The 142,691-nt window shown below is 42.5% G+C and overlaps 6 protein-coding genes across 13 annotated transcripts in view; 4 read left to right on the top strand and 2 right to left on the bottom strand.

The window, feature by feature from the left end:
* The first annotated feature begins 331 nt into the window (after positions 1-331).
* LOC115915803 lies at positions 332-13,520 on the top strand. The gene is made up of 6 exons (XM_030969481.1): positions 332-426; positions 7,791-8,258; positions 10,826-10,966; positions 11,361-11,426; positions 11,950-12,040; positions 12,395-13,520. The coding sequence occupies exons 1-6, from the start codon at positions 372-374 to the stop codon at positions 12,606-12,608; spliced, it is 1,035 nt and encodes a 344-aa protein (XP_030825341.1). The 5' UTR covers positions 332-371; the 3' UTR covers positions 12,609-13,520.
* A 687-nt stretch (positions 13,521-14,207) lies between these two features.
* NUDT2 (nudix hydrolase 2) lies at positions 14,208-20,813 on the bottom strand. Of its 3 annotated transcripts, XM_030969482.1 has the most exons (4): positions 20,767-20,799; positions 20,185-20,238; positions 19,483-19,640; positions 14,208-16,145 (listed from the first exon to the last, which is right to left on the bottom strand). In XM_030969482.1, exons 3-4 carry the CDS (start codon positions 19,613-19,615, stop codon positions 15,832-15,834), a joined length of 447 nt encoding a protein of 148 aa, XP_030825342.1. In that variant the 5' UTR covers positions 19,616-19,640; positions 20,185-20,238; positions 20,767-20,799; the 3' UTR covers positions 14,208-15,831. The 3 variants fall into 3 exon arrangements, with proteins under 3 accessions (XP_030825342.1, XP_030825344.1, XP_030825343.1); XM_030969484.1 differs by lacking the exon at positions 20,185-20,238 and having other exon boundaries at positions 20,767-20,813; XM_030969483.1 differs by lacking the exon at positions 20,767-20,799 and having other exon boundaries at positions 20,185-20,427.
* A 5,557-nt stretch (positions 20,814-26,370) lies between these two features.
* KIF24 (kinesin family member 24) lies at positions 26,371-50,534 on the top strand. The gene is made up of 13 exons (XM_030968384.1): positions 26,371-26,442; positions 26,724-27,351; positions 30,572-30,761; positions 32,001-32,098; positions 33,340-33,555; positions 34,685-34,772; positions 36,745-36,866; positions 38,406-38,511; positions 40,300-40,371; positions 41,028-41,137; positions 42,057-44,237; positions 45,167-45,260; positions 47,441-50,534. The coding sequence occupies exons 2-13, from the start codon at positions 26,738-26,740 to the stop codon at positions 47,579-47,581; spliced, it is 4,032 nt and encodes a 1,343-aa protein (XP_030824244.1). The 5' UTR covers positions 26,371-26,442; positions 26,724-26,737; the 3' UTR covers positions 47,582-50,534.
* Positions 50,535-52,965: 2,431 nt separating this feature from the next.
* Positions 52,966-85,192, bottom strand: UBAP1 (ubiquitin associated protein 1). Of its 2 annotated transcripts, none has more exons than XM_030968386.1 (8): positions 85,069-85,192; positions 67,792-67,832; positions 63,340-63,464; positions 60,549-61,472; positions 57,142-57,177; positions 56,491-56,688; positions 55,075-55,176; positions 52,966-53,662 (listed from the first exon to the last, which is right to left on the bottom strand). In XM_030968386.1, exons 2-8 carry the CDS (start codon positions 67,823-67,825, stop codon positions 53,522-53,524), a joined length of 1,560 nt encoding a protein of 519 aa, XP_030824246.1. In that variant the 5' UTR covers positions 67,826-67,832; positions 85,069-85,192; the 3' UTR covers positions 52,966-53,521. The 2 variants fall into 2 exon arrangements, with proteins under 2 accessions (XP_030824246.1, XP_030824245.1); XM_030968385.1 differs by having other exon boundaries at positions 57,142-57,180.
* A 3,067-nt stretch (positions 85,193-88,259) lies between these two features.
* DCAF12 (DDB1 and CUL4 associated factor 12) lies at positions 88,260-116,414 on the top strand. The gene is made up of 9 exons (XM_030968477.1): positions 88,260-88,471; positions 89,285-89,539; positions 99,668-99,874; positions 101,108-101,168; positions 103,761-103,954; positions 105,042-105,107; positions 105,738-105,900; positions 109,629-109,813; positions 110,567-116,414. Exons 1-9 carry the CDS (start codon positions 88,391-88,393, stop codon positions 110,723-110,725), a joined length of 1,371 nt encoding a protein of 456 aa, XP_030824337.1. The 5' UTR covers positions 88,260-88,390; the 3' UTR covers positions 110,726-116,414.
* A 12,927-nt stretch (positions 116,415-129,341) lies between these two features.
* Positions 129,342-142,691, top strand: part of UBAP2 (ubiquitin associated protein 2) — a 91,356-nt gene continuing 78,006 nt past the window's right edge. For all 5 annotated transcript variants that reach the window (XM_030969353.1, XM_030969354.1, XM_030969355.1 and 2 more), the window contains exon 1: positions 129,342-129,439. The gene's annotated coding sequence lies outside the window, so the exon portion shown is untranslated. The remainder of the gene's footprint in view (positions 129,440-142,691) is intronic.

A 142,691-nucleotide genomic window follows, 5' to 3' on the forward strand; every position in this document is an offset into this window, starting at 1 on the left:
TGCTCCCAGCCCTGGCAAAGGCAGAGCCAGCCTGCTTGGCATGCATCTGTCACTGCTGGGAGCAATCACTGCTGCTAGGCAGCCGAGCCAGGCGGCCGCGAGCATCCCGGTCCAGCGTCCGTCCCCCCCAGCCTGGCTCGTCATATGATTTCTCCTAAGGGACAACTGCTGAGCAGGACTGTGTCTCCGAGCTGATCCTTTGCTGATAAGCCAGCTGCCAAGCCTCCACTGCTGAGACAAAAGAGTTTTTCTCTTCCCAGCAGGGTTTTTCTGCTGTGAATGACAGAGAAAGGGGTAAAAGTGAGCTGCCTGGCACTCCTCGTGGGCAAGAGGCTTTGGGGGCTCTTTGTCTGCTGCTGTGCTGGCAGATCATGGAGCTTTTCAGGCTGAGCCTGGGCTGCATTTGCCTCCTTCCCTGGCTTGAGGGTAAGTTTCTCCTCTTTTGGGGTAGATGTAAAGTGGGAAGAGAGCTGCCTCCTGGGTTTTAACCTGCTTTCCTGCTGAACTGTTGCTTGGGCTGCAAAGCTCAAGAACCCACCAGCTGTAGAACAGGTGCCAACAGGCAGATTTCAGGGCAGCATTTAAATGGGATTAAACACAGGGGTACAGAAGAGTGAGGGACAGGCTGGCAAGGTGCTGGGGTGGCTGGGCCAGGGACACTGTGGCATCATGCCGGCAGCTTTTATAAAGTGCTTTTAAGCTGCTGAGAGTAGAGGATGAATAAACCTGCTCAGGGAGGGAGGCAGGCACTAAGTGACCTCCTAAGCACTAATGTTCTTCCCGGTCCCAGCTGCTCCTTCCCAGCAGAAGTGAGTGAGCTCAGACCATGGTAGCAGCATGGGAGAGGGTAGTGGGAAGTGCAGAAGTATTAGTCCTGCTCCTGTGGTGGTCAGCTGGGAGTGGGATGTGCTGGGGAGCTGCAGAGTCTGCACTGCTCACCTCCATGGAGCAAACTTGGTAGCAGCTCGTGTTGATATTCAGCTGCTTTCTGGGGTTGCTCCAATCCTGTATCCTGCCCATGCATAGGAGTATTTCAAACCCAAGCAGCCCTGGTTTGATGTGCATGGGTAGATGCAAAAAGCAGAAGTCCCTGCTGAGCATCATCCCAGAGATCTGGGGCAGTGCTACCCAGGAACAGTTTCCCAGGAGTGGTGCTACCATGGTCTCACCAATCCCATCAAGGACATCAGGAGGAATAAATTTTCTTTAAAAACGGGAAAAGTCCCTGAGCTAATAAGCCTTTTTATTTTGCTGCTATGACTGAGATGTCAGGTTGAAAGTGACTCATTGATAAAAATCACTGAAATTCTTCAAGGCTCCTTCAGTCCCTGAAGCAGCAAGGAGAACAGCCCTGCAGTTTTACAGGTTACACGCTCAGAGCTGTTCAAAATCCCTCAACCGGAGGACCACAACTATTTGGGCTGCCCAGCTGGGACGTTTGTTCCTGAAAGACAAACTTCAGACTGGCATCTCTGACCAGCTTCTTTCCATTTCTTGCTGCACAACCGAGTGCTCCCTGGAATGATTTGAGAAGTTACCTTCTCAATTTGCTCTGCACCTGCATAATATGAGAGGTTTGTGCTCCTACAGGTTTGACTTCTCCTCCATCTACTGCTGTTTTCTGCACATCAGAAGTTGCCAATTAAAGTGAACAGAATCTCTCACTTTGTTAAGCCCCAGGCTGAGGCTATGTCCCTGTAGTGGTAAGGGGTGATGATGCACACGCATCTTTTAAAAGTTGGAGGAGATTTGGTTAGGATCTGGAGATTATACCATGATGGCATGCAAAGAGAGCAGAACAGCCTTCAGGGTGTTGCTCTTCCTTTGCCTCTAAGGTAGGATCTTGTCTGATGTTAGAATAAAGTGATTTTTACTGCTGCCATACAACGCAATCCACATGGTTTTGTTTTATTAGTAAAGTATGGAGGATCACAGGGTATTTGATTTCCTTTCTAGTGTAATGCTTTTGGTGCAAACATGATCAGCCATTGCATTTCAGCCAGACCAGTAATAAAACAATAAAACCACCACTGTTTTGCAGAAAGGAATTCATCTTCCCAATGCCTGGCAATGCTCAATGAAGCTCAAAGCACAGAGCACAAACATGTTCATGCTTGGGGCTGAAATCCCCCTGTGGCAGCTTTTCCCCATCCCCTCCTGCCTGGAGCTGCTGAGTTTTAGGGCTGCTGGCAGGATAGAGATTCTTGCTCTCAACAGACCTCTGAGGGGTTGGTTTCCTGCTGAAAACTGGAAATCCTGGAATTTCCTAAGCTGGTTCTGACAGTTGTTCCCTTAGAAAGTACCTGCAAGCAGAGGAGGCAAAAATTAGTTAGACATCAGAAAAAAGTTCTTCACTGAAAGAGTGATTGGGCAATGGAATGGGCTGCCCAGGAAGGTGGTGGAGTCACCATCCCTGGAGGTGTTTAGAAAAAGACTGGATGTGGCACTCAGTGCCATGGTTTAGTTGATGAGGAGGCATTAGGTTAGGTCACAGGTTGGACTTGATGATCTCGAAGGTCTTTTCCAACCTAGTTCACTCTGTGATTCTGTAAAAAGTTTTGTTAAAAAGCCAGACCTAATGGTGACCCCATGAGGTGCACTGGGCGGTGGGAAGTCAGGCACCAGCAGGATCTGTGCCTACATGCACAGAAAGAAAACTGCTGAAATAAAACTGCATTTAACACTGACTCTGGACCCCCAGGCACTGGGCGTGAGGCTGTGGTGTCTGTGCTTGGCATCTTGGCCTGATCCCATATCTTGGGAGCCACTCTCCTCTCCCTCAAATCCATGGTAATGCTGGCCCTGACCCCTGATGCCCTGACCTCAAAAGGCAGCCCTAAGCATTTTGCACTGAGGAGGCAGAAAGGCCAAGCTTGTATTCTGCTCCCACATTAACTTTTCCAGCCTCCAACTAATTTTCACTTGGGGGATTTCCTGTCTGTGATGCATTTAAGTCTTCAGTAGCCACCAGACCTTCTCCCTTGGCTTGTGCAGGTTCTCCCCAGCAGCAGCACACAATGCCTGGGTGCACAAGCACTTCCTGCACACTGCAAGCCTTCCCTTGGCACCCCTTGTCCCATCCAGGATCAGTCCTTGACCAGTCAGCTCCTCTCCATCTCCTCCAGACCTCTCTGGATTTTGTAGACACCCATCATATCCCCACCCCAGGGACTGGTTTTCCCCATTTGCATCAGCTTTGTGGTGACTTCACCAACCTCCCCTGCTTCCTATCATTTATAGATTTTCTTTTTCCATGTCAAAACCTTCCTTCTTTTCCTATGGCTGCTCTGCTCCCTTAGAGGCCTTCGCTGACCAAGGTCCACTTGGTCAAAAGTGGACCTTGCAGTGATGTGGAAAGATATGAAACCCTGTTGGTAAACCAAAATCAAGATATTCTTAAGAAAGCAGCAGTGGTTGGGAAAAAAAATGGGCCAAGCCACCCCAAACTATTTGCAAATGTCTTTGATCAAGACATCACAGGCAATCCTTAGAAACAGCAGAAACTTTCCCAGTCACACTGGGATTACTGGTAACCAAGGCTTTCTCAGTGGCATTACCTTAATTAGGAATGTTGCATGGATTTTGCCCCTAATCCTACATGGAACAGCATGTCCCAAGGGTGGCCATGCTGCAGAAAAGCAGGGGCCTGTATTTGCTTGCTTTTCTATCTTGTAACCAGACAGAGTGTCAGTATCATAGGACAAATGAGCTGGCATCAAGAAGCCTCGCTAAAATTGTTTATTTTGTTCCTAAAAATATGAAGAGGCCAAAGTGCTCAAGTATGAGCAGCCCAAAGCAGGCATCTACTTGGACTCTGTGGGTAAGGCTGGCATTTTCCAGAGGCGCTGAGTCCCATCCTCAGGGAGTACGTCGGATGCTCTGGTTCCTCCAGGTTAACATTCTTTAAAATGTTGGAGCTCATGGCCTTATTTGTAGGACCACTGGACAGCGGGAATTGGGATGTCATTTTGTCTCCTGAGTAAAGATTTTTGGTGCCTGATGTGTGCCTCAAAGCAAACATCCTCCAGGTTTAGATGTGGGGCAGGACCAATGGCTGCTGGCAGTCACATGTAACTGCAATGTTTGCAGGTAACAAACATGGTGATTGTTTACAGGGGAACAGAAAACATCAGGCACTCCACAGCGGGCAAAACACATAGCTCCTGCTGGGTCAAACAGCAGCACTCTTCTAAGTGTAATGAAAATACCCAAAATTTTCAAATGGAGAGTCATTGCCAAGAAAGGAAAAGAAAATACAGCAAAGATTGTGGCATGATTAATAATAAAACCTGTAATAAAACATATGAGGAAAAGACCTGGATGAGCAGCCTAGAGAGAGAATACAAAAACTGCCAGCAAAAATTTTCAAACATTATCTGAAGCAGGAAGTTGGTGGGGGTCAGGAGGTCAGTAAATAACTGGCACAAAAGCAAGCAGGTTGACCAAAGTAAGGCAGTGTAGGAAGGCTGAATGGATTACTGGCTGTAGTGCTCCCTTCAGACATGGTCAGGGAGGTTGTGGCAGTCACTCTGAAGTTTGAAGTGTTATCAGACAGAATTGGCAACAGAGGAAGTTTATGGGGAAAAAAAAAAAAAAAGGATAAATAATCTGCAGCAAAGGACCAGCCCAAATGTCTTTTGAGTTACAGAAAACTAAAGATGACATTAAAAAATGTTTAAGGAGCGTATGATATCCCTCTTAAGAGGGATCCTTGCACAGCCTAGGGAGACACAGGTCCTTAGGCTCCATTTCAGCATCAGGCAAGTCAGTGGAAGCAAAGAAGAATATTTACAGACAGATAAACATGAGAAAAGTCAATGCAGCTTTTGTAATGGGAATGCCTGACATCCATGATGGTATCAGTAAGAACATAAATGTGCTGAGCAGATCAAGGTCTTGTGCCAGTGTTTGCAAAAGGCTTATGATAAGAATCTTCCACCAAGGCCCTTAAGAAACTCCATTCTCATGGAGTAGGAGACAAACCTAGCCCACAGGCTGGAACAAAGGTGTGGAATAAGTTGACATGATCACAGCAGTGATAGTATCAGAAGGTGCTCAGAAAGATCAGAAGGGATGAATAATGAAGTAATTAAGCTTGCTGATGCCACAAAGTAATTAAGAATAATCAAAACTTAAGTTGACATTGTGAAACTGCAGAAGGAGCTCTGATACCAATGGAGCAACAAAATGATATTTTTCTTAGAACTTCAGAGCTGAAAAATGTAGTGGGCAAAACCATTTTACCCATAAATACCCAGTGATACTGTCTGAGTTAGTTGATACAGAGCACTGGAATGGCTGCCCAGAGAGGTTGTGGAATCTCCCTATCTGGAGATGTTCAAACCCCATGTGGATGTGTTCCTGCGTCGCCTGCTCCAGGTGATCCTGTGTTGGCTGGATTGGACTGTTTGATCTCCAGTCGTCCCTTCCAACCCCAACAAATCTGTGGTTCTGTGATTTTTGGAAGGAGGCACTGGCATCTTGTTGTCTTGAGTGAGCTATTTACTTGTCTGATTCTTACCCTCTTCCTCTATGGGCAGATGTTAATGGCCCAGTGCTGCAGACAGGATCCTGGGCTCAGCAGATGTTTTATCTGACCCAGCACAGTTGTCATATTCCCCTGTTACATTGTAACGCACGTCTCAAATTATTACTTTGGAAATGGATTTCTCACAGTTAAGCTGAAGCGAAGATGTGAGAATCCTGAATTCCACATCCTAGGGAAAAATGACGAGGGTGGGGTGGGGCTGGGGGGACTGTATTAATCCATTTCAATTTCCTAAAGTTTAAGAGAAATTACTTATGAGACATTTCTCCTGCCTTTAGAGGCTGGCAGAAACTCAAGTCCAAAATGCGTTGAATATCTTACCTCCACCCAGCCCTCAGCAAGGGTTAAAAAGAACAGGACTCACAAGTTGCCCACAGATAGCCCAGAAATTTAATTTCCATTTAGATACATTGGCCTGGCAGGAATTGTCTGGATTGGTGGCTATCACAGGTCCATGCAAGTCAACATCCCAGCGCAGACACATTGATCAGACAATCTCAGAGCTGGTGGAGAAGCACTGTGGTTTCTGGCTCCTCTCCTCAGGCATTCAGGCTGAGCAGAAAGCCCTGAGCTGTTTCTGCTTTACACAGCCCCAAGGCATTATTAATCTAGCAGAACCCTAGAATTTCCTGAGAGAAAAACATGAGAGCTCCTTTAAACTACTGTTTATACCATTGTTATTGTGTAGCAGCTTCTGTTTATACTGTCACAAATCTTCTCAGGTATTGAGCCAAATACTTGTATTGGCTCAGTATTGTTTTGGTTTGTTGTGGCGGTTTTTTTTTTCATCTGGGAGGGGAAACTCTGCAGAAATAGTTTAGATAAAAATCAGAGTTCTTGCCTAACATCACTTTTCTATGTCCTCTTTATGCTTCCTCAGTACTGTATGCCCATGAGGCTTTTATAATTCTGTCTCCTGGGGAAAAGAGAGGAAAAAAAGTCACTGTAAAAGCTGGGAGTTGTAATGTGTTGTTATTAAAAGATTTCTCAGAATGTCCATAAATTTGAAACTTCTATTTCTATCCATCTATCTCAGGCATAAAATACACAGCAGAAAGTTCTCCTGCAGCACTGGTGGATGGTTTAGCACTTAACATTTTGCTCAGGATATTCACAGGCCACACCTGATGAAGTTATACTGAAAACAGTGGCAATCCTTCAGCTAATGTGATATCCATCCTAAATCATCTGAGATGTTGGGACCTGTTGCTCTTAAAAGCAACAAGCAATTACAGAAATTGCTTCAAATTGTGCGTTTGTTGTGGGACAACTGCAATGTCTCCCTCTTACTAAAGGATTTTTAAAAGTGGTACTTTTGTTCCTAAGGCGCACAGACCAATGTCAGGTGTGTTAAATCCAAGATAATGTCAATACTCACATGAGCTGCCTCAGCCAGATACTTACACACTTCTGGTGGGGTATGGTTTTACCCCTGCACTGCTTTAATACCTCCAGAAGCCACTTCATAGAAAGTGTAGCCCAAGGTGGCCTAGTTCGCCTCAGATGAACAGCACAAGGGGGATTTCAACTGCTCTTTTATAAGAAAGATTTGACTCGGATAGGGGCAAAAGATCCCTCAAACTAATTCGTTTGGAGGGAGGGGAGGATGGCTACCTAGTTAAAACAATTGAAGTACTGAATTCAATACATATAGATATATATATATACAGGCAGATATTTGATATAATCATTCAAGTTGCAAGGATGTTTTTCCTCATTAGTTACATAACAGCTACTTTCCTCTAGCATTGCTCATGGCTGTCACTATTGGACATGAAAGAACACAAGTACACCACTGTTCTCAAGGTGAATGAAAAAAGAGGCAGTTTATTTTCTGACTCCAAGATTTATAGTTTTCCAAAAGTGACAGCAGACTGGAGGGTGACAGTGACGCCTCTCCAATCACACTGGACAAACTAACAGTCCATCAATTTTCTCCTCCTCCATAAAGGAAGACAAAACAATGGGTTATTTACAGAAAGCGTGTGATAAAGTTCACGACAAGAATGTCAACATCAGAAGGCTTAAGAAAATCTTAAAAAACCAGGGTGACACATGGCTATTCGCACGCTCCTGTTTTTCAAAGAAATGTCATTCCAGGAAATGAGGAAGCTGTGGGAACTGTTTATCCAGGCATGCCCATCCATGAAAGGACTGGTGGGTTACATCTTGCCTCCCCCAGGGTATTTACAAAGGGATGTGTTAGTGCACAGTACTGAACCCTGCTCTGATTGTACCGCAGTAGCAGAGGGACAAGGCTTCCTCATAAGGAACACCCGGCTGGAAAAGTGCATCCGTGCCTCCCAGGAGACCAACAGCATCAGCCTGGCCAGCTGCAAGGAGCACTCCCAGCAGCAGAGGTGGGGCTGGGACCCTGACACAGGCACCATCATCAGCCTGCACACGGGGCGCTGCCTGTCTGCACACAGGATGCGCCAGAACGCCCTGGTCAAGCTGGAGCCCTGTGGAGACTGGGAACGCCAGGCATGGTCCTGCAGCAGGAAGGGACACTTGACTCTGCAGAGCTTGGGCTTCCACCTTGGCACCAAGGAGGGAGGCCACAAGGTCTTTGTCTCGAGGGAGAAGGACAAGTTCAGCAGGTGGAAGACGCTGGCAGATGAAACCGTCTGTGCTGCTGCCCGGACAGCAGCTGGGAGGCCCAGCAAACCAACACAACGAGCTCTAGACACACGAGTGTGGATCTATGAAAGTAAGAGGAGGTAGATTTAGTGTCAGATAACATCTAACTTTCATGTCATCCAAGCCATCTAACACAAGGCTTGCACATGTCATTCTAACTCATGTTCACTTCGGCCCCACCAGGGGAAACACCAAACGGCTCCAGCTCAACCCCATTACCTGGCACCACTGGTTTCCAGTAGTGGCTGTTCAGTCTTTTCCAGAAGCATGCGAAACCTTACACGATCAGGTCTCCAAAACCCAGCTGCATTTCTGAGGACACGCAAATATTTGGGCAAAATATTTCTGAATTGGTGCCCACAGCTAAGAATAGTGGAAATTGCTTTCCCAAGCACAAAACACCCAAGGAAGTCTCCCAAAGTCAGGCACTTTGGACTTCAAAAGAGCTTTTGCTATTTTGAAATGTCCTTTTTGGTAAAACAACTGGAGGCAGCTGAAAACTTCTTTTAAACTTACACATATTATTGAGAAGCAGTTGTATCACAAATTATTGCTTCAGTTTCTGAAATTAAAGTTCTCTTCTGTGACACCCCAACAGTACACCTGTCACTAATGAAATCTAGTTGTAACCTTCATTCCATGTTCTCATTACCCTCAGTGAACCTTGCTGCTGGTGCCCAGTGTAGCCATAAAGACACTGGTGAACACAGCAGGTAGTGGGAGGGAGCTTAAGTGTTGCCCTCCCTTTGCATTAGGAAATCCCAGAAGATGACATCAAAAATCATTAAAAATGGGGTTTATAGGGACCAATTATGGCCTTGGCCTTTGCTGAAGAGAATCCAAACTGCTTTCACCAGTGTTCACTGGCGTTTGTCTTAGATGGGACACAGAAAGGGCAAAATCCCTGGTCTTGTCACAATTTTAGGGGTTTGACATAAGGCTACCAAACACCAGGTGTGGTCATTTTACCAAGATGTGGCTGTGATCATTTGTTATGTGCCCAGTGAAGCCCACTGCTGATCACTGATAGTTCATGGTCCAGTCTGTTTCCCACTTTCATTTAAGTCCTTCCTGCAAATAAATGTGGGTTTTGGTACTTTTCTTGTAAAGTTGTGTGCAGAACTGAGACCTGAAAATCACATTCCATTCCTCCTCTTCTCCTCCTCTCCCCTCCTTTCTCGCACTCAGAGACCCAAAATCACCTGGTGTTTGTAATGGTTTTTATGTGTTAGTCCACTCTGTAGATGATAAAGTTCCCAACATTCCTCAGGGAAAATTATTTCCCTAACAGGAGGCTACTCCTTACCTTAAGGTTGACGGACCCAATGAGATTTTGAGCTCTGTAGAAATGAGTAAAGAGAAAATGTGATGTGTCTAGTTGGCATAAACAGATGGATTATAAGTAGAACCTTTGACACTGAGACACTGTATCTAATTTGAAATAAAAAGAGATACATCAGCTGCTTTGGCTGTCGTGTGTAGAGAAGATGGACTTTTTCCCCTCAAGGTTTTTAATTAGCCAACTAGAAGGTCAACATGTAATTATCACAATAGTTACAAGTGTTAGTGTTTGTTTAACATTAAGTTAAATATGGACCATACAAATTGGATACCATAATAGTCTAGTTAAATATAGGCTAGGAAATGCGTGGAACATTTAAGATATGGGAAAAAAGCATGTGAAAAGAGCCTTTTCATTCCCCAAGGCAATGCTCCTGGCAGCCCAGGGCTGCCTTGGAGCCAGGATCCCTAAATAAGGCTGTGAGGGTAAACACAGAGCAGCTTTTGAATTAGGCTGTGCCTACTCGGTGTGTCTCACACAAAGTCAAAATTTTCCTATCAATCCCATGGTTCAGTCTGCTGGAGGGAACCTCTGACTACTCACTAACAGCACCAAAGTCCTATATATTTGTTCAGGCATTTCTTATCCAACTTCTACCTGATCATCAACAGATAACTTATACTTTGGTGGGTTATCTGCTCAATAAATTACACCTGTGTAGCTGTGCTGTGGGTGCTCATGCCACAGGATGCGATGGGGTCTGGGTAGGCAGCAGGGAGCCCTGAAGTCACAGAGTTTTTGGTCTTGGCATATGCACCATTGCAGCAGAGGGGTGAATTGCTGACACCAAACTTCACACAGCCTCCCCTCCAGCAGCAGCTGTTTGCCCACACACCCTACTCTGCAGCAGGACTGGAGGGCAAAGGAAGGTATTGAGCCTTGCAGGAGGTATGGCCTACTTATAACCCTTTGGATCCCAATTTTATATCTGCAGTGTTGTCAACAGCTGTGATTTTTCCACTTGCCTCTTCCTCACACATCATCCTTTAACAGCTGGTGTTGCACTCATACTTCTAAAACCCATGACCACACCTACCACCAGAAAACAAGCTCTGCTTTGGTTGTTGATTCCATCCTGAGAGGTTCATTTCACCTTTAAAATCTGAGACAGCTGAAAGCCCCTGATGCACAGGAGGAGGTGATTGCTACTGCACCACATCCTTCTCACCCTCCAGGGCAGAGAACCAAACCAGCAGGGCTGGGTTCCTTTTCCTTGCTGGGCAATGAGCACATCCAGGCTCCTGTACAAAAAGTAAACGATAATCACACAGATCTTTGCTTTATTTCCTTCCAAGCTAAAACCATTGATTCGTCAAAGATCGATGCTGTGGACAGAGAGTCTTCTGTGAGCTTGACTGACCCCCCTTTGGCTAACAAGTTCAACAGCACAGTGTCTCCAGAAAAGACCAAACAGGCACAGCTCCCAGCAAACGAGGGTGAGCACTTTTCTGAATGCATAAGTGAGAACAGCAGGAAGGAAAGTGTGGGCAGCACTTTGAGGTTACTCAGCTATTTTCAGTGGTGGAAGAGTACCTGAGGATTTCTGAAGAATTTCCATGTGTACCACTGAGTGCTTTCACCCAACATGCTGAGGAGTTTCCCTTGGCAAGCAGTGCAGTGATACAGGCTTAACCTGGAGGCACAGCCACCCACTGTTTTAGGAGCAAAAATTATTTGTGGTTGGGGAACACCAAGTGACAGTAAAGTTTCCTTTTCCTTTCTGGGTCCCATACAAAAGGGATTTGTGGTTACAGTGAAGCCTCATGAGAAATCTGGACCCCTGGTCCAACTGGAAGCTGCTAATCAGAGTCTTTCTGCTTCTTTCACTAGATCCATCCCACAACCACTCCAAGAAACATGGAAATCGGGGGAAAAACACTGGGGCCAGGCTTGCAGGTAGGTCTAAGGATCAGCCAGAGGAGGAAGGGACCAGGCAGATGAAGGTTCATCAGTGCCTCTGTCCTTCCCATTGTGACAGAGATACATTTCCCTGGGGTACTGCTGAGGATGCTCAATAGGGAATGAGGGCACAAAATTACCTGTCAAAAAGACTCTTTTTAAATCTCCACAGGCCTGTGATAAAAAAAAAAGTAAAAAACATGAAAATCAGACAGCTGCTAACACTACTGCTTCCTCCTAGCCCTTCTTCCTTTGTATCAGGAAGATGCAGAGTGGAGAAGCATGAGATACTATTGTCTTCATAGCAAGAAAGAAAAACTTTTGCGGCCACTTTCAATAGGAGGATGTTGTGCAGTGTAAAAGCAGCTGTAAGATGTTGATCTTGTAGATAAAACACTCTTCCTGTTATCTGGCGTTTTTCAGGGACATTACAGGTGATTTTTTGTGGCAGTTGTGGCTATTGCATAAGAACAGGGATATGTACAGCAAACATGTGATGCTTTCTCTGATACCCTTTCAGGCACAAACTGGAAGACAGCCATGCTGGTCCTCAGCCCCTTGGCTTTCATACTGGGATTAATAATACTGACACTCAATGTTCACTACAACAAGTAAGTGAGAGTCAGGTTCATTGGCTTTGCCATGAACAGCATCTTAAAGAAAAACTCCAACATCTCAAAACAAGAGTCTTGGTCTTGGCACCCTTCTCCATTCCACACCTGATGTGGCTGGCTCTCAACAGATGGGTCTGGTCACCAATGTGTCACCCTTGGGGATTTCTCCTCCCTGCCACCCTGTTTATCCATCCCAATCACTGACCCACCCAAACGCAGCCACTGATGTTGGCTCCTCCTCCCCTGCACATCTTGTGCCATTCCTGAAGGAAGTGCCATTACAGTTGCTGACGGGGAGAAGCAACCAAGTGACAGACAGCTGCAGTTACACTCTCTTCTCTCTTCTCTTAGGAAGAAGAAAATCCTCTCTGCTCTGAAGAGTTCTCCAGCCCACAGCAGCAGAGTTGATTTGCGGGAGCCCACCCCGCTGCGGAGAGGGGTCCACCCCCAGCCCTACCTGCCGCCATCCCGCTCCCCTTCCCTGAGGCACGGAGAGATCCTCATCGAGTGGAAAGATGGGACTGTCACTCCTCTTTTTGACAACATCAATTACCAAGTGGACTAGCTCCAGAATGACAGAGCTTTTGTTCCCTCCCGTGTCACTGTTCCCACCAGGAAAGCTGCCACCACAGCTATCTCCTCCCTGCCCTCGCTGTTTTGACAGGAAGCACAGTTTGGGGTTTTTTTCTAAACACTTGAGTACAATCTTCTTGCACAGGACGAGGGCTGAAGCAAGCAGAGTAGATTGGTTGGTTTGTATAGGCATATGCTGCTTAGCAATTTCAGAACTGCTTTAACCCACAAGAAACCCCAGGTTTTCCTAAATGAAGCTGGGATTTCTTCCAGCTGCAACTGCCCATGGAATCAAAATTAGAGTTACTGAGCATATGAAAAAGTGAATCTTTGAAGACAAGGCAAAAGGTAAAAAAGCAAAAGCCCTGATGATCCTTAAATTCTTTTTAAGATAAAACTAGCTGCCAATAGTCACAGAAGGCCATCAGTTACATTGTCAGTGTGAGAATGTAATTAATAAGCACTGCCTTCTATAAAATCTCTTCCAGATACCTGCCAAAATATTCATCCCCACTAAGTTGTCAATTAAGTAACAGCAAGTCATTTTCTAACTTAAAAGGTAGCACTCCACGGTCCTGTCTGCATCACTGCAAGAGCCCTGCTGAGACATCCTGTGTCTCTCAAAACTTTTCCATATTTAGGATGTACTAAACCTTATTATAACACACATCCTCTTTTATTATATAGACTGGCAAGAAATGTCGGTCATGCTTGTTGGGGATATTGCATATAGAGCCACTTTATTCCAGCTTCAGTCTCTGATTTCCTATAATCATATGGAATAGTCAATGAATAGATACACTGCTCCACCAGAGCAGTAATACAGTTCTTTTTCTTTTAGATAGGAGTAAGACATTGTTTTCAGCCTTTACACTTCTTGTTTGAGCAAAATTACCTGCGACTATCACACTCAATCCTGATCTTTTCTCAGTGAAATCTGCAATGCCTTAGTGCTTTCCTAATATTCATGAATGTATGCTTTCTTTCTCTCTGATTCTGAGATGATGTAATCATGGCTATAAGTCAAGAGTTATGTGGAGAAAGAAACAATAACACCAGGAAATCACAAGTATGAGCTGTGTCAGTGCATTTGTTCAGTAGAGCAAGGGAAACAGTATCCTCACGTCTCTTACTTGAGCAGTGCCTTTCACTTGACCTAAATTAAGCTGTTCTGCTCTTTCAGTGTAGCTTGGATTTCTCTTGAGTTTGGTTTTATTTAACCTACAGTAGAAGTAAGGTCTCTCCAGGGAATTTAAAATCTCTGGGGTTTTTTAATCATCTTAAAATTTCTGGCTGTTTGTTTGGTTTTGGGTTTTTTTTTAATTATTTTTCTTTTTAAATTATAAAAAGTTTACTGTCATAAGATATTATTATAACCAAAAACTTTACTGGTCTTAAAAAAACAACCCACCAAGCCCTATTGGTTTAGGGCATAAATATCATAGAGGTTGGAAACAATTATCTTTGCCAGGCAGATTATTCCACAATTATTTACTGGAGGGTTTCCCAGATGCTCCTTGGGAAAATATTTTACTATTAGACATGGGCAGAGGAAGAACTCTTTCTTCACCAGGGAGCAGCAAGAATCAGAGTTAAATTCTGACTTTCCAACATTTCTACTTTAAATGAAACTCAAAGACTCTGGGATCAAAAAATGTTTAAGAATCAATTTACTCACAAAATTTGTGGGCATACATTTTGTACATAAATCACTTAAAATTCACACACAGTGCCTGACCCATGATCACAGTTACACCCCTTGCAATTTTGTCCAAGGAGCACATCACCTCACAGTGCACAGCACTGGTCACCCTCCAAAACCTTGACAGGCTTTGGGAGCACTACGTGAGCAGTGCCATGAAAAAGGAGATACTGGCTTGGAGCTGAGCTAATGTGTTTTCCAAAGCATCAAGTGCCTGCGCTCATTACTGCTGAATGGGCAGAACCGATGACTTGTTAATGACTCTCAAACTCCAGCTTAATATGCTAATCTTGCTCATAAACAGGAAGGCAGCAACACCATTGTTTACACAGCACTGATTAAATGGTACCTCGAACAATAATGAAAAACCAAGACTGAGGCTGCACAGGCTTTTAACTCTCCTCTCCCACTCTCACTGGTTATTACACTCTCTGCCACCACCTGAGCGGAACACTTCTAAGGAAATGTTCATAATCAAAATAAAGCCTGACTGTAATGTGGACGAGCACTGAAGTTTTTTATGTGTATATATACATACATATTTATATATAAAAGCCTCCTTATAGTGCATCCCCTTTTTTGAAAATATAAATATATGTAATTTTAAATAACTCCACTGGAAGATAATGGAGTGACACACAAAAGACTCCTGTCACACTGGTACCAACATTAGTAATGTCTGCTACCACAAAAGGGGGTACTGAAGTAGAAGTACTGATAGTATGAAAAAGACATAGATTGCACATAAGCTTGGATATCCTGTGCAGAAAGTGGATTAAATACCCTTTTCCAACCCCATGGAAAATCTGTGGCTAAGGTGTCTGTTAAAGATCAAAAAAAATAAAATAAAGAGGCAAAAGAACTTCAATTTACGACTTAAATACTGTACCCAACCATTTACTAAGACTGTCTGGGTGGAAAATGTTCTCACAACAGTACAATATGGATGTACATAAATTCATGATACAAAAAAAAAGACCTGAAATGATCTGACAAGTTATCACTGCATATCACTGGAAGAGTTAGGAATAGAACTATTGCTTCCTCATTTGAAATTCAAGGTATGACTTCTGCAGTAAGCGTTTTGTTATTAAAAATCCCCATATGCTCATTTTCTCAACTTTTCTAGCTTTACATCAGCAAGTCAAGATGTATCAAGTGTTTGATTTTTCAAAAAGACCTGTGGTTGTTCAGCACTTCAAGGAAAAAAAAAGGAGGAAAAAAGAGAAAAAGAAAAGGAGACAGAGACAGAGGAAGTCTTTTGTTAGCTTTGGGTTCAATTCAGACATCTCTGGCTTAGGGTTCAATCAGACTATGCTTTTTTTGTGCTAGCTAGGAGAGACAAAAGCACAATCTCTTTAAAAGCTCCTTGTATCCTCACTGAATTTCTACAGATTAAAAAAAAAAAAAAAAGAAATCTACATTTCTGCAGCCATATAATTCTTCCTTCAGTTTAAAACATAAAAAGCACACCTGTCTCGTCAAGAAATCCCCTTATACTTCACAAAACCACTTATTCTCTGGAGCACAGAAACTGATGCACTTCTTTCAGCATTGCTTGCATGTCCTCATATTCTGCAAATTTGCAGGCATCCTCCAGCTTCAGCCACTGGAAAGCTTGGTGCTCCTCTGACAGCTTGATTTCTGTGTTGCAGTCCTTCATTTCTGCCAGCCAGTACACGACGGTCTTGGGCTTGCCATGGACAGGGTAGTGCAGCTCCTTCTTGTAGCCCTCGATGAGGGTGAGCTGGCTGGCCTGCAGACCAGCCTCCTCCTGTGTTTCCCGGAAGGCTGTCTGCAGGTCATCCTCCCCAGGGTCCACGTGGCCTGCCAAGAGGGTGGAAAAGTAAATCTCCAGGAAGGAAACTCACGTTCTGCTTTAATCGGGAAACACTGGGAGGCAGAGATGAGAGTACATGGTAGCTGACACAGGATGAAATGGAAATTGGAGAAGAGAGATTGTGTTTCCAGATCTTATGTCTTGATTTATCTTTGTCTTGTGACTTTTAGGATCACTGTTTATCCCTCGCTTCCTGAAATTTCCATCAGCCATCTTTTCTTCGCACTCCTCCCCTCCACTTCTGGAGCACCCTACACTCATAACGTTCCACCTTGGATTATACTGAGGACTGAGTCCCTCATTTTTCCTTCATCCAGTTAGAGCAGAGACAAGTCATCTGAGACCCTCAATCCTCTCTCAACCATGTCCTCTCACATAAGCTTAAGGCTCAATTCTGCAAAACTCTTACTTGTGCCAACAGTCCAGAAACAACGGGACCAGGCACAGACATGTACCATTTAAAAGGTGCATTTCATTTAGGCAGCCCAGGATTTTCTCCTCTTCCATAGTCCCCTCTGAAACAAGCAACAAGTCTAAAAGCCAGTCCTTTCAACAGCTGGGTAGTTCTCCTAGGACACACCATTTATTTTACATTGCTCAGAACGAGAGGTGCCACTACAAACAGAGGATAAATATAACACATCCCCAGCCATTTGTAATTTTGTTGAGAAATGTCAGATTTGGTTTTCTCATGAAAGCTCCAGAACAGAAATAGAACAAGCCAAGCAATACCTCAAAAAAGCAACATAGCAGGAGCTGGAACATTTTGGGAGGTAAAAAAGTTTAAGCTCTGTTTTGTCCCTGGTGTCAGTCTATTTTCTATGTAGCTGGCTCCAAATAGCTATAATTTCATCACAGAGATGAATTGTTCCTCAGGTCTCAGATACTCAAAGTGCCCTTTTAGTACCACATCTGGGGTATGTGGGAAGTTTGTTTTGCCTTTGCAACAGGTCCCACTCACTTCCCTGCCTGTGTATCAAAAATGTGAACATCTCTTACAACCAGACATCACCTCCGATATAAAATGCACTTTTCTTTCAAGCAGCCAGTGTGCAGAAAACAGCATTTGATACCTGTTGATAACCTCAGGTCAAGGCTCAGTAAGTTGCCACGTTTGTGCAGTACAGTCTACCTGCAGAGCAGAAAAAGGACTGCAGGCAGCACCTCACACACCACAGCTTTCAGATCCTTTCAGATCCTCCCACCTGTTCCCACTGGTGCAGTTCTAATAGACTGAGAAGGAAAATGAACCCTACATCCCCTTCCCATCAGCCTCAGCTAGGGCAAAGTCACAGTCCTAGGGGCAGAGATAAGGCTGATGAGGTTCTTGTGAGGGGATCCAAGCAAGTCCAGTTTAATCCCATAAGAGTTGCAACAGCTTAGAGAACTTTTAAAATAACAAGGTACAGCTGTAGCTGTAAACTGCCTTTTGTGTGCGTTTTGAGAGACAATTAAAACTTCTCCTTCTGGCTCCTGCCCCACGGAATCTGTGTCAACATTACATACATGTTACCACACTGCACATCCCAGGGTTACCTTGGAAGTCCACTCCTATCACAGATATTATAAAATAGAATAGCTTCTCCTCAATAAATTCCCCCAAATCAATACCAAGCTTCTATTACAGACCACCATCAGATTGTGGGTTTTGATCTCTAAAATCTGAAGTGGTGTGTTGAGGGAGGTGATTCTCCCCCTCTGCTCTGGTGTGACCCCACCTGCAATGCTGCATCAACCTGGAGCCCTCAGCAAGGGAAGGACATTCACCTGCTGGACTGAGTTCAGAGGAAGCCATGGATACAATCAGGGAGTGGAGACCTCTGGATGAGAGAGTTGGGGCTGCTCAGTCTGGAGAAGAGAGCCCCTTCCAGTGCCTAAAGGGTGGTGGTTTATGAGAAAATCAGGGACAGACTTTTGAAAAGGGCCCAGAGTGACAGGAGAAGGGCCCCTGTTTTTCATCTAGGAGAGGGCAGACTCAGACTACAGACAAGGAAGACTTGCTTTTAGTATGAGGGTGGCGAAATACTGGCACAAGTTTCCCAGAGGAGCAGTGAGTGCCCCATCCCTGGAAACATCCAGGTGGGATGGGACTCCAGCAACCTGCTCTAGTTGAGGATGTTCCTGCCCACTGGTGGGGGCTTGGACTAGACAACCTTTAACAGTCCCTCCCACCCTACACTATTTCATGATCCTAGGTGTGTGAGATGTATGCTTATGAGACAATTAGCTCCCTACCAAGACTCCTACAAGTAATTTAAATCACTTGTCCAGAATTACTGTGTTCCCAGGGAGCCTTCCAGAAGGATTTCTTCTCACAACAATCAATCATGTCCCAGCAGATGTTTTTTTAGCTTTCCACTAGGCTGCAAACTCAATTCCCTTAGGCTCTTGGTGGAGTAGACAAAGGGGGAGGTTTGGAAAGTTTTGTTCTTTCCCTCAGTAGGAGAGCCTAACTGACACTGTAAAAAGATTTTTTTTCCTCCAGTTTTCAAGTTCTTTTTTATAAACTGCTGCACCATGCTTTGAAAGTGACACATTTTACAAAATAAGAAGGAAAAACTATCGGGGAAAAAATCTCAGGTGGGAAAAAGCAGCAAGAAGATCTCTAGGGAACCTGAAGTACTTTTGTGCTGCACTTTTCCTGGTACCAGGGCTGTGACTGTGTACTACCAAACACTGGCTCTGCAATGTGCCTTTATGGAGGAGGCGCTGCTCTGTCCTGGGACACAGGGTTTGTTTTCTACTCTGAGGCCTCACTGATGACCAAGAACAGCTGGCAAGGTGAATTCTCCTATCTGTCCCTCTCATCTCTATTGCATTAGGCAAGTGATCTTCATTAACGATCTCCTGCATCTCCTTAGAACAGTGTATTAAAGTGCTCTGTTACAGATTTCAGCCTGCCTTCCTGCAGACTGTGACCACAGCCCTGCAGACTCTGATGGGTCAAACAATCCTGCACTGGCCACACCACAGGTGCCTGGCAAAGAGTGAGACCCGAGAAAGAAGGCAGAACATCCCCTCATCAGCTCACTTCAGTCGTGTGCACACCCTTCCAGAAACATCAGACACCTGAGGAGCTGGGCTGGGCGGCACCCCCTGCCCCAACCCAAATCATTTGTGCCCAACACTCGGTACAGCCACAACCTGCAGAGGATTTCAGCCTCAGAACTGCCCCCTCAGCTGTGTCAGGAGCACCATCACACAAACAGCACAGCCAGCAGCTACTCCCAGGGGGTGACTGCCCCTCTAAACTGACCTCAGCCAAAATCCTCTCTGCAGCCTGACACCAATGACCTCCAGCAGTGTCACCACAACAGAAATCACCTTTGGGCGGGGTCCAGTGGTGGCTCCCGTAGGATGTCTGCAGCAGGAGGTACTCGATGCTGTCAGTGACCTTAGAGGATGGTGCTGGCTGCAGCCTCCTGAAGATGATCAAGCCACAAGCTCTCACAGCCATTCCCCTCTGCCAGCTGCACCAGGAGCTGTGGAACAGCACAAAACACGGGGCTCGAACAGACCAGCTCTATTCAGCCAGCAAACAGATCTCAGCACAGCAAAAAAAGTTGTCCACCCCTTGGAAGTTACTATAGAATTAAATTGTATATTATTAGCCACCTTTGAATTGTAAAAAAATTTCCCTTGTGATCAAGAAGCATGAAAAATGACCTGCATGTCACGTCTTTGTTGCTGATAAATTACACACCACATTGCAGGGAGGGGAACAAAATTACAAAGCAAAAAGAAAGCCACAGATTAACACTCTGAAACTTTTCCACTGCAAAACTGCAAAGGCCCTGCACAGAGGTAATACCTCACCATTACTGGAACTGGCATATGGAAATAACTGCTCTGGACAGTTTCCCTGGAGCACAGAACTCCTCAGGATATCGGGGCAAAGCTGAGAAAATGAATGACAAAGGACAGGCTTTCTGCTGTCCCACCTAGACATAAGGCTGTCATACAAAACTAAAAGTTTCTCAGCACGTCTGTTAAGCACTGGTTTGATGTAAACAATAAGGAACACACCTCTTAAGTGATAAATATTGTCAGCAACAAGCTACGCAGCCAGCATGAGTAGTCCTATAGAGAAAAAGAAGCAATGGACATAAGTAAGCCACGCTACAAATTTGGCAGATTCCCAGTTACAGGAAAAGCTTTGCATTCCGAAAGAGACGCATAGATCAGTAAATAATTTTTCAGAGCACTGTATTTTGCGGGGACGCCAAGAGCGGCATTGTGAGACCTGAAGCTCCCAACACGGGAAACCAGAGCACGGAGCCCTTCGCCACCAACCCCGCCCCGGGGGGACGCTCATCTCCTTTGGTCAACCACTTCAACCGCTTCCTTTAGCTCCTGCCTACTTCCTTCGGTTCAGCCACCACAAGGACAACACCCCTCTGCGGCCCCCGCGGCACCAGCACCACCTCCCGTGCGCGCCGGGAAGGACAAGGACAAATCCCCGCGGGGCCCCTCCGCCGGCGCCTGGCCCCGCTGCCCTGCCCCCTCCTTGCCGCCCTCAGAGGGTCCCCCCCGTGCCCGGGGATGGGGACACCGAGACTGGGCACACGTGTCACCCCCACAGCGGCCACCATGGACCCCCGCCCTCACCTCTGCTTCCGGGTCCGGCAGTGGGTGGGAACCAGCGCACGATTGGCGTCAGCATTAACCAATCGTAGCGGCAGCGCCTCGGCCGGTAGCCACCCCCTTCTCGTCCCGCCCTCCAGCCTCCCCTTAGGCCCCGCCCCCACACCCGAGAATGCCTTGGATTGGCCTCTCGCGGCCGGGAGGTGCCCTACCCTCCTCTCTCCCCTCTCGCTATTGGCTGGCTGTGCGCGCGAGGCTGCGCGCGGGCGTTTGAAGCGGGAAAGGCGTTGTTGCCATGGAGACGCGGCTTAATGGCCGCCGCCGAGCGGCGCCGCGGCCGGTGAGTGAAGGGGGGACCCCAGCCCTGGTGGGACGGGGACAGCTGGGTCAGGGAGGGCTCTAGGGACATCGCCCTGACCGGCCCTACCGGGCTCTAGACGGGGGAAAAGCCGTGGTGGGACAGCTCCGGGAAGGATGAGACATGTCCCCCCTTCAGACACGCGCTGCAAGTCCGGACGCGTGGCGGTTTGTTTAGCTACATTTTTATAATTACAAAATATTTTTCAATTATGCATTTTATATATTTTACAGATAGCACCTAGTTTATATACCACGTAAAATATGTAATTGCAATTAAAAATACATATTTATATACAATATGTAAAAAATATAAAATACTTAATTACTACTTAAAATATATTTTAATATATTTTACATAAGATGTATGAAATATATATTTTTATGTTGGTATATTTTAAAACTTAAGTAAAACTTTGAAATTATAAAAGAAACCGTGAGGGGCATTTGGTGGACCCTGCTGGGAGGATGAGCTCAGGCACGGTTTTCAAATAATTGGCGCCCTGCCATAACTCGTGGGTTATTTTCTCGGCACGTGGTTGAATATTGGACACTTCCAATACTCAGTATCCCAAAATTGGACGCTTCCCCTTCCCCATGCAGCTGTTCCTGGCAGCTGTCGGGATCAGCTGCAGGATGGGGCCTCTTCTGCTGAGGTCACCAGGCTATAATTAGTATGGAGAGAGGAATAAAATACTCTGACATGCTTTGTGGGGAAACAAAAAAAATCTCCAATACTTGTTTGTTTGTCAGCCAATTTTATTGACAGTGATTAGTATGGATAGAGCAACACAATACTCTGAAATACTTTCTGGGGAAACAAAATAATCCCCAATATTTAGTTGTTTGCAAGGCAGTTTTAATGACATTAATTGTTTTATTAACTTCCTCAAGGTATGTCAGCGGCAAAGGAAACCACTGTTTCTTACTTGTAGCTGCAAGCAGCAGACCTGTGTCAAGCTCCAGCTGTAAAATAGCTTTTAAAACAATTTAGTAATAAAACCCTTTCCTCCTCTCCAGTTACTTTTGCTGTGTTGAAGCTGTAAGTGGTTATCTATTGTCAGTGTCCAGCTTCAAAACAGCTGAACACTTGTTCCAAGGAGCAGTGGAATGTTTAAAGCCCTGCTGTTTACGTGCAGGGTGGAGTAATCCTATGATCTTCCAAAGGGATCTGCTGCAACGTCAACCACGGCTTCATAGATCCCCACCTTTTGCATTAAAATAAAATTTTGGGCTCATTTTACAAAACAGATTATCTCTTAATGTGGAGCTTAAAGAAGTGCAGCTCCCTGTTCTTCACAGGAATGCCCTAATTCCCATGGAATGGGTCAGAATGATTAAAGGTAAAGCATTTTGTGTGGTGCTCTGGGAAAGCAAATTAGCCATTCACTTCTGGAGAGTTAAATCAGATTTGGCTTTGGATCACCTTAAAAAAAGAGCTTAATGTTCAAATGAATAAGGAATGAAGATGGATGGGTAGTGACAAGAATTAACACCTTTCCCTTTTCCCTATTCATTCTTTGCTTCTGTATTTCAAGAAAACTGCAAATTCTTTGGCATGAGCAGAAGCTGTGATGAAGTGCTGAAGTCTTTTTTGGGGTAAAATAGTTGCAAATAGTGAGTACAGTGTGCTGCTGTAGCTGCTATCAGGAGAAAACACCCACCTGCTACACACATTTACAAACTTTTAAAGCTCCTAAGTTCTGTTTTTATAAGGTACTTGTAGAGGACAATGGTTTACACAGAAAACAAGGTGGTGGTTATGGTTTGTATGCTGATTAACAATATATGTGTTTATCAAATACACTTGAAAATCTTGACTTATAAAATTATGTCATAATCAGGCCAGGTTTCATGATTCAGAGTGATTACCTTAGCCTATTTGCAGGACAAAATGTATCGTTTGCATTTGTAGGAGTGTCATGTAAGATTTCTTCACTTTATTTCCCTAGTTTAAAGAGCAGATATAATAACACTTGTGTTCTCTCTCAGTGGTGACACTCAGGAAATCATCTAAATCTAAAACTGTCACTCTAAATCATCTAAAATTGTCAGATTAATATGAGTGGGATAACAGGAGATGTGAGAGTTACTCAAATGAATCGGGTCCTGAGATCTTTAATAAATCAGAAGTTAATAATGATCAAGGTATAGTGGTTCTAGGCTGCTTTATTCTTAAAATAATCTCTATGGGGCTCTAACATCATTTATTTTATACGCAGTGATTGACACTCACCAAGCTCCTTCGAAGACCTTTCCTCCACCTTGAAAAGTGCATTGAGAAGGACAAGATCTTCTGAAAGAGGTAATTAATAATTAAAAGTATTTTAAAATGGAGAGTCAGCTCCTAGAGCATAATTTTGTTGTGAGTTAATTCCCTTCAGGACAGAAAAATATAACCACTCCTTTTTATTATTTACATCTGACTTTTCTGTTTTTCATCAGCTTTATGATCATTGACAACCCTTTAATACTGAAGCTGAGGAAGAGTTCTCTTATGACAAACTGCAATCTAATTCTGTGGCTAAGCTGGTCCCTTTTATATATAATTCTAATGCTTTTTTGCAATAAGCACTCACACATTACCAGCATCTGGAAGCCTTTTAAGATCTTTTTAAAACATCTTGGCATAAGAAACAAGTTGTAGAGAACTCATGTTTGCCCCATAGAGGTGTCAGGCTGGGTGCACATGGAGAATTTTACCTCCACACTCACCTCTTTCTCAAAATACATTATATTCAACTATTTCAAGAAGTCCTAGTCTTTCATCTCAACCCTGTTTTCAGTGAAGCTATCCATATCTTTATGGGGAACAAGGCCTAGGTTTTGATATGAAGATACCACACTGAAGAATGTATGTTTTTCTGCCCCATGACATGTTATTCTCATGAGTGAACAAACGAATAACTGAGGAGATGCTGGCTGTTGCAAGACTGAAAGTCTTCTGCCTTTTTTTTGCCAGAAGATGGCATTAGCAATTTAGGATTCTTGAAAACCTCCTCTTAGTTTTCACAAAGCCAGTTTATTTTGATGAATTGTTATCTGTTACAAAAAGGATCTTCAGACACAAAGATCTCTCATTTAGGGTTGGATGAATTAAAGTATTCTTTCAATAAGGAGAAAGAAATTCCTTTTTTTTAGAGCATCTGTGATCGAAAGGTGAGAGGAGTTCCACTGGCAATTGCAGTTTTCCCTGAGTTCTTTCATGTTTGAACCACACAAAATCTTTTAGCAATTGTCTACTCTTGAGTTTCAAAGTGATCAAAAATGCTGATCCTCTTGTTTTGCCAACCCCTAATATTTTTTCCTGTGGTTAATTAATTTATTCCTCCTTTATTAGTAAACGGGTTTGTTTTTTTTCCCTAGCTTGTGAAATTCCTGTCCTGTCAAAAAGGAGTTGGTGGAGTTATGCCTGAAACCACTCAGATCCAGTAAGATTTATTCTCTCTGGAAAGGCAGATCTCAAGTCTCATTAAGAGGCCAGGTCTCATTAAGAAACCATTTAGTTGCTTTCACATGGCACAGAGCCTTAGCTAATTAGCCACAGAAGCTGCTTACATTGCTCTTGTAGGTTCTGGAGTACCTACATTGCTTGGATTTTCCTAATGCCAAGAATTCTTCTGACTTGTCATTCCATATAATCACAACCTGTTATTTTTAGCTGTTTAAATATATTTTGTTTCATTTTTAATTAGAACCTTGGCCTTGAAATTTGTAATTCTCTTCCCTTGTCTGCTGTTCTATTTTTAGAAAGTGTCTCCATTGTTTCCCTTTTTATTTTTTTTCTCTCTCCTGTGTTCACCATTATAATTTGAACAGAGGTTGTCACTGAATTAGGGTCCTTGGACACTCTGTATTTAAGATAAGGATATATAAAGATGTAGATGTAATCTGGGATACAGATAGAGAGTAGACAAAGTAAATTTATTTGATTATTTTTGCCTTTAACAGATTCTCAACATTTTTGAGATTGGTATCTTGGCCTTAAGTTCTAGTTGCTCCTTTCATCAAACAGAAGCTTCCCATGGCAGTGCATACAGAGAGTTGCATAGTACCTGTACTGGTTTTACATCTAAAGCTACCTTATGTAAGAAAGGGAATTTTTCCAAAATGTGTTCAATTTAAGTCTCAGGTTCCTGTGTGTTTTTATATGTTGGCAAGTTAGAGAAGTTGGCAAGTAGAGAATGCTTGTGAAACCCTTGCACACATGTGGTGATTAGTCTCCCTGCTCTCTGGGTTTGCTGTCCTCTCTGTCAGTTTTGATTTCCACCCTCCAGGATCTATCAGCCTCAGCAGTGACTCTAACTTTACCTCAGGATTTAGAATCATGTTATCTACAGGTTAAATAAATTTACTTACTTGTGAACTTTTGGGTCTTCTAGTTCATTGTTGTTGAATCTCATAATTTTACCTAAAGCATGGACTGTAAGTAATTTTAAATGTTCTCTACTGTACATTTTGGCCTCTGTAGTATCTTACACAGTCAGCACTTTATATATTAATCCGTATGATTTTATTGTTGGTATCACTTCTACATAATGTATTAGTTAATGACATGGACTCAAATTTGGGGATGACCTTATTTTCTTCTATAGAGTCGTTGTAAAGAGCCTTGAAAATCCTCACAAAGACTCTATCCTGAACTACAGGGAGGAAAAGTTAAATAACTTGTTTTTGTTGAGTCTTACTGTGACCTCCAAACATGAGTAAGAGCAGTATTTGTTAAGGTCCTAGACTGAACAAACATATGAGAAGGCAGTGGGCAGCAAGTACTTGAAGTGCTATCATTTTTGTGTTTTATGGAAGAAGTAAAAATATCTGCACATACTAATCCGTCGGGATACAGACAGCTGCACCATGCATTGCCACTAAGACATAAGTGAAGAAGTTGGGGGATTTGGGGCATACTTTTTGGTGATTCATGTTTCTTTTTTGGGTTTCCCAAGAATGCAAGTATGGCATTCCAGTGGCATATATAGATTTAGAGAAATGCTGTCTTTCAGATTTTGGAGAATTGTTTTTTTGGTTTTTCTGTCAAGGAGATTCAGAAATGCTCAGAGGATTCATGACATAAAAGAGAAAGGTACACAACAAAACTGCAACTTTGCTATAGTTCATCTGTAAGATGAATGGTCTTAATTAGGCAGCTTGAGGTGAGGACAAGTGCAATTTTTTCTCCTCTGGTTAGTTAACCAGGGGTAGCTGAACCATGTTTGACCATGTGCCTTGATATTAAATTGACTGTCTAAAATTAGGCATTTTACATTCTATAGCTTGAAGACAGGGTTTCAGTGGCTGCGGCATTCATCAAGTAGACACCAGGCGTGTAGGAACTCTGTGGCAGTGAGTAATATTGCCTTGTGCATTTCTTACATGTTGTATATTGTATATAATTTTAAAATACAGTTTCATGGTGAAAAGATGTGTTTCATGTTTTACTTTATTGTTGTTATGGCTATTTTCTTTAGTGTTTGTCAGTCTGGTGTGTGGTAAACTAGGAGCTAAACAAGCTTCTAGCCTAACTGCAAGTATTGGCATCAGGAAATGTGTAGTTTCTTCATTTAACTTTGTCAGATGTGGTGTTTCATATTATTCTAATGTTTATTTTGTTTGATTTCTTGTAGGCTCTAGGTTAAAGATGGCATCATGCCTTTACGAATGCCTTTGTGAAGCAGAACTTGAAAAATACTATCCCCACTTTGCTGCCTTTGGTGTTGAGACAATTGATGAGCTTGCCGAGGTTTCCATGGAAGATTTCTCCAAACTGGGGGTCCATGACATAAATGACCGCAAACGTCTTTTCCACCTCATTAGAATAATCAAATATACTCAACAAGAAGGCTCTGCAAACTTAAGCAAGCAGGATTTTCAACCACATGGCCTTTTCATGCAGCCTCAGGTGACCAAGTCAAGACCCCGTAGACAGCTGCATTTCGAGTCCTTTTGTGGAGAAAATGATGGAACAGTTAAAGACTCTGAACCAGAGTTGTATCAGTCATCTGATTTCAGTGCCAATGAAGAGAAGGACAATGTAGGGGAAATGCTGGGACACATCCCACCACACAATCCAGAGCCAATCAGATTAACTAGAAGAGACCTAAATATTGCTGGAATAGGTACAAAAAATGACCTGAGCTGTCCAACAGTTTCTGATGATATTGCTCCTCTCCTGGGCGATTCTGAAGTTCCTATTGTACAAAGAGTAACTCATATTTCAGGGTATGATTACGGACTACCTCATTCCTGTATCAGGTAATAATCACTCACCTTTATTTTGCTAATATTTCAGGTTAGTCATAATTGATTCTTTCTTAATTGTGGAGCAGAATCTGTCTTCCTTACCTCCAAATAAGCAATCCAAGCACTACAGAGCAATGCAAAGTCTTACAGACAAGAGAGATATTAATAGGCATTTCCAACTCTCCGAGTCTTATAGAAGGAATCATCTGAATTTGACCAGCTGCTACTCACCAAGGTTGTCTAAGAATAGTCTTTATTGTCTTTCAGGATTTAAGGCTTTCTTTTCTTGGTATTTGAGCCAATCTTTGTCTTTCCATGGGACTATTTTGTAAAACATTATTTTTCCAAAATACAGCATTGCCTGTGGTTAAATTTGTCAAGCTTTTCTTGGTAAAAAGGATGCAAGCTGTGATGGCTATATTTGTTTATAAGGAAATTTATGAACTGAAGCTTTAAAAGGAAGCAAAATGAATGCAGCTGGGAAGGGTTACAGACCTGATGGTGAGAAGGATGCCTTGCAGCTGCTCCCTAGGCATGTGATCTGTAACTTCCATACTTTTCCCAGTGTTTGGTACTGGAGAGGCTGGGGTTATCATGAACCACTGGTAAATCTACCCTGGCAACATTTTTAAAGCACTAAATATTTTTTTCCTGATTCACCAGAGGCATATACACACCCCTGCCTGCATAATACCAGTATCTAGCTTTGGCAATGCAGTCATGGTAGTTAACAGGAATGAAAAGAGGTAGTTTTATGAAGTTAGGTTTGGTCTGGGAAGGTTGTGGAGAAAGATTTGGTCCAGGGAAAGATCCATGGGGTTGAGGTGTCAGTTACAGCTCCCACCTGGAGTGTATGTAGCCTGGAGGGATAGATGGTGCTGCCACGGTGGAAAAGTACTAAGGTGACATAGTAAGTAGAGCACTTAAACTGTGAAAGGTAAGACAGGTTTATAACTCTCCTTGGCTGGACAAAAAATCATTCCTACCTTCTGGAGAAGTGCACTCGCCTCCAATATATATTAATACCTGGGTGCATTCTCTGTCTCTTCTGGAAGATGAGCCTATGTGCAGCTAAAAGGACAGGATTTATAATGTTGGCAAATTACAAAATGAAACATTATTAAACCTAATGCCTCAAGTAAAGGAGTTAAAGATTTTTAATCCTGCAATAGAGACATGTTCTTCATTGTTCTCTCTTTCCTTGTTCTCTTCTTTTGCAAGCACATTCTTTTGTACCAAGCATTATGGCTCATCTCGTGGGCTTTCTGCATCCTCCTCCTGAAATGCCTCAACTTAATTTTCTTGTGTTTGGAGAGTTGTGCATTTCAGGCAGGCTTGGAGCAGCATGCTTACACTCAGGTTTGATTCCTGTTTTGCAAGTGCTTAACTGCTTTACTGAATCCATCCATTTGCATGGCACCTTGTGATTTGACCACTGTGAAGGCTCACCTAGTCTCATTTATGAGAAATATTGGAAAACACAGACACGATTTCAGATAGCAGAAGGACAAAGAGTTCTGTTAATATGTTCAAATTTATTTTGAACTTGCCCACAGCAAATAACTTGATTATGCAAAGACATAATTGTCCTTCTGACCTATTATTAGATTTATGATGATCTGTGTCATGACTGTTGTTTGACTTTTTTTCCTAGTAATGAAAAATTATTTTATCATAAAATACAATTTATATTTTAAAAGAGTTAGTAAGAAATATGAACTTTGGGTTCAGCATATAGAATTAATGTGCATTCTATTCCCATACAAAATATACTCAACAAAAATGTTCCTCTGTACTAGAAAAAAATTATTCCTTTTTTCTCATTAACAGAGTCTCTAAATTTTCAGGGTTTTTTTTCTCCAAATACTGCAATCCTTTCTGCTTCAAGCTCTTAGAGCACAACAGACTCTTGCTGCAGGTCACCAATTACGCCATCTGGCATCAGAATTAAACTTCAGAGCTTCTGATCATTTGTTGGACAACATTTGGTGCCTAGTGATATGCATAAGCTCACACCAGCTTATGAAGTGGACATTGCCTTTCTTTTCGGACAAAAGAATTTTCCATCTAAATGCACAGCCTGATCCTGAACTGCACAGGAAAGCTGTACTAAAATTACAAGGACTCTGGTGACCAATGAAGATTGCTCATGTGTGGTCTTCAAAGACATATCTTGAGATTTAAATGTGCATCTCACATGCTTCTGGGGAATCATGGAGCACAACAGCAATGATACCACAAGCATGTGGATGTTAATGAGATGTTGAGTAGCTTGGGGGTTACAGTTTGTTAGACAACTGTATATATGAGTTTTCAGTTGCTATGCTAAGAGATTTTGGCACCTGGACAGTGTGGCAGAAACACTGCTTTTGGGCAAGTTGGGGCTTGATTATTTGAAATGCAAATCCAGGCTGAAAATTTTTACTGATTTGGCTAAAGACAGCTTGAAGAAGGGAGAGAAAAATTGAATACACTTTGGTTAATTCAAGCCCATTCTATTCACAAAATGCGGTACGCAGCAGGTTAATCAATGAAACATGAAATTACTTCCTGTGTCTGAGGTGTCTGAAAGGGGACTAAATTAAAATTGCTGAAACATAAGAGCACAACTTTGTGTATGGTCTAAAACCACATAACCCTTTTATGAAAAAAGACCAAAGGGGAGACAAGGATGAGATCAGTTTGGTTTGGGTTTTTTTTTGAGCTGAACAGGAACATGGTGATACTATCTGATTTGCCAGTTTGAGTCATGTACTTGTAACCAGCTGGACAGTCTATAATGGGAAGAAAAAAGTCCAGCATGAGAGGAAAAGCAACTAAGTATTGTATCTTTTCCTTTTCAAAATCTATTCATATTTTCATTGTACATGATTAAGTGACTAATCATGAGTGCAAATAATTGCACAAGATTAAATTTCATTACATTAACTTGGATATTATGTCAGCTTCCATCTCATGTTTGTGTACAACTGAAAATATGTCAGTCCAGCAGCAAGTTCAGGAGTGTAACTGTGCAAACATAACTATTCCTTTAACAGAAGTGTACAGGAAGCATCAGTCTGTTTAGGAAAAAATCATCAGAAACTGCATCATGTAAAAATGAGGTGTGTTATGGAGTTTTTTGATAGGCATTAACAGCAGAAACATTCTGTGATGAATGTAACAAATTCAGATGTATTCTATATTCTGTTGTAACTTGATTTTAAAATGTGGACCTCCATTATTGTTGTAGATCCAATACTTTCGACAAAGAGACTCCATGGACAGAGAGTGACAAAATCAGAGTGTGTGTCCGAAAACGTCCTCTCTGCATGAGGGAGGAGAGACGTGGGGAGGCAAATATAATCACAGTGAAAGATCAGGAAACCCTACTTCTCCATGAGAAGAAGGAGGCAGTCGATCTTACACAATACATTTTACAGGTAACATCATCCATTGAAGGTTGTGTTTATGGGCCAGTTATTTGCATGGAAGGGTCAAGCTGGAGTTTCCATGAGGGAAAACAGAAAAGGACTATTAGTATTTCTTATACTGAAATAGGTGGTGGGCTTTTGATTTAGCTCAGAGTTGTCTATATTTGAGTTGCTTCTGATTTATGCCAGACTGTGCCAGCAAACCCAAGCCCAGAATTTTAAGGTGTAGAGGTTTGTCTTTTGGAACTTTGTATGTGGCAAAATAAGCCCTCTGCTACATGCCATTGCTGCAGGAGTAGTGCCTGCTGAGGGCTTTCCAGGGTACTTCAGTGAGGAGTTCCCTTTCTACTCTTTAAGCATTGTAGGTCTGTTTCAATGAATCATACATACCCTCATCCCCTCCCTTCCATTTTTCTCAAATGCTTTTGGAAATTAAGTTCCCGTTTGTCTTTGTCTCCTAATCCCAAATATTTTGTGCTGTCATAGTTCAAATTCTCACTTGTGACTGACAGCACCAGGAACAGAACTGATTGGTAGAGGCAGCAAGCTATTCTCGCTCTCCTGACTGTTATTTTTACAACCTGGGCCCTAGTAACAACAGTTTGAAGTATCTGGTAAAATTTCAGATCTCTCTCAGGCCCAGTTCTTGTGCCACCTTTTACAGTGGGAAACATACTGAATCATTTCCACAGACTCTGTTTCTTTGAGTCTGATCTGAAGTGTGGGAAGTTTTGATTTTCTTGCCCCCTTTTGAGTTCAGACAATGTAGCTTTGCTTAGGAGCAGCTTCTTTCTTTTCTGGCACAAAACTTTTTATAAGAATGGAGGCAATTAATCACAACTAAGTCACAAGTGAGAACTAATTTTGAGAGAGTCAAGAGTTGACTCTCAGTTCTTTTTACTGTTACAGTCTGACAGTACATCTGTAGACTGATTAATTTCATGAATAAGTTTTCTTTAATTAGCTTTTTTTTGTTTCTTGTTAAAAGGCTCTGGCGTGTTATGCTTCAGAGTAATGGGAAATTGAGGCATTTTTGTTTTCTTTTTTTTTCCCTACCCTGAATCTCTTGACTGGTGTGTTCCTACATGAGTTGTGCTGCATATTAAGTGTGCTAGATCACTCTCTACTTAATCCAAAGCCATATGAAGTCACTGGAAAAGCTTTCATTGTTTCATTTTACCTTTGAATGGAGTTGGAGGGGAAGTGAAACATATTCATGCTCATGTAAAGATTGTCTTTGTTTTTTAGCATGTTTTTTGTTTTGATGAAGTCTTCGAGGAGTCATGTACCAATCAGGATGTGTACATGAAGACAGCTTATCCTCTCATTCAGCATATTTTTAACGGGTAGGGCATCAGTGCTTACATTGGTTATTTGTTGTTTTGCTGTTTTCCAGTTTTATGTGTATGCCTGAATTTTGCTTTATGCTTTTCATCTTTTGACACGTACCTTGATTTCACATTTGCCACATGCTTTCCTCCTTTCAGAATATCTTTGATTGCAATTTTGACAAAAGTAAATCATGGCAAACTTTTTTCATGCTAAGTGACAAATCTCAATTACAGAAGAAGGTTAAATTGAACTCAGTTGCAACCAAGTGACAGCATGGTCAGCCTAGAATAAAAACGTGTCCCAGGATTTCAGAGCTCTCATCTTCACTCTAACAAAGGCTCCTGTGTGGCAGAGCACACTCATCTGTAGAAAAATAATGTTACCTCTTTCCTGACACTACTGAGAGATATTTTTACATGTATTTGTACAGTTCACAAGGTAATAGAAATTAAGAATAACCTTGTGATTTATTTTTATTGATTTATATTTGCTTAGAGGTTTAATTGTAATTACATACCTCCTGATTAATGGGAAATTTATGGTGGCTTTACATGAGGCATCTTATTGCTATGCAAGGTTATATACATATATATATTGAATATATACTTGAATATAATTACTTTGAGTCTTTGAAGGAAAATATGACATATCCATAATGAAAATAACCAAAATGGAGCATTCTGTTACTGAAAATCTCCAAGTGTCATCGACAGAGATAGAGTATCATGCTCTTGAGAAAAGGAAAGTGAGAGCGGAGAATGAGGCTTCTACCTTGCTGTGTAATAATCACTAAAGCCACAATTCTGCTAGTCCAGTAATGCCACCAGAAGAAATTATGCTATTTTTTTCCCAGCTTCCCCCTTACTTTTCCATCCCTCCTGCCGGCATTCATTTAATGTGACACCATGGCGAGGCCAGTCTGCAATCTAAACTGGCAAGAAATTGTTTGCTGTGATTATTGCAGCCCTACATTTTTACCCATTCCTCTGCCAGGAGTACTGAGCCAGGTGCAAAATCTTTTTTTTAAAAGGGGCAGGGAAAGGAAAGGAAGAGAGCCAGCACCTTGTGCCACATCAGATCTCCATAGGGTATGCTTGGAAATCATTGTTAAGCATCCTTCAGTTTCCCAGAGAGGGTAGCAGATCAAACCTCATTGCTAAGGGGCCGCTATAGATAGATACCAGCATTGCAGAATATTATTTAATAGATATGAAGGAATCAGATGTGTCACTAAACACATATGCTGTCTTCACAGAGGCAATGCAACTTGCTTTGCATACGGGCAGACTGGTGCTGGCAAGACTTACACCATGATAGGGAATCACCGGACTCCAGGACTCTATGCCCTGGCTGCCCAGGACATCTTTAGGTACCTGGAAGCATCACCATCCAGGAAAGAGCAAGTGGTTTTGATCAGTTTTTATGAGATCTACTGTGGACACCTTTATGACCTGCTAAATGGAAGGCAAAGGTATGATTTTCTACAAGCCTGTGGTTGTGAATCAGTTGGTTACTGTTTGGAAATCAGTTACTGTTTTCATGTGATTACATTTAACATACTAGCATTTATAGTAAATGTTACATATTTAATTAGGGTTGTTCACAGGAGATACTTAGGGACAATAGCAAGATCTGACAGTAGATACTGTGACATTGATAGGGACTCCTGGTTTGTTGTTTGGGGGAAAAATAAGGACTTAGGTTTGAGATACAAGCTCAGGCTCTTGCTACACTGTAATAAGATAATAGCTGGACATCCATAGGTAGAGAAACAAGTTTGTTGTAGCCAGAAGTTCCTGTCTTGAAATCATAGAACATTTTGAGAAGGTACCTTAAAGATCATCTTATTCCACCCCTGCTGCCGTGGGCAGGGACAACTTCCACTAGACCAGGTTGCTCCAAGCCCCATCCAACCTGGCCTTGAACGTTTTTGGGCATGGGACATCCACAACTTGTTTGGACAGCCTGTTGCGTGTCAACCATTGGGGAGTCCTTATCTTTCCCTGTTCAAGCATAAACTGTGGCTGTCCCTCCTGCTGTGCCAGTGGGGATTTGGCTCTTGCCAGTCCAGTCTCTGAAGATCCTGTTGATTCCTACGTTCCAGACTCTGCAGAGCCTGCGCACCTTCTCCCTGGGCACCTTTGCCTGGCAGCCCAGTGACTCAGCCCAGCAAGCCTCTGGAGGTGATGCTGAAATACGACTCTAAGGCTATAGGAACTGCTTTTAAATCCTGTGGAAAAAACATTAGAATATGAACAGAACAAAATTTACAGATTGATGAGGACTTAGGGGAGCCTGAGATGTAGTTTAAAGCGAGACAGGAACTCTAACATGTAAACATGGTAATTTACTCCCCTGCTTTATTATATTCTTGAACTAGCAGAAATGCATTGGTAATGTCTCTTTAGCAGTGAAATGTCAGTGGTACTTGTTATAAATTAAGTACTTCTTCAGCTCTGAAAATAAATGAATGACAGCAGGGCCTCTCCCCTGTCAGTAGCCTTGATTGCTTTTTCTCAGTGTCACGGTGCAGACATGTGTTTTCATTGCTGCTTTTTAAGATCTCAGATATCTTCTTTTTTACACTGTTCTCTTGTCAGGCTTTTTGCAAGAGAAGATGGCAAGCATGTCGTTCAGATAGTTGGACTGCGGGAGGTTCAGGTGGATTCTGTAGATGAGCTGTTGGAGGTAATGTTTGGGATTTGTTCTTTGTCTTCTGCAACCCAATTTGCTCATTTGTGAAGTGTGTCACTTACAGAGATTATTTACTGTGTAGCACCAGTGTATATTCCTGTTTAAGGCCCTGAAATTGGCAACCCCAGCAAGACACCAAGGGGCTCTATTAAAAGTGCCTTTTTTCCTTAAGCTGTTTCTTGTGTTAGTCGCATGCTAACAGCTGTCATTTCTGCTGCCATTCCATAGGGAAAGATTCCAGAAGTTAAACAGTGTCCCAGTAAGGGACCTTGAAAGCTGGATATGTATTTTCTGGCAGGGTGGTATCTTGCGGCTTTACGGATTTAGATTTTGTATATAAAAGATATGTTTTTTGCACAGAATATATAAATTTGAAAATTATTAGAAACAGACATTAGAAAATACTTAAGATTGACATATTTTGTCTGGATTAGGATTAAAATACTGCTTATGTGTGTGCATGATAACAGCCAAGTAAAATGAAGATCTTTAAACAGTAGCTAACATTCACCAAGAACAAGGCTTCAGTTTTCTTCCCTACTTGGCTGAGCCCTAAAAGGACACTGGCAAATTTTGTGTATTGTCCTGCAGCAAGCAAGCTGATTAAATCCACTTGCTATTTAGCCTGACTTTGCGTAGTTTAATTCTTTTTTTTTTGGTGAGGAAGTGTCAGTTACAAGTACCTGATACTGTAACTGGCTCATTAAAATTGTCATAGTGTTGTCCACTGATATTGCACTTAATTTAGTTGTTCATCTTCCCATTAACTCCAAGCTTCAGGACAAGCTGGTGATGCTTCTGCAAGTTGGAGTGCAAATTTACTATATGATTGATTTGCAATTCCTTGGTATTATCACATTCCACACACAGAAGAGCTATTAAATTACTTAATTTTTACAGATATCCTGGGGGGAAAATTACATTGTTCACAGGCCCTTTTGAAGACAGAAATGTCACTGGCTTGACTCAGAACTTCTGAGTATTCTGCAACAGATATATGGAAATATATCATATGGAGCTTTGAAAGCATCCCTAATTAATCACTGCTCATTGATGTTGGCTTTGATTCAGAAATTATCTTCACTTAGCACTGATATAAAGCTCAGAAGCCGCAATGGGTGGTTATGTTGCTCATTGAGAACTGGCCACTGAAAAGCATGAATAATTCACATCTATTAGCTGAGAATGTATTGATTTTTCTAGGCAATATTTTGATTTGTTCTTGCAGCCAGAAGCAAAATTAATGGCTTTTCGATGAATGTCCTGCTGCAGTCAACGTTAGACTTTCTGCAATAGTCCTTTAAATTTTTCAAAAAAGAATTATCCAGATTTGTATCTTGAAATAGCCTTTATCCTTCTGCCTTGCCTTCCTTCCTTGTTTTCTTATTTTACTGTTTTATTGAGTATAATTAATCTTTTAAATTTGTTCCTTACTCTGGCATAATTTTTCTTTTTAGTTTTGGAAATTTAGAAAGGTTTTGGCAGTTCATAAATTTGTGTGTGACTTTCTGGATAACTGTACTCATCTAGTGAGTAAGTAAGAAAGTACTTGAGAAAGTAAAATTTTAAAAGAACACAAAAAATGGTCAATCTCATAAGTCTCTTAGATTGTATCTGTAGTACTAGAAAAGTATGCCAGCAATATAAGAAATAATTTAATTTTATTATTTGAATATTTTTCAAATATGAGTGAGTGTCTGATGCAACATATTGTTAGTAGCAGTGTAACTCTTTAAGCAGTGTAGCTCTTTAAGCTCTGTAGTGTCACTACAAACAAGTCCATGCATAAAGCTCTGAAAGAACTATTGGAAGGGATCCAGTCTACCTCTACTGCCTTGCACCAAATCTTAAGGCTGTAATGCACCTTTCCTCACAATGTATCCTCACCTTAGGAGGACAGATCTCTTTCTGAGAGATTGTGGTTTTATTTACAATTCATTTGGATTTTGTCCCCCTTATTTTGCAGGTGATTTTGAAGGGAGGGAAAGAACGTAGCACAGGAGTTACTGCTGTCAACTCAGATTCCTCTCGGTCTCATGCTATCATCCAAATTCAAATTAAAGACACAAGCAACAGGACATTTGGGAGGTAAGACCGGAAGCAGAAGTGCTCAGTGCTGATGTCAAGCCCAGGGACATCCAAGAGACAAAGAGGAGGTGTTAGTGCACAAGTGTGAGTTAAATTAGAAGACAGAGTTAAAAGGGACTAAAAAAGTTCCACAGTCCTTTCTCCATTTCCAAGGAGAATGTTGTAGGCACGTCTGCAAGACCTTTGTCAAAATTGTTCATACAAATTTCCAGTGAAGGAGTTTGACAATCAAATCCATCCCCTCATCTTCAGTATTTAATTTGGCTAAAGGTAGACACCTGCGGTGTACTTATCCACATGTGAACTCACCACCACCTTTGAAGTCAGTAGAATGAAATTGCCACTTCTGGGATCCCTGCAGTAAATTATGTCAGGTGCATTTGCCCCTCAAAGCAGTTCTGTCCTGCAATTGACTACAAAGAGAGTGTGGGATGACCAGCCCAGGTGGAGATGATTCCACAACAAATGTTTGCCTTTGGCCAGAAGAATCAGAGTACCTCACATAAACCTCCATGATAATTTGAATGTGTGACTCTGATGCTATCTGCAGCAGACAGAAAGAGCAATTTACTTACACTTGTGGCATCCACTTTGTGTATTCAAAAATAAAATGTACCTCTTCTCAGTCATCTTTTCTCCAGAGTAAACAACCTCAAGAAATAGGTCTGAGGAAGAATGTCTGTGCATCTGCATTACTGCCAAGTATCACAAAATCCTGCTAACACCTCCTTCCATTAGCTACCACACTGTCTTCTTTCCCAGGATTTAATTTTCAACACAAGGCAAAATGGGAGGGCCACAAACACTGGAGAGAGCAAAAGACAGAACAGGCAGGCTTAGAAATAAAAGCGTAGAGGTTTATGTAGGTGTGGCATTTGAACTGGGCGGGTTTTGTGTGTCTGAAAGGGAGGTGGAGCTGAACTGAGGGAAGGGTGCCAAGATGTGCCGATAAAAAAAGTCAGGGCTGTTGCAGGAAAAGAGGTAGAACAAAGACAAAGATACAGTGCCACAGTCAGTACAGCAGCTGGCACCCGGAGCTAGGGAGTGTGAAAGGGAGTAATGGAGTTCTGTGGAAAGAAACAGTAGGGATCACTGAAAGCTCAGTGACTTGCTACACTGGAAATTTCTGTCCCTGTTGTCCTGAATTCCCATTTGACATGGCAGTTGTCTGTTTTACCTGGAAGGAGAAATCAAAACACTTACAATTTCTTTTAGCCCTTTTCTTAGGAAACTACAAACACAGTGATTATCTGGAAAGATGAATGTGTTGTACTTTACACAGCTTATCCATTAAACTGTGGAGCACTATCATTGCGTGTAACTACATTTTATATTATTTAATGTTAAGATGCTCTGACACGGTTCTTGCTCCTATGCCTATTTTGGTATCTCAGATATTTCCAATGGATGTTTCTTGTTCAAAAGGAGTTCTTTCTAATCACTCTTCTAAGACCATGTGTTGCAGCCTGCTGGTTTAATAAAGAAAAAAAGAAGAGGGGAAAAAAGCCCCTAAGATAAATGCAACTTTGTTTTTTCTAGGATATCATTCATTGACTTGGCTGGCAGTGAAAGAGCAGCTGATGCCAAAGAAAAGGATCGACAAACAAAAATGGAAGGAGCAGAAATAAACCAAAGTCTTTTGGCAGTAAGCTACTATTATGTCTGGGGAAAGTTTTGTATTTAATTACTAGGATGTATTTTAGGATTGAAATGAACCACAGAATAATGTATGCATGTATTCCATAGAGAGGAAAAAATAACCAAGATACTATGTGTGTTCAGTTTAATTTGTCTCATGACTGAAAAACAATTTAAGAAGGAAGAGATATCCTTATAAAAATTAAGTATTTTTAATCCATTCTTACTGCCAGACAGGTAAACATAGCATGGACAATGTTAGGTGTAGTATAAGTCCCATATTTAATATAGAAGGTTTTGTCCCTTCTAAATAATACTGGCTTGGAATTGCCATGTTTGTTTCATGAAAGCACATCTGTTCCTGCCAGTTATTTTTACCACTTAGACTTCTCTTTCAAATCTGGAATAAAGGACTTAAGAGCATAAAAACGATCAGTCTATGTGTGGGGAGAAAGGAACAGGAAGATATGCACTCCTGAGGCAAACGGTCTTTTTAAGTGTCCTTAGTCAGGCAAAGAGGGACAAAGGAGCAGAAAAATGCCATCTAAGATAAAGCAGAAGTGCCTGTAAGTGTAAATGCTGCAGAAAGGTTTGCTCCTCCTCTAATGCAAACAAGCAGGGCTCAGTGGTGACTGGGGGCTTCTCTAAGCCAGGCTGAAGGTGATTCAGGTTCCAGGGTAGGAGCCAGCAGTGCAGAAGTCTGCACACAGCTGTACCTCTTAGTGTGTTGTAAATAGGAGGTAGCTTGGTCTGCTTTAGGAATGTGGATGCTCTTTTGCATAGAGGCTCTCTCTGCACTGGAATATTAGTGTTTGTGCTGGGGTGGTAGCCTGTGAAGTGAATGTGTTTCTGTGCTTCATGCTTTCTTGAGTATTTGCTGATGAATAACTGAGTGTCATGGGGAGTTGGTACCTCTACAGAAAGAAGTCTGATCTTGAAGGTCTGCTCCAGCCTAAACAATTCTGTGATTCCCGAGAATCCTAAGCCCATGAAATTCTTTTAAAAGAAGCTGTAAAATCAGAGTCTGTACATTTTTGGTATTGTGTGAAACTAAGAAGATATCTAGACAATCTACAAGTAGTGACTGAATTAAATATAAAAAGCAGCTTTGGGTAAATCTTCATAACGTGCAGCCTGTAAAACCTAGCTCTGGCTGCAACGATCTTAACACTCTCTTCAGACCTTTTAACCCATGAAATCTCAAGTCTGCTGCTGGTTTGAATATTCGTGTTGTTTTCAAGTGGAAGACTTTCAGACACTGCAACTATGAGAGCCAGACTAAAGAATTACAATAGTTTAATCTCTTGTTACAGGTGCAGTTTTTGATAAAATGCTGTGAAAGTGAGAATAAGTGTCATTTTCAGTGGGAGTTTGTGGAATGTAGAAAGGCTGTAAATGCCTGATGGCAGTATCACTATGACAATGCTGTAATCTGCTATCTCGAGAAGAAAGAAAATAAGAGAGGTAGCTCAAAAAGCTCTGTCCTTTGGGTACACCTGCCCTGCAAGCTGCAGCATAGTGTAGGCTACACCCAGTCTGGCTTCAGACTAGCTAGGTGTAGTGCAGGCAGCAGCTCTGTGGAGCTCCATGTGTGCTCAATGTGTGTGCTTGCTCCTTGCATCTGGTGCTGCCCACAGAGCCATCAGGCAGGGCACAAATTCACCTTGCAAAGGACAACACATAGTAAGAGTCAAAGTGACACAGGACCTGGGTAGCCTTGGTTTGTTGCTGTTCAGATCCTTGCCAGTGCATGACTGATCTGTTTTTCTCTTCTGTTTTTTCTTTCTTTTGGTAGCTAAAGGAATGCATTCGGGCCTTGGATCAGGAACAAGTGCATACTCCTTTCCGGCAAAGCAAGTTAACTCTGGTAAGATGAGCAGAAAGGCAGGAGGAGAGATTTCCCTGCTGAGAACAAAAATAAACAAAAAAATCAAATAAATAAATAAATAGATTGCACAGTTCAGTAACTGCTTCCTCTCTTGAGGAAGAGAGGAAATGCATAGCTTTTGTAAATTTTAATTTTAAAGGTAATCACAGAATTAAAGCCAGCTGCCAATTTCCTCCAGCCAACAATGGGGACTGGCATGGGAAAAAAAACAAACAAGCCAAGAGCTGAAATCAAACAAAACCCTAAACACTACCGTCCAGACTCATACAGACTTACCATCCATCTCCCCACAGTCTGAAAACACTCTTGCATCTTCTATTCAGTTACTGTCCTGGGAGCTTTCATCAATAGTTCTTTACTTCAGCTGTAACTTCTGCTTTATTCCTCAAACCATATTGGCAACCTTGCAGCATCTGGAACAAGGGCTTGTTTAGAGCTCTAATTAATACCTGCATTCATTTTAAACTATAAACAAATACAGGCAAGAAAAACTGAGACAAGAGGACTACATTTATCAAAAAAATTTAAAAGCCACTATCTCATGTTGAATTTCTTCTGTAGATATTGTTAATTTACAGGATATGCAAGAGACATGAACTGCTAAGAACTCAGTTTCTTTTTCCTTCAAACCCTAGGTGCTGAAAGACTCTTTCATTGGCAATTCCAAGACATGTATGATAGCCAATGTTTCACCAAGCAACCTAGCTGCAGAGCACACCCTGAACACTCTGCGATATGCTGACAGGTAGGAGGCGAAACTCAGTTCTTGCCAGGGTGAAAATCACAAAGTAAAAAGCAATGTGTGATGTTTGCAATTACATTTTGTTATAGTTGAATTGAAAATGTCGGTTTAGGCGAGAAACAGAATCTTTAAAAAGCTAATAAAATTGTTACTTATTTAGATTCTTATATTTTGTCTTAAATTTTTTGGGTCTTGTAATACTTTCTGATGGCCACTTTCAGTGATGAAAATATCACTGTGTGCCCTGTAACTGCAGGATTACTGACCTGAGCAATCAGAAGTTTTGATTTAGTTTTGTATTTTGATTCTACTTAGAATGTGTGCAAGGCCTTCACCCTCCCTCCTACAGAGCAGGAAGTAAATTACAAGCTGTGCAATGCTGGTCTTAAAAGGACAACAGACAGCTTGAGGGGCAAGAGGAGCAGAGGGAGCAGCTGAGGGTCAGGGTGGTAAGGGAAAGGGTGATACCAGTTAATCATCTCTTCCAGCTGTACTGCTGAGTCTGATCCAGGAGCAGTGCAGCCCTGTGCACATCACCTGAGCTATGAAGCCCTGCTGCAACTACTTCAAAAGTCCTGCTTTGAGCCTTGTGGGACTCTGTGATGTGCTGTGGAGAATACCAGCTGGTTCTGCTGCATTATAATGTGTGGAAATGCACTTGCACTGGAACTGAGGCCATTTCCTCGCTTCACCCTTTATGCACTGCTCAAGGAACAGCTTAAAAAGACTGCTATAGATTTTTCCAAAAGTCCAGGAATTTTAGCAGGAGGGTTTTGATACCTGTGAAGATCACAGACAGAAAACAAACCATGATGTTCAATTCAATATTTAGTCTTAGTATGTGAAAGCATTAATTTGTTCTGAAGATGCTGTTATTTATCTGAAAGCATGACATCTTCTAAATCCAGCCTCTTTTTTACAGGGTCAAAGAGCTGAAGAAAGGGATTAGATACCCTGCCCCTGTCACAAAAAGGCGTCGCAAAGCTGGAACTGTATCTCCAAGGCATATCCCAGGCTCTCCCTTTTTGCCGCCTGGGGAAAAGAGCTCTCCAAAGAAAGTGAAGCTAGGCCTACAGCATCCCTCAAGTGCTGCAAAACCAAAGGCATATCCTGCAACCCTCCAGCCACCTGGTGTCCCTCTTACCTCTACCCCCAAGGGAGCTGGCAAAGGACATGCCTACATAGAAGATACCAGCACTCCCTGCTTCCACCACACCACCCCAGTTAAGGGAGTCCTAGAAATAACACATCCCCTGAAGAGAAGTTATCTATCCCCCCTCCCTGAAAAGAGCTCCTCAGTGGAGGATTTCATTGCCACAGAAGAGAATGGCCAGCAAGACAAGTATATGCAAAACAGAACACCTGTCCAGTGCCTGAAAGTTCAGACAGTGCAACCTCTTCAGAAACAATTTGTTCCTAATGACGATAATTCCTCTGGAGATGGCAATCTCCAAAGTGAACAGGAATGGGGAAATACTTTTGCTAAACAGTCTGTTGAACCACGGACATATTTGCCTCCATATCAGAAGGAAAGGGAAGAGCATTTACGTCTTTATCACCAGCAGTTTCAGCAACCCCCTATTCTAAAGCAAAAATTGAACTATCAACCCCTTGAGAGGTTTTTAATGCAGTACAAGCCCGAGGAGATTCAATTGAAGCAGGAGCTGAGCCTGCCTCCAACTGAAGGGCAGAGCAAAGAGTGGATACAGCAGGAAGATCTGGATGACAGTGATTTCAGTGAAGATTCTTTCTCACCTGTCTGTAGTCAAAAGAGTGTGAAAAGAGGAAATAGCAGCAAATCCAGTCAACATTCATTTTTCCTTCATGAAAGAGAGCAAGGAACCGAAGAAGAGCAAAAAGGCCAAAAGCGGCAGGATTTATTTTTTAAATATTCAGTACCCATGGAAGACCATGGATTAGATGACAGCTGGAATTGTAGTGAGGGTCGCTCAGAGGTAGAGGAACCCATTAAAAATGCAGGCTGCAGCAAAACTCCTGCAGACTGGAGCTATGACTTAGCTGAATTCCCTCCAAGCAATACTGCAGAAAAACCTTACTGCCTGCAGGAAGATCCTGCTTGCAGCTGGAGAAATGGCAAGGACTCCCTACCTGATCACAAAGAGTACAAGTCCAAACACAGACATCCTGTTTACTCCAGTGAAGCCACCTTAACTCCAGAAACAGATGCTTCAACCCCATGTGTATCTCCTGTGTTGAAATCAGGAACTCCAGAGTGCAAAGAATGTGATCTCCAGCATGAGGAGAAGGAAGAATCCACTTTGGCTAAAAAGGCTACCCTTGTAGGAGGAGGTGTAAATTGGAAAGCTCGAAAAAATGGAGTCAGCCACTCCGTTTCTTCCAGTTGTTCCTCAGAATTCACCTCTGAGCTCATGACCCCACCCCGGGTATCACCTCTTGATGGTGAGGACACAACTGAAACAGAGAAAGCAACTTCCAACCAAGAGCAGCCCCACGGCGAGAAGCAGGTGCCAGACAGTGATGCCCAGAGCAGCTTTGAGGACGAGGACTGGCCGTGCACCAGGAGCAGAGCCATGACTGACAGCATGCTGGAGCTGGCAGAGCAGCCCAGCCACGGGGAAAGGCTCTGTGCCCTGCTGGGCTCCTCTCAAGCCACAGACAAGAAGCTCCCACCCACCTGTGGCCGTGTGAAGCCGTGCTGCTGCCACCTGCGATCAGTTTTATCCAAGCAGGGAGTCCGGCGCAGTTTGTTTGTTGAACGTGACCCGGCAGAAACATCCACAGCTGGATCCACAGCTGGATCCACTGTCCCCGGGCCAGAGACCCCCTCTCAGGAGAGCAGCCGGCTGCAGCAGCCCAAGCCAGGACTGAGGAATGAGGACCTCACCCATTTTGAAGACCCTGCCAAGTCATCGTTTGGCAATGAGGAGACAGGATTGCCAAAAAACAAGTCAAAGCAGAGTATTTTTACACAAGAAACTTTTGCTGCAGATGCAGGATTTGCAACCAAAGATAATAAGGCAATAGCAAATGCAAAATGCCCCTCACAAGTATCCAGCAGCTGTTCTCCAAGTGCTGCATCAGAGATGGGGAAATGGCAGAGGGAAGCCCTAGAAAAGGCACAGTAAGTCTTGCTCATCATGAAGTTTGTAGTGAAGCTTAGAAAATATGGACATGTGATACATTTGCCTGTTTTTGTATGTCATACTCCTATGTACTTAAAAAACCAATGGTTAATCATTTTATTAAATAATTATGAGGTTCATCATAATTTATAGTAATTATCTTAAAAATATATGGTTGCTTTTATTTAGTGATATTTTAAAATCTCACAGGAAACCAATTATTATATTAGAGCTTCTAGGATAATGCTAGAGGAATAAATATTATAATACAAACTGCAGTTCTCAGTAATTAATTGGCTTACTCTAAGCTGTAAAGTACCTAAAATATATCAAAACCTTCCATCAAGAATCAGGTTATAGCTGTTCCATCAATGAAAAGAAAAGCTGCTAGGGCAGCTGAACAGTCACTAAAGATGTAGATATAAAGCTTCTGAGTACTCTGAGCTGCCATTGTCAGCTCCCAGGACTAGACTGCATTCTCTTGACTGAAAATACATTGTTGGTCAGTGAAACTTGCTCAGAGGAATCAACAGCAGCACTGCTTTCCTGCTCAGCCTGTTTCGTACTGGAATTATTTACAGACTCATGGCCATAAACCATTTCACCTATTAATTAGACACAACAATTAGTTGTACTCCTTGATTCTCCTACAGTGAAAAGCAGTTGTGTGCTGCCTGTGCTAAGGGCGGGCTGTGGTCACTCCTCTGTGAGCAGCCCTCAGTCACCCAGCTCATCCTGAAGCCCACACCAGTGCAGTCCAGTGCACTTCATGGAGCACTGGTGTGCCCTTCCTGAGTGCCAGGGACACAGGAGACCAAGGCTTCCTCTGGGGTGTTCCTCTTTCTTGAAGGTTTATTGAGGCCAGCTGTGATTACAAACAGTGATTACACTACAGGCTGTGTAACCAGTGTGTGTTTTTGTTAATCAGAAAGACTCTAATTCGTGCTCATCAGCAGCAGCTGGATGAACTGGCACACCTGTGCTTCAAAGAGGAATGCTTGATAAATCAGATGTCAGCAATGGTAAGTGTTTCAAATGATGGTTTTGGTGCCCGTTGAGCCTGCATAAATTAATCTTAGAGATTGTTAACTTGAATTGGTGGTATGCTGTTCCTTGTCAGTTCAAGCCCTTCTCCAAGGCCTGTCTTAGTCCTGGGAGAGGCCTCTCATTTTCAGTGCCTACTGTGTTTGCCAGTCTCCAGTCTGACAGGCCCTTGGGGAGCAGGAGATGTATGGGCCAAGCCTGAAGCCCTTGTCTCTGATAAGAGAGCCTTCCCTTATCTTGCATCACGGGGCAGACTGTACCAGACAGGCCATCTGTCCCTGTGATGTTTTAGTTATTGCAGACTGGGACAAGTAAGCCAATACCACAAACAGAGCACACCCCTAGGGCAGGACACTGGTGGGATTTGGCTCTTCCCTCTGGGAGCCTCTTTGCCTCTCACACTGCAGGTGTGCCAACAGCCCGGGCCTCACTTACTCCAGTGTTCTGACCACTGTGGCTTGTGCCTCACATGCTCTTGGCTTTGGTTACTCAAGTGTTTCTTGGCTTGTCTTTGCCTCAGATGACAGTGGTGTACCCTAGACCTAAAAACTGGCACCTGCATGGCCCCACTGCTAGCTAGGCAATCCCAGTTCTCTGTTTCTCCTGTATCCCAACAGATGCCTGTCACACCTATGTGAAAATCCAGACTATGAACATTTTCTGATGAGAACACCTGCCTTCCCAGTTCCCTCTGCTTCTCAGTAAAGCCAAGCTCCATTGCTGCATTACATTATCAAACCGTTTCAATTCCTGTCACAGTTCAGATCTGAAGTACAGGGACTCTTCCCTCAGGGACTTTGGAGTGAGGCCACCATGTGGCTTATTCACTGTGATTTCAAATTGTATATGCTGTTTTACAGATAACATGCAGTTCACAAAGCAGCACAGGAGACATAAACTGTATGTTTTCTGGCAGACAACGCAGTGAAACAAAGATATCTTTCATCTTCTTAATTTTTTTTAATCTTCTGAGATTGTTCTTCTTGAGTTTGTTAGTCACTGGACACCAGCTCTCCCCCTGCATTTATTTGCCCCTTGCAGCAAGCAGTTATTTTCAGGCTAGCAGAATTTTTACAAGCTTGCCAGGCCTTCCCAGCAGTGTGTGAATAACATACCCTGTAGTTTTATTTCACAGCATGACCTTTTTTGGGTAATGAAATGTGCTTGGTCTTCATGCATCAGCTTCTCTCCTTCCATTTGCAGATGGTTTCAGCTTCTTCAGCCATGAAACTTTGGCTGCAGGAGAAACTCCTGCCAAGATCAGACACACACTGAACAAAGCAATATTTAAAGTGCTTAAGAAAATATGCCACAGCAGCTGGGCTAGTCGTCATCGCTGTCCTGATTTCCCTGCAGGACAGAGATGCAGTGCAGGACATACAGCTGGAGTACTGCCAAATAAGCTTTTGCATGATTGATTTTCATACACAGCAGCTGAATTTCCCAGACCTGGGGAAGCTGACACCTCCCAGCTTCTCAGGCACAGACCTGTGAACAAAAGCACCAAACTACTCTCAGCTGGAGAGCAGAGCACATCCAAGTGCTCCCTTACTAATACAAGCCCTACTTAAAAAAGGATGAAAACTCCAGTTTTAATCACAGTTCTATACTGGTTTTTATCCATGTGGCAATGAAAGGTAGAGTTCCCTGGGCTGAGGCTGGATACGGTGCTCATGGCAGGCCTGCAGCCATGGCCCCATGACCTGATGGGACATAAATCCCTTGCATCTCTCAAGATTGGACTGTAATGTCTGATCCATAGTGACCTAACTCACCATTTATTTTCATAATTGATAAATCCAACATGAGAGGTGTCGGGAACAGAGTTCAGTACATGGTAAAACTGGATGACCAGTCCTGGTACCAAACTTTTGAAAAGCTAACCAGAGTAGAAGAGTGACAGCAGCTGCTGTATTTTTATTTTTAAGCCACTACATGAGCTGTAATTTCACTAACAGATAAAACTACCAGAGTCAGTGAACCTTGGTATTTAGAGGCACTGACCTTTGCCTGTGAGGGCTGTGACTTAAAAAGGAAATGCTGATTTAATCTTCTACTCTGCAAATGCTTTTACATTCTGCTGCAGTGTAAAAAATATGCTGATTTTTTCAACCTACTGATACTGTTCGCTACTGTTTCCTTGTGCCTTCCTTGCCAGGATTTTCAGAATTTCATGGCCATGCTGGATGAAATCTTGGTGCTGAAGTCAAAGTGTGTCCAAACAATGCGAGCCCAGCTTCAGCTCTGTTCAGCCTCCCCTGGCACTGACAAATCCCTGCAAACACGTCCACCCGTTTAGACCTTCTTTGCTTGCACATGCACTGGAGCAGCTACAGGAAACGCCAGCCAGCACTTTGCTACACCTGGTTCTGCAGAGTGTGGGTGGTAGGGGATAGTTTTTGGTTTGATGTTTGTGACTAGCGTGTGTTTTATATAAGGATGGAGAGAATTCTGAGTAAATGAGAGATGACTAATTGGCACCATAAGCTTTGTATTTCATTAATACCAATAAGCCACATTCTGAACAGTAACAATTCAGCAGCCTTTAAATATCTCACCAAGTAGCAGTCAAGTCATGTTAATGTATCATAGCAGCGGCTCACATGTTAAAGGCAATCGTGTGTTGCCAAGTAAGGGAAACAACTTTGAAGCCAGATACAGGTCAGAACAGAAATGCTCAAAAGCTACCCAGAAAAGTCTTTGCAAACAAAAGCGAGGAAAGAGAGGAGCCAGGGATTGTTACACTAAGGTGTCTGGACCTTAAGTGTTTGGAAGTCAAGGCAGGGTGTGAAGTGCCGTCAGTTTCAGAAGAAGGAAACCTATTGTTGAATTAATGCTTGGGATGAACCCTCCAGAGCTCCTGAAAGAGGTGGCTTTAAGTTATGGGTAAGGAGCGGTTTAGCAAGGACTTCCTACCAAAGATTCCATCTGGCATCTTAATAAGCACATGGGTTTCATGCTGCTGCCCAGAGAAGACGCCAGCAGCTGTACCTGCAGCACACCCCATCTAATGCCTGCTCTGAGCAGAGCTGAACAGATTTCTCACATGAAATCGGGGTCTGCTTGGAGGCACTGGGCTTCCAGAAGCTGTTGACAGCACTGTGATGTGAAACTGGTATTTGAATCAAGGGCTACACAGCCATCAGCTGGAGCCCTGCAGAAGCCCTAGTGCTGCAAGCATTGCATCTGAACCACAAAGCCAGTCCACTTGCTTTGAAGGCACAAGTGACCTTGAGCATGCTTGCTGTGTGTGCACTCCCACTCCCAAAATTAGGGCTGTCGCAGCACATTCATCCATCTCTGTGTCTCCTCAGTAATGCCTGTGGTAGCTCGTTCAAAGCCTGCTCAGTAGCCAGAAATGCCAAGGGGAACAGGACACTGCTGTTTGACCCGCTGTGGGTTTTGCTGCCTGCCTGCACAGTCTCCCTGAGGAGCCCAGGTTGGGCTGAGCAGCGGGACAGTAATCACAGTGACACTCTGGGATGCAAATTTGGTGCAAACACTCCCAGGAATGTCACCCAGCGTAGGCCTGGGGAACAGAAGCAAATCCCACATCACTGTCCTGGCTGTTGAGTTGTTTTTAGCACTGGTTAGTCTCCATCTTGCAGCTGAGACTGGATTCCTCTGTGGAGAAAAGAGCAGAATTTCTCTGGGGTCTGAGGTTATGGCTCTCAAAATGGCTACTGTGTTCTGGTCACAGACCAGCAGCAAGGCACCTGAACCTGGGTCAGAAGCCTCCCTCACTCACCCAGGGCTGTGAGGCATTCAGGAGCAAAACTCTTGGTATTTCTGCATGGCACAGAGCAGTGGTGCCCAACAGCCACCAGAGAGCTGTAAAGCAGTGGGAGATCAACACTCTGCTAAAACCACTCAGGGAGGAACAAGTGTTTAAAACCACCGATTCCCTCCACTTCCTGGGGTCAGGGAGAGCTTTCCTGTGAGTTAGGTGAGGGGAATACAGGGCAGCTGGGTAGTCCTCCTGATAGCATAAAATAGATATGGGCACTTAGTTTCCCCAGCACGTTCTCAGCGAGCATGCAGCAAACACTGCTGTCAGGGAGGAGTTAGGCAAGTCTATTTGAAACCAAAGAAAAGGTCAGACTGTAGGATGTGTGCACAGGTCGCAGACAAATGTGATGCCCAGTCAGAAACAGTGCAAGGGAGGAAAATTTTCCCTCCACGTACTCTGACATTTGGGAAATGAGTGTTCATTGATCACTCAGGTTTTTAAAAAGCCGCTGAGCAAAGTATGTTCACAGGCATTTAGAGTGTCTTACAGAAGCTGGCTATTCCTAAGCAACACACAAGAATCATTTGCACAACCCATAGTGCCATGTACTAACCTCATAATCTGCAGGCACAGTTGTGACAAGACAGATGAGTGACCAAAAATTTCTGTGAGCAGAGGAGATGTGAGTTAAGTCAGCTGCCAGAGTGGAGCCACCTGTGAATCCCATCTGATCTATTGTGAAAAAGCAAGTCTGGCAGATCTGAGCCTCAGCAGCAAATCCCAGAGCAGGAACTATCTGCTCCCTTGAGGAACGGCCAGGGACACTGAGAAACAACAAATAATCAAAACAACAACCACACACAATTTTCCAATGTCTGATACAATCTTTTTTTTAAACGGGTTATCCAGCCAATCCACATGACTACCTTCTTAAATATTTTGTCTGTTCTCCAAATTTTATTTTCTCTACTGAAGGTGAGATTTGACCAAAATAAAATAAAGTACCTGGCTGTGAAAAGCAGCCCATCCTTGGCAATAACATGAACACTGCTGCACGCCCCAAAGATACCAACAATGGGTTCCTCATGTGCCACAGAAACTATCCAGCTGTTGTCAGAAATGGTAACATTTTTCTCTCCCCTTTGAGGTTTATTACCTAGTTGCTGCTTTAATTCTTGTGTGAAAATGTGCTAAATGAACATTTTAAGTGTCATCCCCTTCCTACTGTTTGATATTTCACTGACAACTGCTACAAAAGGTTTTCACTTCAACTTGAACATGCATTAAAGTGTCATAAAAGCAATCTAAGAGATTTAGAGAGTTTGGCCATGTACCATCAAATAAACACAGAACTAAAATTGATTCACTTTTGTATTCAGATGCAACAATGACTATTAATGCTTATTAGCAAAGGCTTGATACTTTATTTCAATAGTTGACAGGATTTAAAATAAAATTCAGTTTGCTACAGAACTCTGGTGAAAATCATTTTAGGTGAACACGATCAAAATATCCATTTGATTGACTGCAAAAGATTAAGAGGGCTGGAAATCTGTACGGGGATTTTAACAGGGCTCGTTGGTGTGGAGAGTTTCAGGAGCCCTGACCCACAGCTGGACTGAGCCTTCCTGGCCTGGAGAGCTGTTGACACAGGCTCTGTGCTTCAGCAGATCCGCAGCAGGAGCCAGGAGACCGGGCAAGAAAAGCCCTGGGGCACTGGGGCAGCCAGACGCAGGATCAGGAGCCCTCGGCCGCCATGGGGGTGAAGGGTGGCTCTGCAGTACCAAAGCCATCTCCAGGCTGCTGCTGTCCAGAACCAGCAGGAGGCAACTCAAAGATGCTCTCCTTGAAAGCACAACCACCAGTTCAGGCACTGTCTCTACACTTCTCACCAGCCTTCCCGCCCAGGCACACAGACCCCAGACAGAACCTCTGACAAAGGCACAGCAGGGACATAAATCAGTGTGACCTGACAGCCTAAGGAAAAGCTCCAAAGTCGCGAGTGTGATCAGGGATGCAGCCAATCTTCTCACCAGCCAGCAGCAGGGCAGAGCCTCGCCTCACTCCAGCCAGCAGGACCACCCCCCAGCCCTGATGAACTGTGCCTGGACAGTACCAGATTAACAAGTGCTGCACAGCACCCTGAACATTGAACTCTGGTCACACAGGGTCTCTTGTTACACATTCATTCAGCAGTTCTTCTTGTCTAAGCCACCCCCTTAACCCCTCACTCTGTGGTATTTTTTGAAGCAATACCCTTCATGCCTTCAACCACCCAAGGATTTAAATCCAGAAACATCACTGCCAAAGCAAGAGTGGCGTCACCAGGGTAGACTTGGGTGGGCATGGCTCTCTCAAATAAGACCTTGCATCTTCACAGCTGCCACTTCCCACCTTCATCTCCAGAAGGGCTCCAAAAGCAGAGTGATTATTCTGTGGGATTAAGAGCCAGGCCTTGGAGGGGAACTGTGAAAAAAAAAACCCCGTACACTAATACAATCAGATTATTTTATTCAGAGGTTTGGTCTAAATAGCTGTTTCTTTGATGGCAAAGACTTCTTGCCCCTTCTGGCTTGTCTGGTACCAGACGGGGACTCGCTGGAGTAGCAATTCTGAGAAAACCAGAACAAGCAACACAACCGAATGCTCTCAGCAGTGATGGCAAAGCAGTTTGAATTTTGTTTTCAAGGTTTTCCAAATAATCAAGAACGCCATTTCCTCACTTCACTGTTGCATTTCTCACCTGGGAATGAAAAAAAGCTGGACATTACCTGCACTCACAGAGGCAGCAGCTGCTGTCCCACCAGCTGCTCAGTGTCCTTCTTAGACAATCTTTATTTCAGTTCCACCACTAGAAAATGGTGAAGGGTCAACACTATGGGGTATATGCAAGGCAACCTGCCCTGCTCCTCATCATCCCTGTCCACATCTCCTAGATACTTGCCAGCAGATCTCTCTCTTGCATCATTTTAAGTCAACATTTAATTCACACAGTTGGGCACCCCACAGAGAATTCCATGAGTGCACACTGGGCCCAAATTGGGTGTTTTTGTCACAGAGAGTTAACAACATAATGGAGACAAATGCCATCTCCTTTGGAGTCCTGATGAGCTGAAACCTCCTACTGAAAAACCTACACTGGTGTAATGGGCTGAGACATTTTGCCCTCCAGCAGGCTGATGCTCCAGTCCCAGGCTCTAACGTGAGTTTGGATCCCTAGGCTGGGGTTTTGCCACAAAACAGAAATAAGCCACAGAGAAGCAAAGCACCTTCTACCACTGCAGCTGCAGCCCAGAGACCTCTGGTTGTTCACCCAACAGTGTTCACACATGCCCACAGGAGCTGGCAGCACCTGGGTGGGCAGGATCCAGCAAGGTCCCTGTCTGCTGAAGCCAAAGAGCATGAGAGATGGGAACCATGACACTGGGAGTTATATTTCAGGGTTTTATTAGTTGTTCTTCTGCAGAATCAAAATATTTAGCAAATTAGAGATTCCTCAAGACTGCTGATATTTAATGTATTTAGAACTTGATCAATGTACAACGTAATACTTTGAACTATCAAAAACAACCCCAAACCTGATTTGTAGTACTAGATATTATTAAGTAATTCTATAGCAGTGTGAAAAATGGAACTAATGCAGTGAGTATATTTGTTTTAAAGAAAGTGCTTGAAAGAAATCTCCTGCATCACACTGTGTATTATTTAAAACAAAAAGATTAACTGACTTTCTAGCACGGCATTGTCTTAAATATCCTACAAGCCTGGGGGATTTAAAATACTGAGCCCCAGCTCTCTGCCTTCAGGTTCAAGAACCAACACAACTTGCAGGTCTGGGTCGAGTTCACAGCTTTACCTGCTTCAAGGGAACCTACCACTCAGCACTGGACACTCGTGTCTGGCAAAAGTGTTGGATGCATGGGTAAAAAACAAAAACCAAGAGGACAAAAAAACCAATGTTCTCTCTTTATGCATAGTGACAGTTTCTGAACCAGTGTTTTACTAAGTTACAGACTAACTTTCAACCAAAAAATAAAATTCCATTGCACTAAAGGTCAAATTTAACCAGGTAATCTGGACTGTGACACAGTCAAGTAATTCAGTACAAGCAGACAAGACACCAGGAAAGCAGCTTCAAAGAACCAAAGCATCCTAGTTTCAGAACCAACTTAATATTCTTCTGTCCAACTCCAGTGCAACAATGAGGGGGGAACCACTCCATCTCTACCTATGTACAATTCCAGTCGAGGCTGGGCAGTCTCAACTTTCCGTGGCCAAGCTGGAAAAAGGAAACTTAGGAAAGGACACTTCAAAATTTAATTTAAGAATGAAAGGTGGCCCTCAGTGGAAAGAGAAATGCTGGAGTGATGCACGCAGGCAGGCTTGCTCAGACAGTCTCCCTTGTATGCAAAAAGCCGGACTCCTTCCGCTGAGAGCAAGTCACACTGGATGCGAAGGTGGCGGGGCTGGTCCTGCTCCATTGCACGCCAAGAATCCAGGAATGTGTCTTCAGCTGGCTCCTGCACGGGCCATTAGATCTTCCAAAGCATTGTGTTGGTCATTGTTGTGTAATAATAAGACCTCCTTAATGTCTTTGAGTTCAAAGCCCATTTCTTTAAATTGACTCATTAATTGGAGAAGTTCTGTGATCTGAAAGACAGACAGCCTGTTATTTGCAAGAGAAAAGCAGATGGCTCTGTGCTTGGTGGAGGTTTAGCACAGAGCCTGTCTTCAGCAGCTGAGCATGCCATGATTGTGGATTCCTCCTCCCCAAGCAGAGCCCATTCCAGCTCTGTTGGGAGAAAGTCTGCTCACACCAGAGTTCACAGGGACCTTCAGTCCCCTGTTTGCCATCCTTCACTTCCAAAACCCTCTTCAACCAGGGTGCCAAAGCTCAGTCTGCCATGGTGTGTCTCTGTCTCTCTTAGAAGTCAACTTATCAACCTGGCCCAATATGGCATCCCAAAAATGCTGATTAAAATGGCACCCAGCTGCCCCATCCAGCAGCTCCTGCTGCACCTGATTTTTTTTTAAGTTACTTGGATTTCAGGAACAGTGCAGTAGCCCTTGCTATCAATTGGCTTCTCAGATCTAGGGCAAACTTGGGGGATTAGCACAAACCCCACTGTGTACATACAATATTTCCAACATCAACTCTGAATTCTCCCTGAGCTTTGAAAAATGAAACAGCAAGAAGTGAGTCAGCTGATCACTTTTATGAACCCTCTGCCATTTACAGTGCATCTCAACCACTCCATGAGAAGATAAAATCCCAAACAAGCAAGCAGGTTGAAATGGGCAATCAGATTAGCAATTTCCAATTCTGGGGCTGAGCCAATAGCAAATGGGTTTCTCAAACTCAGTTACTTTCCATCCTTGCACTGCTATTGCTCTGTTTATAAGATTATCACTTGTCCAAAGGCGGCAGGAAGGCATATATCTATGTTTGAGGGGGTTGGGTTGCACCTCTAAAGACTTCATGTAATAACTTGTCGCACAATAGGATGGCAGACTTTAAAAGATCCTCCTGTCCTGTGCCCTTGCTACTTGCTCCTGCTGTACCTCTGGTGCTGGTAAAGCAGCCAAACAATGAACCAGACCCCAACACATCCATTTTCTAGCTTCTTCCAGAGCAAGCCCTAACCCAATTTGCTGAGCAGCTGGGCAGATGCACTTGAATAAGGGAGAAAATTCATGGCCAGGGCAGGCTGGCAAGGTTTAAAAGACAATTTGCTGCTGCTGAAGTTAACTGTATCTGTACCAAGCACCTGGCCCACAAGATAACTCTGGGTATTCAAAACAATACGACCACAATAAGCAGGGTCTTAAAAAAATCCTGTCCCCATAAAAACTGATGCAAATGAGACTAATAGAATGGCACAGACAAATTCTAATGCTTTAACAATTTTTAGCTTTATCAACACAAAGATGTCCTTTGGCAGTCAGTTTTGGAAACAAGGCAGCATTACCATGAAAGCCAGAATTACATCAGCCAGAGGAATTGCTGCTGGAATTCCCTGCCACAGCATATTTTTCTATTCCTGCACACATTGCACCCTCACCTTCTCCTCTGAACACTGGTGCATTTCCAAAGCTGCTTCAACAAGAAGTGGATCAAAGCCCTTCTCACAAAGCTGTCCATGTGCAAACAGGTAATCCAAAACCTGTGGGGAATGAAGGAAACAAACTGTGTTTGCAGAGAGGCACTTGCAGCAGGCAGCTGAATGTCACCTTGGTACATGCAGAGGGGTTGAGCATGACTCCACCCAGCACTTCACCAGGGACAGAGATACAGTCCTTCCTAGCAGAGTTGAGACACTCCTTATAGAAGAGCTTGTGCAGAGAAAGCAGACAAACTCTTCTGTCCTGCTGTGCTCTCTGACCATCCCCTCAGTTCTAGTCAAAGCAGCCTCAGAAGTGTATCTTTAGCCCTCTGATGGCAGAGCAGAAGTTTTATTATGCTTTTTATACTACAAGTTTTAAAAATGAAACTGTAGGTCCAGCAGCCAGGACATGTCTACTTTTAGCTTCCTCTCAGACAGCCACAAGAGCTGATGCAATCTGAGAGCAGTCAGCCTTTGAAGATCAGCTCAGCATATTGGCAAGTGAGCTACAAATCCCAGCTCACGCACACAGAAACTGCTGCCAAATTTCTTATCCATCATCAGCTTCAAGGGGAAGGGTCAGGTAGGCAGTGCTAGGTATGTGAAAGAACAGCACTTGCAAGTAGAGCAGGATTTAAAACCACCCTCCTAAGGGACCTTTTTCTCCACTTGATAGCACAGTTCACTCCAGCGCACAGCTTAAGCCATTCTCCATGTGTAGGGAGAGGGCCAGCAGATCAGTCCCACAAGCAGGAGTCCCTGCAGCATGCTCTGTGCAGCACACAGTCTGGTGACGGCAGCACAGGAGGCTGGGCCATGTTCTCCCACTTTGAAGTGTTTGTTTGAAGCAGATCCAAGAGCCACGCTTTGCCCAGCAGCACTTTGTGCCCAGTGACCTGGTTTGAGCAGGTGCTGGAGGCAGCGCTCGAGCAGGAAGGAACAGCACCAGGGCACACAAGTCGGTCAGTGGGGCCTTGCAGGAGCCTGTCAGAGCTGTCTTAGGCCTGCAGGGGCCAGTCTCTCCACTAGGAGAGATGTCAGCGTTATAAACCCTCATGCTCAGAACAAGCCAAGGTGGCTGGATTTCTGTCACATGGCTCTTAACATAGCACAGAGCCATGCTAAGCTTCCTTTGGATGTGTTTGTGGCTCTTGGGGAGACCCAGAATCTCCCCCCCCAGGTTCACACAGAGCAAAGGGCCCATCCCAAACTCAGCATGGCTCCAACCCAGCACCCACAGGTGTGGCTGACTCTAACAATCTCTCACCAGAAATAAGCACGAGCTTTAGGTTGCAACCCCCTATTGGAGTAACAGCAGCCCCCAGGAGAACGAGCATCCAATCAAGCATTTCTTTGCACTGCACGAGCTCTTACCTGATCTATGTTCTGTCCCTTCTTCTTCATGGCTTTCAGGACGTTCTCAGGTGAGTAGCCCATGTTGACCACAGTCTCCACACAGTGCCTCTCGCTGGGGGAGAGGCCCTGCTGCAGCTCAGCCGTGAGACCACCTGGCCACTTTGTGCAGCTGCTGTTATTGGGCACTTTAGACACTGCAAAGTTTTGGTGTGTTACCTAAGGGGGAAAACCCAGAGGCTGAGGTGATGGTCATCTCCTGCATCCCCTTCATTCTGTTTCTGCCTAGTGCTGGAACCAGGATACCCCATGTAATTAATTCAAAAGGTTTTCTAGAGTGCCGTTGGGAAGTTACACACTGTGAGGATGAAACCAAGTAGCCTGATTCCCACCATACTCTTTCAACCCTCAAAGCAACAATCAACAACCCAGATTCTCCACAATGAACCTTCTTCGACTGGTGTGGCCAAAGCCTTTGAACACCCAAACCCTGCAACAGCGAGGGCTGGGATTCAGCCAAACCCTGCACCTCAAAGGAAGCACAGATTGCTTCCTTCACCTCTGGTTTACTCATGACCTATGGTTTTCTGTACTCAAAGGAACACCACTTACCAAGATTACCATAAACATGATCCAATGCAAGCAAGCACACAGGTGTATTTGGAAACTTACCATAGGGTTTTCTGTTTCCTGGTAGTCTGGATGTACCTGCTGGACAACACACGAATAAAACAAGTATAAACATCATGTACCGGTCAGCAGAATTTGCCACAGCTGGGCAAGGAAGGTTTTATAGAAGATTCTACCACAGGATGGGATATTTTAGGGTCTTATCAGGGTTCCACATACAAGATGCTGACATTACCCATTGCCTGCAACTGTAGAATCATCCTCATCATAATGATCATTCCTCCTCTCAGCACTCTACAAATGGATTATACTCAAGAAGGATGTGTGTATCCCACAGTAATTTTAAGACTGTTTATTCTGTCACTGTAACAGCTGCTTGTTCACACAGCTCCAGTCCAGCTCCTCACCAAGTCTGCACTGCCTGAATAACAGTGATAATTTTGAAGTCATTGCCTAAAAATTTCTCTGGACTTTTTGACTATGTGAAGGGGTCAGAGAAAAATACACCTCTTTTCTATTCCCAAAGCACTGAACTCCATACACCATACATGAAAAATGTGCCACACTGGCTCAAAAGAACCTGTGAGTTTTCTACCCAGCACTTGTCCCACTCCCAGCACACCAGCAGGGCTGGGTCATGTGCCCTGCTGTGCACCTGCTCTGCTTCTGCAGAACCACCCCACCACATTGTACAACCTTGCCCCAGTTAACAGCAGTGCAAAGCCAGGCCTTGGCCCCACCAAAGCTGCATATTTCAGTCCAATACATTCAGAACTCCTGCATGTAAACGGAGTTAGAACAGACTGCAAGAAATCACTGTGGGCCAAGAACTGCAGTTTTTAGCATTTCTTAATACTTATTATGCCAGCACAGATTGCTCAAAAGGTTTTCCATATCCTTCAGAAAGGCCTTCTTAGTGCCCAAACTGAACAACAAAAAACCCTCTGCAGAAAACCAATTCTGAAAAGGTCTACTAGGATTTTGACAATTTCCATTTATTTATTCCAAAAGATCCCAAACCACCACCAAGGAGGTTTTGTTCTGCATTCCCGAACATCTTCCAGGGTAAGGATTTCTCTTTTAGAAAACCAACCCCGAGACATCATATTCATTCTGATGCACTAAGGTATCCAAGAACCTATTCTCATGGTGTGCTCTTCAGACACATCCTCTCTCCAGACACTTTTTCAATGGCAAAAAGCACTGGAATATAGGATACATTGAAATAGGGAAAATACCCTGAAGTCAGCTAGTGGGTTATCAACAGAAGGATGATGCTTCGTTATTGACACGGCAGCCAGGAAAACCAAAACTGTTTCTGATACCAGACATTCAACAGTCTGGGAAAGCCAACTCCTCCTACACAATCTACTTGAGTTTAATTTCAATCTCCTGTCTTCATTAGTCATTTCTACCTCTTCTAAAGCTGCAAAAATCAACATGCTGAGATTCAAGAAAAAGTGAAAGTGAGGAGAGGGGACCACCACAGCCTCAGAGAAACTACAGATTTATTTCCATCCAAAGATTCCTAGATCCAATTCAGCGGTAAAGCAAAAACTCCCATGGTAACTGCAAATTCAAAGTTACAATTTCTAATCTTGAGAGGGAAAAAAAAAATCACTATGGAATACATTTGGATATGAGCCTTCTGCTCCCAGCCACAGAGATGACTGTGATTGTGTTCTAGTTTTCATACTCTGAGGATTTTTGTTACATTTATTTAAATTCTTTTGTTGCATTTACTTAAATTTTGTGCATATCAGCCATCATTTTTCAGTGAAATTATACTATGGAAACATAAAACAAGTATAATCTGAAGTCTTGGAACTTAAACACAAAGAACTAAATTTCATCACCATAATTATTTCTTGGTTCACTACTTGCAAAGCATAAATAGTTTCAAATTAATGAATTAATCTTATTACTTCTCCTAATAAGTCTATTTTCTTTTCCCATTTTGCATCTTCCCTTACAACATTGTCAAGAATACACTTTCCCTCTTGGTCTTTAAAAAAATTTAATTCAGCAGAGAGATTTTAATTGTTTCAATGCAAATTCAGGCATCTTAATGCCAATCTATCCAGTTGTAAGTGATCTTTCATCCCCAGAGATGCTATGTGTTCCATAACTGAGGCATACAGGCCCCTCTCACACCTGTGACCTCCAGCAGTGAGCAGGTGCTCAGCACACTGCTGCTCCTGCCAAAGTTAACAGCATTGAATTTGTTCCAGTCATCAACAATCAGCTGTTCTGCTCCGCTCTGTCAGATACACTACTTCCCAGAATACTGTACTTCACAATTATGAGTGCATTTATCTAACTCCAAAAAGAGCTGGGAGGACAAAAGGGAGAAGCAGCATCACTTGTTTCACAGCACATGGTGTCACACAAAAACCTACAGCATGACACTAAAACCACAGAATCACTGAAACACTGCCTATATTGGACAGAGAAAAAAATCCCAGATTATTTTAGAACAAGCGAGAGGATTTGACTATACAGCTTTCACTAGGCTTCATGAGTACTGGTGTCTGGATCTCCTGTTCTTCATAAAAAAAACCCACAAGCTTAATCTAATCTCTGTTCTTAGTCACAAAGAGACAAAACAACACCTGATGTGAAGTTACTGTCCTCAAAGTAATTTTAGAACTTGCAACAAGATTGACTCTTCATTTCCTCAACCTCGCATCTCAGAGCTGTATGGTGAACAACTGTAACACTAAAAATACAAGATGATCTTCAAGGCTAGTTTTGGTCTCCACCGAGCAATGACTCTACCCTCCTGCACAAGAAAGGGCAAATACAAAGTTTCACATCACTATAATTTTTTTTCCTCTTAAAGATTAAGTTTTTAAAGGCTATCAGGAAGAAAATTGAAGCTAAAAAAAAAAAAAATAGGCTTACTTCACTGCAGGTCAACTGCAAGCACTTTTTTCTTCGCTGAATGATGCAGCACATCTGGGTGTTTTAACCTATTACTACTTCTATTTCTTGAGAAGCCTGCATTTCCCATTGTTTCCAGCAAATAAACAAGCAAACTAAGGAAGAAAACCAGAAGAGATTTGATTCAAAGCCTAACAGCACTTCAGAATCTGATATATCTCATCTGGATAGGATAGAATGCAGGACTGTACACAGAAGATGCCTTATATGCTTAGCTCAAAGGTGTGCAATTATCAACAACAAATGAGAGCTGAATAGCTATAAAAAAATCACTGGATTTGGTCTAAAAACGTCACATTTGGGGGAAAATGCAGGGTAATAATCTAAGGTTTAGAACTACCGCCACAGAGACCTGTTGAACTGATCGATTTGCCACGTACATTAAGAGGATCTACAATTCACTCCTAGTAAATGAAATTATAACCAAAGCAACAGGGCAATTTAGAGGCAAGAGCTGCCTCTGCATCTCCACCTCTCACCCCAGTTCCACTCCACTCCATGTTTACCGTAATCGATGTGCTTTGAGATGATTCTTCTTCCGCACAAACAGTCGAAACAGCCAGGGAAGACAGCCTGGATGAAGAGGATAATGTCTCCCTGCCACTGTCCTCATTTAGAGCGGAAAGACCAAGCATATGGTGTCCATTCAGTTCACTGGCTTTGCTCTGAGCACAGGTTTGCAAAGAGCTAAGCAAAGTGCCATTGCGGAGACAGGTAGTACTGTGGAAAGTGCTCGTGAGCTTTGATGATTTCTGATCACCCTCATCGGAGTCAAGCTTAGGGAATGACAGGGATTTGATATTGCTCACTGAAGTGATGGGGGAAAGGGACACTTTGGAAGACAAGGACATCTTTTCACAGTTTCCCAGCTGTGGTAAAGTGATAAAGCCATTGGGTTTGTGAAGGGGTTTGAAGTCCAACGTGGCCTTTTCTATGGATGCCAGAACTTCCTCATCTTGCAACACAGACTCAGACCCTCCTTTAGGCAAAGTATTATCTAACAGCTGGGCAACAATCGGCCCGGTAGTACCAACATGAATTTCAAGGATATTTTTTAATTCCTCCTTATCATCTATAGTTTTTAATTCCAGTTTGTCAAATGGGTCTTCTTCACATTCAAAATCAGCTGGGTTGAAATCTGCCTTTGGACGAGGTGGACTGAGGACCTTTTGCTTCACAGAGCTGCTGTTGGCTGGGGTGGGAGTCAGAATATTATTGTGCTGCAGGCTAGCGAGGATGGGGTTAATAGGAGGAGGCATGGCTTCAGGGCAAGGTCCCTCTGAGAACCCCATCTTGGTGCTGTCCTCTGGAGCTGCTTTTGAGTTTGCTAGAGCTTCTTCTGCCTTGCGTTCAGCTTCTCTCTGGGCAGCCTGAATTTTTTTGATGTCTTCAGCCCACTCGATTGTTTTCTTTTCCAGTGAGAAGTCATACTGAATGGACGTGGAGGGGAAAAGAGAGAAGGGGAAGTTAAAAAAAGAAAAAAAGATTAGTTATAAGGATCATACCTGCTACTTCTAACAGCAATATAAATTAATGCAAAGAGAACAAGAGCTACATGAATTACAAGGAACAGCAACATTTTTTCACAGTCTACAGATTGACAAAGCTGGCAGACACCAGAAGTACTTAATTTTGCCACTAACAGTAAAATTTGGCTGCAACCTGGATTAGAGAACTGTATTTTGCCTCCTTCCTACATTCAGCTTTGCTTTAGAACTAGTCATTATCCCAAGATCAGTTTCACAGCCCTCCAAACTTCTTCCCCCAGGACAAGGGAGGTAGCAAGGGGAAGTCTAATGAGTTATTAGATGAACAATGACACTCTGATCTGGCACCACTGAACCATCCCCAGTCCACAAGTTCTACAAGTCATTCAGCAGAGTATTTGTGCATCCAAAGGCCAATACTGTATTAGTCAATTACAGTTTCCCCTAAAAGATTCCTAAGGGACTTGATGTTAGCATGTTACACCCATTGGTTTAAGGCAGTATTTTCATTCCCACTCCAGTGCAGTGCCTCACCAGCCAAAGGGGATACAGTGGTTACACCAATGACAACACACACAGGCAGCAGCAGATTTTGCTGTAGTTACTGATGTGACAGGATCTCAAAAGCTTTTCCCATTTAACATTGGGTGCTTTAAGGCCAGATCAGCACAGGGAGGCATCTACTCACTACCAGTGTACTGGCCACAGAGTGGCTTAGCTGTAAAGGGCATAATTCTGAGGAGCCTAACTCCATCTTAAAATATCCACATATTTTTTAATGCTAAAAATATGGGTGGGAAGCTAAGTTTCCTGCACTTTTTTAAACAGTGCTCATTACAGCTATATCAAGAGTCAAATTCCACTGTGAGATGCACAGTCCACACTGTGCAGGGTGAACAGGCACACTATGCTGGATGAGCCCCAGCTTGGCAGAAAAATGGAGACACAGCACAATCAAGCCAGCAACAGGACATCAGTATCTGCTTTGGCTCTCCCACACCAGCTTAACTGAGTGGAAATATGGGTACTAGGAAAATCAGGTAATTGTTTAATGGTTATGAGGGAAAAGCCATGAAGTAGGATAACAGGGTAATATGTAGGGCAGGGAGAGAACAAAAACAGCAAGAAAAAAGCAGAACCACCTATGGCAACATGTCACAGACAAGGTAAAAACAATCATCAATTGGGACTAGTCAAGGAAAATCATGGATCCAAATTAGAAAGCATAATTCAATTAGACCTCTTGAATCACAATCTGCATTTGGAGATTAGATTTCCAACAGCTGCACTAAAGGAATTGATTTTATGCTACTAGCAATTTATTTTAGCAGAATACTAGCAGAAACATGCTCCTCAAGACAGGGAAGCCATCCATGTACCCAGCTGTAACCTGTTTGTCCCACAGCTTGAAAAGAACTGTCACTCAGAACTACCCAGAAAATAAGAACTGAAAATTATGTCATTGCCTGGGTGTATCAGTTCTTAGGATTTATCCTATTAAAAACTATATTCATATTTTGTCAAGGTAACATTCAGAACTAACTACAAGCACAAAACCACTGTGCTCCTTTGAAACAGAGAGACTAAAACAAATGCTTAAAAATAAAAGCCTAATGGTTTTTAAGGCAATAAAAATTAGAAGCTTTCTGCATGACCCATCATATTTTACTTTTCTATATAGCCTAACAGATCTTCTAGAAATACAAGACTGTCTGTGTGCAAACTGTGACAACTTGGAATGTACAGCACCACAAGTTGGGGCCAGGGGTGAGGGGAGAGAGGAGAGAGCAGGAAGTCAAATATCACTTACCTGGGCTTCTCTGACAAGCTGAGAAGAATCAGACAGACAGAAACCAATGGGTAATCCAACCTTTGCTGGGGTTTTGAACTTGTCTCCTATCTTAAATGGGACATCATCAAGGTAACTGAAAGGCCCTGAAATCAGAAGCAGGAATTGTATTAAGAAAAAAAACCCCACAACTCACGAATTTCACACTTTCAATTCAGGCTCACATTGCTGTGTTTGGGAACTTTCATCTCCACTGCAGCATCTACACCACATATGATATATGTAGATATGATATACAACACTAATGGAGTTTGAAGCTGTTTGGACCTCAGTGTCTCTTAGTTTAGGGAGCTTGGTCAGAGTTTGTTTAATTCGTAAATTCTAGCCCATAACTGTTAAGAAAAAAAAATTTAAAAAATAAAGGCAAACCCCTTCACAACCATAATCCACCAGATTTTGACATCAATGCAACCAGTATCTTAGTTTCCTTTGTGACAATACTACTCCTACACAACTGGATACTGAAGCTCCCCTGAACACTGTAGTCTATCTCTATAAAAAGGTCTATCATTTTTTTGTCATATTCAAAGCAGATTTTAAAATTACTCAGCTTTAGAACAACTAAAACAAACTACAATCCAGGTTTTAGCATACAAGTAGCAAGTAGCATTTGGACAGAAAGTGGTCACAAATACAAAGCAATGAAGCAAAGCCATTCCACGGTAAATAAAACACAGTGAAATACTAAGGATATTAGCACAGCAACTCTAATTTTTGAAACAAGGCAATCTAGCTTTTATCAGGCCCTACATCTGTTGTTTTTTTCTAAGATGACATTTCTCTGGCAAATTTACAAGGAAAAGGCACTTAGAGCTCAACCACCTCCAAACAGCCAGAATATTAGTGTGCTTTCCTTGAGCGACTGTGAAGAGAAAGCTCAAAATATAAACAAAACAGCTTTTCCATTAACTGAAAGTTATCTCTTGGATCACTCATCTAAGCTTTTGGAATCACAGGCAAGGTTTCTGGCATGTGCAACAACCCGAGGAGTGACTCTAGGCCTCACTTGTAGCTTCTCCCTGAGTGACACAGATACAGAAAGACATTAGTGGCAACATCTAAGATGGTGTTCAGTGACCAGGCCCTCCTCACTCAGTGAACTGTGACTTGCTGCTTTTATCTGACCCATTTTCATACTCAGATGGCAGTATAAGTACTGTTTGTGTTCCCTTGTGTTGATTCATCTACAAGGCAGCCACAGACTCCCAGAGGCTGAGCAGCTTTCATGACCAAGAACATCCTGTCAATTTGCAGTTAAAGGCTTATATGCTGTCATTACTTGAGCTCTCATACTATGCACACGCTGGGTGGTCACAGAGTCCTGGTAGGACGCTTTGAAATTATCAGGATGAACGACCTACATCCCTCCTGCACCTCCAGGATGAAAAGAAATGCTCCAGCTAGAACACGACAGTGTTTTCAGTGATCCTTACTGAGAATCCCCTATCCAAGCGTTGCACAGCATGGCATCCAGACAGCACCTCACTTGGCCAACACTACCACTCTTTGCAACACAGCATCCAAGTTGTGCTCGAGCTGCCAACTTGAGAGCCTGATATGCCAAAGCATTTACTTATACAGAAATAACTGAGGCAGCCTCTGCAGCCAGGTCAGAGACAATCAGATCTGCCAACTGCTGCTACCACAGCCTGTTAGTCCCACTGGCACAAGTCCTGCTCTATACCAGATGATCCAAGTGCAGCAAGATTACTTCTCCACATGGATCTCCCAGGTCAAATTGTTCAGCATGCAAATCCTTGTCTTATTAGACCCACTGACAATATGTAGTGGGCACTTCCCCTTGCACAATTACACCTGAAGCAGATACCAGCCACAGAGGGTACAAGCACAAACTTTGCTGTTTACATACCAGTAACACTGTTTTGCACAGCAAATAAAAAATACTAAGCACACTTAACTAGCATTATTAAGCTGCCAGCTTAACGCCATAAGCTTGACTAAGGAATAAAAACTTCCTACTTTCTTCCCCAGTATACTGATTTTTTTAATAACAACCCTTGCTAACAACCTCATCCTGAATATGAGAAAAAGCCAATAAGCACATATTAAAAACACTTCAAATGGTTTAGGACATTTGATGGCAAAAAGTCTGAGGCAAAATACCTATGCACATAAAATTCAGCCCAATCAGAACAGTGCTAGGTTGGTGAAGCTAAACTCTTATCCAGAGAGCCAAGAATCCTTTTCTTTCTGTAAGCAGATCAAGTGCACACACTGAGGATAAGGCTGCAAATTGTTTTAAATTCCACATTCTAGGGCAGTAAGAAAAACCTATATAAAAAAGGTATTATGAAAGACATTGTTACAACAGTCACAGGTTTAAGTGAAACAAGTCTTTACCAAACTGTTATTTAGTAAGTCTGTTAGCCACTTCATCCTTGTACCAGTTAAAGGCATATTGAGTAATTTCTGAGAATAGGCCTGGCAGAAGTGTACTTGTCAGCCTGACCTCTGTACTACATTCCTGGCACAACAAACTACTGTAAGAATAGGATTTCTCTCCACTTCAGTATAACTCATAGAAGTGTCCAGTTTGGCACCAAAGTGGAAACACTTCAGAAAAAACAACAACAACAACAGAACAACCAAAACAGGCATGAATGAGGAACAGCTTTGAAACCATGTGGAAGGAACTTACTTGCTGTGGTCACACGAACCACTTACTTAATTGTGGGAAATCAGAGTTTAAAAGCTTTGAAATTGTATAGCGACAGCAAAAATACAACTGAAATATTGAAGCATCACACTTGGCATAATCCACGTAGGAAAAGGGATTCCTTTCCCTCCACTCATACCTTGTGTTCCCATCTTCACCTCTGTTTGAACACGGTCCTGAACAACCTGCTTTAGGTGACCCTGACAAAGGTTAGGACATGACAATCTGCGGATGTCCCTGCCAGCCTCAAGCATTCTGTGATTCAGTGACAGCCCTCTAACCTCTAATAAGCAGTTCAACAATAATCACAAGAGATACATCAACAATATCGACTGATTTCATCAGCCTGCCAGAGACACCGAGCTGAAGGCAGCCATGGGGATGGATGCTCTACAGTAAACCAGAACTCATTTAGTGAGATAACTCTGGAGTAGACTGAAACAACTACCCTGCTGATCTCTTAAGACATAATTAAGACAAGGAAGTTGGTCCACTGTTCCTCAGAAACAGTACTGCAACAGTGTGATTAGGAACAGAGGGTACACAAAGGAGCACACAAGTTAACCAGCCAGCTCATAGCACCATTTGTTTGGACCTTGTTATTTTGAAGCCAGCAGTGTGTTCCACCACACCATACTTTTCTCGGAAATATTTAAGACATGTTGAATTCTGGCCCTGAGCAGCCTTTATTAGTCTGGTTAGGTGAGAAGAAAAATAAAAACAGACATAAAAGACAAGCAGATCAGAGTGTTCATAGAAACTGTTTTCAGACACAGGAGCAACTGCTGAATAGCTGTCAAGTACCAAATGAAAAAAATCAGTTGTCTCGCAGCAAAGTCACTGGGCCACAGCAAAAAAGGAGACCATCAAAAAATGAAGTTTTGATACACTCTTTCTATTTATCCTTAACCCGGTATTTAAATGAGACATTTCTTATTTTGTACTATTCTTACTTCAACTTTACACTTGCAAGACTAAATAAAAAGCTCCAGGAAAACATGAATTCCCCAGGACCCCTTTATTGCAAAATTATCCAGAAAGACCAAGGTTGAATTTCTACATTAGTTTTGATAGCCTGAAAAGTCATGATTACTGATTTGAGGAATCCACATTACATACAACAAGCTGAACTTTAATGTTCCACAGCAACATTAATTACAATGAAATTACACCCCGTTTTCTTAAAAATAAGGACATTACAGGCAAATAACTTTCATGATACCAATCACCTGCATGACTTTATGCATCTCATATGCAGAAGACAGAAAAATAGAGTCTTTTCTTCATCTGCCTTCTGAATCAAGTTTGTCCAATTTAGGAAATAAATTCATGGCTGAGCAAAAATGAAGCATAATTCAATGTTGTATTAAAAGCTTCACTTTCAATTCAACTTTTCATGTGACTTCCATAGGAAGATGCTCCAGATCTAGGGCCCACTTAAGCAAACACCAGAGCAGTTCAGCTTTAATTTTGAAGGGGAATTTGTTGGGGAAGGAAAACATGTTATTCTACCATGAAGGAACAGGGAACAGCCAGAGACTGATTTTCAGTTTAATCAGAGAACAGCATCAGCAAGCAACTATGCATGAAGGAACCCAAGGCACTTCACTCCTAACAAAAAACTACTCAGAGGCTGAACAGATTAGTCTCTATGGACTGTCTAGGCTAGGACATTAGTCAGCAGCAATAGCAGGATTCATCCTATTGAAAAGACAAGGATGCTAAATCTCACTTACCATGAGAGTCGGATCCCAACTTCTTAGAAGCCATCTAGAACCTGAAAAACATTTTAAAACAGCTTGAACAATTTTGTATATGTAGCACAGAGTGCGTCTGTGCAGTTCCAGAGTCTTATCTATAAGTTATGGAATACATTGCAGACACCTGATGTGCCTGCTCCCAAGACAGATAACCAAACATATTTTTTAGCCTTGAAACTAATTGAGCAGAGAAATAACAGACCAGGGTCTGCCAATTGGAACAGTAAAATAAAGACAAAAAAAAAAAAAAGCCCCAGCCAAAAAACCAAAACAGCCAACAGCCAAGACACAACCAGGGTGAACAGGAAGACAGAGTTACAGATCACAGCACACAGAGGCCACTCTGTCCCAGCCTCATGAAGTACACCCTGCCTCCCTTGGCATTAAGAATAGCTCTTCCTACTGGAAATACCATGCTGATCCTCTTCAGTTTAATCCCTGCTGCTCTAAAAAAGGGATACTACTGCACTGGGTATGCAGCCAGTTAGCCAGCATGGCACTCATCTAGACACACTGGGAAATGCATAAAACAGATGTAAAATAAATCGTACCATGAGAAAGACAACTTGGATACACACAAGAAACCAATGAGAACAGGCCCCATCCACTGCCTACAACAGTAAACAACAACTTCAAAAATGTGGATGTGAATCATTCATGGCTAAGATGTTAAACACAGAAGTGGCTAGCCAGCTTTTAATAGAGACTAGGCCTGGCTGACCAAAAGAGTTGATCCAGATAGAATTAGCTGTCAGCTAAAACTCTGCTCCAGGATGCTTATGGTATACTCAGTAACATGGGGTTTTTTGCTAGATTAGAAGTACATCACAAAGTACTACAGTATCATTTCTAGAGTAACTCAATTTATTTTTAAGTGCTCCTTGTAACGTGACAAAGACTCAGAGTTGCCCTTTGTCTCTGAAGTTCTCCGTCTCAGACTGAAATGCCCAATAGCTGTTCTTCAAAACCATGGAGACCTCTGGTACATCCCCACAGACAGCCGAGCACAACAACATGGGACAGATCTAACATTCATGCCCACCATTCCTCTTGTCAAGGACTCTTGTGAGCGCTGTTTCCATTGCAGATTCCAACTGCCAACATTACATATTAAAGGAAGGTGAGGATTACACAGCTTAGCTATTGCTGCTGCTGACAGGACTGGGGACAAGAAGAGCCAGTTTCAAGTACTCTAGGAAAATCCCTTTTGCAGTGCAAAGATCCCTTTCAACATTATATTGAAATCAACAAGTGAACCAGCCCTGGCTAATGGGAAACCTACACCAAGCTAAAGCCAAAGCTGTATGAAGATCACCCACGTGCAACCAGACTTTGTGAAACACAGTGGGCAGATGCTGGGCCATGGGGAAGTGAGTCATGCTGGGCAAGTCCAGGTGCATGCTGCACATAAAAACTGTGTGTCATCCTGCTTAATGTTTGTCAGGTTCTTTTAGGAACTCAACAACCTCTCTCAGCCATGCTATTACGTCTGAAACTATTCCACTAAGCCAGAAACTGGTTCTGGCACCTTGTTCTCAGAAACAAACAAAACATTAAGGCTTCCAAGATAGAAAGAAAAGAAGATGAAACAGTGCCAAGCCTGCCATCCAAGGAAGGATGTCAAGGGCAAAGCCACCAGACTACCCAGAAAAGCTGCATGTCAACCACTGGAGCTGAACAAGCCTTACCGGTCCCAGTGCCCAGACTGCAGACAACAGCACAAAAAATAGGTGCACTTTCAGACCCAGGTTTCACTACCAGACAAGCTGTTGTGTTAGTAGTTCCTCTGTGTGAGAGTAGCAACTAGGCATTGTTTTTAGTGAAAAAGCCAGGTGACATGTAGAATCATACAGCCTTCACATCCTCACCAGTCCCCTGTTTGTCACTGGAGACTGTGTGCAAGCACTGCCCGCTTTCCACTTACCTTGGGACAAAACCTTCACACACTTCTTTTGATTTTTCAAAGTTTTTTTTTTCTAGATACTGCCTCAGACTAAAAAGGAACTCCTTTTTTAGAGGATTCCAAAAACTTCTGATTAGAGAAAGTAACTTTCTCACTTTGCCAGCTTTAGTTAATAAGGGTGTTTGCTCAAAGCAGCACCAGTTACCACAGGTTACTGCTCCAGGGACACAACTTGCAATGCGTATAAATCCCAACAAGCCAAAACTGCACATCCAGATTCCAAGGAGTTTTGCAGTAGCCTATCACTCTGGAGCTGCACAAAGTCTCAGTGACATCCCACATAAGATCTATGTATCTTGCTTTTGCTGATCCTGTAGTAAAATCCTAATGCTGACCTAATGTCTGCATTACCTTCAAGATGCAGTGGAAAAATAATTCCTCTGCCATATGCAACACCTTAATTAACCACAGAACTAGCTAAGGCACATCAGCAGCAAGCTAGTCATGAAATTGATAATTTCAAGAGCCAGTCACTTTAGATTCACATAGCACTTGAGTTTATATCACACAGGTCTTGCTGATGCACTGTGAGTGTGCACTTATTAAGACAACATTACTTCAGAAGGCACTTGTCAGCAAACAAAACTGTTAAGCACTATACACTATAACACAAGAACAGGCTGCCAGCCACATTTCATCAGCACCTTCTCAAAGGAGGTTTAATTAAAATAGTGTCTTATGACTGATCAGATTTGACAGGCTAGTCAGGGACCACTGTTACAAGCATCTTGCTGTTGCTCTGTTGTCCAAGCTGGGAAAACAGTATCTGGATCCACTTAGGCAGTTAGTCATTTGTTACTATGATTCTGGGCATTATCTTAACATTAATTACACAGTGCAGTAAAAGTTTGCTTATTTTTGTTACCGCTCATTTTGAAATTTAATTTGAATTTGGACTGCTTCCAAAGCTTTATTCCACATCAGATGATGGATAAGTGCAGCTGTACCACGGTTTCCTTTGGTCTCCAGACTCCAGAACAAGATGCTGAAAGGCACTGCCACAACAGCACATGGTGGCACAGATTTGGCCTGATACGTTACTACACATTGTAAACTGATAGAGGACAAAAAAAACTTTTTCACCACCTTTCCTGCTCTAGAGGAACCGGTTAGTTGCATAGTACTACAGGGTGCTCTTACAGCCACCTACAAGCTCTCTTTTATAAATGTAGACCTCCACAGTTTCACTCCCTCATTCTTGGTTCTGGACAACTCACCATGGAGAGGATCAGGGCTGCAAGAACCTAAAAGTTATAAGGAGCTGAAGTAACCTGATGTGAACGCTTCCCTACCCATCTGTATCATTTGTTATTTAGTAACACTGAGGCGGCAGGTCAGGATTCATAAAATCAGCCAGTCAGAGTAACACAGCAGAGCAAGAGCCAAAGATGAGGGCAGAGGACCTCAGAGTGATCATGACAGAAGGGGAGGGGGGACAGGGAAACAACCACAACAACAAACAACAACACAAAGATGCCGAAACAGAAGTGGCAAGGCAAAACCAATGACAGCAACAACTGGCACACAGAGGTGATGAACTGGAATGGCTTGAAGAGACAGAGGTGACCAAAGCAATTCACTGGGTATGTCATCACTTAAACCTGAATGGCATTTAGTTGTGCTGCCAGACAAGGAGAACACAGAAAAGTATGACTTGGTGCAAGAGGCAATGCCAAAGGGAGAGTCTCATCAACAGAAGAGATACAAAGAGCAACTCACTAAAAGCTTCTGGGAAGTTGGGGTGGTTTATTGCTATTATTTCAATGTTTCTTCATTCCTTTTCTTCTGAAGGAGTTCTGACTAGACAAGTTGGAAGTATCCTACCACTAATAATACCTGCAATTACTTTATTCATGATAACAAACCAATTTAATTATTTGGCAATAAGAAGTGGACTCCTGCTGCTATATTTCTGAGTATAGGGTGCAAACATGCCTACATTCCAGGCCATGTGTATTCTCTGAAGTCATTTCCACTAAAATTTGATAAATGAAAAATGAATAACTTATGGGTGATAGAAAACTTGAAAATGCTTCAAGTTATCAACCATAATCAAATCAGCACATCTATGATTTTCAGAGAAAGAGACCTGATCTTGCAATTTCCATTTCACCTGCCAATACACATTGGTAGCCTATACAGTACAAAGAATACAGGATTCAGTCTGAAAACTACAAACACATAAGGCTGAAAATGTAAAAAGAAATTTCCTGCCTACGTTAGTTTAATGAACTACTGGTTTTACAGTAAAGAAAAAAGCAAAAATCACTTTGTTTCAAGAGACTGATTTCTAATGATCACAGGTGTTCAAAATTTAGACCTTGTGTTCAGTTTTCACTGTACCTACTTGTTTCACTGCAAGTGAAGGCCTATAACCAACATCAGGCTTCTGTATATATAGCAAAAACAGAAGTCAACACTGCGTGTTGCTAAGACAAAACAAAAGTTCTCATCAAAGCTTCCTGTCTATGTAAGTGTTCAACCACTGCTACACAGCTCAGATCTCTTATGACCTCTCTCAGCAAAAAGCTGGTAAGTTCACTTCAGTACAAAACAGATTCCATGCTTTTACTGCAGTATCCAAAGAGATGGCATCACCTGCAGCAATCACCTCTGCTTTGTTCCTCTAAGAGTTCTGCATACAAGAGCACATGGAGGTACTCCCCTTGCAAAAAAGGACAATGATGTTAAACCACTGGTAACAGCTCTCTGGATAAAGATGTAAAACTACATATGATGTAGCGCAACATGGCCAAAACACTCCCCCCCAGCTCCCCCACCAAAAAAATAACCCGAATCAAGCAAAACAACAATAAAAAACAAACGAAAAACTAAAGCCAAAAAAAAACCCCAAGACCCCCAAACCAAAAACCCACAAAAAGAGAGAAGAAAAACCATCTCTTTCACTAGTCTTAACAGAAAGGTTCCTTCTAACTTGATCTACAGTAATTTCTCTTAAGTGCTACCACAGGAGATGTGGTAGCACTTAATCCAGAAGATAAAGAAAATTAAATTTCTTGGTCAATTTTAAGATGGACATAAACAAACCAAACCCTCCTTGAAGACAACACTCAAAGTTGCTATCCAACTTTCAAGGGACACCAGTTAAAACGAATGGGATACAAATACAAGTGACCATCATCCTACATTTAACCATTCAGAGTAGGGTTCACACAGACAAAAAGGGGTTTGAGGGAGGAAAGTGTGAGGTGTCCCTGCTGCATACATATGCCATGGATCAACAGTCCAAGCAGCTGTGATGAGAGACCTAAATCTGAAGAGCAGCCTACAACAAACTAATGCAGTTTGTTATTAACTAGTGCAATGATTGAGGGGCAGAGGGACAGGAACAAATAAAATGGCACTTTCTAAAGAATTTTTCGTTTTTCAAATACATGAGTAGGAAGGAAAGGGAGAAAAGACCCTGACAAACAGGACTGTGCAGATCACAGTACTGGATTATAAGACAACACTAGTGATGGTCACAACATCCATTATGGAGTCTTCCATGGGGATGTTCGATTGCATCTTCCTAGCAGTGATAAACATCAGGAGACATTGATTCTTCAAATTGTGCCACTGCTTAACGTGACACAGTGGGTAATCAGCCTTTTGCTCCAGGACCTCTCTGCTGGGAGCTCCCACACGCTCTCAGAGAGGCATGGCATCTCTCTGTCATTCCATATGGATTCATGACACTGACATCAGACACCTGCAGTTCCAGCTACCTCATATCATGTCCCGCTTTGTTCATTAAAGACACTAGACTTGTTACAAGCACATACTGGTTGGCTGGTTAAGGATTTAAGGTTCATAACTGGTAACAGACAGCTCTATTCTTGTAAGATCCTGACTATGTGTTTGAAACATAAGGTAATTTGCCATACACTTCACCCAGAAATCAGGGACAACCCTACAATGGCTGTGCAAATGAAGCACACTAATATACCAGTTTTTTAGTCACTTTGTGACTTATCAGCCATACAGGTTCCCAAAACAGTTGAAGTTTATACACCACACAAACCTCTAGAAATACAAGTTTCACCAGCAACAGTACAAAGAAACAGAAAAGTAATTAAGGCAAGCCCCAAGGTCAAAGCAGATCAAGGTAAGCTTTTCCTTTGGCCAGACACTGACATGCCAAACAACAGCAGGGAAAACGCACCTATTATAAATGCACCTATCATATTTAACTGTGGCAGCAAATGGGTAACCTTTTTAAAAAGGACTTTCCAGAAAACTCAATCCTGTCACAAGAGAAAACCATCTGTAATAAACGTCTAAGGCTGGACTGATTTCCAGACTCCAGAGAATTGGGCAGTAGCACAGGTTCTGCTCATCCAAGAGTAGATGTGGACTTCAGAAGGCAGTTTAGTGATTTTTACCCAAATTATTTAAAGATCATGTAAACAAAAAAAGCTGAGAGAAAATATATGTGTTGTTTTCTTTTTTTTTTACTTCAAAGTCAGCTTCACTAATCTACAAATTACAATATCACCAAGAAAAAGAATGGTAAACTAGAAATAGAGGACTAACTTCCCCTCCTTGAGGCACAAAAGAAGCAAGACAGAAATTCAAGAGATAAAAATATAAATGTGCTATGCAATTCCTACATTCTAGGAAAAAAATGAAAAAGATGACCCAGGACTCATACCAGCAATGAGGGCTGCAATAATCTCAATGCAGTAATGGAACAAGTCCGAGATTTGATAAGCAGAGCAACTGTTTTTAAGTGCTATTTTCCTATATCTAAAGTTTGGGTAGCAAATACCTACCAGTTTTGAGAGTTTGAAACTGTCAGATGGTAAGCATCTGGTAACTATCAACAAATGTAGCTACTTCAGCTTAATTACCATAAGATTTCATACTACTACAAAAGAGTCAATTTTTTCTAAGCCATCTTAGCACTAGCCAGAGCCAGGAATGTGCATTAACTTTCCTCATTAATCACAGCACTTTAGAAGAAAGCTAGTATTTCAATACAACCCTTCTTGAGGGAAACTGCTGATTGCTAGTTTCAACAACAAAATAGCCCACTTACTGTTCTTTTGGTAACGATGAATGGAAAAGCATGGAATATCCTGTACATTTAGAATGTACGCCTGCAACCCAGAATATCATAAACTAATTAAAATGCTGCTCTATTTGTTGCAGCGGTACTTCAATATGTAACAAGCTGATTCTGAAGTACTTGAGTATTATTAATATTTCAGACTTGTCCCACTTATGAATGAGAGCTAGACAGACACTCTCAAAATGCACAACAGAGTAAAACAGCTTTTAATCCATTAATCACAACATATACTATTTTTAATTCAAAAATAACAATCTCTGCAGTTTCAAGCTTTTTGTTCTTATACTCTTTAACCAACGGAGGTAACAGGTAGCTGATCTGGTATTACTTAGAAATAAATTCAACTCTGTTGACCATACCAGGACCTACTCAAAAACTCAAATATCAATACCAACACAAAACCTCAAACTATTTTGGTACATAAGGCAATTCATATTCATTAATGTTCAATATTTATTTATTAACCATAACTTAATTCATTTAAACAATTCATTGCAACAATTAAATTGCTATGTAAAAAGTCCATTCCAAAGAAAGCCGTAAGGTTGTCATTTTCTCCCTGTAAAAGCTCAGAAGAGAAATTTTAACATTTGTTGATAATTATGGTTTTGGTTATAAATTTGGTGAAATATTAACACTTATGGAATTGATCTAACGAAGTAGACAAAAATCTATCAAGAAATGCAGTTGGACAAAGTTTTTAAATGGAAAAATAAAATCTGCCAGCAGGTCAAACATCACTTGCAATTCCATGTATTGGATCTCAGCCAAAATATGTGCCTCTTGTACTGTACAAGAATAATGAGAACAGTGTTATACTACTATAGATGCATCAATTTTTCCTTTTATACTTGGGTCACATGCACTACCCACTCTTACCACACATTTAACATTTTCCCAGCAAAATTCAGCATGGTACTGAGGGAAAAAATAACCTGTAACATTAACTATTCCACCTCCAAACAACCCTGCCTGTCCTGCAGCAAGCAGGCTGAAACATTGATATTCAGCATGGGAACCACTGTTTCAGATCCTGACTGCACACTCAGCCCAAGCAGTTTCAACACACATCAAGCCAACAACAGCCTTCTCCCATTCTTGAAAGGACCTCTCCCATCACGCGGTTAAAACTGTTGAACTATTTCTGCCGTCTGATGTCCCTGTTTCACACTGGCACATCTTATTTCTCTCAACTAAAAGAGGCACATTCTAAGAATATAAATTCCCTGCAAACTCACTTGATTCAATCATGGAACATTTCCATTTGGAACAGACATTCAAAGATCATCTTGTCCACACACTCTGTACAGGCAAGGGTATCTCTTCAATCAGACTGCTCAAAGCCCCATCCAACCTGTCCTGGAACAGCTCCAGGGATGAGTTATCCACAGCTTCCCAGGGCAACCTGTTAAGTTCCTCAGCACCTTTGTTTCTCCCTTATGTTCAATCTCAATCTTGCCTCTTCTCAGTTTCATCTTTCAGTGTTGCCATTTTCCAGGAAACATCTCAATTCACCATAAATTAATCTTTCTCCAAATATACACTTCGAGATATGTGGAAGCAAAAGTCCTAAACACTTCACACTTCTGAAGCAACTAAGAGCTGGTCATAGGACACCTGGAAAAGTGTGGTCTCCCAAATACTCATTTGTGAAGTGACAATATAAGCTCATAGCATCTTAAATCTCACTGATTTTCAAAATATGCCTCATGAGACTTGGTTTGCCTTTGCCTTGACAGTGCTGTTGTGAGAAACCTGAATTGCATCCTAGGTGCCACAGGTGTGACATTCCTCACAAGCTTATTTGACTTTTTCTGGGGTTTACGCATTTCTCCAACACATCATCACTAGTACCATCTTAGCTTTCAATGCCAACTCATTTTGTCCTTAATTCATGTGTCACTCCCGTTTAGCCAACAGGCATCTGTCTTCATCTAACCCATCTTATTAAGACTGAGGCAAGAAAACAAGCATAGACAGAAGCACGTATCACATGCCAGGTTTTGCAGCACTGAAGGATGAAACTAAAAGACCAGGAAGAAAACAAACCCTTATCACTGTTCATGAATACTCACTTCAGCTACTGTCATGTGTTTGCTGAGCTGAGGCCTCATCAGGGACATACTCCTTACCTAACCAACTCAACAAAATGAAGAAGTCAAACTGAAATTCAAAAAAAATGTATCAAGCAAGTGAAAAGATGGTCCCATTGCAGCAATGCCTAAAAACCAATCTTGTTTCATCTCCAGGCATAGTATCAGTCAATCCTGCTTTCAAGACTTCCCACTCAGTCCAAACAGGACTGAATGACTGCATCAAAAAGATGAGCTGGATGGGAAATACTATGGGTAGACAGCACCAAATTAAATTTCACTACTAGAAGTCATGTTTTCAAATGAAAAAAAATTCACTTGTTTTAATTAACAAGGAACTGGTGCATAACAGCAATAAGAGCAGGAAACTGATTTAAAATTAAGAGTAATTTCTTCATTATTTCATGCAATGGCTTGTAAACTTTGGAGTGGCTGGAACTGGTATAAGGTAATGTTCTGCCCTTTAAAAACACATAGCAACAGAAGCATCATTACCAGCTATCAAAAAAATAAATGCTCTGTATATGAAAACAGCAGCAGACACTTGAACAGCTCAGCTAACTGGCAGTACCCACACTGAGTATACTTCTGAAACAATTAATTTGGAACACAGGAAGGTAAGTTGCCTTGAGCAAGCTTGTCTAGCGTAGAAAAATAAAAATTTGCCTCTGAATAGTGAAGTGAAACTTAGATTGCCCTCAGCTATAGCAGATCTATTACAAAACAAGAGCATCATAAGTAAAGGAACTGCTCATTGTGCTTTATATCAGAAAACTTCATGGGCCCACACTACCTGAGGGCAGCATACTCAGTCCTGAGCACAAACATCTTCCTTGCAATCTCTTCATTTTTTACTTCTCAAATAGCAAATGCCCCTCTATTAGGGGCTGCTTAAATTGAAATATGATTCAGCCTGTAATCCAACTACAGATTGAAAAATTCAGGAATGGAAGCCAGAAGCAAGGAAAAACCAAAGAAACTGCACATCTGTTAAGCATGGTTTACTCTGTGTGTGCAACTGCTGCAGCTGAGGTTACTAGCAGTAAAGATACACAAAGAGGCAGACCAACAACCTCCACCTCCAAGGAAAGCAGAGCCACTACTCAGTCCTTGAGATGTACTTTTCAAAGATGCTTCAGCTGCTACACTCACCTTCATATAGTGCTTCAGAAAGCCTTTCTGTACCACAGGTGTCATTCCTCCCTCCCTGCCACATTCACACAAGGTTCTTGGTAGATCTCCAAGCTTCATAAAATAATCTCCTTGCCCACCTACCTTAATTCCTACTGTTTCCACTTAAAATGAGCTTTAAGATTTAAATTTCCTCACCTAAAACAAACTGAAGGGGTGTGCTTTCTCTCTGTGTAAGACAAGTCTGCCCTCCCAGCACTGCAACCGTACTTGCAAACCCTGCCAATGTTTGGGCAGGTAAGTTTAAGAAGCAGTGTAAAAGTCTGCACTCAGAGAGTGAACTTTCCATCACAAATGCATGGAGCAAAATCCACAGACTTGCAAGGTAGTAGGAGAGACAGACAGACACATCCACACAATTACAAGCCTCCCAACAGGGCATATGGATACTGAACTTCCAGTGCTCAAGTGGAATGGAAAATAGAAAAGAAACCAAAGACAAGGAAAGATACTGCTTTCAGATGAAATCCATACACCTATAGGATATTTATAATGCCAGGAATTACACACTTCTTATTCATTTTCTTTCTCCTGAGGGCAAAGTAGTTTTGCTGACATTCCCTTATACCCTCTGCACCACAGAGCTCCTACAGGAGACTCCAGAATACCTGCCAAGGCACTCAACCAGCAGACAAACTGTCCCTGCTTTGCAGGTTTGAGGAATAATGCATAAAGCTGAAGCAGTTTGCTCACAGTCATCCAGCTTAGACAGCAGCAAAGTCAGAACACAACCTGTGTTTCCCAAATCGTGAACCCACAGCTACCCCAGGAATCTCACCGCAGTCTCTCAAGTTTGGAACAGTATCTATTCCCTACCAAATTACTCCTATTCAGTCTTTTTAATCTCACTATAAAAGCCCCAAGGATGCACTTCAGATTTGAATATTAAGTTTGTTGTGGTCCGAACTCTATTTTTAAGTTACCACTTCCAATTAATTTAAATCTGTAATTTTGTTACATACTATATAGCCTGTCTCACTTAGGAGTACAAACTTTTACCCTGCACATCACAAAGTTCTTCAGCAGATACAGTAATGAATGCAAGTCCCAGAACACTTAAAGCGATGAATAACTAAACAGAAATGGCTCATTTTATGTGCAAAAAGAAACCTTCAGAGATGCATTAGCTTAATTTTCTCAGGACATTTTGACAGATCTGACTCAGTTTCAGCAATCTAGCCTTACTTTATTTTAGAACTAGACCAGACTAGGTTGCTGGATGAAGCTGCCCCATGACCACAGAAGTCATCCCACAGATTTTCCTCTCCAAACATTAAGGATGGCAAGAACACAGGACTGCTGACAGCATAGAGATCTCTCTCAGTGGACCACCATAATAACCATGACATAGCAGTAAGATGATTTTTTTTTAAGAAGTGGCAATACTGTGGGCTGACCATTCCTCCTCTGAGCTATCAGATTTTCTACTGTCACCTGAGAATCAGTCCCAGCCTGCTCCTCTCATAACCCATATGTCTGGCTCAATCCAGCTTACTTTAGGAAATTAATCCAGTGCTGCCTAATGACAGAACATGAGTATCATATTCAGATTCCTGCACGAACATCAAATTACAGCAGAAATTTGCTTTGAGTGAACACCAGCATAAAATGGATACACAGTTTCTCTCCTAGCATGAAGGGAAAGTGAGAAATCCTTTCCATTACTTGGTAGAACTGATTTATCCAGAGTACAGCCAGATCCCCTGCACTAAACATGGTTACATTTCAAGCGTTCATCTCCAGTATTGTAACACATACAGAACATCCCCAGAGACAGGCAGGCTTTTAGAACTGTACAGTAACTGTGTATGCAATATGGGAGCTCAGTATGAACAGGGTGACATTACTGTGTCACAAAAACAGCCATCACAGTCATTTTGCCAACAGAGTTCCCAGAGTCCCCCTCCAACTTCAAAAGCAGCTCAGACCACCGCATCATTTGTGCCAAAACCAACCTCTTCACCTTTGCTTTCCTTCATTTACTTTTCATCTTATAATACAACTGTGAATTCTTTAAGGTATATTTATGAAGACCTTTCCAGTTGAAGACCTTCATATAGATGAGATTACAGACCATAACAGTACTACTTTTATATTCACACTTGAATTTGATAGCTTTCCCTTTGCATACAAATTCAGAAATATTCAACAGTGTTAGTTAAAAGCAACAAGACATCTTACTGTCTTTTCTTGGGTTTTCTTTGCAAAAGAGACATTAAATTACTAACCACTCACTTCCAGGTAAGTAAACAGAAAACATGTATTAGGCTCCCTCCCACAAGCAAGAATAAAGCCTCTAACTACAGGTACTTTTTTTTTCCCACCTCTTCTTAATAAGGAATATAAAGGTACTTGCTGGAAACAGTTCTTTTGTATATTGTTACAAACACAGCAAGCAAAATGAAACTTAATAATCCTTCACCTGTTTTCTACCAAGAAGTCAAACAGACTGCCAACAAACTGCTTGTGGTGACATAATACTTAATTAAAAGATTAAGAACACATTCTTTTCTCAGAGGCTGTGCAGCATAAAGCTTTTCCGGCCTTTTTCATCACAGTTTTATTCCAGATGATTAATAGTGACTTTATTCAAGAGTCCCTTCCCTGCTACATGTGCCTCCTATATTTCTACGTCAGATTATGACACAGTACTATGCAAAGACACCACATGACGGTATTAGTCATTAGGGTGGAACACAGAGTGGCTTTGCTGTATCACAGAAGGAAACAAAAGTTTAAACAAGTACTTTGGAGACTGTTAATAAACTAGGAATCTAGTTTTATTTTAGTGCTCACAATTGATGAAGTGTACCAAACTGAACACATAAGCACTTCCCTGTGTCTGAATTAGGCACAGGGCTAAAACATGACACAGCACAACTGGTAACAGGCACACCTTTGAAACACACCTTCCTGAAATCAGGGAATAAATCTCATCAGTCATTTCAGTCATAGCTTCCTCTGCTGATAGCCTAGAGATGACAAATGGTGCAAGCACAAATATTATACAAAAGGAAGGCATTTAAAAATAAAATCTTTCACATAATCTAGTAGATAGTTACCAAAAATGCTGAGCTCCAGTAATAGAGACCAGACAAGAGCTCACAACTCTTTACTACTAATGTCCCCTATGCCCACCAGCAAAATACATTAATTGTACTGATATGCAGATAATCATCCAGATGAAGAACTGACTACATCTTGGATAGGACTCACCTTCTTCTAATTTAAAAATGTTACTCTTGTGTAAGAGTTTCTGACACAAAATACAGCTGAGAATATACAAGCTCAGTCAGTTACAAACTGTAATACTACTAATGCAGCATGGCATTTTGAACCAATCTGCTTTCCTTCTATAAGGGAAGATTTAAGTCTAAATTAGAGCAATGATACTGTGTTCTCCTTCTGATATAATTCTGTTTATTCTGTTTCAAGTACAGAATTACAAGCTTAAGAGATTCTGGAAAGATCTTGTAGCTTTCAAAAAAAATACAAACCAAACCGAGTCTGGGCATACAATCAGTCCTTCAAAAGTTTCCCATCCACAGGAAAGACAGTATTTCTTAACATTTAAGAAAAAAAGCCTTTGCACGAAAGGATTTTGAATAAATCCAAGACTTGAGAGAGGGAAAGCCCCCAGTGCCCAGGTTCTGATGGAGACCTCAGGACAAGACTACATTGACTGCAAAAGGTCATTAGGGACACAGAGCATGAGCTTATTCAAACCAAGTCAGAGGGTCAAAGCATTAAGCAACGCACTTGCATACCAGGGAGGATTACCTACCTAAGTAGTTAACACACAACAACTGTGAGCTCGGGCTTGTATCGTTCAGCTGCACTAATCCCAAGGGTCGATTGCAGAGTGGTGTGTGCTGCAAGATCAATAGCCTTGCCTTACTTTAGCAGCGTAAGCACATACAATGCAGGGATGAGAAACCAATCTTTGATGCATCCTAGAAGACCTACTTTTTCAAACAAGAAAACTATTTATAAATTGTAAACAACCCTTCTTTGCCTTTCCTTCAAAGAACTGTTTTCACAAGCAGCTTCAGAGCTTTCCAATTATGGCTTCTCTAGATCTTCCTTACGCTGACATTGATCTGAATTGCACTGATCAATTTTAAATAGCGAATCATGCCTTTAGGTAGAGATCCCTGTAAAATGACAGCTGAAACTCTGGAATTCATGATTGATGAGACTGGGAGTGATTATGCTAGACAAAATACCAGAGAAGGCTGGAAAGAAGTTCTATGTAATAAGGAAATTTCTCACAGATCATTTTATCAAAATATTCATCCCAGCATCAACTGGAATATGCGGGAATGGACTGCTGTTAAAAACTCATGATGCAGAGACTGGATATGAACAACAATTATCAATTAACTAAATTGGACAACGAAATTATCAATTTCTAGAGTTTGTGAAAGCAACAAGAAACAATAACCTTACACAAATTAAAAAGTAGGATGAGTAAGGTGACACCTTCTGTGTCATTACAGCACTTCTGCCCCCAGCACCAGCCAAAACAGCTCCAGCTGTCACAGTGTGACAGATGAGGCTGGATTGGTCCAGAAACCTGACTCCATTCTGTCAGTTACAGGTTTTTGTCTCCAGGATAACAAAGCATCATAATGGAATAATGGAGATGGAGCTCTTCCACGTGTTTTTGATGATTTTTCACCATTATGATTTTTCTATACATCAGCATAAACTATACAGTAAATCTCCCAGCTGATCAGTATAGTCATTCTTTCAATATTCTGAAAATTTAAGTTCTCTTCATTAAAGAGAAACTAACACCTATTGATTCACATATGTTAAATATGAGAGTTTTTTGGTTTTTCCTTTAAAGTTTCATGTCTGTTTCTTTCAGCTCACAATTGAATAGCACTTTAGTAGCAGCAACTTCTGCCCCGACTCCTTTGTGCCACAAAGCATGCCCAGGAAAAAAAAAAAAAAAAAAAAAAAAAAATAAAACCAAAAGGAGATATCAAACGTGCAGGTCAAGTACAGGAGGTGAGGCAAGGAAAGTATCATCATTTTCAGGTTTTTTTCTGAGACTAAACCCACAAACTTGCAAAAGCTGTTTAAAAATTACACAGTTTTTTTGTTTCCCTGCTCTTAGAATTAAGGTTTTTGCCTAAAAGGTTTAAGCCGCCCAGTGGAAACAGTAACCTTTAGAACCACTGGCACTTCTGAATTGCAGCTCTGTGTGTACAGGAAACTGAAGTCAATGAGCAGCAGTTCTGCGTGGTGCTGTAACCCAACACCACCCCACACACACCCCAAAACGCTCCTCGTGCTGCAGCACCTCAGCTCACCCTACTGCCAGTGCCTGCTAGCTACACAGACCTTCCCTCTGGAGAAAAGGGAAGGAGGCCAAAACAGGTTTTCCCCACTCTTGCCTAAAAAATGCCAGGAAACCAGGAGTGCCTGCAAAGGGGCAGAGGGTCCCATGCTCCAAGGCTGATAAGGGAAGGTGATGAGGAGGTCTGGCTAACAGCAGCACTTCCTCTTTTTCCTCAACACCCTGGATCCCAGTTGGAGCAGGAATAAGATCCCTCTCACCAAGCTCCCACAAAAACCTCTTAGTCCCTTAACAGGCTGTGGGATGCAGCAAGCCTTCCATCAGCAGCACAGCCACTGAAGTTACACCATCAAGCACAACCCAGCTGCCCCTGACTCTGGCAATACTCACTTGCCAAAGTGAGTCATGTAGAAATATCGACCTCAAAGTGCTTAAATCCAGCACAAATTCATTTTACTGGGTCTGGGATGGCAGCTATAATAGTTCCACAGCCAAGTGCCAGAGTCCATCTGCTTATCTCCACTCTAATGAGACAACATCAGTGTCGTAACATTTCTATATGACAAGGGTTCTTTTCAGTTCTTTGGATTTTTTAATGATGTGGGGAATAAAAACAGTGAATAGGGCAGCTATTAATTTCCATCTATTGTCATTTCTTTTACTAATTAAAAAAACAAACCAAAAATCCAGAACAAATTTATCCCTTCAGTAGGATAAATTTTGAGCTATCAAAACACAGAAAAACAGCCCTTGAATTATACTAAATACAAATAAATAAATAAATAAATAAATGCACTGAATGTCTTACTTCTAGTAAGCACTGAGTTGAAGGGATTCCAAAGCATTATCAGGAAGTTGAAACAACTAAACTGAAACATTCTTACACCAATGTATACATCCATGGGATGTTTGCATGTCATACTCTGACAAAAATGTAGCCAGAAGCAGAATAGCTAACTGGAAAAGATCTAGAAACTGGTGATCAGCATAAAAAGAGAAGTGTAGGCTACAACCCATGAAATAAAGATCTTTAGCCTACAAGGAGATGCAGCCATGATTTAGCAGAACTCTTAAGTGACAAGTAGTATAGGAAAGATGAGCACCGTGATTTGCATAGCACCGGAGGCAGAAATTAACAAGTTACCTGAAGGCAGACTCGACACACACCACACCCCCAAAGAAAATCAGATGTTTGTTTGATTCTTCACCGACTTAGTTACTGCGAGGAAGCACTTCCGAACATCACGGACACCAGCAGCTTACTCGGATTTCAACAGCCACCGAGGAAACTCATCAAGGGCAAACTCATCGGGGGTTACGAGGCAGAAAGAGATTCCCTTAACTCCGGCGGTCCCGGAAACTGCTGGAAAGCAGGAGCGTGTGGGGCAGGAGCGTCACCCGCCTTGCTCCGCGAGCCCAGCCCTGGGCCGAGTGCCGGCACCCCAGAGCGGCTCTACCGAGCGGCAGCGGAGGGTCCCTGTCCCCGGAGAGGAAGAAGGGGCGCGGTCCGTCCCCAGCTGCCCCCACCTGGTACCTGCGGCCCCCGCAGTCCCCGCCCGTACCTGCGGCGCCCCAGCCTCGCTGCCCCGCCCAGTACCTGCGTGCCCCCCGTCTAGCCCGGTACCTGCGGCCCTCGGCCCCGCTGTCCCGCCGTGCCGCGGTCACCGCCCGCCGTCCCTACGGGCCCCGCTCGGCGCCGCCGGACCCGGGCGACGCCATCTTGTCTGGGCCCCGCCGGCGGGATGGCGTCACGCTGTGGCGTCACCTGCGCCCGCCGGGCCAATCGGGAGCGGCGGGTGGTGACGTCACCGCAACAGGGAGGGGCGGGGCGAAGGCAGAGCCACGCCTCTCCTGGGGGCGGGGCCGGGCTGGGGAGTGTCCGTGTACCTGTCCGTGTGTCGTCCGTGTCCTTGTACCTGTCGCTGTCGCCTGCCTTTGCCAGCCGTGACCCTGTCGCTGTTCCATCCCCTTACCAGCCGCTGTCCGTGTTGCATCCCTCACTCTGCCCTGTTCCGTCGCTGTCCCAGGCCCTGTCTCTGCCCTTGTCCCTGTCCGTGCCTGTTCCATCCCCACCCCTGTCCTGTCCTCTCCCTGCCCCTGTTGCTGTTCCTGCCCCTATCCCTGTCCCCATCCCTATCCCTGTCCCTATCCCTGTGCCATCTCTGTCCCTGCCCTTGTCCCCGTCACTGTCCCTTTACCTGCTCCAGTCCCTGCTCTGTTCCCAGCTCCTGCCGTGCCCGGGAGCTCCCGCAGCGCCTCCTGCCCCTCTCCCAGCTGTGCACCGTGACAGGGCTCCCCAAGGGGCTGATGAGGCTGGTGAGTGGGACGCAGAGAGGCCATTTCACCCCACACCCTTCAGCCCCTTCCCTCAGCTGCCACGGCCACCTCACCCTCCCCGGGGGCTCAGGGGACATTCCCGCTGGGTTTTCAGCCTTTTGAGCGGTCCTTGTTCCGAAATGGAGGGGGTTTGTCCAAAATGGGTGTGGTAGTTGTGTGTGTGAGGGTGGATAAGTACAGGGGAGTTAGTCATGGTAAATCACGACTGAAAACGGCCAAACTGGAACTACTGCTTGTATCCTCAGAGGAAGCTGGAAAGCCTGAGGGGTTCTTTTATGGTTTCTTTTTCAGTTTGGCTTCTCACAGCACCCTTGTCTTTGGGGTTGGTTGGATGAAAACACAGAATAACGGTCATAAAACCAATGTTGTACGCATCAAGAAAATATCTACTGATTCCATGTGACCTGAGGCACCATCAGATATCAGGCGACCAGAAGCTGGCTTTTCCTTAAAGCCAGTCTGCATATCATGTGTTTTCCATGTTTCTCTACCCAGCAGTACCACTGGCAGTGATTGCTGGGTTTGGATCATATGAAGCTTTGCCTCTGAAATGATAGAAAAAGAGTGTATGAGGCATGTGGACACCAGAAAAACCACTCATCCATTCACACGGATCTCAAAGGGGTACAATGAAATGCAAATACATACAAATGTTATCTCCTTAATTCCCCAGCAGTAAGTGATTTCCCAGGTGGAATGTGTGGGGAAATGTGGGAAATTCAGGACTCCTGGACAACTGACCAATATGATCAAGCAGAAGCCGTTTATTGTTTACATTACAGACATATTTATAGATTCTACAAACTACTAAGCACACAGTCCTTGGTTGGTCCCTTTATCTTGTTCACTTGTTTTCTGCTTGCACGTCTCAGAGTGTGTGATTGGTTACAGTCCAGGTGTTTCACAGTCCTGTTATCTAGTCCTTGTGGTCTTGGTATTCAGTTTCTCAGCCTCTTCTTTCTTAATTTAGCACAGTTTATGTTTCAGTAGCCTTGAAGAATTCCTGAGGCTTTGATAACAAACTTAGGAGCAGGCTGGCTGGTGCACACCATGGCCTAATCCTTGCAAATACATTGCAACAGGAAAATGATGGGGGGTAAAATCAGAGAAAACTGGGGAGTTACATTCCAGCAGAAGTTGTAACAGCACAGAAAACAGAGGGTGAGGCGCAGTTATGACTCCCTGGGTGGGATGTGGTCAGCATGCCCAACTTCCCACGCACAATCCATGCTAAAGGGGACTGAAGGGAGGTGGAGCAGAGTGGAGACACCAGGGCCAGGCTCTGTTGAAATCCTGGCAGGAGAGGGAACTCAGTGGTGGAGATAAACTGTATAGCAGCTGACAAACAAGGGGGAAAAGGGGATGCCTTGCTGCTGAACCAGCTACTGTGGCAAGGTCACAAATGCCCACCTCCACCCCAGAGGCTGCCTCAGGTGTGACGCTGACATTACCCACCTCCAAGGTACAACCCTGGACATGATGCACGACTAGAGATACTCTACTAAAAACAGAGTAACTAGCGCAAAACCAGTAAACAAGTAAGTTAAACATGGGGACAAGTTAGCAAAGGTTCCACTGTAACTTCTGGGTTTGACTGACTGATCAGGCTGAACCTGTCAGAACTGTACTCTATGTATGGTGATTGTTTATCACAGTTGCTTGGAATACATTTTTTGCAGCCAGATCCTATCACCAGCAATCTTCGCACCTTAGCCTGTCACAGCTTTCTATTACAATAATAAAAGATTATTGTTCTGTAAACTGTCTTTCAAGCTGTGAGTTCTTCAAGAACATTAACAGTGAGTAAATTACTTGAGTGTGCAGCCCTGAGAGAGGGTCTGTCTAATGCTTTTGGTGTGCATTCCTGGATCTTTCTTTCAGCTGAACCGCCTTCTGATCCAGTGGACTATTCACTATTCAGTGAAGAGTTGGACGTTAGGAAGAATTTCTTCACAGAATGGATGATTAGGCTTTGGGAATGAGCTGCTCAGGGAGGGGGAGGAGTCACCGTTCTGGAGATCTTTAGGGAAAGATTGGACATGCACTCAGTGCCATGGTCTGGTTGACAGGGTGGTGTTCACTCATAGGTTGGACTGGGTGAGCTTAGAGGTCTTTTCCAACCTAATTGATTCTCTGATTCTGTCCCCATAGTGTGACCGTGACAGACTGGCCGGGCACAAGTGTCTTGGCTTTCCTGGGGCTCTGAAAGTGTGATCAAACACAAAGGGTTTGGGAAAATCTCCGTTTCCTGGGAGGAATTCCCGGACCCCCACCTTGTACTGAGCCCGCCTCGCCGCTAGGGGGCGTCACACCATCACACGCTGGCTCCGCTGCCATGGCAACGGCAGAGGGGGCGTGACCAGCTTGCTGGTCGGTTGCTAGGCAACATGGTACCGGGGCGGGGCGGAACCGCCGCCGCAAAGCTGCGACTTTACTGTCGTAAAAAGAGAAAAAACCGAAACCCCGTGGTGCTGTAAAATGCCGTGAGGCGAGGCCGGCGGGGCCTGAGGGACAGAGCCCGGGCCCGGTCCCGCTCCATATGCCCCGAACAGCCCCGTCCCTCTCCATGTGGGGCCGCTCCTCGTCCACATCCTCCTCGTCCTTCTACTATGGCCCGGAAAACAGTTAGCAGGAAGCGGAAAGCGGCGGCGGCTGCCGCCGCGGGGACCGGGGGACTCCAGGGGGAGCAGGTAAGGGGTGAGGCGGGGGGTAGGGGAGAAGCGCTGGTTCCCGATGGTGGGAAGGGAGAGAAGCGCTGGTTCCCGCGCGCGGCGGACGTGCCGGTCCCCGGGAGGAAAGGGGTAACCCTGTCCGAGGGATGGGGAAGGAAGGTGTCCTGGGAGGTTGTTTGGGGCTCCTGGGGAGGGGCAGCCACGGTCCCGGTGGTAGCCAGGGATGAGGAGCCCCCGGTCTCGGTGTCACCTGGGGAGGGACAGCCCCAGTCCTGATGTCACCCCAAGAAGGGCACCCCCCAAGTGCCAGGGTCACCGGGGAAGAGCAGACCCTGGTCCCAGGGTCAGTGCCCCCCTCTGTGCCCGCGCCCCGGGGCTCGCGGTGCCCCGTTGGGCTCGGCCGTTGTTCGGTCGCTGCCGGTAGCGATGATGGCCGGATGGCTCTGGCCCGGCCGGAGGAGGCCGAGCGCCGCGGTCGGTACCGGGGAGTCACCTGGGTGTCACCCCTGCGCCTGCCAGGCTGGGGGGGAGGGCTGTGTGCGCTGCCCCTCTCCCGCTCCAAGCGCTCCGCTTCTTCCCGTGAGCATGTGGCGTACCAACAGTGCCGAACCGCCACGCATTGTCGTTATATTGTCGCCGTGTTGTTCCTTTAGCAGATATTTGTGTTTAATTCACGCTGCTAAAGGCTCTATCAGCATTCCCGAGTTAATTTCCGTGTGCGGTGTTCCAAAGGCTTCAGGGTTTTGCCGGGGATATCATTGAATTCGAAAGAGTGGTGTCTTATAGTTTGTTTTAGTTGGTTTAGCCAGTGTCTAACTTTATTATCCACAGTACGGGTGGGATCACTCGGTTCACAAAAGGAAAAGGCTCCCGCCGGTGAAAAGGTCTCTAGTGTACTACGTGAAAGGGAGAGAGGTCCGGATGCAGAATGAGTCCAGCTACCACCGCTTGTTGCATGGATACGCAGCCCAGCAGCTCCCAAGCCTCCTGAAGGAGAGGGAATTTCACCTCGGAACACTCAATAAAGTGTTTGCCTCCCAGTGGCTAAACCACCGACAAGTGGTGTGCGGGACAAAATGCAACACGGTGAGTGCCACCTCTCGCTGTTTTGTTTCCCTTTCCTTTGTTAATTATTTCACCTCCACCCTCAAATGATGTTTACCATAATCAAAGTGTGTGCATGACTAGGGAAAACACGAGGAATTAGGAGTGGAGTCAAAATCGCGCCTGATTAACTTTCAGTGAAAGCAGTGCTTAAGGATGATCTATTCTCATCTGAATATGTGGCACTGTAAACCCCAGCGAGGCATCTCTGGAAGCATCTGTGTGACCTTACAGAGCGATTTACACCTGTCTGCAGAATGAAGAGCCAACAGTGGGATTGGATCTTCCCTTTTGTCCTGCAGATGAGAAGCTAATGGACAGATATTAGTGTCTCTAATGGTGGCTGTCAGTGCTTGGCCACACTTGCTGCTAAGGTTCCTTTTTTCTGTTACTCTCAATCTTATTCAGTTCGGTTTTACATATGGTTCTGTGCTGATGGCTTTTAAAACTGTGGTTAAACTCCAGGTATTTGTCAGAGCAGCCAGAAATGTTCTGAGTTAAAAAAAAAAAAAAGAATTTTAGATCTTCAGTGTTGCTTCTTGACTTCATAATTCTTCACTCTAAAACGGTTTCCAGTGTTTGAATAGCTTTTCTGGTTTATATATCTTTACATGCTTCTACAAAAACTGGCAACTCCTCAGGTTCTTGAAGTGATGCTTTGAAACATTTCAGGGAAATATTAAAATGGTGTCTAATCCTGTGGAATTAGTAAATGGAGGAGACCATATTTCATAGGTAGTATTCACCACCAGAGTTAGTAGCCCAAGTTCATTAGCTGAGGTTGCAATTCATGCAAGGAGTTGTGATTGAATTAGTGCAAAATCCTAAACTGCAGGTTAGTTGGTGCCACAGAAGGGAATCCAGGGTTGCAAGGAATGAATGCATAGATGCAGCAGCTCGTAAATCTCAGAGCATATCAGATGCTGCAATTGCTTCTTTGCCTCAAGATCTTTCTGTGCCAAAGCCATGCTCAGTGGTCTGACCAGCAAGGGTTACTGGGCTGTTTTTTTTCTATTTTTGATGAAACATTCTGAGATGTTCTGTTATTATTTGCAGTTGCACAGGGGGAGGCTTTTATGCAGTAGCTCTGAAGAAGCAGGGCCGAACTGTATAAACAAAGCAATCTTTTAACAGCAATAAGCTCAAAATAGAATCTCTCTGCCTACTTTCTCCACATACGTTCATCTCCTCAGCCAGTCAGCAGTCAGCACTGGCTGTGGTTGTAGAGCTGCTTACTGGAGACAAACTCCTGCTGAAACACAAGCTCCCAAAAATCCTGCTTACTCTAGCGAGATGACTGTGTGTTTTATAGAGTTGCCACGATTTTGCTGTGTTCTGTAACTTTTGTAGCTCGGGCGCATCTGCAGCGAAGATAAATGGGCAAGTGGGTTGTTAACGCAACCTTGCAGAAAATTGTTTGGAACCAAACAATCGTGAAACTGAAGAGGGATTCAGTAGTATTGTTGTTCCCTTTGCACATGCTGCAACCAAGAGTGTTTGTCCACAGCCAGACTTAATGTTAGAGACAGACCTCCTCTGTCATTGAGCAAAATAGTGATTGCAAAAGAAGTTCCTGAAGCATTGTGAAAGATCATATATGAATTATGACTGCTGTAATGGCTGTACCTTGTTTGCTTTGTGCTCACCTTTGAACAAGTAAAGCATTAAACGCTACACTCTAATTATGAGATTTTTCTGTCTCATCTCCTTAGTGAGTGACCTACTAAAGAAAAATGCCTTTGCTGATTCTCATATGCTGAAGTTGTGGCATTCAAGTTGGGAGTAAATTGAAAACACCTTGGTTGACTTCAGCGAGGTTTGCTGCACTGGAGTTGCATTTAATTAAAGTTAATGCAAGAGAAAAATATAAACTATAGCAGTTATTTTAATCAGGGCTTGACTGTGGCACTGAGTGCTTTTAGCATGTAATTTATAAATTGCCCTTCACTGTGCAGTGCCAGGAGGATTCAGTGTTCTTAATGACAAAACAAAAATATGTTCTTGTCATAAAGGAGGAATTTTGGGTTTAGTCATTTGGCAGTTACTAGTTACTATAAAAGTACTGAAGAGAATATAGAGTTTTCTGTCAATTACTCTTTTTTTTGATGACTATTATAATTTGTTCAATTATGTGGAGTAACTGTTTATCTTTAAAACTACTCCAGGGAGTGAAATTACTTTATTCTTCTCCAGTGGACCATGGTGCTCATAGTTGAGCAGTAAATAAAATATTTCAGATATTTGTGTTCTGTAAAAGTGCATGCTTTTTCTGGTTGATATAAAATTATGGGAACTGTTGCAAGCATTCAAGCACCTAAACCTTCAAATGAAATCACCCAGACTTTTCACCTGGGCTTTGCAGAGCCAGGATTCCTGTTTGCAAGAATTTCCTAGACCTTGCACGCAATGGGCTCCCTCATGTTTTTCTAATTCAAATGAATGAGCAGGGAGCTTCGGAGAGGTGCAGACATTTAGGGTGTGTTCTGATAGGTATCTAAATTACCAAAAACTGATGCTGTGAAGATACATAGAAGAAACTGTCTCAGAAGAAGATATGGTCTGTAATTTGCAGTCTTCTGTTCAGGCTTCATAGAGAAACTCATGAGACTTAGGTAGGAGACAGGCTTATGGCAGACCAAATCACAGAACACAAGGTTCCTGTGTTTTTGGGGTTTTTTTCCTCTTTACTATTTCAGGAAATTATGAAGAATAAAGTAGCATCTAAAAAGTTGTTTCTGTAATAATTTTTCAGCTTCTTTTACTCTGTTAGTTAGGTGTACATGTTCAAGATATAATCCTTTCGCTAATTGCAAAGTTAAAGATGAAAAACTGTAAGAACTGTTAATCATTCCCTAAATACAAGAAGTTAATTAGTTTGCAGTTCCTTGAGAATATATTTTCTTGGAATCTAGTTTGTTTTTTTTTTCTTTTTCTAGGCAAGTACTATAGATGTATTTGTGTTTTAAAACTTCCTTTCTGAATGCTCTGACTTTTTGATTGATTTCTAAGGCAGCTTTCCAAGGCATGCTTGGGTTGGTTTCTGAATGCTGGCTGAACCCTTTTCTCTCTTTAGCAGATTGCTGTGTCTCCTTGGCTGCCCTGCTGTAGGTCATCAGCTCTCATTTCCTTTTAGAGACTTTAAACTTGTTTCAAGTGATCCTGTGTCTGTTCTGTGCATCTTATACAATTACACTCGGTGTTGTAGTCCTGGGATTGTGGTGAGAGTGCAATGGGAAGTTCCTCCTCTCTCTGTGAATGTGAACTGTCTATGAGGAAAATGATTTCCACTTGCTTTGCAAGTTAATGTGTCTTCTGGCTTTGCATATATGAGGAAGCATCGAGGTGACAGCTCATTTCTGATCGCATGTAGAAAATGAGAAGTCTCCTCCAGTTTGTAGCTCTGCGCAAAGTCCAGTGAACAGTGACTGAAACTTGATGTAAATAAACCTTTGATGTCTGTAGTTGATATCTCCATTCACATGTATTTCAGTGGCTTGTGACCAGATAGCCTGGTGTTGGTTTCTTGTCTGAAGAGTATTTTCTTTTCTGTCAACTGCATGTGATACTCATGTCTGTCTGGCAGTTTCTGTTCCAGGTATGGTGTGAGTTGTAGGCAGGCCCTTTAGCAGACAACGTCTATCACTTCTCCATCCTTTGCCATCTGTCAGTATGTATTAACTGTCTCCCAGTCCCCTGAAATTAAATATGGAGGGCCAAGTGCAAATAAAAAATTATAAAGGTGATTTTGGCACTGCACAAATGCAGTAACATCAAAGTCTGTGGCTATTAGCTGGTAGTGCTTCAGAGTTTGACAGAAAGGTGGAGTGCCTCATTTCAGGGTCTTGTCTCTGGAAATGTGAATTCAAAGTCAACCAACTTGCAGGCTGCTTTTACCTCTCCTCACTTCTCAGGTGGTTTCTTTATATTGTGGATTGTTTTGCTTGAGACTCTTTCAAGAAGGATGTGCAAGGCCATTACGCCCTTGAGTTGACTCTACTGCATAACCTGTTAGTAAGTTTTGTGCTAAAATTAGTGCATGTTAGCGTGGCTGGTGTAGTTGCCATTCCCTGTGATGTTTGAAAAGTCATATCAGGAAGATGGAGTCCCAGGTGACTGGAAAAGGGAAGCCATTCTATCTCTCTGGAGAAGTGGTAGAAAGAAGGACTCCAGGAACTACTGACCTGCCAGCCTCTCCTCTGTGCCTGGGAGGATCATGGGATCCAGTTTCCTCCTAGAAACTCTGCTAAGGCACGTGGAGGACAGGGGGGTGAATTGAGGCAACCAGCACGGCTTTACCAAGGGTAAATCCTACCTGACAAACCAGAGGCCTTCTGTGATGCAGTGATGGCAGGAGTGGACAAGGAAAGGGTTACAGATGTCATTTATCTGGACTTTTGTACAGCCTTTGACAATCCCCCACAACATCCTTCTGTCTAAATTGGAGGGAGATGGATTTGCTGGATGGACTGTTGGGTGGTGAGGCGTTGGTTGGATAATCACATCCAGAGAGTTGGTTGGATAATCACATCCAGAGCTGGTTGGTTGGACAAGTGGAGTCCTTCACGGATCCGCACTGGGACCAGTGTTCTTTATTATCTTCATTAAGGGCATATATAGAGGGATCCAGTGCACTCTCACCAAGTTTGATGACAGCACCAAGCTAAGTGGTGCTTTGACACACCTGAAGGATGGGATGCCATCCAGAGACAAGCTGGAGGAGTGGGTCCATGGGAACATCATCAAGTTCAAGGCCAGGTGCTGGTGCTGCACCTGGGCTGGGACAACCCCTGGTACCAGCACAGGCTGGGCATGGACAGCCCCAGAGCAGCCCTGCCCAGAAGGGCTTGGGGGTGCTGTGGGTGAGAGGCTGCACATGGCCCAGCCATGGCACTCACAGCCCAGAGAGCCAAACGTGTCCTGGGCTGCATCCAGAGCCCCGTGGGCAGCAGGGCAGGGAGGGGATTCTGCCCCTCTGCTCTGCTCTGCTGAGACCCACCTGGAGCACTGCATCCAGCCCTGGGCTCCCAGCACAGGAGGGACAGGGACTTGCTGGAGTCAGCCCAGAGAGGAGACCACCAAGATGATCAGAAGGATGGAGCACCTCTTCTACAAGGAAAGGCTGAGAGAGTTTTAGTTGTTCAGCCTGGAGGAGAGGAGGCTCTGAGAAGACCTTATCATGTCCTTCCAGTACCCAAAGGGAACTTATAAAAAAGATGGGGCAGATGAATTGAACAAGGCTTGTTGTGACTGGAGAAGAGGTAATGGTTTTCAATTAAAGGAGTCACACTAGATACAAGGAAGATTCTTAAGCTTTATCATCAGGGTAGTAACTCACCAGCATGGGTTGCCCACACAGCTGCTGAGTGCTCAATCCATGGAAGCATTCAAGGACAGGTTGGACAGAGTTCTGAGTAACCTGGTCTTGCTGATGTCCCTGCTCGCTGCTGGACACTTGAACAAGACAACCTTTAAGGGCTCTTGCAACCTAAACCATTCTATGCTGCTTTATTTTGATCTTCAGCAGAAAGTGGCCAGTTTGGTAGTTTAAAGTGTCCATGTTTCTTTGGGGCTTGGCATATATTAGTAAATCTGTATTGCTACAGAAAAAGAGAACCTGATGCCAAGTGTTTTATGAACAGAAAAGAAAGAGATTTATGATCTGAATAAAAGTCAAGGCTGAGAACTTGGAAAAATCCATCTCTGCTATCAGGTGTGACCAGAAATACTATTGATGTAATAGCACAATAAGCATTGTCTTCTTTTGTTGTTTTGTTAGCAAAAAACAAATTTGAAGGACCACAAGTAATAATTTTCCAACTTGGCTGTGGGAGAGATCTTTTTGTGACCAGCCTTAGTCAGTCTGGAGTTGTGCTATTGTAGAAGTGGATGTTCCCACCTGCTCGTTTTGGCTAGCATTGGCTATGGAGCTAGGCTAGTGCATGTGGCTAGGGAGTCCTCTGGGTCAGCTTGCTGCTTTGTGTGCAGACAGGTTTTATTGTAGGGTTAGTTTCACCAAGGCAGATACAGTTGACCTTGCAGCTATTTGAGCACTAGTTATTGTCACAAAGGTGATGAGACTGTTTAGGTGGATGGTGAGGAGGAGGCACGTAGATTCTCAAAAGGTAGGCTTAAGCCAGTTGTGAAACTTGAATGCGACTGAGTCTCTCTTAGTGACTGTTTTTAGCAGGGCAGTGTACTTATGTTGGGTTTCTTTCAAAAGTTACTATGAATGACAAAAATGTGCCCGTGATTTCTGAGAGCACTGTGTGAAGGGCTGGTGCACAGAGCATGTTGTGAGCTCTTGCATGAAGAATAAGCAGTCTCTTTCATGCATGTTATTTGTGCCTTTTAGATCTCCATCCATCCTGCTTGTATAATAAAAACAGGATGGCACCCTTTATTTTTGTTTTGATTGATTTGTACAACCAACTAAAAGATAGGGTAGGATTTGGAACTGTTCATCTGCTGTTTTTTGTGCAGCGGCAGCAGCTGAAGACACAAGTCTGTGTTGCCTTGAGATAGCATTCATAGACCTCTTTTTTAATCTTGCTGTTTAAAGTGAATGCTTTCAGTTGAAGGTACATGGGAAGGGAATTTATCTGTATTGGATTGTTAGCTTTCTGGGTGTTTCTGCCCCCTAAATTATTGTGTCCTGAAAGGCAGGCCAAAAAATGAAAAAACCTGGTAAACCATTCTGCTCTCAGTATTGCATATGAGAGTATGATGGGTTTTGCAGTTCATACTCTCATCCTTGGATACTCTGTTGTTGCGCAGAGGAAGAGAAAACTCTACAACTTTTTTAAGTTATAGGGCCGGTATGTTTATTCAGCGCTGGATGCAGGCCAGAGAGACAGAGACTGCTCTCTTTAAAAGGGCATGCGCACCTTTGCGAGCCCCAGTCCTCCCTTTTATCCCCCTTTCAAATGCATATGCATACAATTTCACAATAGGCTCATACATATTCATTTCTATGAATTTCACAGTGACTTTTGCTGCTAATTTTCATTATCAGAAGGAATTTCTTGTGTCCCTGTCCTGTTCCCGCGGCGTCTCTGTTTTCATTTCACTGTCTCCTCTTTATCTTCTTGTTTTTTATCGAAGCAGCTTTTCTCTTTGGCCTTAACTTGACACAGAAAAGCACCTTTTACCCTTTTTACTCTAGAGGGGGATTTTACTATGCCTCACTGTTCCCAAAAGTAAAGACTGCCGCAGTCTTTACTTTTGGCAAATTGATTAATGAACTTCCCTCATCAATGAAGCAAGGTAGTTCCTTGATTAACTTGATCATAAGCAGGTTGGACAGCCATAGAGTAATTGCAGAGAAGCCATTTGCTAAAATGATTTCTCACCACTTCTGCAGGCTGAAAGAAAAATAAGTGTACAGCTATCAGTCTCTGCAAATGTGCAAAGATCATGAAGTTTCATGGCTATGTCAGCTGTAGTACTTAACCATGCTTGTCTGCCTTGATCCTTGAGTAATAGCACTGTTGCAAGCTGTGCATGTAAACTGCTTTAAAAAAATGAGGGGAAATGGATTTCTCTCTTCTGTGTCATCCAGGCTGTTTCCTTGTTAGAACACGGTTGTCTAGCATAGAGAATGGCAGCTGAGTCTGCTGTGTTTCTCCCAGATGAAGTGTGGTCCTTGCACTTCTGCCAGATGGCTGAAGCAATCCAGATTTGGTAAATCCTTGATGTTAAGCTGTTTGGCATAGTAAAGACTGACATGCATGTTTTATTAGAAGAAGGAACCGAATTTTGTGCAAAGCTTAAAATCAAGAGACAAATACACACAATTCAGTGTTTGGAGACTGGTGGAGTTTTTTTATGTCCAGCGAAAACATTGTGGGCTGGGTTTTAGTTTTTATATAATGAGTAGCTGGGAAAAAAATTTCTTATTTCTCTTTGAGATAGCTGAACCATACAGTAATTTTCTCTGTTATCAGGATTTTGTCAAGACTTTTAATGTCTACATTGCTTTGAAGTTGTTGGCAGATGTACTTATTTCAACAGCTGAAAATATTTTGTATTTTATTTACTCTCTAAAACTCCTGAAATGGTATTGAAATTTTCTGAACTCTTAGCTGGGTTCTCCTGTTGTTTCTTAACATTTCTCCCTTTTTGGCTTTAAAAATGTCTATCGACTGTGGCTTATCTTGGCTTCTGTGTGCTGGTTTTATAGGGATGATTTCTGGGCAGCCAGAGGTGCGGCTTTCAAGTGTGAGCTTTTGCTTCCTGTTATGCCCCAGGTGATGTAAGAATCTCTGTGTATAGGCAGTGGTTGCTTATTTTACTCAAAGGAGGTGATGGTTCTTTTTAAACTACTCAGTGGCCAAGTTCCTTACCAAGCAAGTGGAGAAGTTACTGCTCTGTCCTTTACATCCAAAACAACATAGCCACTCCCTTAAATGTGCAAAGTTTAAGTTCTTTATCTTTTTAGTCAGATTAGTTTAGAGTTTAAGTAAAAGTATTTTGCATTAGAGTAAGTTTTTATTAACCAACACAGGTGTATGATGAGGGTGTCAGACTTAGAGAATGCAAAGGGGTTTTAATTTCATTCGTCCTGCCAGTTGACTTGCACTTCCAATCATGAATCTGTTACAGCTGAAGCACAATTCTTCTGAGTCCATGAACATCCTTAGGTGTGGATGTGCTTTCCTAATTAGTGCAGCATTAGGACCTGAAGCTGACAACTGCAAGCTTTAATCCTTACTCATAAACTGTTAAATTTTTTTAGGATTTGGGGGTTTTTTCAGTAGTTTAAGGAGGATCGGGGAGGGAATTGGGCATTTCTGCTGGAAAGAAATACTGGGAATGAAGAGGGATATGCACTCACATGGAGAGGACAAGGGAGGGTGAAAGGAGAGGAAATGGCTGATTCTGATTCTTCAGTGCAGATGTTAGTTTTCAGGTGGTTAGGGCAGAAGGACTGCTGTGTGCATTGTGTTCTTACCAGCTGTCTCCAGCTTAGTAAGGCTTGGGAAGAGTGAGGAGTGCCTCCCTCCTACTCAGCTACGCCACAGCTGTTGCCATACACCACATGTTTGTGCAAAATAAAAAAGTAAACATGAAAATGCAGTCTCTGTAGGAATCATCTGTTTGTGCAAAACTGCTACCTACAATCTTTGGTTCACTTCCAGAAGTTTTGAGACAACATTCTTGGTTATAGAAGGAACAGACTAAAGATGATGTAGAATTATAATCTTGGGCTATGGATGCTAGATCACTTGCCTTAGTGCTAAGTCAGCTTCAGATCCTCCATTTCCTTGCTTCACTCATGTTCCCTCACAGGGCTTTGTCTCCTCTGTTAGACCTGTTTGAATGTCAGTGCAGCTGCCCTCTGAGTACCATCTGTGAAATGACCCAGCCCATGAGCCTCCCAAATGAAAGTGCACTTTGGCAGGCAATGTAAACCTTTGTTCTGGTTTAAACTGTAACTTCATGGTTGTATATGCCTGAACTGATACAACGCTGGGCATAATGTCTGTGTGAAGAGTTGTAAGGCTTTATAACAGAATTTTCTGACAAGTTATTAGTGACATACTGCTCCAATGTCTTGTCTTTTTGTGGGATGAGGTATATAGCTAAACATCTTTCTTTCAGATGTTCGCAGAGGCAGTACTGTTTTTAGTTACTATTCTCTGTTTATCACCAGAAAATAAATTCCACTTGCATAAACTGTCAGTCTCCCCAGGCCAAAACTTTATGGTAACTGTGTTACCTGGGAGGCGGGAAGAATCGTTCTAAGCTACATGGGGCTTAATGGCTCTTTTGAGGTGGGTTTTTTCCGTCACTGTGGTAGGTAGAAATTGGAAAACAATATTGTTTTGTCGTACTGAACAGGGACAAGAGTTTTATATTCAAGGTCTTTTTATTCAAGTGGGAAATCTCCCATGACAGATTTCTCTTCTCTCCCTTCCATTACTGTGAAAATGAAATTGGATGATTGTTATAAACCCACTGTAATTGTTACTTAACCTGTTTTGAGAAGGAATTTATGCATTTTTCAGCAATCCTTGAAGCATTTGTGGATTTCAACTCAAAATGAATGTCAGTTCAAAATAGGGAGGATATTTGACCATCTTGTTTTTCTTACCTGTTTTTTTTCCCCAGTTATTTGTAGTAGATGTCCAGACTGGTCAAATTACCAAGATTCCTATCCTGAAGGATCGTGAGCCTGGCATGGTGAACCAGCAGGGATGTGGCATTCATGCCATTGAGATCAACCCCTCGAGGACCCTCCTGGCCACAGGTGGAGACAACCCCAACAGTCTTGCAATTTATCGTCTGCCTACACTTGATCCTGTCTGTGTGGGAGATGTAAGTGGGAGTATCTGGGGAAAATTTATTCTCTCACTTAAAAAGTTACCATTTTGAAGTGTGTTTGATCAGAGCAAGGTTAATATTTAGGAGTCTTGTAAGGAAGTAAAGTTCTGAAAACGTTTCTGATTGAGTTGTCATTTCTGTTGTGGTACCTTAAATATAATTGAGTACTCAAACATGTGAGTGGATTTTCAGGGCTTTGGGTCAGATTTCTTCCTCACCTTCATTCAGGTCTACTTTAGCTTACTTTTCAGCACAAAAAATGTAACAAAATCCTAAGTATTAAAGTCTAATTGTCGTGATGAGCTCTGAAACTATTTATAGTGAAAAAGCTCTTTTGAGAAATTAAAAATATGTTGCAAGTTTTAAAATTTTTCCTCTTATCCCAGTGCAGCTTCTGGATGTATTATTCCAGAGATGGAACTTGGTGTTGAAGATTAGTTCTAACCTTGTGGCTTGTGGCAGTTTGATACAAACTGGTACTGGTTTTATTTCTGAAACATCCTGAGGCCTTTTCAAAATGGCCAGTCTTTAAACAAACAGGCCGGAGGATATAGTGATGTCCTGTGAGCGCTTCTCTCTCATTCCTCCTTTTTATTCAGAATTTCATGTAGATGTTAACTGCAACAGCAGAGGTCCAGTCAGAATTTCTACAGCAGTAGATAATCAGCTGGAGCAAGACTTGACTGAAGATTTGCATGACTTGCTCTTCATTTGTGTCACTTTTTAGCTTTTTAAACAAAACTAGAGTCTTATGGTCCTTTTTTTCCCCCCACAGGTTTCTCACACACTAAAGAAAAAGTATTGAAACATTTATCTTAGGTCATGTATTGTAAACATAAGATTTTGGTTACTTTTTATAGTAGGATATGTGTGGGAAGAAAAAAACCCTAACAAATAGATACTTTACAGAAGAATGCTGCTTTCAGAATGAAAAATGAGCGAATTCTGGAGATTCTTAGAATTTAGATTAATTTTTCCTTGGTGAGAGGCCTGTTTTTCCAAGACCTGTTTTTTCTTTATTAATTGCACACTTCAAAGTTAAAAAAGTTAAAATAACTGCTAGGTACTTGAAGTGTTCCAGCTTGATACTGGAATCTTACCTGTATACTTTTAATGTAGGTCTGTCCTTCTGAGCTTGTACTAAAAATTGAAGTGAAGAATACTTGTCTGCTTTGAGACTGCTCTTGAGTATAATGACACAGAAAAATCTGTCTTTTCTTCTTTTAGGATGGACACAAGGACTGGATATTCTCAATTGCATGGATCAGTGATACTATGGCTGTTTCTGGTAAAGTCATATTTTTCCTCTTGAGTTTTTTTCAGTTTGCTTGTGTTTTAAGCTTTCCTTCTCTCTGAATATTATAGTGAAGCACAACATTTGATAAGTGTTAGGCAAGCACCTCCGTCAGGGCACTTAAACACTTCTTGGACTTAGTACAGTGCTTCATTTTATTTTGTTGTTGGGCCTTAGTCTAGATCTGATTTTCCTATATTAGAATATTATTGTGTTTCTAGTGAAGGGGTTGTTTGAACACAATGAGTTACAGGAAAAGATTCCACATAAGAGAAGGAATTTCAAGAGGGATGTTGGTTATTGGTTAATAACTTCAGAACACTTGAGATCAATATTAGTTTCCTGAAGTCATGTGGAAGAGTATTTAATGAGAACTCAGATTGTTTCATCAAGCTCTCAGTACAGTTGTTTCTGTATATGTATATATGCACTTACACTATGGCAGTCAATACAGAAGGTTGTAATAGAGAAACTCAGTTAATGACTTTTTGGTGACTAGTTGGATAATCAATGTTACTTCATAAAGAATTGCTTAGGGAAAGGCAAAAATAGTAATGTCTTGTTGCATTAATTCAGCAGTTTACTGCCTTTTTGTGCTGAAAGGGTGTACTGTTCTGTACTCAGAGGTGTCAAACTGCAGGTGAGAGAAAATCATAACAATCTTATATAAAAGTCACATATTTGAATTGGTTTAGTTTAGTAGGATTTTTCTTCCAAAAAGCTAATACTGGAGTTTCAGTTTTGAATTTAATATAAAAGTTGATCCTGCAAGTTCTCTACCCCAAATATGTACAGAAATTCCCTCACATTCAAGCTAGTAAGCTTTAAGAGAACATCACAGATGATTACAGATGTCCAGGGGAAAGATAAGGGCCTGATAGATTGCATAGCATGTGAGATGGAACTGATAGAAAGGTCGGGGTGGATGTGTGAGTGCAAGTGTTCTCTATTGCCATATTCTCTGCTGTGGTGCTTATAGCAGGCTAGATGTAGGTTCCAGTCTACACACCTCAGACACCAGGGAAAACTTGTTGAAAGCAATTAGCAAGACTGGTTGCTAAACTGAATTCTTTAGAACTCACTGACAACCCTAATTAAGAGTGAAAAAAAGACAACTAACTTCTGACATGATTTTAATTGTACAGATTTCAATTACATCTGTGTCTGAAAGTGTTAAGCAGAAATACTTGAACTCCACTCCAGACATTGAGGATACAGGAAGTATTTTATGGCAAAAGCTTCAGATGAGATGAATAATTCCCAGGATGGCATGAGCTTAGGGTAGCAAATGATACTCTGTTTGGCTTCAGGACTAACCAGTTGAACAGGATACATGGACTTTTTCCCCTGCCAGGGCTATTAAAAGGGACAGCTTCCTCCGAAAGTATGTCAAGATGTTTAGAAATTTTACTGCTGAGTATTCAGCCTCCATAACAAACAAGATTAGGTGCAATTAAAACCAATGGCATGTAATGGAGTGGCAGGATGTTGTTCTGCTGGATGCAAGTGCCATTAGGATGCTCCTTTTTGTATTTTTCTCTAGTAGGTGATAGTGGCAGATGCCCTCACGTCTGTGAGGGGGCAAAGCCTCTTCTGCTGTGCTGGACCACTCCTGTTGCAACAAGATGTTTTGCTTTACTGTCTTTGCAGCTTCTCCCCTATGAGATAGCAAAGCTGATAAATTCAATAGCCTCATATAGATATATAGCTTTTCTGGCATCTTCATTATTAATTTCTTTGACAGAATTTTTCACTTTATGTAGAGAAGAAATTGAGGTGCCTGTCAAATCTGTCAGAGCTGACTTAGATGGAAATGAGTTGCCTGAACACGAGAAGAGATATGTATAAGGTCTTGGATTAAGTCTGTGTTGATCGGTGCACCAGAGGCATTCAGCTTTCTCGATCCACTGTTCTTAACATTAGTGATTCATATGTTAGATTAATGTCTTCAAATTCAGTAGAAAAATGAGTTATTGCCTTTTTAACCTAAGTTATATTCTTTAAGAAAGAAGTGGCACAGGTTTTAGTGCAATAATTTTTCTGATAGATTTAATCCAAAGTGGTGCAACTGTGAGTAGAAATATAGGTTTCTGTTCAGCTCACAAATTACTGTGTACTCAGCCATAAGCATACTGACAGAAATCAAGTAAGCCCAAATTGGCATATACCCAGCTGACGTTTTTGTGGAGATATTTTGCATTGGTTTAACAGACTGTTTTACCAAGGTTGAGAGTGACAGGCTCAGGCTGAAGCTATAGTGTTCAGTCACTTCTGAGTTCATTCTGTATATGATTGTTGCACAGGGTTGTGGGTTTTGATGCATCCTAATTAGTTTGAAAATATATGACAGGGTCTAGCTGCTTGGAAACCATAGAGACAGTTGACAGCGAGTTCATAATATTCTGAACTTTACAGCTCAGTAAGATCATCCTTTTGTTAATAATAATATATGGGCACTAACAGCGTGTTCTGTTAGATTAAACTAAGAGTATCCTTTTTTTCAGACCCTATTGATAAATCCTTTTCTTAGAAAAGAGGAGTTCTGTATATGTGGAATGGACTATTCATGTGTGGACTATTCATCAGGTTCCCGGGATGGTTCTATGGGTCTCTGGGAAGTCACAGAGGATGTGTTATCCAAAAGTGATGCCAGGCATAATCTCTCTCAAGTTCCTGTCTATGCCCACATAACACACAGCGCTCTGAAGGATATCCCCAAGGAGAACACCAATCCTGACAATTGCAAAGTCCGAGCATTGGCTTTCAACAATAAGAACAAGGTCAGTAAGACAAGCAAAACAGTTGAGAAGTCCTAAAACTGTCCCTGTGTATTGGAAAAAATAAAAAGTAAGCTAAATAGAATATGCCAGAGAAGCAAGTTAATATCTTTTTTATTTTACATCCTTGTCTTTTGAGGCAGTGGTTTTAATCTGCAACATCTGCTTCTGCCCCAAGTGAATGGAGAAGTCCAGAAGGGGAAAAAAACCAACTCCAGACATTTTAGAAGGCACAGTTTTCCTGTGGGTTTGATTTTAGATTTGCATCCTAAGCAGGGGAGTAAAGAAATATTTACAAGAAGCCAAGAAAGCACCAAAACATCTCTTGCAGCTTGAATCCCATTCTTTAGTGCTTTTTCTGCTTTCCTTCACATTCTGTGAAGACCAGCTAACATTTAACAGTTCCTGTTTCAATGGCTGAATCCTTTCTGTATTGCTCAGCACATGAGGTGACTGACTCACAGGGCAGGCACTAGCGATGCTTTGGGGTTATTTTGTTGGTATTTGACAAACAGTAAATGTCAATCTCTCCCATCCTGATCTCCTGATATTACTAGTGGGTGTAGCAATACATCCTTCACCACTTTTTTTTTTCCCCTCCTGCACTCAAAGAACAGAAGAGGTCTGAAGCAAAGGTGGGAGTGCTGTCTGAAGCACAGTGATCCTGTAGGCTTTATTTTTCACAATAGCTGTTAGTTACTCTTCCATGATGGAAACTTCATGTAACTTTTTCAGTAGAGTAGTGCCTGAAACTTGCTTCAGGGTTAGAATCAGCGTGGGACTTGCTCAAGAGAATTGTCAACTTTAGATTGTACTGTCTCATAATTCATTATTTGATTGCCTAGCAAGATTTATGGTTTTGAAAGTTATTATTTAGTCTTTTTCTAATTTAGATTCTACTTGATACCTGAAGTACTGTATAGCATTCTATGAAGAATAGTATAAAATAAAAATTATCTTGATAGAGCCTTTACAGGATTATGGATGAATTCAATCCAGACTCTGCAGCCTGCCTAGAATAGAGTGTGAGTTTGTAAGGATAGCTATAATACAGAAACTAACTCTCTTGTTTTTATTTTCCTTCTAATAGGAGTTGGGAGCTGTGTCCCTGGATGGGTATTTTCATCTTTGGAAAGCAGAGCACACGCTATCAAAGGTGCTTTTCTGTTTGTTGGAGTTAAACTTGAAAAACTGCAAGCAGCTAAGGCTGTTCACTATTCTTGATTTCCTTCAAATACTTGAAGAGCAGCAGTGTTAAAAACACGTAAAAGTTCTATGTAAAATGAAATGTCCTGAAATTTGGAGCTTGGAGAGGAGAGAAGCTCCGCACTCCCCTTAATTGAGAGGACAGGAAGCATTCTTAATTTTCTGCTAGTTTTGGGTTAGCTGAAATGAAATGTTGCATGGAGTATGGTGGATACTTGATCAGTAGAATTCATAAAGGAAGTTGCACTTATTTAAGTGTAATGGCATATCACACCCAGTGAATGTGATATGCTTTTTCAGCTGCAAGCTGAAGTACCTGCTAAAGAAATAGCAGCAGCTTAGAAGGATGTAAAACAATTTATTGAACTGTCCATTTTTCTTGGCTTCGGCCTTTATTGTCTCAGTTTGCTTCAGATAAGGCATGCCATTGCTTTCAGGTTTTTTCCTTCTGGATCTTATTTTTCACCTGCATTTTGTGTTTTATTTCCCTGCAGCTTCCTAGAACACAGTTTACAAAACTGTTTTGTTAACACCTTCGTCTTTTCTTGCAACAGGTTGATTTTTATTTTTTCTTTTCCAGTTACTTTCCACAAAGTTGCCGTACTGCAGGGAGAACGTGTGTTTGGCTTATGGTCAGGAGTGGTCAGTGTATGCTGTAGGATCACAGGCACATGTCTCTTTTCTGGATCCAAGGCAGCCTTCTCACAATGTTAAATCCGTCTGTTCCAAGGAACGAGGCAGTGGTAAGAAACCTGTGAAAGGTGCTTCAAATGGTTTGCTTGCAGAAGTAGCTGTTAAAACTGTAGTAAGTCAAGCTTCTAATGCACAGGAAGTGCTTTTTAGTGATTGGCTAAATAACTAGCAGTGTATGTATAGATTTGGGTTTGTGACAGTATACCTGGAGCAACCAACAAAGCAAATGTGACCAGCTCTGAAATGTAATGAAGAGCAACATCACTGCCATTAGAAGCAACTCAATTGTAAATCATCCAGATATTACTGAACTTTCAAAAGTGTGCCTTTTTACTTCTGTGTATTTTTTACTGGGTCTTATTCTATTTTTTATCATCTCAAAGCAAATGTAGTCTTTTTATCACTATTTATACTGTTCTTCCATTCTTCTCTATGAATTAGAAAAAAGGCATGTTGTCTGCTTTGTGCTACCTTATTGGGAGTATGTGCTGTGAGGGAAAGCTTGTTTTGTAATTTTAAAGCCATGACTGAGACTCCTGATTTCCTGTGTGATTTGAATGCTATTTCCTTTTCTCATGGATGCAGTATGTCCAGTTGAACCTTATACCAGGGCCAGGCCTGAGGGCTTGCAGAGTGCATGGTCCCATAAAGCTCTCTCCATATTCTTTACTATCAGGCATGAGAAGGCGCAGTGAGTGCTATATTAATCCCAGACCAGTAAGTTGCAGTCCTTACTTAGCTTGTCTCTGTGCTTCCATCTCTTCATCAAGCAGGTTACCAGAGGAGGACATATGTCGGCAAAGATAGGAAAGTTTTATTTATGCAGTTACTGGGCGGTGTTGTACAGATCAGTGTCAGGGTCTGCTGTTTTCAGTTATGGGAGAAGTATGTATAATGTCAGGAGAAATCACCTGAACATCTTACCAGCAAGACTGCTTGTCCTCACTTGCTGTTAGTGAGGATTCTGTCCAGGTCCTCACCCAGACACTGCAGTGTGGTGCCCAGTGGTGGCTGGTGGCTGAAACCTGCCTCAAGTATGTGATCTACCATACTGGGGAATAATGTGTGTAGGGAGTACTTTGAGGGGTTCCTCCAGTTCATGTCTGGAGAAAGCCTTTGTTCAGGGCTGTTTTCTTTTCTGCAGAGTAGGTGCATCTTTTTACTTGGCATGGTGGTGGAGGCACATAAATAACAGTAATTCCCAAGATACTGAGTGTTTCCACTTTATATTGATCTTCCTGGGACTTGGAGTGGTGTAGCACCTTTAGAAAACGGGGTCTTTATTGATCTGTGGACTAAAATCTGATTTCAAGTGCTTTGCAGTGGTACCTGAATGTGCTTTAAGTTTCCAAATGCACCTGCTGAATATGGTGAGTCCATGTTAACTTCAGTTCACTTGTGTTGTATACAAAAGCAGGTCACAGAAAGGTGGTGGCTCAGTAAGGCTGGAGCTGGGGCTGGCTTTCCTCTGCTGTAACCCTGTTTACACAGGAAAGCAATCAATGCTTTTTAGTACATCTTGTAAGTGTTGCTTTTCATAGCAGCTGTAAAGGGAAATGCGCACCTTGGACAGTAGCTCTTCATCCATGGAAGCAATTGCTCTCTGCTTGACTGGCCTGCAGAGCCATGTTATGTGCCCTGTCCTTCATGTCCTGAAGGCAGCAGACAGAGCTTGTATGGCATAGACTCTGTGATCTCTTGTTTAGGACGTTCCACTACATCTTCATTTCTTCTGGGATCTGTAGACCATTCCTGCAGCATGCGACTGGGGCTCAATATACTTACCTAAATTACCTAGGTCCACAGGTGGTAGTGGTCTGGGAGTGTAGAACTTACTATGATAGGTTCTAGGCACAGGCTGTACTTTTAGCTTGATGGGAATGATTAATCTGAGGTACTTCAGCCCCTTAGGAGATAATTTGAAATGCTGTTTTTGAAAGCCTATTCTAAATACCTTCTCAATAGTGGGTACATAATGGATTTCTTCGGTAAATTTCTTTGGTTAGAGAAAGATCCACAATTCTTCAGCATTTTATAGCTTTCTATTAATACATTTAATTGAAAAGTAAATGCCACCTGCCTTGATTCTCCGTCACCTGTTTGTGAAGTAAGTGTTCTCCTGGTGGCTTGTCCAGATCACTTATTGGAGCAAAAATAAGAGTAGGTCCACTCTTGTGCCTTTCTCCTCTTATCCAAGTGACTGCTCTTGCTGACTGCAGAGGGCTGAAAGCTTTCTGTGTGTCTTTGCCAGAGCCAGATCTCTGTGATAGAGGTGGGAGGAAGGTCTTCTGCTGTCTTAAGTGCATTTATAGCTCTCTGAATTAAAGTGGAGATTGTTAAATGAATCTCATAATGTACATCAGTAGAGAGACAGTGGTTTCCCACCCATTAAGCTCACAGCCAAGACTTCACCCCGTATTTGGAGCAGGACAATGTGGCCTTGCCTTGTTCTAAGTCATCACGAATGCTGATGGCTGTGGATGTCACATCCGGTGGCAGAGGCAGAAGGATGAGGACATGTTTCTTGTTAGGACTTCATACAGAGGGGAAGGGGAAACTCCCTGATTGCATCCGCAGCTCCCGGTTGTCAGCTGTCACATGCACTGCTGGGAATAGTCCAAGATGATACAAGTTCTGTGGCATTCAGCCCTGCTTGGTGTGGTGACAACATTTGGCATGTGAATGTAGCTGACATAACTCATGTATTTCCTCTCCTGTTTGAATGCTTGTTTAGGCTGTAATTCAGTGGTACTCTAAAGAGAGCCTAAAAAGCCCTAGGGTATATAACCTGGCATTCTGTCAAGAAGGAGGGAGAAGTATAGATGGTGGTGGAGTTTAACCTGCATGGAAGAGTTGTTTGGAGTGGCTACACAGAACAGTATTTGCACAATAAATGGAGATGAGATAACAGGATGTTTTGCAGATTGAAAATTCTTACATTCAGAATCTCCCCAAGACTAGTTCCAAGGGATCCTTGGTTAGCTGAGCCTTCAAATCTAGATTTTGTAAGAACAAAAATTTACATTCTGTTCAAAGTAATGGAATAACTGAATTGTGCTAACATGTTTAGTTTGAACTGTACCTTACCACATACTGGTGGAACGTGGTGTTGTTTAAATGGCAAGAGTCCTGTTCTGTTTTCTTTCCTGGCTAAAGTGCTAAAAATGCCAGCTGCTAAAAATCAAGTGTGCTTTGAGAATATTTGAGTGGAGACAGATCAGGCTCATTAATAGTTCTGAAGGTATCTTATCAGCAAAGTGACTGGTGATTATTATGGTTACACTTGCTTACAGCTAGCCTGTTGATCAGCACAATGCATTTGGTGGCAGCTGGGACTTTCTTTTCTCAGATGGCCATTTACTGCAGGTTAGCAGGTAGTTAGGGTGTGAGCTCGTGGAGGAAAACAGCATGATGTTCTTCCCTCTGTTTGCTGCTATGTACTCGCTCTTGGTGTGTTCACTTAAAGGCTTGTGCAGACAGAGCAAAGGTTCTCTGGACCCTAACTGGCTGGCAGACCTGAGGACTGGTGAGGATGAAGCTTCTTATTATGTACCATTGGTGTAGCTGATGGTCTCAAAGAGTAGGGCAGTCACGTATGCAATCAAAGCTGCTGTGTCAATAGCATCAGTGGGATTTATCTGCACTGCTCTGTAGTGGTGGGAAAATTTGGGTGTTTTGGAGAATACTAATAGTTAATATTAGACATGAAGAAACAGCACTACAGAGCCAAAGCATCCCTGTTCCTTACTGCACTGTCCATCTCTTCTCTGTTTGACAGGTATCCGCTCGGTGAGCTTCTACGAGCACATCATCACTGTGGGGACAGGACAAGGGTCCTTGTTGTTTTATGATATCAGAGCCCAGAGGTTCCTGGAAGAAAAGCCCCCCCGTGCCTGCTATGGACAGAAGCAGAAATTAGGAGGAAGTGAAATTTTGAAGTTGACAACTGGGAAAGGCTGGCTGGTAAGTAGTTTGTAGCTGTGATAGAGGTGGGGAGAAGTAGACCCATTATATAGGAGTGGCACAGAGCATGAGCTAGTTCTCTTTGGACCTGTTGTGTGAAATGTGTCTCAGTCAAACAGTATTCATGTAACCAGTAACTAAAACTGAAGAGCAAGAAGTGCTGCAGAATTGCTTTCTACCAAAGCTTTATGAAAGGGTACTGAAGGTTATTTGCTTGAGTGTAAGGCATAGTGATTACAGTTCTTATGCACAGATTCATAAATGAACTAGATTTTATATCTTTGTATTTTCAAGTGTAATCTAACTTGTGTTTTTCAGAACTTCAAACAGAAAACAAATTGTCTTTCTTTAAAGCCATGGTAATCTAATGTGGTCCTTGAAGCGAGAGAGTTTGAATTTAATTGTTTGCAGCTTTAGAAACTGTGGCTTCCTAAGGCACTGCCTTGGCAGGCACTTGAGTTTGGTTTCCTGTACATTATCAAAAAGCAGTTAATGACTTTGTTTAACTTAGCTCTATTACCTTTTGTTGTATCAGTGCAATGTCCCCTCACCTCCCCGTTCCAATGCCTGACCTAAATATTCTCAGAAAAAGGTTCAGGACAAGTCAGGTATCTTTTAGTTCACTTTTATGAAGCTTCAGGATTGTTAAGAGAAAATACCCCTTTTTAGGCTCTGGAAGCTACCTAATGCTTTTGTGAAACAGGGTTTTGGGTTTGTTTGGCAACAATAATGATCTAAACTTTCCCTTAACAGAACCATGATGAAACCTGGAGGAATTATTTTTCTGACATAAATTACTTCCCAAATGCTGTTTACACCCACTGCTACGACTCGTCTGGAACGAAACTGTTTGTGGCAGGAGGCCCTCTTCCATCAGGACTTCATGGGAATTATGCTGGTCTCTGGAGCTAATGATAACTCTTCATTCTGATGCTGATCGTTACACAGATTTCCACTTTCTTTTCATTTTTTAAACAACAAAATTGTGTGATGCCATTGATTCCTGATTTAAACACAAGTTATTTTTTTGGCAGAGTTTTCTGTTGGTCTCCAACAGTTTTGTACATCTTTTTGAACTAGTTTTTTGCTTTAACCTTCTTGATCCTTTATATGGAGGGGTTTTGAAGTCCTTTTTTATTGTATTTACTCCAAATGACTCTTCCCTCCATTTAGGCTGGCTTGGCCATGTGTCCCCTCCTCTACTTTGCTGTGAGGTAGGATTTCTTTCTTATAGAGTGGTTGCTCCTGAGCTTTCTGTGAAAGTCTTGGGGCTGCATGTGTGCAGGTACTTTGTGTCAGTTACATTACCTGGAGTGAGGACTACTTGTAATTAAAAACTATTAAAAATATTTATAAGAGATAAGCTACTACTTTATCTGGAGAGCCTGGCCCTGGCCTAGGCTGATCATATTTTTTAAAAGTGCAAGTCTAATGACACTGTTTTTACATAGAGGGATATGGTAATTTTAAGCTGTACTCACTGGAGCCCAGGGGTATTAGCCTTAGGGGTATTGCCCATCAAATCAAAGTGCAGGAGTTTTTAAAAATGCATTTGTGTTTGAATGGTAATTTTCAGCAGTGCTAGTAGCAAAAATTGGTCTGTTTCTTCACTGCCCAACCCAGGTATTGGCTTGCACAACTGGAGTTTGTATAGGCTGTTCTACAGTGTGGCTGTTGCAGGGTGACATTACACTGAGGGGTGCAGAGATGCTGAGATAGAGGCTAGTTATCCAAAATTACCTTAATCCATCTGTTCTCCAGATGAAATATGGTTTCTAAGTATGGTTGTTAGGGTAGCTTATAATCTCTTCGTAAACTGCCTAAAACCTTGGACCTTTTTTATCCCAGGTTGTGGAAATTTTTCCCCTTTTTGCTATTCTGGTTGGCCATCTGCTCAAAGAAGCCAATGGAATAAATAAACTATTTTTTTCACCCAGATTAAAGAGTGCATCTCAGACTTTACTAATGCAAGTGAGCAGCTTTCCGCATAGGAGGGTATCTTGGTGTTCCCTTACTTTGCACTAGCATATGCTGTAGGAGAGGCTCAGGCTTTTCCAGAATCCCCTGCTGCCTTCTGTGTTCAGACTCCCTCCAACTTCACCTGGCACTGGGAGGGTAGAGCAGGTCCAGTGCCCTTCAGGTCCAGCTGTGAAGTGTGCCTCCCAGGGTGATGGTCTTACCCAATACTCAGCTAAAATGCAAGACTCCAAGGTGTTCCTCCTTCTGGCAGGTACCAGACTCTCAGCTCGTTAGTGATGCCTCTGTTCTCTGCTGGAATTAATGCCTTTCCCCTGACATTGGTGGAGCAAAGTGTGCCTGTGCCTCACAGCCTTGGTGCCACGTGAACAGTTGATTGGAACTGAGTGGAAAGACAAGGCTGGGACATGCTCTGTTCTCCCATCTCTGTGAGAGATCATAGCTACCACAGTTCCTACCCACAGCCCAGAGCTAATCTGCATTTGTCTTTACAGTCTCTCTCATCTTCATACTAGTATCTTCATCAGTAACACCAAGCAGTCAGCATCAGGCTTAAGTTCCAGCTGGTATGGAGACCTGGATGGAAATCCTACAAGGAATGTGCAGGTCCCTCTCATTGCGGTGGAAATCCTGGCAAGAGAAGAACTCTCTCCCAGGTGTGCACCTATCCCAGAAGTATAATTAGCACTGAGCATTAACACAGGTGCTTCACAAGCAGATCTTCCAGTGTTTCATAATACCATTGTGGCCTGGTTGCATAAACTGCATCAATTCAAGGTACTGTGTGTATGGCTAGACAGGCTTTTCTCTGAAAAGGTAAAATTATATACCATGAGGTAGCTGCTTTGGTTATTTTAGGGGCTTAGAAAAGTGGAAATATCTGAAGAAAAACAAGTCTTGGAGAAGAATGGCAGGATTTGTGTCCTTACAGCTACTGGATAAGATAATTCTGTCACAAGAAATATGTTCTGCTTTGCTTTGTTTGTTTGTTTTTTAAATTTCGTTTGGTTTGAAGTTTTTTGCTCTGTTTTTTTAAAGAAACTAGACACTTGAGTCTACCTGAGTGTCCTCCAGTTCTGCTGAATCAACAGGTAATATCTGGGCATTTAGTATCAGCAGTGCCAAAGGGAGACTCCTGGTCTGGAAGTTCTAGCCCTGGTGTTGATCTATTAATTGAAGCATATTTTAGGCCATGATAGGAGGAAAAAGACTATCTGTATGGTCTTCAAACACAAAGGCTGATTTTTCTGCAGTCTCTAGGTTACTGAAGAGGCACCACTGGAAATTGTCCCTCCCTACTGACTGTGATCTCCACAAGTACCTCAATATGTGCTCCTAAAGCCTGGTAATGTGAGTGCCCTTTTTTTTTTTTTTTTTCCTTCATACAAGGCTCTGCACAAATCTCAGATTAATCTGGAAAATTATGTAAAATGTCGCAAGTCTCACATGCTTTTGTGTATTCTGTTTTCAGGGTGCTTTCTTGCAAAAATAACTTCTCACAGTAAGGGAGCCCTCCTTGTTCTGTATGTAAATCCCCACCAAAAAAAACTAGGAACCAAACCAGATAGTGCTGCAAGCACACAAACAATTTGGACCAGAGATAACTTAATTTTTAGCTCGTTTCAGTGGTTTTAAATGCTTACAGCAATATAGATATTAAGTTTCAAAATATTTCTCTGGTTTGTCATACAAAACTTTTGTTCCAATCACTGTTAGAAACGGAGGCATAGAAAGATGATGATGATGATATGCCAATTGTCCAAAGATAAGTAATAGGAGAAAAACTGATTTTTTTTTTACTTTGATTTTGTTGCCCTCTTGGGTTAGGTATCTGCTGATCATGGTTAGAAGTGAGTGGGTTTCCCATCCAAGCGCAGGAATGGCTGCAGAACAGGGAGCTTCCAGGCTCTGCAGAGAAGCAAGTTGAGTACATAACTGTTCAAAAGCCAGATACACCCTTGCAATGGAGTGAGCTCAGTCTGGTGACTGCACTTCTGTAGCTTCTGGAACAGCTTGCTGTGCGCTGCTGAGACCCAATGACATGCATATAATCAGACCATCTTATCTTTTCCGCTGTTTCTTCAAGATTTCCCTCCCTCGATCTTCCCTGCTGAATGGTTTGTTTGAGGCTGCCTCCTCCAACCCAAATCACACCAGTCTTTGCTGTAGCAATATTGCCCTTGCAGAGGTGACCTCTACTGAGCAGGAACAGGCTTGCTGGCATTTTGTCAGCCTGTGCTCAAGACCTTCAATTTGCTTTAGTTTAACTCAGTATAAGTTAAAGGCTGGCTCAGACTGTTGAACAGGGCAGTAGCCCTTGTACATGTTGGACTGAAATGATTACACAGTAGCAGTCTGTTCCACATGGGCAACATACTCTGGTTGATCTCTCTTGAAGGAGAGAACTTTTAGCATAGCATGCCTTCAGACTGCTTGCTATTGTCTTCTCAGTCATATGGGATCTTGTGTGCTACCAGTAAGTTTAGGAGATTACCATGTTAATATAGGTATTTTTGAGTATTACATTTTCAGTATTCATGATAGGTAATCAAACTAGTGACTCAGTAATGGGTTTCTTAATACCTAACTTGTAAATACTGAGTAGTAACTCCTCAGTAACAGCTGGATGGTATGTCATGGGACATTACTGAGGAATCAGAAGCTACTTTGCAGTGTTGGCTCGAGCAAGTAACAAGGGTTATGCTCACCCTCTTCACTAAACACCTTATTCCTGTAATTCCTCCAGGTTTCTCCCTTGTACAGTCAAGACTTGTAGGGAGAATTGCTAGCGCTCTCCTCTGGTGCTTTCTGGGATTGCAGTAAAGAAGTGAGTCCATTTGTTTGATTCCCTCATCAGTGCTGTTGGTGTTAGTTTGAGGTGAGTAAATTACCAAAGAAGAGTTGATAGTAGGTTTATGTTCCTAGTCTCAATTGTTCATTCCCCTCACAGATGCATTTTTAAGAACATTGCAAGAGTGCCCAGTGATATTGCTGGACTTAGTCTGTTCACAAAAATTACACTCATATTGTGGGTGACTCTTGTGACTGTCTTCATGAGAGAAACTCCTGAATTGCATTAAGAGGTTTATATTTGCTGCCTCCATTTTAGGTCTTTGGCAGCTTTTTGTATCTTAAGGATTAAGATACTTGGGGATCATTCTCTTCCAGAATTTCATCCTATTCCTTCACCTGAGCACTTGCTTTGTCTATAGCTTGCAGCTGAAAAATTAACAGATTAAATTTATGATCCAGCTATGTTGAGTGGTGCTTTGCTGTCTTAATTTGTGCCACTCAGCTGAGAGGCATTTACAGGCCTTTTGAACTGCTGTGCCCTCACCTGGTGCAGGCATGAAACAAAGCAGGCTTGCCTAGACTCTTCACGAGGTCACTTGTTTGCTTAGTTTGCAAGAAACCAAGGACAGGTGGGCTGTCAGTTACTGCATGTGGGAAAGCAGCAGTGTCTTTCAGCAACCAGGTGAGAGGTCTCTTTTTACTGGTCTGTTACCCTTAGTTTCAATAAATGCACTTTTCCAAGGTGTCTGGTATCTTTTCACATAGCTACTTTTGCAATTGCTGCTATGACTGAATTACTGGACTGGGGTATAGCTTGTTCCTAAGGAAGTCTGTTGCAGAGCTGTGTATTATGCTGGTGGAGTTGATCCTCTGGCCAGCCCATGCTGAGCCAGGAACTCTTGAGCTACCAGGCACAAATATTTTAGCCAAATGAAAATCCCTGTATGCCCTGCTGGCCCCCCTACAGTCTGAGCCCATGGTATGACCTCAACTTAAAATGCATTTCTGAGTGTTACAGTGCCCTCAGTAACTTATTTGAAATTCTCAAGCAGACACCCCAGGACAAGGGAGAGTGGAAGAGAGAACACAGCCACATCTTGTGTGAGGTGCTCTCCTTTGTGCAAGAGCACTTTTTGTGGTGAGCATGGGCAAGGAACACCAGAAAAACAGTAAAAGGCAAACAGTGTTTGGTATGGCTCTCAGGACTCCTGAAGAATTTAAAAACTAAAGGGGATATGTAAATGCCTAATCAGAAACATCTTTGAGAGATTAAGTATATATCCCTGACATTCCTGTGTTTTTATTTTAATAACTCTGTTTTTATTATAATAACTCTGTGTTATTTTTCAAGGATAAAATTAGGAAGTATCTTTTTGCTTGTGATGTTGGGTTTTTTAATGAAAACCATGTGGTACTTGGCTAATTAAAAGAATGCTCTTGCAAAAAGGAATCTTCCCATTTTCTAACAGCCTTTCCCACTAATACCCTGCTGGGAGCAGTATTGTCTAAGAAAGTGCACAGAGATTTAAAATGGAGTTGACAGAGTTGGGAAAATGTGGGCTGACTGTTTCTATACCTAAAAAACCACCAACACTTGATTGTATACAAATTGTGGTTGCTGTACTGAAACTGAGGGTGTATAAAACCCCTTGCAACGTACTGCAATGTCTTCAGTCCAAGATTCTTTTGAATTGATTCTTTTGCCTTCAGGACAAAAGATTTAAGAGTCAATACAGTGTTTTCTTAGGAACTGCTTTTCCAGATTCCCTTACTAAAAGGGAAAATTCAGGTGCTGAATCTTACAATCACATTAAACTTGTACTTTTTATTTGCCCATTCACCTGGTCTCTTTTCATTTTCAAGGCCTCCCACAGTCTCAGGGTATAAATCACTATGACTCATCCAAATAGTACCGAAACGGACCAACCAGAGGTTAATGTGCCTTTGTCTTCTGGTACCTTGATCTTTATAAGTTTGATAATTTGTCACTGTCTTAGGGCTGGGTACATGCATTGTCTTTTTCTAAGATGTATGTGTTGAAATTGCAACAGGTTTGTACTGTTATTTGTGACTTGTTCCATTTATGTTAGGTTGTGATGTAGACAAATCAATGCACTGGTTGGTCTTGGTATCAGTCTTGCCAGTGACACCTGTCAGTCCTTGCTTTTTGTGTTCATATGTAGATAAATGCTGGATCTTTCCACTGCCTGTGGTGCATAAGATGCACAAAATACACAACGTGTTTTAAAATGTGCAGTGATCATAACTTGTTGCCTGAAGGTAGGATGTTCTACGGTGAACTGTTTTTAATGTTTTTTTCCCAAACATTTTAATAAGATCCAAAGCCTTGAGGAAAAAAAATGAGAACTTGCTGATACTTGATGGCTTTTGTTCTGAATCCAGGGTCTGATGTTTGTTAACAACTCCTACAAATCCACTCATCGAACAGAGGCTTTCTCAGCTTGTTTCTGTCATGAGCTATATCAGAAACAGCACTGAATCCTGAACTATCACAGAAGCTGTCAAGCAAAGTAGTAACAGCTCTCTTCAAATATTACAGTGCACATTTTTTAACTGTAAGATAAACCTGTTCCAAGTTATTGATGCAACTTGCAAATGGAACACTGCGAAATTGCAGATAGTATGTGAAACCAGCCTGTCTGCACATGGGGCTCAGTGTTCTGTTACCTTGCAAATTGTTTCTCCTCTCTGAAAAGGTGGTTTTTGTTGTTATATTTTTCAACACAAAGACATTGCATTTGGCTTAGTTTTCTAAAGATATATTTGTTTACAAACCTCAAACTGACATCTGGTATTTGGCCTGAGTTTCTAACTCTTACGAATTTAGAAAATACAGTACAATTGATACATTATGTCTCATAAGAGCATGGAAAGAGGAACATATATATCTTCACTTGCTGTGGCCTTCCATGGACATGCCTATGCATAATTAACTGAATTACAGTACTGCACTCTGTTGATCCATGAGGTTACCTTTGTATTTAGAATCAGCACAATTAGTCATCAGTATATTGACATTAATACATGGTCATGGAGCTCTAAGGTCTGTGTGATTTCTGTGCTAATAGTATCTTTTCTCTCTGTACTGCAGTGCAGACTTACTGTGGAGTTCTTTTTGCTTCATGCTAATTTCAGAGTTCCTTTAAATTCATTGAGGTGCTGTTTTTAAGACAGTCACTTTTCTGAGTAGAACAAATGGATTTAACTTAGTTTTCTACCTTTAGCATCTTCCTCTTCTCCCGTTTCTTCCTAGTTCACCTCTAGTGATGAGTTCAAAGCTGTCTGCCTACTCTGAAAATCATTGAGTCATAATAAAAGAAAACCTGTAGCCCAGGGTGGCAAGATCACTCTGCTTTTACCGTAAACTTCTGTGGCTGGATGCCTGTCTTGCAAGTGGAGACTCCGCCCCTGCACAGTCTGCAGAAGCTGAAAGCCTCTTGCACCCCTATTGTTTGGTGGGTATCAGCAGATCAGGAAGTGGAGGTGCCCTGTGCCTTCACCCAGTGTGTTTATCAAACTGATCTGGAGTAGTTTAGCCAGAGAACTGGCATCTTCAACTGCTACTCAAAGTCTTGATGAAAGGTTTCATTCAGGGCAATACCAGGAGGGTGAGTTGCTGACTTGATCTCATGTAAAGGCTTCCTCCAGAGATTTATTTTTTGAGGGGGTGGAATTATAAGAGTAGGGATATGAGCAAAACAATAACTGTGTGCTCAAAAGGGAAAAGTTATTCTGATGTACTTTGGCCAGCAAGAATGACAAAGAGGTGAGCTGGCAATGGAATGTCTGAAGGGTAGGCTTTGAGGGTTTGTGCCAACATGCCTTAGATCACTGCAAATTACTTGCTCCCAGAGCTTTCAAAACTAGTGGTAATCCCTCTTCAGATGAGATGTGAAGATGGCATGCAGAAAAACCAGTTTCCCCAGTGGTCACTCAGTCTTCCCCTCAAACATTCAAGGTTACCAGTGCACTTGTCTCTGTTTGAATGAGTGACTATGACTAATGGGCTTCACAGCTGCCACCAGCCCCCTCCACCTGCTTTGTGCAGGGATGATGGAGTGAAAGGGCCTTGTCTGCGTTGTCCTCCACTTGGCTGGCTGTTGACAGTGCAGGGATGTAACAGGCCAGTTGTGATTTACAGCTTCAGCTGGTTGCTCTAGGCTTCTCTCACATTGCAGGTGTGATAGTGGGGCTGTTACAGAAAGAGCTGGTTAAGTAACTTCTGGTGGGCTTTGTCCCTCTTTTTCAAATTGCTGTCTCCAGTCTCAGTCTCTTGTCCCAGCCTCACTCACATCATGTCACACTGCTGCCTGGGACTTGAGCAAGTTCCCTGTTCTCTCATGGTGTACTATACTAGTTCAGGTATCAAGTTCTGCAAAGCCTGGGGGCACCTGTTAGAGCCATACAACGCTTTGAAAGTTCTGGGGGCTTAGGCAGTGGCTTGCTGAACTAGGACCTTGCTCAGAGTGTCCTTTTTACTCAGCTCTAGATATCTTCTTGGACTGCCATATCCCTTTCAGTCCAAAAAGGTTTGCTCCAAAGTCACTCCTGTTCCATGGAGTTGATTCCCGTACTGCTGGTTGTTGCAATTCTGTGGCTTTTGTTTTTCTTGTTTTTGTTCTGGGGTTCACTGCAAATGTACAAAACCATACTGACTTTCTCAACTCCTGAACATAGTACAGGGGCCCGTCCTGAGGCATCAGAATTACTTGTCTGCTCTCAAGGTGCACAGAAACAACAAGGATCTCTTAGACAAACAAGGAAGAAACCAGCTAGATATACACAAGTAGAAATGTATCTCTGAGTAGATTAGGTGAGGAAGCAGCTTATGAATTTTAAATATAAAAGCAGTAATTGAGAGGGGTTTTTGTTTCTTTTTTAAAAATTCCTTTAACAGAAAGTTAGGTGATGTTTTAAGCCAGTTGCTGGCTTAAGAAAGTTGCAAGGTAAACCGAGATTTTCTGTCCATCAGTGCAAAATGTGCCTCTCAACTATAATGCAAAGTCAATCTCTGTTGCTCTCTTGTTTGCAATGGAAGAAGATTATCTGAAGACTGATTAAATGTGTTTCTTGCTCTTATATAATATCACCCACACAACAGTCCTTGCTGGTCTTTCCCAAGCACTATTCAATACTATCCCTATTTAAAAACAAAACAGGGACTGCATTGAGTAGTGGAACCTAATGAATTTCCTTGGTTTGAGAGAGACCCTGGAGAGAAGAGTCCAGGTTCCATGTGTTTTAAATGTAACTTCAAATCAATGCAGCTGTTCTCTCAGACCAATGCAGCTTCCTACCTTTCCTTCCATTTACATGGGAATTTAAAAATAAATCAAGCAATACATGAGCCACTTGATGTCCTTGCAGGTGGAACATGGGTTTTTTTAAATTTGAAGATGAGATTTCTCTTGTGGAAGAATTCATTCTGTGTGCAAAAGTGTGGAGCTCAGATTACAGCTCTTCCCCCAGCTTGTTAAACGCAATTAAGTATTCTTGACTCCATTGAAGAAGACTGTGTAAAAGCTGTGAAGGCATAGACTGGAAACAATAATTTCAAATTTTAGGTCATGTGTGTGTTGCTTGACTACATGGACAATGTAACAATGATTTTTATAGATTGGTTTCCATGTGACAGTCACAAATAATTTGCTGTTTGGAGGAATACTTTTAGTAGATACATTTCCAGATCAAATTATGAGCCTATTTTCCCTCTTGCATTAACCGGGTTACTGTGTTCACATGCCAGAAAGATGTTGCTCTTTAAAGAAGCATGTTAGTGTATGTGGCAATGCCCCATGCACTTTTTAAATACCTAGACCTGTACATTCTCATCTGAGTATTGTTAACCATGCTGTAGTCTGACAGATGAATCTTTTACTACTGCCTTGTTACATAGATAATTGTAATTAACTGCAGTTTGTTTTTTTCCACTACTTGAAGTTGTGTGATCTGAAAATTGGTGAACAAAAAGTATTTGTGCATCTTACTATGGGTATCTCTAAATAAAATGTATTTGTATAGTGTGTTGGCGTGGCTAATCTTTTCCCTTATTTGCTAATATCCCATTGCAAGTAAATCCAGGGCAGTTTAAAAGCAAGTGGGCTTGTGTTTCTTACCACAGCAGTCCAGCCTCTGTGTGGACATGACTGATTCAGTGAAAACAAAGTGAATTGTTCTTTTTCCTCTACCAGTGAGCGGATTGATAACCCGAAAGCAGACTCTCAGCTTGTTTTTGGTTTTTCGTGGCCTAAACATTAGTCCTGGTTCTCTGTACAGCTGTAGCAATACTCTTTACTTCCACAGGAGATTTACCTATTGGCAGAGTTGGGACTGTTACAGCTTCAAAGATCTCCTTCCTGTTCATTTGATACCTCATTTGCTCTGAGGCAAGAGTTTCCTTTCAACCACTTTATTTTTCTAAGAAGGACCTACCTCTTAGAAGTGTTGAACAGCACAGATAAATGTAGCTGGACAGTCAGGTATAAGACTACAGGTTTTAGGGAGATCTTGCATCTCAAAACTGCATCTGTAGCATTTCCACATATTTTCATTGCACAGGAGAGTGAGGCCTTCACACAGCTGTCCTATTTCACTGTTTATACCTGGTAAAGTTATTTTTTCAGAAGAGGAATGTCTAAGATGTCTAAATTTTATGTTGGAGGTTAAAATTCTGTGCCTAAAACCAGCTTCTGCCTCCCTATCTTCACCCTTGGCCTCATCCTGAGAGGCTAGTTTCCATGATCATGGACAAGCTCAAGCTTTGTAAGTTAAGGTTTTAAAGCTAGGTGGGAGACCATGTCTCCAGCTGCATCATCTCTGCTCCCCATAGTAGGCATTACTGATACTTGTGAATGCTGGAAGGGCAGACTTTAAATAAAAAGACATAGGAACACTGACACTGTCATTCCACTGAGCCTTCTAATTAAACTGTTTGAGAGATGCAAAGGAAAACCAAAGCCCCTGGCCCTGGAGACATACAGAAAATGATGGGTTAGAGAGGGCTCTGGCAAGCGGGTTTACTAACTCTCCACCAGCCTCAGATGCTCCATTGAGTATAGCAGTCAGATGGTGTAGGGCCTGTTAGCTGACTTACAGGACCAAAGATGAGTTCACAAATTCCAAAGCTGTTGGTATTAATTGAGCTCCTCTTGAATGCATGTCCAGCTTAAATCTCAGCAATAAAAAGACTAAATTGTCCCCAAGCAGCTAATTTTAGCATTAATCTGTTTTGTCCCATCACCTGTCTTGCAGGTCCCCTTGCTCTCCTATTCACAGTGCAGATGAATCAGTCTGTTTCCCTATGTAAGGCAGCTCACCATTTTTGGGAGAAGAGATTTTTGTCTGTTTCACGGTCAGTCTTCACTGCTGCCAAAAGGACTAGGTTCCCTCGGTGCTTTCTCACTGGCCATACCTGGCATGTGCATGTATGGCCATTGTCATTCCTGTCTGTGGAACCAAAATGAGACCCATTGCACTCCTTGGCCTGGAGTCTGCAGCTGGTCTGTGGTGTTATCAACTATGCCTTCACTGTATGCTACAAACATGTGGCAGTCGACATTACCCCTTTCAACACTCAATCTGCTGCCTGCCTCCAGCTTCAGCCCAGCTGCTGCAGGTTTCCTTGGCTGTCATCACTTCCCTTCTTGGATGTATTTTGTTTCTGATCTCTGTGACTTGGGGCCTCAGCTCTTGCCACCTGGTTGGCACTGCTGTTGCTCAAGGAGGAAGCCAAACCAGGATAAGGCTCAGAATAGTTTCACACGATTCTGTTAGCTCTTCCTAGCCATTGCTGTACTCATCCTGTCTGTTTCTGAATGAAAGATCAGGATAGTCTTTCAAATGCAAGGTGCTTTCAAGGTCCAGTAAATTAATTAATAAATAAAGAGATGCCAGGACATAGCACTTGAAATGTTTTTTGGGCAAGAGGTGGCCGATTTTTGAGACATTGAAAGTGAGAAAGTTCATAGTGTATTAGAAAACAAGAATCTCCGTGCTTTGTCTCCCAGCTTCCTCAGTCTCTCTCAAGCCTCCTCTGAAAGAACAGATGTCAGGAGGGCTTCAGCCCCCTAAAAGGCTCAAGGGACCATGTGGCCAACATGGCTTTTGGGAGGTATGGGTCAGCTGCTCTGCCCTGCACAGAGGGTCTTACTCTTTCCTCTTCACTGAGCTGTACCGTGAGCTGGCAGAGGTGAGAGAGAAGCTACAGGCCTCAAGTGCAGAGCTGTGATCAAAAGGTCAGCTAGACATTGCTTGTACTATTTGTGCCAAAGACACAAACAGAGTGAGGGTCATGTTCCACAGATGCTGAAGTGTCAGCAAAAAGATCTGTAGCCCCTGTAATCAGTGCCTGTGGGTTTTCTTCCCCTGTGTTGTCAAAAGTTTTCCTGTCCTGGGGGTTTCCTCTCTTCTACAAACCCACTGCAGTGCCTGATGCATGTTGAGTGTGAAGTACAGACTCAGTTACAACAGAAATTTTACAGATTCTAGACAACTGGAAAAAATGTGACTAAAGGTTGTCTTTGGGGAGACAGATTGACACTGTTGCTGCAAAACTCCACCCCAACAACTGCAGTGTTCCAGGCAAGTATTCACCTAGGAAGAAATTTTGGCTAATTTCTCCATGTATCTGAGTCCCAAGAAAGGTCTTGGAGCCAAAAGTGGGAGGAACGGTTGGTCAATACTAAGACAATAAGATTCACTTCCTCATGTGCTATTGTGGAAGTACTGCTGCTGAGGGCTGCTGGACACCACACTGCAGCCAGCCAGTGAGGATGCCAGTAGAGCACTATTAATTAATGATCTTGCCACTTGGTAAAACCACTTCATGGAGATTTTTTTTGCTTCCTGGAAATAAATTCTAGGAGTCTTGGGATGTGGAGACTTGCCATGTGTATTTATAGAAGCATTTTTCCTATTAATTGCAGAAAGCTTACTTTAGCTTTTTACCAGTATAAATAGGCTTTGACTCCAAAAAAACCCCACTGTCCCTGTTACCTTGTAGGCTGTTGATGTTGCACTTGGTGTTTATTTGGTTTTGTGGAAAGCTTTTAGTCCTGTGCTCTGGGCTACTCAACTTGTTGCTTAAAGAGAGGGAAACATCTGGAGCTTGAATGTATTGGTCCCATGACCTAGGTCACAACATCAGTGACTAGACTCAAGCTGGACTTTGTGCCAGTGATCCCAACCCTTGAACCCAGCAGTTCTGCAGTTCTCAATGCAACTTCACTATCCATAAACCCAGTCTGTAGTCCATCAGTTTGTCTGTGAGATTCTTTTAGCAAACACCACTGAAAGCTTTGCTCAAACTGAGCAACATCCCTCTCCTCTCCCCTCATTCATCGAGGCAGTCATCTCATCACAGAGGGTGACCAGGTCAGCCCAACATGACTTCCCCAGTGTAAATCCATTCTGAATACTAGTGCCAGTCACTGTCTTGTCCTCAATGTTCGAGGCTTTCAGTATTACCATCTTTGCAGGGCTGGGTGGAGGCTCACCAGCCTGCAGTTCCCTGGCGTCTCCCAAGTTCACTGCTTTGTTCTTGCCATTGCCAGTTACTGCATCTACAAACAGCCCTTTTAAAACTGAAAACAGATGGCTGACATTTAACCAGAGTTGGCAAATATCCTTGGACACACTATTCAAAACATTCTCCTAAAATCAGAGGATAAAAATGCTTGTAATTTATCCTAAGAGGAAGTTTGGGAAAAAACAGCAAATGGTGCAAATCCAGTTTCCACTTTACAATACTATCAGTTTGTTACCATTCATTACAGGAACCTTTATATTACCTGGAATAAGGGAGGGCTGGGATTCCACTAGGCTTGTTAAAATCCAACTGATAAAGACAGATGGTCTGTAAGTGCTGCAAGAGGCAGTGTGCAACACCATACAAGGATGTTTAAAAGACCTTCAGTGATCATCTAATGCAACTTTGCCCCACCAAGTTAAGAGCTGGCCAAGGAAACTTCTGGCTTCTTGGAGATAATTTAATCTTGGGGAATTTTAAGAGGTAGGAAGCTTGATATTGTTAGAGCAGTGACCAGGCATCTGTAGACTACTTTTTCTGATGTCACAGACAAAATAATGGAAAACTGATAAAGGACTAAATAGATAATTCAAGGCTAGATACACAGCTAATGTCAAACAACAAGTGTTGTATGGAAAACAAGTCTGTTAACGATAGCCTGTTTAATTCTTAGAAACAGTTGCCTCGTAGGGATAACAGTGGGTAGGCACATCAGAAAATGAAATCAAGGAACATGACAGAACAAACTCAGCACTCACCATTAGAAGAGCATGCACTAGACAGGTAACCCCCCACTAGCATCCTTCTTAAATAGGTGTTTTAGCAGGGCTCTGCAGGATCAGTATCCGCCTCAGACATGTGGAACTGTCTTGATAATCTGGAAATAAATACAGATTCAGATAAAATATTTTCTGGAAAAGGTTGAAAGAATGGAAAATAACAGTAGAGTTAAGGTGGTTGTGCAGAACAATTTCAGATTCTGGTCACATGAAAATGTATCACCTTTTTCATACAGTCAAACTACACAGTAAGAAAACTTGGACCAAGGTCTGCAGGGTCCACCTGGAGAAAAGGGTCATCTCCAGGGACACACTGTCTCTAAAGAATGATCAATCAGCCCAACATAAATTCCAAGGATGATGCTGAGACATGATGGACTAACGCAACCCATGGATGTTAGGAATTGAATGGCCTGGGCTTTATGAAGGCTGGACACAATGACATCATTATCCTTCCTGCTTTCACCATCATGAATGGTATCTCTAGAAGGGCTTGCTTCCATAATGTAAATGGCAACTCTTTCAAGTACAGTTGTTGCGGAAGCTCTGCTTGTACAGGCATATCAACACAATCTAACACATTAGATCCGATTTCTTGGGAGCATCTCCACAAGTTTCACCCCACATCTAAATGCAGCAGTAACCCCAGCTATGCCCAAAGATAACATCTCTCATTATAAAATCCTTGTAACAGTTCTCTTGAGAGAACTTCACTTTGCCACCAAAATTTTCAATTATTCCATTATACCTAGGGAGAATTCCATATTGTGGCATCCCACTCTTCAGGAGAAGGGAGCACCTAAGATTTGCAAATGCTTGTGGACAAAAGAAACAGCAAAAGTCGGAGGGTCTAGAAAATCTAGAAAATCTTAGATTACACACTCTGCATGGAAATTGTTGTTAGTCTCTGATGTCCCATAAGCACATGGCAGTGGGTTTAAAATAAAGGAGGGATGTCAAAGGGAAGAGAGAAAGAGAGCAAGCTGTATTAAAGAGGAGGAGAAAAGAAGGGACAAAGAGAAAAAGAGAGATCAGCAATCCTGGCTCCATTGCTGATGCAGATGATGGGGTGTTCAGGGTCCTGGGGTGCACACACAGGGCTTTGTGGGGGTACCTTTTTATAGATAAGTTTCCCTGCACTGGAAGTAAGTTTCTCCCTTTCTGTGTAATTTAGCTACTGTGGAAATGGGTTGGAGGCTTCAGGGTATTTGGTGGTCTCCATATCCTCCTACATGCCTGCTTCTTGACCTTGTTCCTACACCTGTGCTGCGTTGTGCTAGTCTCCAGGAGCCAGGATAAGGATGTTTGTCTCAGAAAAGCACTGCTCTACCTCCATGTGGCCCCTTCTCCAGCCATGTTTTGTTCATTCTCCCAGTGTGTTATTGCTAACAATCCCTGGCTGTTAGTACCAACAATCCTTGGCTGGCTCCGCAGCCACCTGGCTATCAGTGTTTGAGATTAGCCCTATTATCTTCCGGGCTTCTAAACAGGTTCCCTGCAAACTCAAAGTCAAGACTGGTTTCTTTATACTGAGCCTCTCCGTTGCAGAGCTTGTGTACCTGGATTATGTTGACTTTCTGAGGCTAGTGCAATGTATTCTGGAAAAGGGTAGTGCTGTTGAAGAGGTGTCATCAGGGTCAGGGCTGTGAGACCAGTTTGCAGCAGAGTAATTTTTTATTAGACCAAGTGATGTAAAAAAAGAAAAAAAAACAGGGCACAAAGAAAATAAAAACTTCAGAATAAATAGCAAAAAACTGCTCTGAACTTCAGTTCAGTCAGACCAATTGTCCAATGATTCTGAGGGGGAGGGGTTGGTAGTATGGAAAGTGGAAGAGAGCATTTGCAAGAGGGAAGACAGTACTGCCTGAGCTTGTCAAGAAGGGATGATTTTACTGCAACACAGAAGTAGAACAGACTCTTGAACTAGGAATGGGGAGATATTCTTAACACAAGTAGTTTTCCCCACTCACAAATGTGATAGGGAAGGAAAATGCCAAAGCACCAGAATAGTGATGTCCAGCCTGTGGTATGTGAACTGCAGCCTATTTCAGAAATCTGCAGAAAGTGACTGAGAAAGGCTATTCCAGCTTACTGCAGAATTGTTTATCTGGATTTGCACCTGCACCAGACCGTTATTTACTGGCTGGAAAACTGAAGAGGTTGTAAATCCTTGTAACAGCAGATAAGAATCCTGACACAGGCAGTAGGCAGAGCTTGCCTGCCAGGCCTGGTCAAACCTTCACAGTGTTTAGTGCAGGGTCTTCTCTCCAAGTCTGATGTACTGAATCACAGTATTGAAAAGACACCTGAAAGTGAGTCCTGTAACTGATCAGCATCTTGGCAATTAGAACAGAGCACTAAGCATCATGTCTAGTCATTTCTTGAACACTCCTACCACCTCCCTGGGCAGTCCATCCAAATACTTCACTACCTTTCAGTGAAGAAATTCCTCCTGATCAATATTTGGAGTGAAGGTCTTCGTTCCAAAGCCTCCATCACATTATTCCTTTAGCTCTCCTCTGGAAGCTTTGTCAGTACAGTATCCCATTTTCTCATTTATATTTACTCCATGTACAGCAGAAAGAGTGTACAACACTTTGATCCTGGTATCCCTGCTCAGTTTTCTCCCATTCCAAATGCTCTTGGGCTGAATTCTGTGTGATTTTCAGAGACATATTCCAGCTGGCACTACACCATCTGACAACAGCATCCCAAGAGCTCTTAGCCTTTGTTGTTTTGTGCTGCACATCAAATTTCCATCTTGATTATCAAAGGATTGCCAAGCCATGATGGAAAAATGCTAACAATACTGATTAAATCCACACAGATTATGGAGCTGCAGACATGTTTGTCACAAAGCTTGTGAAACTTTGTTTACAGCTGTAATTAATTGTCCCCCTGCTATAGTAATAAAACAGAATATCAACAGCTGCATCAAGAAAATCAACAATACCTGTGCACTGTTTGGTCTGAATTTCAATTTATTTCAAAGGACCCTCTATCTTACTGAGAAAAAAAAGAACAGGGGGATCTTGCAGCTCCTCAGCAGTAGGATCTGTTGTAGCTCCTGCCCATCTATGCACTAAGTGTCAAGGATGCAGACTGGCTAAATCTGTCTACTTCATGCAGAGAAGGCAGAAACATGAAAAACACAAATTAATTTTTAGATACTGTTTAGGGTAAAATCAGATTTCATGCCCTTTCTACTTTCATGGAGAATATGGGCTTAAGGGACAGAGGATGAGCAGTAAAGGATAACAGACCACAGCAAAGGTCAAAGACCATGGGACATCGTCACTGGTGGCAACAAGGGCTGAACAATCTGAACATAACCTTCACCAGCCCTGCCTGCTCTGCACCAAGCAGAGAGCAGCTTCCACGCAGGGTAAGTAAGCCTGGCTTTAATATGTCAGGCCTTGCAATAATGCCCAAAAGGTAAGGACCGCTGCATTTTCGGCAATTAAAGGTGCTGTACACGATAGAAAAAATAAACAACAAGAAAATGCCTAAATGGAAGAAACATTTTTGTTTGTGGTTTGGTTTTTTTCCTCTCCTGACTCACAACCCAAAACTCATCTCAGGAGTCAAGTTTTATTGACTATCCTTTCTTGCCATCTGTCCTTTTATTGTTTAGACTGCCAGAAGCTGCACCAAGTTCTCTAACACAATTCTGCTGTACCATCCCCTCCCTATTCTCCATTAATCCCCACCATACTTTACTTGACTTTCTCCTCCTGTAGTGTGGCTATCTTTTGTCCTGGAGTTCTCTCTATGTCAACAGGGTGCCTCCTTTGTGTCCATCCTCTCAAAAGGAGATGTTTACATTAATGTAAGTGCAGAACTAGTTCTCAAATGCCCTGTTCCTAAGCCACCCAGGTCCCTCACCGGGCCCCGTCAGGGCACCCCTCAGAGGGGCTTCTCAGGGCGTCCCTCACACGGTGTCCCTCACAGGGTCCCTTGGAGGGCTCCTCAGCGGAATCCTCACATGGGCTCTCACGGGGTCTCTCGAGGGGTTCCTCAGGAACTCGTGGGTTAATTCCCGCGGCCCCTCCCGAGGGGCCCTCTGGGCGTCCTTTACTGGGGTCCCTCCGGGGATTCGTCACGCAGCCCCCGGAAGTGGGGGAAGTCCCTCAGCCCGGTCCTCAAGGGGTCCCTCACGCGCCCCCGGGGAGGGGCTCCGCGGCCCCGCCCCTTCCTCCCGCCCTGCGCGCGCCGAAGGAGGGGCGGGGACCCGGTCACGTGAAAGCGAAAGGAGGCGCGCGCTGCTCACGTGGTCACCGGGAGGGGGCGGGAGGCAGAGGCGGAAGGAAAACGCCGGTGGATGGGCGCGCGCGGGCGGTGCGTGAGGGGCGCGGGGCGGGGCTGCGCGAGAGCGCGTCGCATTGCGTGGCGTCACGTCACGTCACGTCACGTGGGGAGGGAAAACGACCCCGCGCGCGCGTGGAGGAGGAGGAGGAGGAGGAAGGGGAGGTCACGTGACGGTCGCGGGCGCCGCCGCCACCGCCGCCGCTTTGTGAGCGCACTGGGCAGGTACCGCGCGCGCGGGGGGCGCGCGGGGCCCCCCTCACCCGCCCCCGTCCCGGCCAACGGTCCCCGCGCGCGGCCGCTCCCCCGCCTCTCAGCCGCCCCCGAGGCCCCGCGGGCCCGGCCCCGCTTTGTCCGCCCGGCGGTCCCTCGGTCCGCGGGTCGGTCGGTGTCCGCCCGGGCCGCCCAGCCCCGGCCCGCCCGCCAACGGGTTGGACGGGGGGACGCGGCTTTGCCCTACTTTCTGTGGCGGCCGCCCCGGGGAAGCTTCGCCCTGGCCTAGATCGCCGTCCCCCCCGCCCCCTCCGCCCCCCTCCTCTCCCGCTCAGCAGGGCCGCGGGTGCGGGCAGCGCCCACCTGGCTGGGGAGGGGGTGCCCGCTTGGCCCCGGGAGAGGTGGGTTCTGTCTGCACCCCCTGACATCCGCGGGAGGGGGTCCTGCACCGTGTCCGCCTTCGAGGAGGGGTTCTCATCTCATCTTGGAAGTGCTGGTCTCCTGCAGCGAGGGTTTCCCTCTGGCGGGTTGGTGCCTCTGGCTCGGCGGCATGTGAGGAAAGCGGGACCAGCTGGAGGAGTGGGGCTGGCGGCAGGAGTCAGGCCAGAGGGGAGGTGGCAGCTTGAGAAGTGAACAAGTGGATGATGAAGTATCGATCTATGACTTTTGCCAGGCTTTACTTCCATGTTGTCGTTGCTCATCCCCTCTTCGGGTATTCCCTCGCTGGTGGTGGGGGTCACACCTAGAGACAATAACATCTCAGCAGCTACAGTGGGTTACTCGAGGACATGACAATGAATGAACCGTTCCCTCTATTAAGCTTCTCCAATTTAGTCCTTCCTTGCCATCGGCTGTGTGTGGTTGCTTGGAATTGGGTGCCACGGCAGGGCTGACTTATGTTGCCTTTAAAAAGAACAGAACGCTCTTCTGCGTTTTCTCTTGATGCTGAAGAAAATTGCAGAAGGGAAGTGAACTGGTAGGCATTCCTGTGCAAGAAGGTGGATGTAGAAAGGACCTGGTGCATGTTTGAGTCTAATGACAAGGGTCTGAACTCTCTGATGTGGAATAGGTTTAAAAGCTTGTGCTGGAATATCTGCAGTGCTGTTGGGTGCCACCTGGGAGCAGGGTGGACTGGTTTGAAGCTTCTCTTTTGTAAGTGTGCTAGCACCAGGAGTGTGGATGTGCAGAGCACCCCTGGTTGTGTTCAGAGGAGCAGGATGTTTTGTGGAACAGAAACTCGGGGTTTGCTACGGAGCTGTGTGAAGGAAAGCTGTGGAAGGGGAGTGGAGGGGCTGTCCTGGCCTGAGAGCAGCTGGTTTTTTGCAAGTAGAGAAATTGGAGCTGGATGTGAGGGAAGGGAAGGGAGGGGGAGCAGTGCTTGCCATTGAAACAGAGCCCTTCACAAAAAATGGTAGCGACTCAGCCTCCTGGCTTTTGCTTCTTTAATATTTACCAGGCCCTTTTAGCAATTCCCTTGGTTGTATCACATTCTCCAATGGAATCTGGGTTTGGATTCCTACCTGGCTGACTCAGTATTTATACCTGGACCCAATCTCTCTGCAGTGGTTTGACCTAACTTGTTTAAAGAATTTATTTTTAACGTTACACTAGGTAAGTTGAAAGCAAGCAAGGCTAAATCACTTTGCAGGATTGATGATGTTTTGTGACTCCTGAAAATGAGCTGGCTTCTGTTTTTATGACCTTAGTAATCTTGGAGGTGGGCAGGAGTGGGAGTTGGACAAGCTCTGTTCTACTTTGTTCAATTTGTAGTTTTATCAGTGTGTTGATTTTGAAAACTGTCTATAGTAAAAAAAACATGGCGTTTCTGAACTTCAGACTGTTTCAGTTGTTTTGGCCCATCCTCCGTAAAGCTCCTGGTGCCATGACTTACAGAAGGGTTTGATTGTTTGAGGCGACATGGAAGCTACAGACTCACCACTAAAACCTAAGGAAGCTAGGGAGTAAACCAACAAAATAGTTTTGTCTGTTACCAGAAGCTGTTATTTTTAAACTTTTTTTTGTATGGCTCTTCCATTTTTTTGAAGCTGCAGTTCTAGAACCTAGAAGTAGATTGTTGATGCTCTATATTTCTTCCATGAACTTTTATTTTAGGTGATTATTTCCTTGGAAAATGCCATTTTTTGGTACACTTTATGTTTGTTGCTGATGTTGTCCTATTGATATTGGTCATAGCAGAGTAACATGCTGATGAGCAGTGCTTAAAAGATGTATGTGTCATGTACTGTTAATGCTCTATTAATAATCATCACTGAGAGTCTTGCTATTAGTAGTAATGCTTACATGCTGTTTCAGTCACATTTAGTACTGGTACTTAGAATAGGTGTTTCATGAAAGACTAGGGGTAAAATTTCAGACTTGTTATGAATATTTTTATTTATCTTTTTTTCTTATTTGGTTGAAGCACAGGGACAGGACTCTGAATGCCTGAGTTCAGTGCTTTGCAACAGCCTTGTGTGAGTTTGCTGAAGGAGAAGCCAAGTGACTTGTCCCCTTGGTAAAATACAGATTAGAGAAACCATGTTGTATTTGTAGACTTCAGAATTATTGAATGGAAGATGCTTGAGGAAATACAATTCACATGCACTTCAGTGTTATTCTGCTAGAGCTTTTGGTGAATTTTAGGTTTATTTCTCAAACAGTCTGTTTACTTGTAGCCCATTGGGTCCTTTGTGCTTTTCAGAGAAGACCTAGTTTGGACTTGCACTGTTTTTCATATAACTTCCCTAAACAGGTTACATTCATTAAAGTGAGAGCTGCGATGAAAGGTTGTGAAATGCCTCCTTTGCAATTACTTCAGGTTTATATTTTACAAAAACTGTACAAAGGGTTTGTCTGTTTTGCTCTAACATGAAAGTCCACACTCTTTGATTTTGGCCATCTGCACTGGGAGTCTGTTGGAACTCCCCATCCGCCTGGGGCTCCTGCAAGGCTGTTCCTTCCACAGGTGTGGTACCCTAAGCCTTTCTCTCCCCATTACTTCTCAATGCTTCGAGGAGTAAACAGCTACTAAAGACAGGCAGTTTAAAGGTGGTATGGTCTGATGCCTAAGATCTCATGTCTTGCTCAGCCTGCTTTTACTACATCATAAATATTATGTTCTCTTTAGATTGTAAAACCTGTAAAATAGGTTATGGGAACAACTTAGTGCAGCTCCCTTGGATGGAGTTGTTTCTATTCTCAGTGCTATTGAAATTCTATTTCTTTTTGTCCAGCTTTCTTTGTGGAACCTGCACAATATTGTGGCTTCTTTTGAAGGTAAAATTGTCAAGCTTTTTTTCTGCTCTCTCCCCAGGCTTCTTAAATCAGTCTTCCAACAGGTGAGGTTGGAGGACTCCTTAACCTGGATGAGTGTAGCATTTTGCATTAAAAACAATTAAATGTTTCCCATGTTGAGAGAGCTTTGATCTTTCTTGAGACTTAAGATTTGCCTGAAGTATACTCCGATCGTGAACTCTATGGTTTTGTTTTTCTGCTATATCATACAGAAAATACAGTTTATTGCTGTAGAAGATGCAGGTTCAATGGAATCGGTCTTGCAGAATTATTCAGTATGTGAATCTACAATTAATTGAAGAAAACACAAATACTTTATTAACCTCCAGATTTGAATCATCAGGTTGTACTTTTTAAAACTGTTTCAGTGTGGGGGAAAGAATGCTTACCTCAGTCGTTTAGGCCAACCCTGTGGCTGAAGGTGTAGGATTTGAATTCACTAGTTATGACCATGTTCCTAAACATTTTTAATGGTTAACTATAGAGAGAGGAAGTCTTTATGCAGTTTTATTGCATCTGGCATTGGTTTAATCTAGAACATTTCATTTGTGTTTCTTACTACTAAAGTAGTGTTTCTGGAAGTAGGATGATACTTTAAAAACCATATTGAGATTGCTTTTGAGGAAGGAAAACACAGTGTTTGTTTCTACTCCATTTGTACTGTTTAGTGGTTTGAGGGTGATGGATGTATAGTAATATGGAATGAAGCATATAACTTCAGAAACATTTTTGCTTCCTGTTTTTAAATGTTAACTAAATCATGGCTATTTTGTCCTTAGTGCTTGGCTTTGTACTGTTTCATTATCTGTGTTTGTCCAATTTGAAAGCTATTGCCGATTTTTTTTTTTCTCTGCTCTTCTTTGATTTTCAAAATCTTATGTTGTCTTACACACGGTTTCAGCAACAGGAATCTAAAAGGAATCCTGGTGCCAAACCTTGCAGTACTGTTGGGCTGTACATAGTATATTGTATTCAAGAAACTCTGGTCCATGCATTTGATGGGTTGTGCCCCAAGGGATGGATGTCTGCTTTTATTTCAGCTTTCAGTCACTCATTGTGGAGATCACTGACTTGTGATCCAGTTTTGAGACTGACATAAGGGAGACCTAAGTTAGTGATGTTAACTTCAGGTGACTAAGTGTGATGAGGGCGAAGAGTACTGCACTTCCTGGTCTTGTCCTTCACTTTCTTTTATTAGCCACTGAATGAATTTCTGAATGTTTTGAACATGGGTTAAGTGCCAAGGGGTAGCTGTCAGAAATTTTTTTTAGAGAAAGGTTGGAATAGACTTGTGAGGTTGGTGAAGTTAAGTTAATGAGTACATACAAGTGTTTGTTTTTTCCTTAGCATTTGAGTAAACACTTTCTGATACCTATCTTCAACCTGTTGGGTTTCTTTGCTGTTTCTTGATGTCCAGATTAGCAGCAATGCCCAGGAACTCTTCTTTGCATCTTAGAAAAAGATGCCTATTATCTTTTTTGAATAGTTCTCTGTTATGACTGCTAGTATAAAACCCGTTTCAACTTCATACCTGTACTCCAGTTTTTATTGTTTACCATTTTATTTGTTGATGTAGTAGTGTATGTTTCTGGATTTTATCCCAGTGGCTTTTAACCTACCTGATTTAATTGAAGAGTCTCTTGATTTTCTCTATATTACTGTAGGAGCAGAAATGCTAGAGCTTGAGAATTGTCTCTAATGGAGCTGGTGGGATGTTTTTGATAACAGCTTTTCTGTTAAAGGACTTGCCTTTTTCCTTCACTTCATCATGGGCTGGCCTAGGCTGACAGGGAATTCTGGAGGTGTTCTAGTCTCCCCTTGCTCAAGCAGCACCATCTACAGCAGGTTGCCCAGGGCTTTGTCTGAGTGTGTTTTGAATATCTGCAGTGGAGACTCTGCCACCTCACTGGGCAACCTGTGCTGTGCCAGTGTTTGGTTGCCCTCAAGGCACAAAAGTGTTCCCTGTTGTTCACAGGGAGCATCCTGTGTTTCAGCTCTTTTGCTCTGGTCCTGACACTGGGCACTGCTGAAAGTAGCCTGACTGTGTCCCTTTCCTTCAGGTACTTAGACATATTGCTGAGGCACCACATCCCTCCCAGGCTTTTTTCTCTGGATTCAGGTGCTTGGCATAGTTAGAGCTGTAGTCCTTCAGGCAAACTAAATTTATATGTCTTTACTGGCCTTTGAGAAAGAGGTGGATTAAGCATTGAATTTAGTATGGGTGGTGTGGTATTCACAGTAATTAATGATTCTTGGTTGGTTGAGAAATGGGTGGGTTTAGAGAAAGTACTTTGAAAATGCAGTAAGAGGCATATTTCAAATTTGAATAATTTCTGTGCTTGCAAATGAGGACTAATTGACTGGTTCTAGCTGAATTGAAAACAATAATTCAGCAGTCTGTGAGGGAAGAAATAGGTTGAACACTGTTTGTTTTATTAGTGTCTGACAGTGATAAAATTGCCCAGGTCCTTTGTATGTTCTGTCTAGGAGTTGCACGGATTGCAAATGATGACTTGAAGTAAAATACATTGTTTAGGAAAAGTTACACTGAGTTCTTACCGCATATTGAACTCCATTTTGTGATGTTATGTACATCAAAAGTATTTTTAAAAGTACTTTTTAATGAGACTAAAGCCCACACTTTGCAGAACTATGGGAGTCCTAAATTAGAAGCTAACTGGACCAGCCTAGTTTTTGTACTCTTGCAAGTCCAGACACTTTTCCCAAAAACTGCAAGACCCCCACAACTGTAAAGAAAGGTTGAAATAAAGTTAGATGGTTAAAATTACTTGCATAGTTAGGTTGAATCTGGAATAGTGCTGGGATTACTTGCATAGTTGAATCTGCGAAGTGCTGGGATGACTCTTCTAGAACAGTCATCCAAAATGAAACATCATGAGGTGTAGTTTCTGCTAGGAAACCTGCCTCAAATATTTGGATGACTTTGCTCCCTTACTGATTCTGTGGATTACTGGGGAGTGCTTTTGAGAACTTCTGCCATGAAAGACAGTGAAGCAAGAATGTGTATAACTTATATTGTCCTCAATAAACAAATCCATTAAAATGGCAGATCAAGAGAAGATGTTCAAGTGTTTCATTAGTTATGAAATGACTCGCCCACTATAAAATATGATAAAACATAATGCAAGAAACTGCAAAACCATCCAATTTCAGTTAATTTTATTACTTAAGTAAAAATTGAACACAAAAATATACTGACTGAGGCATCTTGCCTTTCAGGCAAAAACAAGGTGATGTTGAACATTTGAGCCACACTGTGGTAACTAAAGGCCTTTCCACCCAGGAAAAAAAATAGGTAGCTGTTTGAAACTGGAACTGAATATAGGGGAAAACAAATGAAAGATATAGGGGAAAACAAATGGAAGAGTTGAGCAACTGGAGTCAGCATAATTTTTCTTCTTGGGACTTTGTTTAGGAGTGGTGAGGGGCCGGGAACTGCTTGTATGGTCATAGGTCCCCTTTATTGACAGACCTTGATTGAAAAGCTGATATATAACTCTTCCCCCTTTTCCAGTTGCTCCACAGTACTGGAGAAAAGTTAGGATTAGTTGTTAATGTGGACTTTTTATGATACTTTCTTTGACTTAGCAGGCAGGTTCTAATGCAGGATGTAAAGGGAGAAGGACAGAGCGAGTTGCTTGTGGAGGAGCAGGAGGAGGATATGGCTTGGGGCTAGTTACAAGACAGGTTTGCAGTGGGGGAAAAACGGGGAAGAGTTTGGTGTTCTTGATCTTGATATGATGTGTTGCTACTTTGATTTGTTTGTTCAAATTATTCGGAGCCTGGTTCATGTAAGTAGAATCAGTAATGCTGGGGAACCTTAGGTGTGTCTTAACAAACAAACAAAATTCCTGCTTTGATGAACTGCACTGAAAGTGAGTAATGAAATAATATCAGGAATGATTAGCCATGGTGGAGTACCTGGGGGAGAGAAAGGGGTCTCTGTTCTCAGCGTCCCATTTGGCTGTTAAATCTGCCTGGTGAATTCTTTGACACTGAGACTATGTTTCAGTGCGCTGAAACGGTGTTGCTCTGTTAGTGTGTAGCGGCTGCGTCTCTGGTAATGCTGACTGCAAAGCTGTGAGGCTGTTTTGCATCTTACTTTTGGTATTCCTACAAATGTGTTTTTGTTCTGCATTTATGGCTATGTGTAGTGTAGCATTGACAATTTGCTGTATGCCCCAGAAGCTTATATATGAACAGATATGCTGGAAAGACTGTGAAAGTTTTTTTTAAGATAATATTTTTTTTCTTTTCTAAAACAGACATGTTGAAGGGGATAAGCTATCTCTTCTGGCACTCAGTAATTCTGAGGAAAGTTAATTCTCCTGGTAGATTCACGTAGTCATTCTGTTGAATAAAATAAGAGCATTACCATTTCTTACATTTCCTGAAAAATCTCAGCTATATGCTTTTCAAGTTCCCTACCAGGTGAAGTAACCTTATGTAAATATAGGTCAAACACTTTGCTAAACTTTGCTAAAATGTATATATGAACTTTATTTTGTTGTAGTTAAAACCTAAAAGCATTCATCTGGAAACACGGCAAAGCCTGAAAATGGAGCTTCACACTAGGCTGGTTTATCTAAATGCATGTTTGGGCATTATAACTCTCTTGTATTTTATATTGGTATGGTATTTATGGCTGGAAAGGTGTGGGGCTCTGCTTTCCTGAAATCTCAAAGACCAGCTGGGAGGAAGTGATATGTTTAGTTCTTTCAGTACTTGGTGTATATTGACCTCCCAAGGATTAAGTTTTGGGGATGTATCAAAGCTTGTTGAAATACTGACCTATAATATGTATTCTTCATCTCTCTTTTTCAAAAGTTTTATATATATATATATATATATATATATATATTTCAAAATCACACAAATTTCTAATTTAAATAAAAAGTGGAAATATCCCCTCTTTTTATCTTAAAAAAATAAATTGAATAAATTAAAAGGTTTGGATCTCTATTAAGCTTCAGATGAGTTTAAAAGAAAAAAGCTCCTCAAAAGCTCCTCGTGAAGAAGATGATGGGAAAGCTTCCCAGTTGTGTTAAATTAAAAACATCACACACCCAAAAGACTTAATGTTAACCAAAACACGATCATATGTGTCTGGGACTTACACTTTCAATTCTTTTACACAATTGGATATCTTGCTAAAGCTCTAGAAGAGTGCGCTAAAGAAATACTTGTTTGTGGTGTAATTTGACATCAGTGTACTTCTAAAGGTTCAACAACTAGCATTTCAGTCATGGTATAATGTTTGCTGACAAGTGAATTCCAGATAAACGTTTATTTAGTTTTAGTTGCCTCTGAAGTAAAACTACAGCGTTTAGTGTGTTCGCATTAGTTTGTAAGGTTGGTTTTTTTTTTTTGTTTTTTTTTGGTTTTTTTGTTTTGTTAATTCACCAGGTTTTGTCCTAGTGTTTCTTCTCACTTAATGTCATTTTCCCTTGATCTCTCTTTTATTCCTCATTTGATTTTGGTAGGAACTGATAAATCAGTCGAACAAAGGTTTGTGTTCTCAAATGTACTTGCATATTAGAATATATATGAAAGTCTAACATAATCTCAGATATGGAAGGCCTTACTCTTGGTGCTGTGTGTGCTAGGAATTTTCTGGGTTTTATTTGTTCTGTATACAAGAGTTGAGATTTTGGAATGGTTTTCAGGGAAGTTATGTCTCTGGCTCTTAGCATGAGATAATTCATTTAAACATACTTTTTCCTTCCCTTTCTTCTTTTTTTGGCAAAATAAAATCTAAAAGGAGCGCAAAATGTTTTACTTTGAAGTATTTACAACTCTTCAAATGGACTTTCATGAATAGGTGGAAGTAAAAATTCTACTCTTTTAAGTTGTTGTTTTCAGCAGTTGTATGTGTACTCCATAATGTTTAAATGCAGTGTATTGAGAGTTGTTTTATCACATTCTATCAGTCTCTTGCATTTGATCCTGTGCAGAAATTCCTGTGATGTGGCTGCGAGCTCACAGTATCTTCCAAAAAATCTCAAGAACTCAAACTTCAGGGCAGTGTTCTTTTGAATATCAAAACTAAGGTCATTCTAACGCCTTTGTCCTTAGAGTTTTAGAGCATAGCAACAGGGTTGGTAAGTATAGTTTTTCTAATATTAGACATCAAAAACTGAAGGAACCAAAAGGACAGTACCTACTTAGATGAGACTTGTATACTTTCAAAAAAACTACCTTAAAGCCCTGCAGAACAGCAAATTTCAGTGTTCTGGAGGTGAGACAGGGGGTTTTTAGTCATTTACTTTCTGCTGATTGCAGTTTTGGTTGACTGCTCTTATACTCTTTTCCCTGATCAGAGGAAATATGTTACATTCTTCCTTTTAAATGTTTATTTTTGCTTTATTCTACTGATTCAGGTTCTTACTAGTTTTCAAAAAGCCATGTTTTGGACAGTGTTCTCATTGAACTTGAAAAATAGTCTTGTGTTAAATTGAGAACACATTTAAGGCATCATACTGTTCTGCATTTTAAACTTGTCTACTATTGGTTTCTGAATTTATTTACAGTGTCATCTTGGCTTTTTCAGCAAGTGTGCTTAACAATCCCCTGCTGTGCTAGAATTTTTAAACAAGGCTCTGTAAATGACTGTAAATTATTACTGTGTTTAAAAAGCTGTTACTGAACTTTGTAATGCAATTTTTAGAACTTGTAATGTTTTATCTTGACTATTCCTTGCTCATCCTTTGCTTCATTTCTGTATACATACAGTTTCTGACTTCCTTGGAGAAAACTGATGTTTACAACACATCTTTTGAAATGGTTTTAAATATTGTCATTGTCAAACCTTTTGTTTTGTGAAGTTCTTCTAGGGGCAGTATGCTCTCTGTAGCTGGTACCTGTAATATTTCAATGTTGTTGCTTGAGTTGAGCACTGCAGTTAGCACAATGTGTATTCCAGTCTCAGAATTCATATGTGTACTGATAGTGAGGTGTACAGTTAGAATAAATAAGCTGTTTCAGGAGCTGTGTATAGAGTACAACTCCATTTTGTTTCTAAAGTGAGTAACTTCATCTTACAGGAAAGTGCTTGGTCTTTCAGACTTTCAGTGGTTAAATGGACAGGTCACTACTATCTTCTTTGAATGTTTTAGAAAACACATTTTCTATTTAGGCATTTTAGTATTGCCTTGCACAGTATATAAACTTGGCATACCTGTGTGGAATCAGGGACTGTGATTCATTCCTGTGCTGTACTCAACTAACTCGGACTACAAAAATATGTTAGAAGGGAGTGCTAACTTGGTGAAGATAAGGGACTACATTAATATGAAAAGGAATTTTTAATGGCTTAACAATAGGAAGGGAGTTTTGAAGAAAAGCTTTATATGCTTGTTCAGATTTTGTGAACTTAAAAAGTCAATATTACTCTTGCCCTTGTGTGAATTTTATTGTGAGCTGGTTTCTTGTAAAGAAGTGATGGAAGAGAATGACAACTTCCTACTGGAGACAGCGAACACAATAACATTTAAGTCAGACCATGTTAGCAGAAGAAGGTACAGATGGAGCTGGAACAGTGGTCATGGGTCTTAGAAAAAGCATACAGGTCATTCTCCACCCCATTTATGTTTAGAGAGAAAGTAAATACTGAATTAAATGCAGTAAAACTGTAGGCAATTTGATGCTTTATGTGAGCACCTTGTCTCTTTGGTATCTTCCTCAGAAAATTTAAGAAACTAAGAAGTGAGAGACTAATTTAATTTTGATTTAATTTCAAGGATGAGAACAGCCTGGATGACTATATTCCTGCTGTTAGGTTGAGTTCTGCATAGAGGGCTTTTTATTTGCCTGCTCCTTTCTAGCATGTTTTAGGTTGTAAAGATAATTAATCCATCATCTCTTTCAAAAGTTTGGTATCATTTTTGTGCAGGTGAGATAGACCTGACTTCACATGAGTTCTAGACTGAAGAAATAGCTGAATTTACACATGACACCAAGTTGAGAAGCTGGGGTTGTGAGGAAAATAATACTCAAAATCAGGGGGGAAAGCTTGGGGTAAACCCAAAGTTTCTGACTGAAGCAAGTTAACATGAGGATTAGTATCAGAGGAAGCTTGTCAAACCTGCTTGTTTTAAGCTAGACAAAATGGTAACAACAGTTGTGACTGTAAGAAAGAGCCATCCAGAGGTGGCAGGGAAATGGAAGTGATCTTTGATGGTTTTCAGTTCTTGGTGCTGTTTTAGTTGTTTCTTGTTTTTGAGCACCTGACAGTAAGTTTGTAAAAGGATTTCACTCACTTCTCACAGTGTTTTTTAACTTTGAAAGGCTAAACTGAGCCAAATGGCTGATAGTTTTCATTAAGATGTGATGTACAGTGATTGTGAAGAAAGGAAATGGCTAACACTGCCTTACAAACTATTATTTCTTTTCCTCCTTCTGAAACTTTAAATTCAGAGACAATGTATGTCACTGCAAAAACAAAAAAAAAACAACTGGAAAAAAAAACGTATTTTGTTTTGGTGGATATTCCTGCCTAAGATTAGTCTTGAGAAATATAATCTGGGACAAAAAAAGTATAGAAAGATGTTCTGGAATATTTTGCTTTATTTAAAAGTGTTTTTCTGCAAGACTCCTAGCTTTCTTTTGTCTTCTGAGTATAAGAACGTATCACAAGGAGTGGTTTGTGCTGGTGGTCTTCCCTTGGTGTCTAGTTTGGGGGTTGGGAAGGTGCAGGAAGGATACTGAGCTGTCTGGTGTTGCTACCAAAACTGAAGCTAAAATCAGAAATCTGCTATCACATTTTATAGATACAGCATTACTGATTACAGAGTGTATTTCCTTCTATATCAGTTGTGGCTTGTAATTTCAGCATTGCTTTTTTTGTGTGTGTGTTGTACTGTGATCTGATGAGTGGCGTAAGTCTGAATTAATCCTGCCCTCCAAAACTTTTCTGTGGTGGCACTTTCTACTTTGTCCCTCACTGTCAATTCTAGTGTGAATTAAATAGGGGTCTTTTTTTTTATGCAGTTGAGTATGTTTCTGCAAGTGTGAGAATGTCTCTGCTCTTGCTCTGCTATTTTTAGTCCTCTTGCTTGTATCTGTTTCTATTCAAAGAATTCCTTTGGAAGCTGTTCCAGGAGAGAGTGGTTTGGTGACGCTGGGGGAGACAGGGAAAGTGCAGGCAAGGAGTGTGTTTGTGATCTAGCAGCGAGATGCCCGATGTGCAGCACTGCTTGCTGTGTGACACCTTGTTTCTGAGCAAACTGTTCCAAGAGAATTCCCCCTGCTGAGTATTGTCCTGCCAGGTGTTACATGGTTCTTTGTGTCATTTGGAGTGCCTGGGTTTCTACTTGAATCTTATTACTCAATTTGTTTTTCTGTGGAAACAGCAATTCATTTTAGAGGCTGATCAGGTATGGGCTGTTATATCAGAGCAGGTAACTGAAGTGTGCATTTCTAGCATTTAATAACCAAAGCCAGCTGTTCCCAGTACTTGTTCTTTTTTTTCTTGTTCAGTTTTCTGAAACAGCTTATTCTGGATTAGCTTTCCTAGTAAATTGGTTTAAAAGTTTTCACTTGTTATTTAACAGCCTTTTTTTTTTGTGGTTGCGTGCATTACTCATCTTGTGAGTACAGGTAGCTGTTGGTTGTAATGGTAGTGATAAGTGGGGGTGATCCATTTTTTTTTTAGTTTAAGTGCTGTATCTTATGGTTGGTAGTATTGACAAACTGGTGGAAGCCTGAGTGGTGTGTTTGCTGACAGCCCAAGCTTTGACTGTTCTGGGAGTGTCCTGCTGACATTGTCACAAGAAGGGCAGGGACAAGTGGTTTTGACACAAATCAGTCACAGTTAGTACAGGAAGGTCATCAACCCTGTGCAGCCTCAGTGGAGTACTTCAATCTTATCTGAGATGCTTTGGCCACTTAAGAACTTTTTTGTGTTGTGGTATTGATGGCTTAATGAGAGTGTGGCCTGAGTTCTTATGTA

The sequence above is a fragment of the Camarhynchus parvulus genome, chromosome Z, assembly GCF_901933205.1.
Source record: "Camarhynchus parvulus chromosome Z, STF_HiC, whole genome shotgun sequence".
In the NCBI taxonomy this organism is placed as follows: Eukaryota; Metazoa; Chordata; class Aves; order Passeriformes; family Thraupidae; genus Camarhynchus; species Camarhynchus parvulus.

Bases quoted from the DNA above. Each gene is read 5' to 3' on its own strand.
- LOC115915803 (XM_030969481.1), top strand. From the start codon at position 372: ATGGAGCTTTTCAGGCTGAGCCTGGGCTGCATTTGCCTCCTTCCCTGG. The intron at 427-7,790 runs GTAAGTTTCTCC...ATTGTACCGCAG, and splicing joins CCTCCTTCCCTGGCTTGAGG to TAGCAGAGGGACAAGGCTTC. The intron at 11,427-11,949 runs GTAGGTCTAAGG...ATACCCTTTCAG, and splicing joins CACTGGGGCCAGGCTTGCAG to GCACAAACTGGAAGACAGCC.
- NUDT2 (XM_030969484.1), bottom strand. From the start codon at position 19,615: ATGGCTGTGAGAGCTTGTGGCTTGATCATCTTCAGGAGGCTGCAGCCA. The intron at 16,146-19,482 runs GTGATTTCTGTT...CCCTCTTGGCAG, and splicing joins CCACTGGACCCCGCCCAAAG to GCCACGTGGACCCTGGGGAG.
- KIF24 (XM_030968384.1), top strand. From the start codon at position 26,738: ATGGCATCATGCCTTTACGAATGCCTTTGTGAAGCAGAACTTGAAAAA. The intron at 32,099-33,339 runs GTAGGGCATCAG...CTGTCTTCACAG, and splicing joins ATTCAGCATATTTTTAACGG to AGGCAATGCAACTTGCTTTG. The intron at 36,867-38,405 runs GTAAGACCGGAA...TGTTTTTTCTAG, and splicing joins AGCAACAGGACATTTGGGAG to GATATCATTCATTGACTTGG.
- UBAP1 (XM_030968385.1), bottom strand. From the start codon at position 67,825: ATGGCTTCTAAGAAGTTGGGATCCGACTCTCATG. The intron at 63,465-67,791 runs GTAAGTGAGATT...TTCTGATTTCAG, and splicing joins GTTGGGATCCGACTCTCATG to GGCCTTTCAGTTACCTTGAT. The intron at 61,473-63,339 runs GTAAGTGATATT...ACGTCCATTCAG, and splicing joins AGCTTGTCAGAGAAGCCCAG to TATGACTTCTCACTGGAAAA.
- DCAF12 (XM_030968477.1), top strand. From the start codon at position 88,391: ATGGCCCGGAAAACAGTTAGCAGGAAGCGGAAAGCGGCGGCGGCTGCC. The intron at 103,955-105,041 runs GTCAGTAAGACA...TCCTTCTAATAG, and splicing joins CTTTCAACAATAAGAACAAG to GAGTTGGGAGCTGTGTCCCT. The intron at 105,108-105,737 runs GTGCTTTTCTGT...TTTCTTTTCCAG, and splicing joins CAGAGCACACGCTATCAAAG to TTACTTTCCACAAAGTTGCC.